General features: G+C 41.7%; 5 protein-coding genes across 5 annotated transcripts; 1 reads left to right on the top strand and 4 right to left on the bottom strand.

The window, feature by feature from the left end:
* Window positions 1–14,685: 14,685 nt before the first annotated feature.
* Window positions 14,686–41,111, bottom strand: LOC121878415 (RNA polymerase I-specific transcription initiation factor RRN3-like). The gene is made up of 10 exons (XM_042384641.1): window positions 40,998–41,111; window positions 30,258–30,539; window positions 28,599–28,725; window positions 27,729–27,846; window positions 27,214–27,366; window positions 26,685–26,784; window positions 22,475–23,092; window positions 19,034–19,154; window positions 17,363–17,615; window positions 14,686–15,550 (listed from the first exon to the last, which is right to left on the bottom strand). Exons 2-10 carry the CDS (start codon window positions 30,516–30,518, stop codon window positions 15,334–15,336), a joined length of 1,968 nt encoding a protein of 655 aa, XP_042240575.1. The 5' UTR covers window positions 30,519–30,539; window positions 40,998–41,111; the 3' UTR covers window positions 14,686–15,333.
* LOC121878504 (tigger transposable element-derived protein 7-like) lies at window positions 33,182–33,919 on the top strand. The gene has a single exon (XM_042384762.1). It carries the CDS (start codon window positions 33,182–33,184, stop codon window positions 33,917–33,919), a length of 738 nt encoding a protein of 245 aa, XP_042240696.1.
* Window positions 41,112–53,789: 12,678 nt separating the features above from the next.
* On the bottom strand, window positions 53,790–59,588 carry LOC121878439 (tektin-4-like). Its single transcript, XM_042384670.1, has 8 exons — window positions 59,403–59,588; window positions 58,557–59,250; window positions 56,729–56,845; window positions 56,378–56,566; window positions 55,984–56,112; window positions 55,278–55,397; window positions 54,862–55,016; window positions 53,790–54,517 (listed from the first exon to the last, which is right to left on the bottom strand). Exons 2-8 carry the CDS (start codon window positions 58,572–58,574, stop codon window positions 54,307–54,309), a joined length of 939 nt encoding a protein of 312 aa, XP_042240604.1. The 5' UTR covers window positions 58,575–59,250; window positions 59,403–59,588; the 3' UTR covers window positions 53,790–54,306.
* Window positions 59,589–68,139: 8,551 nt separating this feature from the next.
* Window positions 68,140–81,702, bottom strand: LOC121878359 (tubulin alpha-1A chain). Its single transcript, XM_042384546.1, has 7 exons — window positions 81,645–81,702; window positions 71,826–72,048; window positions 70,758–71,059; window positions 70,104–70,303; window positions 69,710–69,884; window positions 69,425–69,577; window positions 68,140–69,060 (listed from the first exon to the last, which is right to left on the bottom strand). Exons 1-7 carry the CDS (start codon window positions 81,645–81,647, stop codon window positions 68,761–68,763), a joined length of 1,356 nt encoding a protein of 451 aa, XP_042240480.1. The 5' UTR covers window positions 81,648–81,702; the 3' UTR covers window positions 68,140–68,760.
* Window positions 81,703–108,433: 26,731 nt separating this feature from the next.
* Window positions 108,434–122,242, bottom strand: LOC121878435 (chymotrypsin-like protease CTRL-1). The gene is made up of 9 exons (XM_042384667.1): window positions 122,224–122,242; window positions 114,084–114,126; window positions 112,894–113,097; window positions 112,533–112,642; window positions 112,025–112,122; window positions 111,332–111,494; window positions 111,052–111,160; window positions 110,498–110,658; window positions 108,434–109,847 (listed from the first exon to the last, which is right to left on the bottom strand). Exons 2-9 carry the CDS (start codon window positions 114,124–114,126, stop codon window positions 109,671–109,673), a joined length of 1,065 nt encoding a protein of 354 aa, XP_042240601.1. The 5' UTR covers window positions 122,224–122,242; the 3' UTR covers window positions 108,434–109,670.
* Between the last annotated feature and the right edge of the window lie 10,744 nt (window positions 122,243–132,986).

The raw sequence follows: 132,986 nt of genomic DNA, 5'->3' as shown, positions 1-132,986 counted from the left end.
CATTTTTCATATACTGTACTATAAATTGTAATCCCTAGCCAACTCTGCATTCATTGTTACTAATGACCAGCCCCTTTTAGTATCCCATAAATTTTACTAGTGTTATAATTCCTTGTCATACCTGCTTTAAACATACACAGTAACTCATGTTATAACAGTATGGAAGTTTGCAGACAACACACGTCAGTTAACCACTTCCATCAGTCATGCATCTTTTCACTAAAAAAAAAGAAAAGAAAACTTTTACACTTTGTACTGGTATTGAATAGTTTTTCAATACACATTGAATCCAGTTTAAAACTGTATTTTATGTTAATGTAAAACTTCTGCAACAATATTTTGAATATTGTGGTAGTTGTTGAGAAAACTAAACAGGACACCACTTCACTTACTGCATGTATGATAAATGCTATTTCAGTTTATATTATAAATTCTCTGTACATGTAATTTCATGACCCATGGGTCCAATTTCAAGGACTGTAGAGCCAATCTCCCATCCTAAGGCCCTGAATAAAACTATCACAATCTCAAAATACGAGTATGTTCATAATCTTTCTTTATCCTATCTATATACAGTACCATACATCAACCGTTAGATAATCTTTTGAAACAAGATTCACACAGTCATGGAAAATAAATGTGCTTCCAAAATTATGAGTAGTCTTTGTTAGTATGTATGTATTTTAAACGATACTGTAATACTACAGAAGGATCAGACTGTGTAGCAGTTTCATCACCGATCATCCCATGGTGATGTTCGGCTGCACAGTGGTGTGTGGCTCGTCCTGCACTCTGAGTAGCTACATGGAAGTGGCGAGACACTTTTCCCATGGTGATATTTGGTCACTGATAACAACCGTTTGTTGCAATTAGTTAATATTTATTATTAAATTAGCCTTTCTTTGAAACTTTACAAGGTCTTTTACTATTTACACAAATTTGCAGTTTTAGAGTGCAGCAGCACTAACCACCTTTCAGTGACAAAATAATTAATTGTCAGGTCTTGTTTGTTATGTTACCTGACTTACACTGCACAAAGTTGATTTTGATGGTACTTATTTGAAACAGTAAACACTCTGAGGGACCTATATATATTTATTTATGTTGTTTAGCTTTAGGTGAAATTAAAGTATTGCCCTAAACAATTCATCTCAGCATATATTTCCTATTAAAGGTACATTGACAGTTGACCCAATTACCATTATTTAACAACTTATAGGGAATAATTGAAGTTGCAAATCTATGGAAGCCCTAACCCAAAAATTCCTAACACAAATTGTCTAAGAGTAGTCTTCTTGTGACACTGTAACCAAATACATGTACATTAAAAAAAAAAAAATATGCTAAACAATTGTTTACATTTTACAGCATTGTACAAAAATATAGATAAATTTTTTAAACAATAAAGCAGCAATAAAGGGGAAATACAGGTAATACAGATTGAACCTCACTAGTCAAGCAAGTCTGGGACGAGACTGGAAATGCATGACTAATAATCCCTCAAAAATACTATGCATAAATATAGTTCAACCCTCTACTTTTTGCATAAAATTTTATCATAAAAACTCAAACTGTAGTCAAGATTAGAGTAAATAAAGACAAATTTAGATGCACCGACCACTTGAAGTGAGCTGTGACAGTTGTAAACAATGTTACTGTATTGATTATCACGGGCTACAGTGGTGCCACACTGGACAACTGGCTATGCAGCAGTTTCACAAACTAAAACCAAGGCCGCCAGATACAAATTGTGCCGAACAGTCGAAGCTGCCGAACTATTGAGATTCAACCTGTATAAAGTTTTCAATACTATATTGTTTGAAGACATGGTGACAAATGAGCACTGTATTATTGTGAGAGGTTGGAGTCATAGACCACGTTCTTTATAGACTTTATTCTAACAGCGTCAGCTGGAGACTGGCAACCGGGCGCCGCCAAAGACAAGCCCCCATCTCAACATGGGAAAACATATCGTACGATGGTACAATCTTACATCTCCCCCCAAGTTAAAAGGAAAAGACAATGCACATTTGAACTAACAAAAGGAAAACAATGCATTCATAAAAACAACAATAATGCAGGAAAAACGAGTCAAACAAAGAAAAAAACAAAAAAACAAAAAACAAAAAAAACCTCTAAACTGATTTTACATCACATACACTACACCACGTAGTCCGTCAACCAGCCCGGAGGCCTACGGCCTCGCCTGGGCCTGGCCGCGCTCGACAGGGGAGGGGCCGTGGGTGCGGAGGAGGGCGCGGGTATGGAGGGCACAGCAGAAGGGGGGCCAGGAGGCACAGCTTGGTGCACCACCGGAGTAGTAGGCACAGGTGTGGAGCCGTTTCGCAGGTGGCGTCTGTTGCGGATGGACACCCTGCCACTGCCACCCAACCTGACGGCATACTGCCTGTGAGGGCGGGCTTCCACCACTATGCCTGTCCTGTCCCAGAGCTTGGTAGCTGCGTCCTGCACACGCACCTGCGTGCCCACGACTAGGGGAGCCAGCTGGCGGGATACCTCCCTCCGCGACAGGACCCCATCCTGTGTTTCGGCCAAGCGCACCTCCCTCATACGAAGTGCCCGCCGCCAGTGCTGGTCCACCTTATAGTGCTGTCTGGCCACGGGAACGCCGTCACGGAGCTGGCGGCCGGTGGCAAGTTGGGCGGGCGACTTGTTCACCCCCCTCAGAGGCGTGTTCAGGTACCGGAGGAGGGCCTGGGATGTCCTATCGCAGTCCAGGCTACCCCCGGGCCCAGTGTTATCCCTGAGGAGCCTCTTGGCAGCCTTGACCCCAGCCTCTGCCCTGCCATTGGACTGGGAGAAGTGGGCCGACGAGAGGAGCAACCTCGACCCCCCATGACTTGAGGAAATCTGTCATCTCAAGGCTGGCAAGGTTGGTACCTCCATCTGTGGAGATCTGCTCAGGTACCCCCCACCTCGTGAAGTAGGCCCGCAGACTGGCGATGATTTTTCCAGAGGTGGCCTCGTTGGGGAAGTGGGCGATCTCCAGCCAACCTGTCAGTCGGTCAGCATATGCTAGGTACGTGCGGCCCTGCAGGTGGAACAAATCGGCCACCACTTGTTGAAAGGGATAGTCTGGCGCTGGGGTCAGAACCAACGACTCCGGAGGCTGGGAAGGGGCGTGGGTCTCGCAAGCAGCACACCGGGACCGATGATACTGCAGGTCACCCTCCATGCCAGGCCAATAGACAGACTGCCGGGCCCGCCTGAGCATTGAGTCGAGGCCCTGGTGCCCCACATGCAGGTTAACGGCGACCCGGTGGCGGAGGGAGTCGGGGATGACAAGGCGCACGCAGCCCTGGTCAAAGGTGTAGGTGACCAAACCCCTGACCACAGCCAACCTGTCCCTCACCGAGAAGTACGGGCGCAGACAGGCCACCTCCTGTGACTTGTGGGGGTGCCAGTCGCCCGCCAGCACCCTCGACACTAGAATCTGGTACACTGGGTCGTCCGCCGCCGCTTTGCATACTGTGTCTTCGTCCATAGTGATGCACCCATCCTGATCCAGTGCTGCGATTGTGACTGCACACACTGCAGCGCACAGGTCCTCCTCTTGGTCCATGTCCTCCGCATCAGGCGCCGCCCTGAGGGAGGGGAAGCGGGATAGGGCGTCAGCTGCACAGTTCCGCTTCCCTGGCAAGTATTTGACCGTGAATCGGTACTGCAGGGTCTTCTCCTTGAGCCTGAACAGGCGCGGATTCGCCACATCCGTGAAGGCTCTGTCCCCTAGCAAGCCAACTAAGGGGCGGTGGTCCGTCACCAGAATGAGGTTCGGGCAGCCAAGGAGGAACAGCCTGGCCTTGCGCAGGCACCACACCACAGCCAGGGCCTCCCCTTCTACTGCAGCATAACCGGCCTCGGCCGTGCTCAGATGTCGGCTACCACACAGAGCCAACCGCCACCCTCCTCTGCAGCAGAAGGGCGTCTCTGGAGAGGCACAGGCACAGTATTGTTGCAGGACGACGAAGCCGATGCCCTCCCTGCTCCAATCAGTGACAGCTGCCGTAGGCCTGGATTTGATGTAGTACACCAAGCCGTCTCTGGCCAACTGACAGATGGTGTCCTGGGCCTGGCGAAACTTGAGCCGCAGCTGGTCGTCCCAATACACCTGCTTGCCCACTGGCTTCTTGAGGAGCTCACGGAAGGGCTCCATCACAGGTGCAGTGGCAAGGAAGGGAGCCAACTGATTAACCAGGCCATGCCAGGACCTGATGTCAGTGATTGATGGCTGATCCGGCATGGGGAAGTCCTTGATGGCTGACAGACGTTGGGCAGTGGGCTGGTACAGGTCCCACCCCAGGAGGAAACCCACAAACTCAGCTTCTCTCCTGCAGAACAAGAACTTTTCTGGTTTCAGCGTGATACCTGTGCGAGCGCAGGTCTCCAGAAAATCGTAAGTGTGCCAGAACGCCCCCTTCACACTGGAGTCATAGAGGAGAGTGTCATCCACGCACTTGTACTTGCGGGGCACATCCTGAATAGCGTCGTCAAACCTCTTGGTGTAAGCATCTGACGCTGAGCAATGTCCCATGGGGGTCCTGCAGTATCGAAAACGTCCCCAGGGCGTGATGAATGTGGTCAGGCGTCTACTCTCCTCCTCCAACTCCACTTGATGAAATCCCCAAAAGGCGTCGGCGACGGTTTTGAACGAGTGCACTGGCACCCCAGACACCATGTCGAATGGTGCAGGTGTGTGGTGCGTCTCCCTCAGACAGCTTGCATTGAGGCGTTGGAAGTCCACAGTGCGCCTGGGCTGACCGTTTTTCTTGGCCACCACGACCATCCTGGCGCACCACTCCGTAGCCTCACCAGCAGGCACTGGCTGGATGACGCCTCTCCTGACGTCCTCCTCCAACTGGGCCTTCACCTCCGCTTCCCAGTGTTTCGGAACGGGAGCGGGTGTGTGACAGGCGTAGGGGGTCGTGCCGGGCGTCAGGTGGATACGGTGAGGGGGACCAGTCATGACTGGCAGTGGGGACCTGCTGGTGTTGAATGCGGTAGACGAAAAGTGCGTGAGTAGCCATGCCTCCAGCCTGGCCACATTCTCCTCCAAAGGAGGCAAGGGTATCTCAACTGGCCTCGGCGGGAAACGGCTGCTCTCAGGTAAACGGTTCGGAGGTAGATCGTCGGCAGTGTGCCGCTCCCCTCCATCGCCCACGGCAGCCACAGCACGTCTATGGAGCGGGAAGTCGACAGGCACCAAGTTGAGGCACTTGCAGGCCTCCAATGACAGATAGAGGGCCTTGGCTGTCTGCACGAAGTAGACCTCCTGGACGGTGGACCCCTCGTCCACACCGAGGCGGCAGGGGGCGGACCCCAGACACTTGAGCTGTTTGTTCGCCACGTCCCTTAAGCCATTACGGGCCCGAAGTTGCCCCGGACACAAACCGATGTCCCGGAGCAGGGATGCGCCTGCCACACACACCATAGCACCCGTGTCGGCTACAGCCAGCACAGGGGTGGCGGGGGAATTGCCCCCGGCCTGGGACACGAACACTTGTAACCTGGGGTGGCGGGATAGCTGGGCTGTTGCCACTGTAACAGCGCCTGACACATCCACAGGAGCACTTAGGGCTGACTTACTCCTACAACACCTTTTGAAGTGACCAACCTTACAGCAATTGCGACATGTAGCCCCACTTGCAGGGCAGTTACTTTTACCAGAGGCATGTGACATGCCGCAGTTACCACAGTGCACGCGACTGGGGTGTCGAGGTCGGGCGGCAGCTACCTCAGACTCACCGGTGACGTCATCACCAACCGCCACTGCCTCCGCGGCTGTTCCCACCACTGCCTGGCCAGACGTACGACACAATCCACCAGCATCTCTCACTGCTGCCTCAAATAACATGCATTTGTTTCTAAGCACTTCAACACTATTATAACTAGAATACCCCTGGAAAATTTCCCTTTTCAACACTGGGTTACTCAGGCCCACCATAACTTTACGTAATAGCATGTACTCAGAGAGGTCGTTATCACAGGTGGGACATTTAAATTCACACTCCACTGCCTCTGAGAAACATCGTTGAAAATACCTTTTCATGGGCTCCTCTTCACCTTGTTTGCTGTTGAAAAACTCGTTCCATTTCACAGCTTGGTTTGAAGATTGAAAAACCATTCCACTGATGGCGTCCAGGGCTTCTTTGGGCGAGAGCTGCTCCCACTGATCGCTGGGGTATCTCGAGTCAATCACCCTTTGGAGTGCGGGGACGCAGTTCAGGCGAATGTGGAGTGTGGCCACCAGTTGTGGCCACCCGTTCAACAGCACCCATGACTCCATGGACCGCCTCCATGTCCTAAACGCAGCTGCTGGCATTTCTGCCTCACACTTCTCTGGAGCGACAGCTGCTGAGGGCTTCATGACCGGCATAGAAGCATGACCACCGCCAGCACCTAGAGACGCCATCTGAGCCATCAATGCACTCATGGCCTGCTGCTGGGCGCGCGTGGTGTTCCCGGCCGGTGTAGAGAAGCCCTGGCGTCCCCTTGAGGGCGTCGAGAATCGTGGACGTGTAGGGGCCATGTCAGCGTTCTTGTCAGGGCTGTAATGGCGTGTCGGGCCCCGACATATCCTACTCACTGTGCGCCATGTGAGAGGTTGGAGTCATAGACCACGTTCTTTATAGACTTTATTCTAACAGCGTCAGCTGGAGACTGGCAACCGGGCGCCGCCAAAGACAAGCCCCCATCTCAACATGGGAAAACATATCGTACGATGGTACAATCTTACAATTATGTAAGGGAAAATGAAAGTAAGAACAAATAAGTGGGAAAAAAAATACAAAGCAAGATTAATGAGGATTGCACAGAAGTACATACAGTATAGTCTGCATTTATGCGGTCAATTGAACCCGCAGAAGCCCACGTAAAATGAGAAACGCATAAATGAAATAACAGAACACATGGGATCAATTGAAATAGAGACTGGGCCGACCCCCCAAACTCCACTTTTTCCGACACAATGCGTACCTTGAAGTCAAAATAACATCTTAATTTTATGATGGTATGCACACACAATTAATAATTAAGAGAAATATCAATACTATTAGGTTTTTTAACACTTATGTTAGTAGAAAAGATGGCTGGGCACACGGGGATGGGAGGTTGGTTCTGAGGCAGAGGGCAGATTATTGGCCCTCACCTGTATCAACTGTATCACTATCCACCACAGAGGCTTGCAGGGCCTCTTTGTCAAACCCCTCAAAATCCATATCCTCACTATCACTGACTTGGGCCGGCTGTGGTGGGTGGCGGGTGAAGAACTCGGTAATGTTTTGATGACTTGGCTACCTTGTGAGCACCCTGCCCGTTCCGCTTCCCGTGTAAATGACCAAATTTACCGCATAATTAAAGCATTTCATTCTGGCAAGGCACCGCGTAAATGACCAAACGCGTAAACAAAAGCCGCGTAAATGCAGACTATACTGTACTAAAAAAAACAAGGTAAAATAAAAAGGGACAAAAAAAGAAGAACAGGTTGAAATAGAAAAGGAATGAAGGGGAAAAAAAGAGAAATCCAAGAACGGAGGAAGGGTTGGTAGAAATAAATAAATAAATTTGAAAAACCAAGTACAGTTTTCTAGTGGAAGAGAAATGAAAGGGGAGTGATAAATAGGCAAGTAATAGTGGAGGAAAAATTATTGATGGAGTGGGGTGATACAGATGGATACAGTAACGGGAGAGGAGAGAAGGGCTGATGTTGGAGGCAGGTAAGTGAGAGAAGCAAAATAAGGAAGGAACTAGAGAAAAGTGGGAGGGATTAATTATAATAGAAAGACACAGTAGGGAGCAAGATGGCACTAACATGGATGGAAAGGGAGGAAATGATAAACAAACAAAAAAATGTGAGAATGTGGCTAGTGGAGATTAAAGTATAAAAGAACAGATAAAGAGAAAAAGGGGAAGTTTTATGGTAATGAAACTGGATAAATTAAATCAACAGTAGAAGAACAGGATTATATAAAAAGGGAGGGGGGAGGAATATACACTGTACCCTCGTTAATTCGGATCATTATACAGTATTGTTATTTGGATTTTGGCTTAATTTGTAAGTTTTTCCCCAAAACAAATTGCTGTACATGCTTTGAATTCGGAAAGAATATGAAATAACAAAGTAGTTCCAAAAAGTCAATTATTATTATTATAGGAATATAATAGGAAATAGATTAAGATAATGAATTATAGAAATACAGTACAGTGGTCCCTCAGTTAACGAATTACCTTCCATAAGAATCTTCAATTCGGTTAACGAACAAAAATTTGATTAATGAAATCCTTACGAGCATCACGTTTTGTTGTGAGCATCAGCTGATGGGCTAGTCTGCCAATTCAGTAATCTGTTCTCTGTTTACATTCATTTCCAGTGGAGTAAATATCAAAAAGTTGTGCTCTTAAATATTTTTGCATTTTTTATATTAAAATTATTAGTCATTTTAAAATTTATTTAACATATTGATAATATATGCAGTACAGGAAACTAGTTTTTTGTGCGCCCATCAGCAGCTTGACTCAGCCACAAGGCGTCAGTTGGGCTTTGAAAACAGTAGAGTGAACATCTATTTTGTTGGTGTCTTGAATATTTGTGCATTTTTCATTGAAATTATTGGTCATTCTGAAATTTAGTTAACATATTGATAATATACTGTAGTATAGTGCAGTGCAGTGTTGATTTAAATAAAATAATCTTCAATTACACCTAGTGAACTAAAAATTTTATTGGTGAAATGACGGCATCAAGCATGGGTCCCCCGAAAGGTGATTTCTCCTCTATCCCCACTTCCTTCTCTTCTCCCTTCTCCTCCACCCCCACTTCTAATTCCCATCTGTCATGGGTTGTGTTAGGCTTACCCACGCAACCAACTCCAAAGTTTGTTTTACCAGAGATAAGACGCCCGGCGAGGCATAACTGGGACATGTATTTTTCAATTAGTGTATGTTAGCCAGCCTTTAAGGGGGTGGGCAGTGAAACAGTGTTGTACTGTTCATCGCTTCACACCCAAAAACCTCATTTTGAGTAGTATCCCCTGAGCCATGGGTTAGTTAAGACGTCGTCTCCATCCTCTCCCTCCTGAAAGGGGGCGGGACACCACACCACACAGTCCTCCACCGCCACTCCGTCCTGTGAACCGTCGTCGACACGAGACTAAGCGTGTTAACCTAGGTTGTTATCCCGTGGAAATATCACGTGTGGATGCCTGGTTGCGACAAGAGCAATCCAGGCTGGCAGGTCAAACCTACAGTAAATGGTTAATTAATTCACGCTTACAGAGTTCTCCTGCACGACACCCGTCTACCGTGACCGTGATCGACACGAGAGGTGTGTTAACCTAGGTTTGTTATCCCCGTGGAAATATCACGTGTGGAAGTCTGGTTGCGACAAAAGCAATCCAGGCTGGTCTATTGCACCTAATGGTTAATTCAAGTCACGCTTACCAGTTCTACTTGTCGCGACAACCGTCCACAGTGACCGTCAGTGACGCGAGACTATGTGTGGTAACCCAAGAGTACCTTTTTGTTGTTATGGCCGTGGGAAGAAGTTCTTGTGATGAAGCCTGGTTGCAACAAAAGCAATCCAGGCTGGCAGTAAATGTATCACTTGAAGAATTAAGGCTCTGTTAAGTCATACCCATAGTAGAGTAATCACATGTGTCCCCAAGTTGGAAATTCCCTGTTTTAGAAGATTAATTTTATTATAGCGTGAACGTGAGTAAATAATATATCCATGCAAATTGTAAATCATTGTATGGAAGTTTGACAAATAAATGTAAGTGCAATTATCTGCCCGTATCTGTGATCCTATCTTATTATTACTAAAGGTAATGACTGATTGGTTATGACATAGTATAACCAATAACTTAGATGGATGTTGAAAATTAAATGAATTCATTAAATCATCATTTATCAAGTATAAATCATGGAATGTCGAGTGGTGGAGTGAACTTCTACGTAGATACGCCATAATCTCCTGTAAGTAAACAGTGTGAAGGTATCGAACTCTACGGTAAGAAATAAGAAATACGACATAATATTATCTTTATATAATATAATCCACTCCTACTACCACGGATACAACCAAAACCATGACACCATCATCATCATCATCAACCAGGAACCTTCTACATACACACCTCAAAGTAAGTGTACTTTACTGCATTTTTTTTTTACTTTGCATGTACTTTTTGGTGAGCTGGAACCAAATACCCAATATCCCATTGAGACAATGGATTCGGTTAACGAACGATCCTCTGGAACGAATTGTGTTCGTTAACCAAGGGACCACTGTATATGAATTATATTAAGAAACTGTACAAAGCTATGTTTGGGTGTGTAGCCAGGGAGAGGATGTGGCGGATGAGAAGGGAGAAAACAACTCAACTCCTCCCGTGCGCATCAACCCAGGATCCCTTTATAATGACAGTATGTAATTTCCATATTATTTAGGTTCATTTAGTGTCGGGTTAATAAAACATAATTGAAAAATAATTAATTTCCCCCAAAAATTCCACACTCAATTCCAGATGAGCTATTGCACCAAAGTATATTCCCAGTCTCTTGCTTACAGAGCGGTAACAACTGATTGTTCTTGCAGATACATTGTTGCCAGTAGTCACCATCTCTCAAACACCGTTGTTGTCACTGTTCAAGGGGATTGGTGCTCACAACAGGAACTGTCTTGGGCACTTATTAAATAATATTGTGGAGTATTTATCAGAACTTAATAAATATTATTGTAGTGTATAATATGTCTCCATATGCCCTGGTTTATTCACTGACCAGTTGTCTAAGTGCCAAAGTAGCCAAATCGAGCCATCATATACAAGTATTAATTAATTTTAACACATTGCCAAAGTAGCCAAATTGAGCCATCATATATGAATTAATTTTAACAGATACTGTATTAGAAATTAAAATGTTATAAGACAATGGTTTAGTAGTGCTGTGTAAGTGCCCTCTCACGTCATCAGCTCACCTCGCTGTTACATTTATTTATGACTGTATTATTTACTTTATTATTATTATACAGTATGCCCGGATAATTCGCAGATTTTGCGGTTCTCTATCATTCGCAGATGACACCCTGGATGTACCCAAGAATGTCTGTGGGTAATTTTAAAGTTGCCGGCATTTTCGCGGCCTGGACAGGGAGACATTAGTTCTAGAGACAGTTATTTTCTTTACCTGTATTGTATATATATGTGTGTGTTGATACTACACACAAAACACATACAAATAAATAATAAAAGGAAAATCCTCTCACAAATAATCAGAAACAAATGTATATTAAAAATGTTGAGTCTACCCTCAAGTTCACTCCGTGTTTTATTAATAACAAAGCATGGAGTGAACTTCGGGGTAGACTCAACATTATAATATACATTTGTTTCTGATTATTAGTGAGAGGATTTCTCTGTTGTTATTTATTTGTATGTGTTTTGTGTGTCTATACACAAAACACATATCATATATACAATACAGTTGGTCCTCACATTACGCGGTTAATGTAACCCAGAGGGTACCGCGGAAAGTGAGGAACGCGGAAAGTGAATAACATAACATATGGGATTAATTGAAATGGAGTCCAGGCCGATCCCCAAACTCCACTTTTTGACGACACACAACTATGTTGTAGTAAAAATTTTATCTTAACTTTATGATGGTATGAAAAAACAAGTAATATAGAAGAGGTTAGGTTAGGAAAGATAAAGGTTAACATAGGAAAAATAAAGAATAGGTTAAAAAACTAAAAATTTTGTGGAACACTTACGGTAGTAGAAGAGATGGGTCGGCATACGGGGATGGAGGCTGGTTCCGAGGCAGAGGGCAGATTACTGGCCCTCAGGTGAATCACCATTACTAGGTGAATCATCATCACTGTCACTTACAGTTGTCAGGGCTTCCCTGACAAATCCCTCAAAGTCAACTTCACTGCCACTATCACTGGCTTGGGCTGGCTGTGGTGGGTTGCGGGTGAAGAAATCTGTTATGCTTTGCTGACGGCTGGCGTTGATGTTGTCGTGATACACCGTGATGTACGGCTCCATAGCCTGCACCAGCCGGTTATGGAAGACTTCATAGCGGTCATCGTCATTGTCGCGGGAAAGGACGGACTTAATTTTCTCTGCAAACTCCATGGCACACTTAATATCACTATGACTTAAACTGTGTTCTTCGGAGACTGACGCACCTTCTTCCTCCTCTTCACTGACGTGTTCTTCTTCCATCATCTCGTCGGCAGTCACTTCAGGATCTCTGATCACCTCCAGGATGTCGTCGTTGGTGGTCTCGGAGAAGCCTGGAACTGTAACAGTCTGCGCAGCTTCTCTGGCAAGGTCCACTGCTACTGCAACATTCTGAACCTCACCAGTCACAGATTGACTCCTCCTCTCACCTGGTATTCCATGCAACACATGTCTCCATGCGTGACGAATTGTAGCAATAGACAGCTGATCCCATGACTCCACCAAGATGTCCACAGCTTTCTTGATGTTAAATATTCTCCAGAATTGTTTGAAGAGTATTTTTTGCTGTTCTAACCGTTGTTCCTCATCTTCGTCGCTCTTGCTATCGGTGGTGGTGTCACTCAGGTCACGCAACTCTTCCCTGGTGTTGGTGTAGTCGTTCAGGAGCTGGAATTTTTTTGTTGAGAATGCAGCTTTCACATTGCAAATCAACTCCTGGTCCATGGGCTGTAATATAGACGTAGTGTTGGGAGGAAGGAAGACCACTTTTACGTTGGGGTGACGATCTAACAGTAGGGGCGAGTGTCCTGGTGCGTTGTCCAGCAGCAACAAAATATTAAATGGGACATTCTGTTGCTCACAGAATTTTTTTACATCAGGAACAAAACAGTCATCAAACCAGGAGAGGGACAGTGTAGAGAACATCCATGCCTTACGTGCTGTCAGCCAGTGGACATTTAGCTTGGTCATGTCCATGGTTTTGTAGGCGTGCGGCTTGCGGGCTGTGTGGATCACCGATAACTTGAGCTTACAGGTACCGGAGGCATTGGTGGCAAACAGGACGGTGATGCGTTCCTTCTGCATTTTCCGGCCCCGAATCCTGCTGGCATTCTTCACAATGTAGGACTTGGAAGGTAGTTTTCTCCAGAAAAGACCAGATTCGTCCATGTTAAACACCTGGTCGTCGGTGTACTGTCCTTCCTCCATAATCTCACGTAAAAACGGAGGAAATTCCCGAGCCGCAGCACGATCAGCACTCGCTTCTTCACCACCAATGTTTATATTGGTGATCTTGTTCCGGATCTTAAACCTCTGTAACCACCCAGAGGAAGCAGTAAAGGGTTTGGGCTCTGAAGTTCCCATCTTTCGTGCCACTGCCATGTACAGTTCACGTGCGTAGTCCTTCACAGAGCGCGTGTCGACCGCCATGTTGCGTCGCGCCTGACGCACCAAGTACCTCACAAGTAATTTTTCTGTCTTGAGAAGCACCCGGTTGTGAAAATACTTGATCATAGAAGCACCTGTAGACTTTGTGATCTTCATGTGCTCCTTTATCTTGGCTGAATCCTTCTTTATAGTCCGGATCGTAGATTCGTTGACGCCATGCTGGCGCGCGAGATCAACTTGCCGTGTTCCTTTCTCCAAATCTTGAATAATTTGGTACTTCACCTCGTAGCTTAAGGAACGTTGTGTCCTCTTTGGCTTAGTGCCGCTGGGTCCAGGTAAGGAAAGGTTTTTCTCTGGGGGTGGTGGTCCGGCGGAAGCCATTTTACGGAACAATGGATGCGCGATAACACGGAGTGGCCTTGAGGGATGAAACTGTCGCGGCTAGGTCAAGCGTCGTCTCTCCTCCCTCCCTCCCTGCCCCGGGTGGACACGTCATAATACTTTAAGCCAATTACAGCTAGCAGCAGAGGAGGGTAGGGATGCATGGCCAATCACAGGTCTGATACGTCATATGACGTCAGTGATAACGCAACAAAGACACACTGCGCAACCTTACCGCGCCGCTTGCCCAAGCGGAGGGAGGAGGAGGAGGGAGGAGGAGGAGGGAGGAGGAGGGAGAGGCAGGCAGGCGGGTGGCGCGTGGCGCGTGGGGCAAATCTAAAAATAGCGTCGCGCCGGACACTCTCCGCGGAATGGCGTTCGCGACCGCGAAATGTGAAAATGTTAGGTTCTGGCAAGGCACCGCGGTAACGGTGAAACGCGGATTGCGGGACCGCTTAATGTGAGGACCAACTGTACATGTAAAAGAAATAATTGTCCTAAGGGCAAACACAAACACATAGAGGGAATATACATTTCTTTTTACACTTGTGAAAATGTACCCCCCCCCTCGGTAGGCAATTATTCGCGGATTTGGCGATTCGAAACCATTTTGAGAACATAATCCCCGCGAATTTGAAGGGCATGCTGTATGTACATTTATAAATTATTCATGTATGCAGAGTAAATATAAATACTGTAGATTATTTTATGTAGCAGCCAAGGCAAGGCACAAAAACTGAACAGAAAACAAACAAATAATCAAACAAGCAGCCAAGGCAAGGCACAAAAACTGAACAGAAAACAAACAAATCATCAAACACAAAAATTTGGAAATGGTCAAAATATTCCGAATTCGGTTAATTCGGATTGTTAGAGCCCCCCTTTCGTCGAATAACAAGGGTATTGTGTAGGATAATTCTTTGAAAACTATCTGACACATTAAAACATGTGCTTTAATTCAATACATGAGAACCCAGCTCTTGTCCATAAATTACCTACATGTTCAACACCTCTGAATATAAATCTATATACAATAAAGGTATACCTTGATTTACTTTAGGTTGTGTTCTTAACAACCCTATTGTAAACTGAATCATATTTATCCAGTTTGGAAATGCATTCTTCAAAAACCAAAACTTCTCAAAACGCATAATAAAATGACATTTTGCAAAACAAATTTATCCTTAAAATGCCTTATCACCTTCAACCTAACATCTGAAATGATGGCGTCACATAGTCTGATACCACTAGCTGTATTGCTGCTGCTCATTTCATTTGCTGGTCACTTCCTAACATCTCAAAATAGGGTTAATTGCTTGGAAAATACAAGAAATTTCTGGAGAGTTTTGCTAAAGCATGGAGCTAGGTGCAAAAGATGCAAGTGGCTTATAAAAAATTTAATTTCTACATGCTGTAGCCATTTAAACTGCTTGGAACATGTCATTATAAATCGAGGTATACCCATATTGGCAACTGAAACTTAAAAAAATAATATATGGAATAATTGATGTCTGAACAAAACCGAGAAAACTACAGTACAATCTACAGAAGTCTCCTCTACTGTTGCTGTGCAGTCTACAACTCACAAGGGAAAAACACCTTCCACTAAATGGTCTGAAGGAAGGAACCCACCCTGCCACTTTCTGTATCCAGGTGATGAACCATACGAGAAATCAAATGATTTTGGAGTAACAATTATATCCTGAGCATCTGTATCCATGGTTGTCTCCTGACTCTTTACTACATCTTCTGGCAAACCATCAAATTCTCTGTAATGGTCTTCAATGTAGATCTTAGATCTGGAATAACCAAAAAAAAAAATAAATTACAGGTATATAAACATTTTCAAATCCTTATCTGTCAAATAACTAGACATTAGCTCAGTTGAGAATAAAACCATGAAGCATTTGAAAATGAGTCCCACAGACATAACAGCCCTTCAGGGATCATGTGATTATAGAACACAGGATAATAAGCATTCAGTATGCAAAGAAGTCAGATGACCAGCACTACATTTGTCCATATTCACTTCCCCAATTTACTGCTAGATGACCTAAAGTGACTCAGGATCATGACCTTTGGGACATCAGTCAAGTGCTGTTTCCACTCAGTCACCACAACCTATAAGAAGCATATAGCTTAAGGTAAAAAAAAAAAAATTGAGACTGCTATGGAATAATTTTAAGTACTGTACTGTGCTTAAGCATGAGAATATATAGCCTCACGTCTCTGAATAAAATCATTAAATACTAATGGAACAGATCAAGGATTTTCGATTTAAAATAAAATTAATTACAGTATACAGAAGCTAACTTTGTTTTCCCACGACCCCTGATTGTTGTACACAGTAATGCCTACTGTATACTGTACTGGCATTTTCTTTTTTCTTTGAAAATTATGTTATCTGACAAATAATGCTAACCAAAACTTACAAAAAGCTGGTTAAATGGGTTAAATTACTTCAAAGGCCATTAAAAACACTCAATACCTTGAGTACTTTATCAGCCGAGGCTTAAGAATACTCGAGATCATAAGAAAATTTAATAGACTTACCCAGGGCAGTTGTTCAAAGGAAGATAATAGAAATGAGTTAAAAGTTGACAAACAAGGGGAAAATCAAGAGTTGAAGTTGAGTTTGTTGTTGGAGTACATATGTCTGAGTGTACTGTGAGCCACATTATAACAAAGATTATTTTATTTCACTCTTAATGCAATAAAATAAAGCAAAAAATAAAACCTCATACAGTTGGTATAATTTGTTTGGCAGAAACATTGATAATATTTGTCATTATTTTGCATTGGCTAGTTGTGGATGGTCTGTAAGATGAAATTATTTGCTCTTGCAAAGAAAAGAGAAGGATAAAACTAAGTGAGTAGAAATAAAGAGAGAAGTTTTAACATTTCATGATCTGTGTGGGGAGAATTATATGTACAATACTGTAAAACAATTATGGTCAAAATCAATGCATTTGTTAATGTACAGCAACTTTAAAGTATTCCTGTGCTGTGAAAAAATTATGTCAAGAATCAATGCTATATCCCAGAATCAGTACACAAATTGAATAGTATTTAATAATAAAATTTTGAACTGTTTTAATGTAAAGAATGATAACAAGAAAAATAAGTGGGATTAAGAAGTCTTGAACAGATGCAAAGATAAAAATTTATCAAGATGGCATGGGCTCATGGAATGACTGGTACATAATATACTATATGTTGGTACAACTGAAAGGGAGAGGTAGACTGCACATGAAGAACTAAGTAACCAAGGTATAAAGGTTCAGAGGATGATACTAGAGGATTGACAATTAGTTTCCTAAGGGGGAACAAAGTCTGAATGAAAACGGAAGAACAAATGGCAATAAGACTCATAGCTGGATGAATTTTGTGGACGTCAGTCTGTGGGGGAAGGGGGATTAAAATGTTTATAGTATTAAACCAATTTAATTTTTCATCTATTTTTGTTTCTTGTTAAATTTGATGCAACTGTTCCTCCCATTTACATGTACAGTGGTTAGAAATGAAGCAAGGCTGATAGAAAGATGTAACTTCAAGTGACAATGATTAAAAAACAAAAACTTTATGACTCACAACATTCACTAATAACATACCTTTGCAAAAGATATGGATCAAATGGAAATAACATGTTAAGGGTCGTGTTGCCTGCACATCTATGTTCATCTACACTTGCAGCAGGGATCCCAAATCTTTTATTATTCTCCATAATGGTATAACAGTATGCTAGTTGGAAACGGCGAGTAACAGCTGCAAAGTTGCTGACAACAGGTGGGGCACAAATTCTCAGGGGGTTCAGCTGGCTCATAACAAGTCTCTCCAGGTTGAGGCTGCGTGCCAATGCCAGCCCTGTGGAGAAGAACTTTCGCTGCAAATATTCACCACATTTTGGGAATCAAATAAATTGTGCAAGAGTAACAAAGTATCAACTACTTTGGAATACTTCAAGGTAACTTCTCTTGTCCTCTTACTGTATATGCTCACCAGACAACAAAATGAAACCAGTTTAAGACATGCTTACTTTTTCCAGGCTGCTGGCAATCAAACCACGATTTACTCAACTTTACTTATGTTTAAAAGACTTCTGCTATCACAACAACTAGATGCCAGCATTATCAGAAAAGAGAACTTAAAATATCTGAATCAAAACAATAACAAACAAAAGGCTGTTGAAACTGAATGAGGCACCCCAAAAAATAAGAACCAGCTGATCTTAGAACAGTTTCCTGAATTTAGAATACTATACATATATATTAAGACATACTGTACTGTATTATCTTATCCTGAGTTTGTTCCATTTGAATATATTTCTACACTGGTTAAAGTGTAGAAAGAATATGAAATATAGGACAAACTGCCTTACAAATTATTATTTTTTTCTATTCATACTAAAAAGTTAATTTGATCAACAATCTTGATGAAATTTCTTACCTCTATATCATAAAACTAAAATATACCCTGTACATCTTCATTTATATCAGGTTTCATAGATTTAAAGTGGCATATACAGTGTATAGTGAATGGGGTCCTGCTCTTCATGTAGCAACATAAAGAAAGAATTTAGGAGTGTGGTAGGCAAGCCCAGGTTAAAGGAGCTTACTGGTAAGGTTAGCCTACCAAAAACACTCACCGGATCACTATCGTTCACCGTAAGTGACCCATGGAAATGCATGAATTTTAACACCTCAAAAAATATTACACACACATAATTCGACCCCCAACTTTTTGCATAAAAATCTAATCATAATAACTTGGAACTACACTTGAGTATAGGAATATGCAAAGAATTCTTCACTGGAATAAATGTTTAACCATACCAAAAAAATATTATAATAAACTGTTTGGATCTAGTTGATCATAGAATCAGTGGGGGTCTATTCTAGAAAAACTGAAGAGAATATAATTAATCTCACAGCTTGGCATAAATACAGGTAATGTGGACTTCCACATACAATATCCATGTTTACTTCACCTACTCTGAGTAAGCTAATGCATTAATTTCCTGATAAACTACTGTACTGTATATAGTAAAGTATATCACCTAAAGAGGCACCAATCACAACAACCTGACCATGCTGGATTCTGATTCGTTAAAACAAAAGGCCAGTACTTTAGTTTAGTTTCTCAACTAAGATGTATTGTAATTCTTTAAGAGAAATTTTGGACCTGGACATTATCACACAAAAACAGGGTACGTCAGAGAAATACGTATTGACAATAAATTTAACTACAGTTTGTAAAATAGTACAATATAGTACAGTACTCACTTTTGCTGTCTTTCGTATATTCTCGATATCTGAAGGTAAATACATAAAATACCGTCTGACAGGCATAGTAGAATGGTGAATGAAGCAGGAAGTCCTCATAGTTTGTAGCTCTCATCATTTCCTGTGATGTAAAAGATGATTAAATAATTATATAATGTAATGACTTTGACGGGTACAGTAAAATACAGTACAACATAACAGAAACAGGAATCCACAAAAATGATTTTGAGGAATGAGGCATTTCATGTCTAATCACCCTGTCCAATGAGAATCCTATGAATCCACTGAGAGATTTGAGCTCAACTCTTCACCCTACTGGATACTACAGAATCATTAGGTGAAGTGATTACACTGTGCAATCTTTTGCTGAATAAAAAGACTAAGTATGTAAAAAAATACTTATGTATTCAACAGGTTAAAAAAGAAGACATACTAACTGACAGGTAGAAACAAGCTCCTTAACATAAAAATACAGTACAGTCGGCCCTTCACATACGCGGGTTTAGCATTCAAGGATTCGCAAATACGCGGATTGCCCCGCCGGAGGAATATTCTGTACATTGAATAATTGAAGTACATTCAAATCGCGCGCCATTCAACTCGCGAGCGGCACCGAACACGGGACACCGCCCGCTCCCGCAACCTCTCACACACACACACACACACGCATAGCTCTCCCTCACTCAGTCAAGTCTCGCTGTAACCACGCTTGTGTTGACATCAGCATTGTAGTTGCAAAAATATTGCATTTCCGTGAATGTATTATATCAAGCACAGTATGAATAGAATATCACTAATATAAGAGTATTTTAACCGAAAACTACTAAAAAAACGAGTAACATCTCTTGAACATCGGAAGGCTAGGTAAAGTCTTTTGTTTTCATGTGGTTTATCCTAATTTACATTGAAATGCATTACGTTTCAGCAAAACTACTATTTATTTCTGAGAATATGGAAATGTAATATTTTGCTGAAATGACGTACGTATTACAGTGGAAAGTGACGAAAGCAATGACTCGCTTTCTTTCGCTCAAAAGATGTTACCGTAATCGCTTTTCGAATGGTTTTCAGTTAAAAAACTGTTGTATTACAATAATATTCTATCCTAATTCACTTGTGATGCAACAGTTTTTTAACTGAAAACCATTCGAAAAGCGATTACGGTAACATCTTTTGAACGAAAGAAAGCGAAAGTCATTGTTTTCGTCACTTTCCACTGTAATACGTACGTCATTTCAGCAAAAATATTACATTTCCGTGAATGTAGTATATCAAGCACAGTATGAATATAATATCATTGTAATATAACAGTATTTTAACCGAAAACTATTAAAAAAACGAGTAACATCTCTTGAACATTCGAAGGTTAGGTAAAGTCTTTTGTTTTCGTCATGTATTTTATCCTATTTTACATTGAAATACATCACGTTTCAGCAAAACTACTATTTATTTCTGAGAATATATTCATTCAGGCACAGTTTAGGTAAAATATACATGTGCTGTAACATTTTTTTAATTGAGAAAGATTCGAAAAACACGTACCCTCTAGCCCTGTTCAAGAAGACTGGGAGGAGCTGTTTGGTGCTTAAGACGATGACAAGGAAAATGATTTTGATGGATTTTAATGAAAATATTCAGAAAGACCCTGGCACTGTCAAGGAAAGTGGCTGCTGAAGGCTTCCGGGACATGGCAGAGGATGAGATTAGGGAGCTAATTGAAGAGCACGACACTGAGCTGACCGAGGAGGATCTACAGGAGTTAGTAGACTCAGGCAATGAAGAGGAAGAGGAAGCGAAAGGGAAAGAGGATGGGGACCAAGAAATAACGTTAGAGAAGTTGGGGAGATGACCAGGAATATTGAGGCACTGAAAAACCTGGCCTATAGTATGGACCCCTCCATGGTGCGTGCCCTGAAATTCATGCGAGGGATGGATGACGTTTTCGCTCCATACAAAAACATCATGGAAGAAATGAATGAAAGAGACGACAACTCCCCATCACCATGTTCGTTGATCACCGAAGGAGAGATTTAACACCAATCACTGGCGGCAGTGAGGAAGCAGCTGAATCCACCATCGCCCCCACTTCACCACCCGTTATGGAATTGAATGTCCGATGACCCCCGTCCTGTCGCCGAGGATAGGAACTGTACAGTAAAGTGAAGTTTTTATCTCTTTTTTTTAATAGCTTTTCTTGCCATGTTTATTGTTTGTAAAAATGTACAGCACAGTACAGTTCAGTACTGTACATAGGAAGTGGAGGTGCAGTTATTCACAAAACATTTGTGTTTGTTGTCGGCAGTAGTGACGGTGGAGGTGGAGGAGGCGGAGGAGGGAGCGAGTTGGGAGGAGTGGTGACCTTGGACGCGGGAGCAGGGACGAGATGCCAGCCAGTACATTACGGGTGTATTAATTGTTTTTATAGCTATTTTTGCATTTTAATATTAAATACTGTACATTACGTTTCAACAAAACTACCATTTATTTCTGAGAACATGGAAATGTAATATTTTTGCTGAAATGATGTACGTATTACAGTGGAAAGTGACGAAAGCAATGACTCGCTTTCTTTCGTTCAAAAGATGTTACCGTAATCGCTTTTCGAATGGTTTTCAGTTGTGGGATTATAAGGCTAATGATAGGATAGAATATTATTGTAATACAGTACGAGTACAATACAACAGTTTTTTAACTGAAAACCATTCGAAAAGCGATTACGGTAAAATCTTTTGAACAACGAAAGAAAGCGAAAGTCATTGTTTTCATAATTTTATCCCACTTTCCACTGTACAGTAATATGTACGTCATTTCAGCCAAAATATTACATTTCCATATTTATTTCTGAGAATATATTCATTCAGTCACAGTTAAGGTAAAATATACTTGTGATGTAATATTTTAATGAAAATACGGTATCGTAGTTTTCTTTTGTATCAAATTTAATTAACAAAGATTGATGTTTCAAATGTAATGAACAAAAATTTATGTACAGTATCTATAAATAAACTTTAACAAATGAATACTTTGTTTTACATCGTCCTGTGTATACCATACCATGGATTTGGCTACTTTGGGCTAGCTATGATGACGCAAGAGATCTGCCCTGGCAACTGTACCGACACTCACAGCTGGTGGTGCGTTGGTGCGTCGTTTCCATTGTTTACTGGTAGTTACTGGTAAATATTTTTCAACCTAACAAAACTATTACCCTTTTAGAGGTCGACCCCCAAAATAATTTGGTCTTAAAAACTCGAACTACACACAGGTATATACGGTAAATAAGGACATGGGGGGCCAGGGTTTTTTAGGGGGGGGGGGCAGCAAAAGTACACGGATTTTTAACATTCACGGGTAACTCTGTTACCTAACCCCCGCGTATGTTAAGGGCCGACTGTATACAAGTTTTGGCAGATAATAAAAAAATAAACTGAAAAAACCCACCTGGTTATCAAGGTAAGTGTTGCACCAAATGCAGATTACCTCCAAGCACGAATGAACATGACTGAATGGTATGAATTTTCCTCGTGCCAAGAGACTACCAATATAAGCCATGGCATTTTGTCTCACATCCCTTGAACAATTAGGATTCTCAAACTGCTTAACTCTTAAAAATTCTAAGAAGATAGTAGCCAGGCCTGGTCGTAAGGCAAGAAGATAAAAGACTAAAAACTGAACATGGCATGATGCAAAAGTACGCAAGATGATGCTGGAGAACACTTCTTTTAAATCTGTGAAAAGGAGTTTTAGTGCCGCTAAATCATGTTCTCTCCCACCACATTCACATCCAACTGTTAAACTGTTGTCATTACCACTGAGAGAGACACTCCCTGCCTGGCACAACTGTTTACTATCTCTTATTTGTGGGGTAGATTTAACATCAGCACTATTTTCACTAAGTACTGTTGGTTTTCTAGGTTCATTAAAGCCATGGCAAACATCATGAACATACTGAAGCATTATAGCCATGAGCACGTCCAGAGTATTCCCATCCTTGTGATTCATGGCACAGGATGATTCGCTAGCAACCTTGCCTTCCTTCTCCTTTGGCTCATCCACTTCCTGTAAAAAAAAATTCATGAACCACCATAAACAAATGCATACATGTTATTAAATGAGTGCCTGAGGACTTGCACATTAACTGTCTATCAAAAATAGTCCCCAATACAAATTTTCAACTACGGTATATTCCATACTTCTATTAGTAACAGTACCTAATACGCATCTTCAACTCTAATTGTACTGTAATGTCAAGAGAGATAACAATAAAGTATTTTCTTTTACAGAGTAGTACAGTACATTACTTCATGTGTCTGAGAAGTGAGGCAAGATACTTCTTTGGTGACACAAATTCCTTGAGAGTTAAACTTTTCCAGGTGGGTGACATCTCCCTAAAGCAAGATAACACAAAGGACAATGCCTATGCAAGTGTGTGTGTGTGTGTTCTAAACATGAAGAAGTGTCAATTGAGGTATCAAAACCAAATACAGTATACAGTATGTAATTTCAGGATGCAATAAATAATGCAGTTAATATGATAACCACCCAAGGAAAATTCAATGTACAGTTCTGTACAAGAAGTTTGTGAACTCACAAATTCATTAATTGTGATAACTACACAATCACAAATTTACCATACCACTAAACTAGATCCATAATACTAAACCCAGTTCCACCTAGGATAACTCCCGAGTGATATTATGTCTAATGAGGACTTTAACCGCCCAATGAGCAACTGTGGGTTAATGAGACCCTTACACGTAGGACTCGATTGTTCTTTATTCGGTCAAAACCTGCAGAGTACAAATTACATATGTTACATATGAGATAATTAATTCAATCGTATGTTCCATCACTATTAGCGACTACATATAGTATATTTGAGTAGAGTGGCGGTGTTAAACCATATAAAACTTACGTGTTTCGGGTCTAATGTAGGACTTAGTAATTCCCTGACTTGATCGGTCACTGGACGGATAGAGACTGTCTTCTGAACCCCACAGGGAGCAAAATCAGCCCGAGAGGAGGGCCATCTGTTTCACATTTAACACCCCAGCAGAGTTTGTCAACACTGTCTCTCTCTATCCCTCTCTTTCTCTCTCTCTTCTAGTTTATCCTATTATGGTGGTAACAAATCCTACTGTGGCGGTAACAAGGACCAAATAAGGAAAGGCAACCACAGGAATGAACAGAAAACAAATACCTGTATCATAATTATACGATAGGTTGACAATCCTTTATCCGAAATTCCGAAAACCGAAAATCTCTGAAAAACAAAAAAATTTTCGTGTTGCATCAATGTGTGAAATCGAACATGACTTGGACCTGACACTACCAGGCGCTTGACCCACGCTGGGCAGCGGGTGTGAGTGAGGCGTCACTTGTGTCTCAGTGTTGCTACTAGTCACACATTTGCATCTGCTGTTCTTATATTTTATGTAATTTTGTTAAATTTCACTGAAAATGCCAAAAAGAGCTTCAGATACCCCTATGGGTAACAGTGAGAAGAAAAGGAAGCGTCTCTCTTTACCGATAGCACAGAAAGTGGAGTTGTTACAGAAGCTTGATCGTGGTGTACCTGTGTGGCATCTTACTGAAAAATATGGTGTGGGAACTACCACCGTATATGACTTAAAGAAACAGAAAGACAAGTGTTTGAAGTTTTACACTGACAGTGATGACCCAAAAATAATGAAAAACAGAAAAACATTACATAGGGCAAAAAATGAAGATCTTGACCGCGTGCTGATTGAGTGGATTCAACAACAAAGAAGTGAACGTATGCCATTGACTGGTTTGATGGTCATGAAACAAGCTAGAATATACCATGAAGAACTGAACATTGATGGTGAGTGTGAATATTCAGAAGGTTGGCTGCAGAAATTTAAGAAGCGTCATGTATAAAATATATAAAAATCTGTGGTGAAAAGGCTTCTGCTGATTATGAAGCAGCTGAAAATTACATTGACGAATTTGCCAGAATAATATCTGATGAAAACCTTAGCCCTGACAAATTTACAATGCTGATGAAACAGCTCTGTACTGGAGCTACGTTCCTAGAAAAACGTTAACAACGGCTGATGAGAATGCACCAACCGGTGCTAAGGATACTAAGGACAGGTTGACTGTTCATGGGTGTGCCAATGCTGCAAGCACACACAAGTTAAAGTTGGCAGTGATTGGAAAAAGCCAACGACCGAGATGTCTGAAAGCTGTACACAATTTACCTGATCATTATTATACCAACAAGAAAGCATGGGTAACCAGAGAACTATTTTCTGACTGGTTCAATATCCACTTTGTACCAGAAGCACGAGCTCATTGCAGGGAAGCTGGACTGGAAGCAAACTGTAAAATTCTATTGTTCCTTGACAACTGCTCCACACATCCCCCTGCTGAACTTCTTGTGAAAAGTAATGTTTTTGGCATTTACTTTCCCCCCAATGTGACGTCTTTAATACAGCCTTGTGACCAAGGAATTTTACGCTCCATGAAGAGCAAATATAAAGATTTTTTTTTAACTGTATGACTGATGCAGTCAACAGAGGAGTAGGAATCCAAAGCTTCACAAAAGAGTTCAATGTTAAGGATGCCATTTATTCAGTTGCTAATGCTTGGAACGCTGTTGATAAACCAACATTAACAAATGCTTGGCACAAACTTTGGCCTACAACAATGTTTGATGTAAATGAAGATGCAGATGAAGACTTTGAAGGATTTCGTATCACTAAGGAGAAGATGATGATATCAAACCTCCTTACTTACGCCAAAGGTTTATCTTCCGAAAGAGTAAATAAGTTGGAGGAAGCCAACATTGAAGAAGTGCTGAACATTGACAATGATGCACCTGTTGTGCATTCGTTGAGTGATGGGGAAATAGCTGAAATGGTGCTAAATAAAGATAAGCATGAGGATAGTAGTGATGATGATGATGATGAAATTGTGAACACAGGTGAAAAAGTCTCCATAGACGATGTGGTGAAAACCTGTGATCAGTTAATTACTGCCCTTGAACAACGTGCATTTATCAGTGAGCATGAGATTATGGCAGTTTATTCAATTAAAGAGAGACTGCTTAGACAGAACCCACTGTTAATGAGACAGATGACACTGGAAGAAGCCTTTAAAAAGGCCATCTGTCCTAGTGTTGAGTCATCACTTGAGAGTCCTGTTCCTGGCCCATCTTCAGATGTCCGACTCCTAGTTCATGATGATGATGACAACACTGATGTGTCCTCTTCATGATAAGCAAGCCAGCTGTAATGTACCTTTACTGTATCTGTTTGAAGCTTTACTGAATGTTTTCCTTAAAAATAAATTGTACTACAGTATTTATGGACTATATTTATCCCACAATTTCATTTATGCCAAACTGAACTGAACTGAAGTGAACCGAAACTAACCTAACCTAACAACCTAACCATTCCAAAATCCGAAAAATTCCGAAAACCGAAATACATCTGGCCCAAGGATTTCGGATAAGGGATTGTCAACCTGTACCCGTATAGCATTACCATTGACAAGCAAGATTCACATGAAAAATAACTACAGAGAAAAAGGAAATAAAAGCAATTACTGCATCCCTCACTCTTCATGTCAGGAGGATAAATAGTTACTGGCACATTTCATTAGATCTCTATTATTGGGAACCTACCATATCAAATACATCTTCTTCTTCACTGCTATCATCATCATCATCCTCATCTAATGTAGCCAGCTCAGAGCGGGGTATATGAACATCAATTGTAACCATGCTGTAAGAAACATCAAGTACCAAGAATTAAGCATTACAATTTGTTAGCTTAATAGCAATATGCCAAGAAAAATGAGTTTATAAAACATGTTCTTTAATAGAAATACTGTAAATAAACTTAAAAGGTCAACCCCAGTCCATATTGTTCACTTTAGCGTGTCTTTTTCAACAATATGATGAAAGGCGGCTAGATTCAGGGAAAAAATAATCATGTGTATCTGTCTAGAATCTAGACAGATACACATGATTATTTATCTAGACTCTAGATAAATAAGCCATTTCAAATACGTATGTCTATTAGCCCAAATTGATTGACTGAAAATTAAATTAAATTTTACAGCTGAGCCTAGATTATGTTAAAAACCCAAGGTTTGCAGGACACCAACTCTTGACTGAAACATTTGAAACAGGAAGTAAATAAAACTCTTACTTGGTGATAACAATTTCTAGAAGAGCCATTCTTAAGCGAGGAAGCTGGTTGGCCAGTTGTAACAAGTTAAAAGTATAAACTGCATGTTGATGAACATGTCGTCTAAAATAGGGCATGCATTTCCTTGCTAACACCAGCAAGGTGTCACGGCACCTGTGAATATTGGAAGTATATAAATGAATGAGCATCATAAAAAAAAGGAAAGTTCATTAAACATTTTTTTTTAACAGCTGCAAGATATGAATGACTTTTCGTGGTACTGTACAAACTAGGTGTAATTTATAATTACTGAACTTTCAATAGTTTTCCCCCTTTAAATTTTTTTTAAAATATGAGAGAAAAAATTTGCGTCCACAGTACTTAATCCGTTTTCCTCTATTACCAGGACCTAACTTTTTAATGTGCTGTTTAGAAATTAATGCAAGAGAGCATTACAATGGGGGGGGGTCCTTTTATGTCCACTTTTCACTGTTTACCAAAGCACTCAACATTTTCTATCAGACCTATTAACTTACATGGGTACATGATTATGGATGGCAACAATAGAGGTCAAGATTAATTGCTGGCAAACTTCTTTCTCCTCAGTCAACAACCCTGCTTTCACCAGGAGGCTCTCATCATCCTCATTAACATCTGGGAGAGAAACATTATTAAGAAACAAATCTTTGAATAAATAGACATACAGTACTTGTACTGTATTATGACTACAGCCGACCCTCGTTAATTCGAACCCCTTTAATCCGGATTTTGGATAATTCGGACGAAATCTGAACTAAGCGAGGGACTGTCCGTATCAAATTTCTGGTTCTGGGATTGTCCGATAGATAGCGAGCGCGCGCCAGACCGCCAGTCATTGTTGACTTAGCGCCATATTCGAGTATCAGTGTTGTGTTGCCCTGCAATTTTCGTTGATATTTCAGTGATTAGGCATCTTTCAGCCTTGTATTTTACATCATGTCTTCAAGGGGGAGTACCTCTAATACGCCATAGAGGAAGTATGTGACCCTTTCTGTGAACCAGAAACTGGAACTTTTAAGGAAGTTAGAGGCTGGTGCTTCGGTGGCTAGAGTTTGTGACGAGTATGGTGTTAAAAAGCAAATAGTTTCAGATATACACAAGGCTAAGGACAAACTCACTGCATTTTCTTTGAAATATAATGCAATATTATGCAATATTAACCCCTAAATCGGTTAATTCGGCCAATCGGCTAAAACGGACACCCTTCCCCCCTATTAGTCCGAAGTAATGAGGGTCGACTGTACTGGTAAAAGTGTTTACAGACAGGAATCATGAATTTTCACCCTATAGATGTGCTGTCTCACTGGGCATCACTAGTTAAATAAGCCAGACATTAGGCCATAAAATCCACATTAAGTCAGCCTCACCTGGTATTAAGGATGTAAACAGCTGCTTGAGTACGGAGTAGGTATAATAATTATGAGCTGTGACCAAAGTGATGACAAAGCTCTTAGCAGCTGCTGCAAGTTCCTTGGATTTATACCAAGGAATTTTCTGTCAATAAAACAGAAGAATATTAGATATTTCATTTTAATGTTAACTTTTTATTGTTACAAAAATGAAGAACTGATCCTGAAATACTATCTCACAATTGAGACTGGAATGAGACGTAGATTGAAAACCTAAGAACTCTCAACATCAGTGGTAAAGGTATCTATAAACTAATATATATATATATATATATATATATATATATATATATATATATATATATATATATATATATATATATATATATATATATATATATATATATATATATATATATATATATATATAATCAACGACCTCACTGAAGATATTTGTTTTAGCTCATAAAATTCATACAAATTACCCGGCCAGAATATAATTTACATTGCTGGAATTCTTACAATATGATGATGATTTTGAATATAAACATCATGGATTTTGCATTAGACATACAAATTTTAGATCTAATGTAATAATTTGGTTTACACAAAGCAAATATTTTATCTTTTGTGAAAAATATATGAAGTTTACATTCAAAATATTCCCTGACCTGCAAGGAATCCAGAAATGTCAATTATATTATCCTAACTTTAGTCTGAGGTATTATTTATTACTAAACCTTAAAATCTAGTGGTTTCACCCAAATATTTCTCAGAGAGGTAGAAGCTAGTGAGCTGGGAAGGGGGGGGGGGATTTGAGTCCATTATTTGAATGGACATTAACCTGGTGACTGTATTTCTCTTAAATATTAATTGTGTGAGCATACCATCATAAAATTTAGATGTTATTTTTACTACAACATAGGTATTGTGTCGGAAAAAGTGGAGTTTGGGGGTCAGGCCAGTCTCTATTGGAATTAATCCCATATGTTCTGTTGTTCACTTTACGAGGTTTTCACTTTCCGCGGTACCCTGTGGGTTCAATTGACCGCGTAAATCGGGGTACTACTGTATATATATGGATCTAACAATTGCCACTCAAGGCCGAGGGCAACTCTTGTTCCTGTCATGCATGTTCCATGACCCTCATTTGGCTTCAGTTATAAATTGTCACTTCAGTGTCAGTCTTCAGCTTTTGCACATCGTAGTATTATCCAATGAGAAGAACAGAGGTAAGTCACTCAATCCAGGCTCAGGTATAAAAGGGATTTTAGGGTCAATTCTTCAATTATAACTGAAATCCTAATTGCTGTCCTTTAGCAAGGACATTGCAAAACAAAATACAGGGGGCTGTATATCTAAAAAAAAAAACATGGCCTGTAAAATAAATAATAAATAGTGTACTAAAAGTAGCAACAATGCCCGTAATTATTATTAAAGTTTAATGTCACTCATAAAGAATACCTTTACTTCTGACTAGAAATCTTAAACATGATAACAATGTCAATGAGGCTGAAAGAACATATGATTGATAAGAAAAATAAGTGGAAGAATGTTTCCTCTAAAACCTCATACATTTAAGTAATTCTAGTTAAAGACCATTCACAAAAAGATGAAAAACCACATCTAATGTTCTACTATTTCACACTGAAAATAATAGAGAGGTATAATACTTACCAAAAACTGCAAGACTATTTTATCAGCTTGTCTGTCTAACAATGGCACACATTCTGTCATTTGAGACAGCCATAATAAAAGCTCAGACTTAGACCCTGAAGTTGACAAGTCATTAAACAAACTAGAAAAATGCGAGGAATCACCAGATTCTCGAAATTTCAGTATTATAGAGTGAATAGTTTGACTTGTGTTGAAAACTACCCGTTTACAAGCAGAAGACGCGGCAGGCGCCTGTTTCTTTAATATTGGCGTTGCTGGCATTATTCAGTACTCTGCAATTATCTGAAAAAATAATATCTATTATGTAAAATCCATACAATAAAAAAACTATTATATTGTACAGGTACTGTAATTATTTCTATTAATGCAAATGAAAAAACTTTACATAAAAATCTATAGGAATTAAGGTAGCTGACAAAAACCCCATCATAAATTACATTTCTAACGATCAATTTTACTTCATTCCTAAAACTTAGGTCAGGTGAAAAGTTTGTTTCTCAGATTTTTTTTTTACAGGATTAGCCCACCCGGGCACAGGGGGCGAAAATGTAATAATAATAATAATAATAATAATAATAATAATAATAATAATAATAATAATAATAATAATAATAATTAGTTCAAAGGAAATCAAATTTATAATAAAAAAACAAAATTAAAAATAAAATAATTATAACAATAATAATATCACTGATAATACTACTAATATTAATAATAATAAAGAACCTTAAAGAAAAACAAAATTAAAAAAAGATCACTAGTGAGAAACGATATAGTACAGTATACAGTGGTCCCTCGGTTAACGAAATTTCAGTTAACGAATTACCTTCCATAAGAATATTCAATTTGGTTTACGAACAAAAATTCGGTTAACGAAATTCTTACGAAAATGTTTGGACATGCTTTGGCTTGCTCACCAGCTGGAAGATTAGTCCACCAATACAGAAATCGGTTCTAGGGCTTACATTTGTTAAAATTGGAGTAAATATCAAGAATGTTGTACTATTCAATAATTTTCCAAGTTTTATATTAAAATTTGTAGCCATTTTAACACTTATTTAACATAATTTCAGTACAGGGAACTAGTTTTTGGTGCGCCAATCAGCCACTTCACTCACCCACCAAGGCCTCAGTTGGTGTCTCTGTTCAGTGGAGGAAACATCTTGCTTGTGAGTTCCTTGAACACGGAGTATTTTTACGTTTTTACAGTACAATTATTGGTCATTCTGAAATTTATTTAACATACCGGGTATTGACACTATATAGTGCAGTGCAATGTTGATTTATAGAAAATAATCTTGAATTACACCTAGTGAACTTAAAATTTTATGGGTGAAATGACGGTATCAGGCATGGGGTGATTTCGCTTTCACCCCCACTTCCTTCTCTTCTCCCTTCTTCTCCACCCCCACTTCTAATCCCATCATCACCAGCATCAACCAGGAGCCTTCTACATACACACCTCAAAGTAAGTGTACTTTACGGCATTTTTTTTTTACTTTGTATGTAATTTTCGGTGAGCTGGAACCAATTACCCAAAATCCCATTGAAACAATGGTTTCGGTTAACGAACAACCTTCTGGAATGAATTGTGATCGTTAACCGAGGGACCACTGTATATGTTGTGTTGTCAAAGCATGAGAAACAATTGAGACCCTGCAATTGTGTGTAAATGTGGCAGAAAGTCAAATCAGCAACCTGGGACTTGGTCACAATTTTTGTGATGCCATATGGCAGCAGGATCTACCATCAAACAACACATTATACGTACTTTCAATATCATCCCAGACGGTAGTACCTCCCTGTTTGGTACCTAGCCATGTGAGGTAATATTCTCTAGGATTTTTGCATATACGTACTGTACAGTACAGTACAGTAAGTGTGACATTAATGATACTGTACCTGTTAAACTAATACAAGTAATGTTTCATGTGTGGTTTTACTTTACAGATACAGTATAAAAATTATTCATTTTTTTATCCCACTATCGGATGGGTGTGCATTATTGTTCGGAAGAAAAAAGGGTTATTATTCCGGAACAGGCGCTTATGAGCTTGTAACTAGGATGGTGATTTTATAGCACAGTATACAGTAATACAGTACAGAGTACTGTACAATTTTTTCATGTTGATTATGGTGACATTTGTTATTTCTTTGGAAAATCAAAGCCCTTCATACCTATGATGGGGTCAAGATTGACAGGGTAAGAAGGATCATAACTCAAATACAGTAGGGTACAGGTACCAATTAGAGTTGTACTATTTTTTTTTTGCTAGTCATCACTGAAACTTTACATCATAGAATGTTATATACTACCGTATATAAGATCAATATACCTACAGTAGCTATTGGAAAAATGGTAGTTTTAAAATATAGCTAGATTATAAGCAAAATTTAAATACAGTATCTCTATGTTTATTGAGAAGGAAGAGATCAAAGTTAGTGCACAGGAATTTTTACACATTTTCCTCAAATGTAAATAGCCGGTCCAATTAGTATCAGCATCCTCTCGAGTATAAAAGTCTTAAAACATATCAAGCTCCTCTTTGGATATGTTATAAAAACTTTTAGCCTGATCAACTTACTTAGGCTATGTCTCCAAGACTGCTACATACTGTGCTGCCAATCTGCAATATTTTTTTTTGCTAGTCATCACTGCAACCTCAAGCCACAGAATGTTATACAGTCGACCCTAGTTAAAACGGACCTGTTTAATCCGGATATCGGATAAACCGGACGAAATCTGAGTTAAGCGAGGGACTGTCCGTGTCAAATTTCTGGAATTGTCCGATAGATGGCTTGCGCGCGCCAGACCGCCAGTCATTGTTGACTTAGCGCCATATTCGAGTATCAGTGTTGTGTTGCCCTGCAATTTTTGTTGATATTTCAGTGATTAGGCATCTTTCAGCCTTGTATTTTACATCATGTCTTCAAGGGGGAGTAATACGCCGAAGAGGAAGCATGTGACCCTTTCTGTGAACCAGAAACTGGAACTTATAAGGAAGTTAGAGGCCAGTGCTTCGGTGTCTAGAGTTTGTGACGAGTATGGTGTTAAAAAGCAAATAGTTTCGCATATACGCAGGGCTAAGGACAAACTCACTGCATTTTCTTTGAAATATACTGTTGATGCAAATTCTAAATCATCATCTGTTGGTGCAAGGAAGCGCATGAGAGTGGCAAAAGATACAAATCTTGAGGAAGCAGTGACGAAGTGGTTTATGCAGCAACGATCCTGTGGTAATGTCATCCGTGGTGTAGAAATTCAAGCTGCTGCTGCTAATTTAGCACGTCATATGGGCACCGAGAATTTTGAAGCTAGTGACGGGTGGTTACGGCGATTTAGAAATCGCCATGGAATGTGTAATAAAATTACTCATGCTTGGAAAAAACTTCTTTACAATGTGGAGGTAGAGTATGATTTCGAAGGATTCGAGGCAAGGGACTTTCATCGTATCCTTCAGAGGGCAGGCAAAAATTATGTCACAAAAGACGACATCAGAAACTGGCTAGAAGACACAGAGGGTGACCCTGGATACCAAGTCTTAACAGAAGAAGAAATAGCAGATGAAGTTCTCGTTGGTGACAGCAGAGATAGTGAAGATGAGGAAGACGACGAACCATTGCCCAAGAAACCCAAACTCTGTTATACGAGAATCCCTTGATAATGTCATTTCGTACATTGAATTGTCAGCAGAAACCGATGCTCAGCATTACTATCAACATACCGGGTATTAGAGCCTTTAGGGAACTCATTATCCAGAGGTAACATCATCAAGGTAAACAACTGAAACTAGACTCATTCTTCAAGCTAGTTCGTCCCAACCCTGCTGCAGTTGTTGAGCCTGCTGACAGTATTGATGACCCTCCTGCTGCTGACTCAGGCCATCCTCAGTCACCTCAGCCTTCTACGAGTGGGGGACAAGGACCAGTGGAGCATCATAGCTCTACTGACTCCAAATGACAAGTTATCACCTCTACCCCCCACCTCCACCACTCAAGCTCATCTGTCATCTACCAAATGTAAATGAAATTAACAATTTACGGTATTAACTTTTTTATTTTTACATATTGTAATGTTTCATATAGCTAGTTATATGATGTTTACAGTATTTCCTGTATTTTTGTTACTGTGTATCATGTTCAGCGTACAGTGTATATGCGGTACTGTATTTCCAATATCATATACGTAGGCTTATGCAATATTAACCCCTAAATCGGATAATTCGGACAATCGGCTAAAACGGACACCCTTCCTCCCTCCCCCCATTAGTTCGTTTTAACGAGGGTCGACTGTACAGTATATATAGAATCAATATTACCTTAAATGTACATGTGTATATAGTAATATCTTCCTTGCCAGAATCCCTCTTAACTGGGACTCTCCAAAACATAGAACTGAAATTTGCTAAGAATTGTTTGGGGAAAAGTTTATTTCAATTAAAGCTCTGTGAACGATTTCTGAGGTTAAAAAACAGGCGCATTTTCCGAAAATTCTAAGGATGAAAATTTCAGTAATGTGTAATTCTGGAAAATTCCAAAAACTCTCCAAATTTTTTCCCGGGTCTGGGAGCAAATTCCAAGGATGAATTAATACGCAATATACGGATATTGCGAGAAAATTTTCCCAGTAGCCGGAAAAAATTCCAGGGATGAGGGATATTTCCAGGTTTGATAGAGTCGTCTAGTTACCTGGAAATTTCTCATCCCCGGAAGTGTTCTACACTAATTTTTCTATCTAACAGGGATATCTCATTATAAATTGATTACTAATTGGACCACAGGTTGGAAAGCAGCAGGCACTCAGAGAAAATGGACCCAAGTCCCCCATTAGGTATGGTAGGGGGCTCCAATATGTCTGTTAAAGGGTGTTTATTATCTTCCTGGATATGTTTGAAAAATGCATACTACAGTAGTTGGTTTGGTTGGGTGATCATCTAGTAGTAAGTACCGGTACACACTCCTGCCACCCCCATATATCATAGGTGCAAAATCAATTTAGATTATTCTTGGGATTGATCCCAGGCATTGGTCATTCACCCGGAGAGAGGAAATATATGGGAGATGATAAAAATTAGGTAAAAAAAGTTTCTACCCTTAGGTTTTCCATAAGAATTCCTTTGAATCACTGATTTTTTTTTATTATCCAATCCCTGTCACAGCTATGAGTGCAACATAGCCTGTTTGTGGAAGCAATGCATGATACTATTTTTTTTATTTTTTTTTTACGGGGAATAGCCCACCCGGGCACAGGTCATATTGACTCACATCGGGGCCTATGGGGCAAAAAATAAGAATAAAAAGAAATTAAAAATAGAAAATGAAAAGGTTATATTAATCTACACCACGAAGATATTTTATATTAGTGCACCGTTCTATCTAACCTAACCTAATCAGGGGGACTTTGCCCCCTTTGACCCCCTTCCAATTAGGTTAGGTTAGGTTAGTTTTTGGTGATTTTCTATGGTTTTTTACACATAATTCTAAAACCCAAAGAAAGAACAGTGCACTACTATAAATTGACCGCAACATTTACTAGAACCTAATAGAACCTGACCTAACCAACCAAAGACGCCGACCTAACAGTACCTATCTTCCGAGCCGGGGATTCCTGACTAGGTAGCCACTTCCTATGTTATTCTCAGAGTTCTATTAGGTAAACATTTACTTACGTGCTGCGAGCGATATCGCCAGCAAAAACATTTTATTCCTGCATGAATTTTGCTGCTTTTTTTTTTTGGAGATATTTTTTCTGGGGTAAAACTAAAACAGTAAATAAAACAGCAAAATTTATGCAGGAAAAGATTTGTTTTTGCTGCTTTTAATGTACACAAAAGAAACACTAACCTAACTTAAACCCCCCGCCCCCCGTGAGTGGATATGCAATGTAGTCAGTATTTAACCTAACCTGACGTAGCCTGATCTAACTACCTAGCGGAGGGGCTTTGCCCCTCTCAACCCCCCCCCCCCAAGTGGTTATATAATATTGTCAGTATTTAACTTATCCTTATAAAAGAGAAACACTTCCCCAAAAGAGAACATTGTCACTAGCAATTGACAACAAAAATTATGGTGGAAAAGCAGTGTTCTTGCTAGAATCGCTGGTACAGGTTGTACCTCTCTAGTCCGGCAACCTCGGAACCTGACCAGTGCCGGACCATGGAAATTTCCGGACCATGGAAATTCACCCTTTTCCTGAATAGATAGTGACTTGTGCTTATACTTGGAAGCACTAGCACCACTTTCAATGCTTTGTGGTCTCTTTAAAGACATATTGAAGGGTTAAATGTTGTACAGTAGGTTCTCAAATTTTGCGAGTTTTTAATTCGACGTTTTTTATTTGGACTATAAAAACTATGCAATTTAAAATTTCGACGGCGGAAACTCGAATTTCGACGGGTTTGAGCAGCCCGCCAACGTTCAGACGTGCACAAATCGTGTAAACAGCGTCATTTCTTTTATATACAAAAGATTCATTATTGTTTATTACTGAATGTCTTTTTGATTGAATTAATTTTTGTGTGCAAAATGAACAATACAATTCATTAATAATACGTACGTAGAATATTAAAACACACGAGGAAACGAGACGGCATTGTTTTTGTTGAGTACAAAACCAGTGACTGACTGATTCTACATATAAAACTGCAGAAAATGACCCTGGTTGTAGCTGCAGTAAAATTAATGAAAAAAATTAATATGGTTGTTTTAAGTAATATTATTTAATGTTAATAAATGGAACAATATAAGTAGCTAACCATTAATGGTAAAGAAAAAAGTGAGATCACGTATGTAAGTGCGCACATGTGAAAACATATCATCATTACTATACATAAGAATATGAAAGCAACACTTATTTACTGTTCATATACAGTAAATTTTAATTCATGTTTCTGAATTTAAAAAAAAAATTCTACCCACCAGTGGTGGTAAAGTTGAAAACATAAGGACAGCCAATGTTGTTGTGTGTGTTTTTACTCGGATGACAAAGTTGCCAAGTCATCAGGTTCAACTCTAGCTGAAGCTGTAGAACATAAGAACTTTTTCTGTGTTGTTTTTAGTTTTTATTTAACTTTATCTGTGTTATTTTCATTGGTTTATTAGGATGTTGCTATATTACAGGTACTAGTTCGCAAAAAAAGTAGGGTAAATAAGGCAAAATTTAGCCAAACATCGAAAGTACCAGACTCAAATTAATTTTCTCCATGGGCAAACTAAAATTGTTCCGGACCACAGGAGTTTCCGGACCACAGAATGCCTGACTGGAGAGGTACAACCTGTAGCATTAATCTACACGTTAACCTTCTATTATATATACTACCATATACTACAGGTTGACAATCCCTTTATCCGAAATCCTTGGGGCCAGAGGCATTTCAGTTTTCGGAATTTTTCGGTTTTCAGAATGTTTTTTTTTTTTTTTTTTTTTAATAATGTGTATTAGCCCAATCGTGCATAGATCACTGACCCACATTGGGGCCTGGGGGGTCGAAAATATAATAAAAATAATAATACAGGGTAATAATAATTCATAGGTCTAGGTCGTGTTTCTCACTTTTGATCTTTTTTTCATTCTTGTATTTCTTTACCGTACTATTATTTGTATTATTACAGTATTATTATTATTAATATCAATTTCATTATTATATTTTATTATTATTATTATTGTAATCATTATTATCTTATTTTGGTGTATTTTTATTAAAATTTTTATTTACTATGAATAATTATTATTATTATAATTATTATTACTATTACATTTTCGCCCCCCAGGCCCCGATGTGGGTTAGTGATCTGTGCCTGGCTGGGCTAATAATCCCTGTTTAAAAAAAAAAAAAAAAAAAAAGCAGCAGCCCCACAAAAAAACTTTCGGTTTTTAGAGCTTTTCAGTTTTCGGAATTTCGGATAACGGGTTGTCAACTTGTACATTGTATTCTCTTGTATTTTAAAGCATACCCATACTGTATTTTATTGTACATGTTAAGAATTACTGTACCAATATAATCACTCGCTTACACCAACTTATAAGTTACAACACATGGGGAAAATGAGGTTAAAACAGTAGGAAAAAGACTGCCCAACCAAAATTATTCTTAAGTGTAATGTACTACTTGTGGGAAATTTATAGTAGTTCACACAACTCTGTTTAAAAGTCAAAACTATGTTTTTCTAGTGTACTTTTGTGTGCTTTGATTGGTTCTGACCTTGATTTCCGTCAGATATTGCCTGTTTTTTAGTTATCTCCCTCTTCTACCCCCAACAAGATAGGGAATCCTGTTGGGAATCGGGGTTTTGGGTGGGGAAGAGAAACAAGCATTTTCTGACAAAAATCATGGCCAAGTGAATACAAAACACATAAAAAAAAACACTATAAAACAAATACTGTAAACCTAACCTTTTTTGGGGAAGGCCTAACGTAACCTGACCTAACCTAACTCTCACTGTGTTTTTATGTAATCAGACCCTCACCATGAGGGAATCACTGTTATTTCGTACAGTATTCCGAATTAGGATCCAAAATTCGAGTAGGCTGGTCGGAAATAAATTTGAATTTCGAAGCACGACCCAAAAACACAATTGAATGTAATTGGGCAAAAAATACTGTGAATTCTAAAAGCAGAAACCACAATTCATTTTAATTGGTGGCAAAAAAAAAAAAAAATGCTTTTGATTGGCTGTGTGACGTGTACGGGAATGCACGTGCATGACGATTTATGAAGGAAAGATTAATGGAATTAAATAAATAAAGGTTTGGCATGCGCTATCTCCGTTATTATACGTTTCCGAAGGTAATGTAATAGAAGAGAATTATCTTACTAGACGTCTTTTTCGAATATGATAATAGTTTTGGGGTAGAAATGTTGTGTGAACTACTATAAAAATGCCCTACTTGTTATATATGGAACAGAAAACCGTAATATTGTAGTTTACAACAACCACAGAATTCCGTAAATCCACTACTGTACACACAATCGATAGAACTACTTTTTCTATTACCATTTTCTTATTTTACATTTCCGTTGCAATTTGATAAGACAGGTTGTACCTCTCTAGTCCGCCAACCTCGGGACCTGACCGGTGCCGGACCATGGAAATTCACCCTTTTCCTGGATAGATAGTGACTTGTGCTTATGCTTGGAAGCACTAGCACAACTTTCTCTGCACCATGGTCTCTTTCAAGACATATTGAAGGGTTAAATGTCTTATAGTAGCTTCTCAAATTTCGCGAGTTTTTAATTCAACGTATTTTATTGGAACACACACACAAAAAAAAATAAATAAAATTTGACGGCGGAAACTTGAATTTCGACGGGTTTGAACGGCCCGCCAACGTGCAGACGACGTGCATAATCGTGTAAACAGCGTAATTTCTCTTATGTACAAAAGATTCATTATTGTTTATTACTGAATGTCTTTTTTATTGAATTAATATGTGTGCAAAATGAGCAATACAATTCAATAATACTATGTAGAATATTAAAACACACGAGGAAATGACACAGCATTGTTTTCGTTGATTACAAAACCAGTGACTGACTGGTTCTACATATAAAACTGAAGAAAATAAGACCTTGGTTGTAGCTGTAGTAAAATTAATATGGTTGTTTTAAGTTTTAAGAAAGTCACATAAAATTGGAAAACTTACTTTAATCTGAGTTAATAGATCGCGTGCATGCACGCGATCTATTAACTCAGATTAAAGTAAGTTCTCCAATTTTTTGTGACTTTCTGACACCAAATACTAGTCGAGAAGTGATTAGCAGTCCGATTTATTCATGTAGGACCATTATTTGACTTCATTGCGGCTTTATTTGGGTACATTTGGGTACTTAGTCGGACCGCGTTCCAGCACTTACTACAAAGTTGCTAAGCTTGTTCCACTCGTCTACCACCCTATTTGTGAACCAGTTACTTCCTATCTCCTTCCTAAACCTAAACTTATCCAACTTAAATCCGTTGCTACGAGTCCTATCCTGCTTGGATATTATAAGAACTTTATCTTTATCACATTTATTGGTTCCTTTCACCCACAAAAAATACTTCTATCATATCTCCCCACACTCTTCGTCTTTCTAGGGAATGCAAGTTTAGTTTCTTTAACCTATCTCGATGTGGAAGGTTTCTAAGTCCCGGAATAATTTTCGTCATTCTTCGCTGCACCGACTCCAGTGAATTGATAACCATTCTATAATAAGGGCACCAGAACTGAACCGCATAATCGAGGTGCGGCCTGACTAGTGCAAGATATAGTTGCAATAAAACCTCTGCACTCTTGTTACTTACACTTCTAGGGATTCAGCAAGGTAAACAACAAAAAATGGCACCGGGAGAATTGTGAAGCAGGAGAGTAAATAAAAAAAATTCCCCCCAAAATACTTAAAATCATAATAGAAAGTTGTCGTTTCTTTGAATATATACCTAAAATCATCAAAACAATAAGTACAGCAAAAATAAAGACAATCAACAAACAACTTCTGGTGGTAGCCATTATCTACACCTTTACCCTGCAATTTTACCCAGAAAACTTATTTATCTATTTTGTATATTTTTGTTTGAGCACGTGTATTGTCCACATAACTGCTGAACCATTGTTAATATATAAGACTATTTAATAAAATAAATAACTACATGTTACACAGTTCCCTAGCCGCCATGACGGGAAAAAACAATAATCTTTATCCAAATTCAATTTCCCAGAATGGTTGACAATTTAAATATATAAAAACATTAACTAACAATTACCTTATATACAGAATAATATTTCCGGATGCAACCGAATACAAATATCAGGAGTAACAATAACTTATACGGAGATAGTCACCAGCAGGTCTCATCACAACAACACCAAACGTGGAGTAATGCTCGCTTAAACCCTCATGTCGTAATCTTCGTGTTGGGCTAAACATAGAAAATGTCTATGGGTGTAGATTTCTGGGGTAACTCTTGTAATTGTGGTTATCTACAAATACTTGTGCTTAATCCCGAATAAATATAAAATTTTCCTTGTATATGTGTTCTTTGTTGCCGGATTTAGCAGGTAAGGAAGGGTTTTATTGCATATGGACTTATCGATATAGATCTTGGATATATGGAAAAAGCAGGGGCATTTAATGTAACATATTGTATATGAATTTTATAAAGGTTTTCGATAGGGCTTCATAATAGCTTCTCCTTAATACTCAAATTATAATATTGCTGAGTAAGCCTATTATTGAATTTAATCGTTTCTGATTGACAGAAGACAGAAATTTTATGTAAATTGATTATGTTCTAAACTGTTGTGTTAAGGGGCAGTCATCTTGAAAAATAGCCGCCATAGTGATAAATGGCCGCCATCTTGAAAAATGGCCGCCATCTTGAAAAATGGCTAGCATCTTGAAAAATGGCCGCCATCTTAAAAAATGGCTGCCATCTTGAAAAATAGCCGCCATCTTGAAAATTAGCTACAATTTTGTAATTTGCCACCTCGAAAAATAGCTGGCATATTGAAAAATAGCAGCTATCTTGAAAAATAGCCTCCATCTTGAAAGTCACCATATTCGAAAAACTTAAAAGCAAAATAACTGCTAAGGTATTAATTGTATCGAAAAATAACATCCAGTCAAAGTTGTTCTAAATAATTTACTGTATAGTTCCCTATTTGCTTGTTATCTTTGTTATTGATACGGTTTTGAAGGATATTGGGCGCTGATAAGATAAAGTTGACGTCATACTTTTACTTTTATCCTCTTCGCCACTGATCGGCTTGTTAGCCGCTTGGGCGATCGGTCACGACTCTTTTCCTTTATATTCTTCACCAAAAGGTCGGCTCGCTAGCCGCCCGGGCGATCGGTCACGTCTCTGTCACGCACTGTTGGCAAATACTGGGCATGCACCGGCTCCTGAATGTACCTGAACCGCTCCAGTGTTGGTCAAGTCTTCTCTTGAAAGAGCTCACACTCGGTGCCGTCACAACACTTTCTGGTAGATTGTTCCAAGAGTTTACAACCCTCACTCCGAAAAAGTTTGCCCTCACGGTTTTCCGGACTTGCGGCTTCTTCAATCTTGAGCTGTGACCCCTTGTGGGGCGAGCGTCCGCCAGCTCCAAGTAAGGACACTCAACTGAGTAGTGCCCCCTGAGATGCTTATAAACCTCAACTAGGTCCCCCCTTGCCCGTCTGTAGTATAAGCTAGGCAAGTTCAGGCGCTCCAATCTCGCAGGGTAGCTGAGATGCCGAAGTGCAGGCACCAGCTTGGTGGCCCTCCTTTGAACATTTTCAACCAACTGACAGTCCCTAGCATATCTCGGGGACCAGATGGGGTGACAGTACTCCAGATGGGGAAGCACTTCACTCCTGAAGATCGTCACGAGGGACGGACCGTCTAGATATCTGAACGACCTTCTTATAAGACCCAATAATTTATTTGCCTGATTTACCTTCTTCTCACAATGGCCCGAGAACTTCAGCTCATTGTCAACATACACACCTAGGTCCTTCTCACACACAGTCTCAACTAGTACATTTTCTTCATCCCGTTGGGACATATGGTACGCCTCCTTACCGTTGGTACGCCCCAGGTGCATCCTCTTACACTTCGTGACATTGAATCTCAGCAGCCATTCCTTCGACCATTCCTGGAGCCCACAGAGGTCCTTCTGCAGCTCTTCACAGTCCGCTTGGTTCTTAATTTCCCGAAATAACTTGGCGTCATCGGCAAACATTTGTATGGAGGAGTGTACAACGTCAGGCATATCATTTATGAAACAAACAAACAACAGCGGGCCCAATACACTACCCTGCGGTACCCCACTTGTTACAGGTACAGATGACGATTTCGTGCCATTAATCACCACACATTGCTTGCGGTCATGTAGAAAGTCTTCTATCCACGCTAGGACATTTCCCCGAATTCCGTACCCTTCCAGTTTGATTTTCAGCCTTTCGTGGGGTACACTGTCGAAAGCCTTGGCAAAATCTAGGTAAATATTGTCGATATTACCACCCCGTTCTAGAATATGGGTCCAAATATCCAATACCTTGAGCAATTGTGTCAAGCAAGAGCGCCCCGGCATAAAACCGTGTTGGCAATCTTTTACAAGGTTGTTTCGTAGTAGATGTTCCATCGCTGCATCTCTGATAATACTCTCAAGTACTTTACATATTATGCTGGTCAGGCTCACCGGTCTATAGTTGTTCGTGGAGTGCCTATCGCCCTTCTTGAAGATAGGACTCACATAAGCCACTTTCCATTCACTGGGGACCATTTGTTCATCCAGGCATTTACAAAACAGAATCTTCAGGGGCTCTGCAAGCTCGTTGCACAGCTCCCTTAGCACTCTAGGATGCACCATGTCAGGTCCAGGACTCTTATGGACCTTTAGCCTGGACAGTTTATTTCTAATACCCTCTTCTGTGAACACAATGTGGGTCAGTGCTGTGTCGAACCGTCTGTCCTCAAACGCAGGAAGGTTAGTTGCATCCTCTCTTGTGAACACTGAGGAAAAGAAGCTGTTCAATGCCTCAGCTTTATCCTGGTCAGAATCTGCGTAACTACCATCTTCAAGCCTCAGGTCTGATACTCCTACTCGCGTTTTCAATTTCGACTTTGCATAGCGGTAAAACGCCTTTGGGTTTGACTTGACCTCGCGTGCAACCAGCCTTTGGAACTCCTTTTCAGCCCTCCTACACTCTATCTTTGCTTGGTTTCTGGCTCTTGCATACATCCTCCTGTCTTGCTCATCGTTTGACCCAACCCACGTCTTGAATTTCTGGGTTTTCTTCTTAATTTTGTCGACCGCCGCATGGTTCATGTGTAGGGATCCCCTCGTATTCCTAGAAGCACTGGGTTTGGTCTTGGGTATATATTTATCGATCAAATGGGTCATTTTACTAGTTATGATATTCAGCGTAGTGTCTGCGTTCTTGTACCTTAATAAGTCAGGCCAGTTGATACCCCTCATCTCTTCCCTCATCCCATTGTAATTTCCCTTGTAATATTTGCACCTTGGCCTGGCCTTATCTTGAACTAGGTAACAGTTAAATCTGAATGACAACACTGTATGGTGACTGGTGCCAACTGGGGCAAGGTGTTCCAGTTTGGCCACCATACCCTCCTCGTTTGTTATGATGAGGTCAAGTGGCTTGGGTGTTTGTTCCCCTCTGTAATGTGTCGGGTCTCTCACATGTTGGAACAGAAAATTATCTCTCAGAGTTTCTACAAAAAGAGTAGCAGGATTATTCAAGTCATTCGGGGTTGACTCGTTTCTCCAGTCGATGTCGCCATAGTTAAAGTCCCCCATGATAAGGAGGTGGCTGGGGTTGAGCATCGCCGCATTGTTTATTAAGGTTCTTAAGTTCCTTTGATTTAGTGGGCCACAGTTCGGGGATCTGTAGATACACCCGACGATAAGTAAGTCCCCTCCCTTTAATTTAATTTTACACCACTTGGACTCTTCAAAGACATCCTCTCCCTGTACCCTCGCCTGGCTGGCTCTAAGGTCTTGCCTAGCGTAGATAACCACACCCCTCCTGCAGGATTCTTGAGTTAGGTTCGTAAATGAGTCATATCCAGCAATACTGAACTCGCATTCCTCTGGGTCGATTCTCCTGTTCTTGTACAACAGTTCTACAACTCCTACAATATCTGGTTGGTGTACTCTTAGTAGTGTTTCAAACTCCTCCCTCTTATCCAGGAACGTGTCGGTATTAGTGTACATGACATTCAAGCCAGAATTTGTTCTCGGTAACGTCTCTGCTCTTAGTAATAAACCCGCTCCACCCACATTCTCAGAAGCTGCAGCATTTGCTAAGTACACTGTATTTTGCAGGGTGTGGTTAAAAATTTCATTGTTTACACGGCGCTCGTTCCCTCCTGTCCGGTAGGCTGAGCTGGTGCCGCCTCCCGGGTGGGGGGTTGAGTGGGTGGAGGGTGCACTGCTGCCCCCTGGCCCTGTGTCGGCACACTTGTTTCCACTACCCTCCCCCTGAGTATAACCCATGTGCACCTGTCCCCGTTCCTTCTCGACTCCTCCCTCCTCTGCTTCAAGTCCAGCAGGAGCTTCTTGTGCTGTTCCCTCTGCATTACCGTGCGGTCTGGGTGAATAAATACATCTCGAAATGCCTCGCTCCTTGCTAAGTTTTTTGCCTGCCGGATAACTTGCCATTTTTCCTCCTCACTCCCTAATGTGATCCTGAGGGGGCGAGGCTTAGCCCCCTGCTTTTGTCCCAGTCTCCTCACATCCTGAGGGGTTGCTGGAATCTTCAGAACCTCTGTGCAAATATTTTGAAACAGCACCTTGTCGTGTGTTTCCTTACTCACAGTTCCCTCTGCCTGGCTCTCTGGGACTCCAAAAACTATTACATTGTTCCTGCGCTGGAGCCGTTCCTGGTGTTCCTCCTCTCCCCTAACAGTAGGTCCGTTAATTTTCATTTCTTCGACACACTTTTTCAGAGTCCCAATCTGCTGTAGAACCTGTACTGATTCTGCATTACTCTCCGCCCCCCCCACCCGTGGCCCTCCTAATACGTCCGCATAGCTCCTCTTAGCAACCACCTCCATTCTATTAGCTACTTCCTCAGTCTTAGCAAGGATCTCTTTCTCAACTTGCTCCAGTTTGTCAACCAGCAGGGCTCCTGCTTCATCTATTTTCGTCCCTAGAGAACTCGTTCCCTTATGGATTGCAATCGCTTCATTCACCTTGACTATGCAGCCAGGGCAATACCAGCAACAGCCATCAAGCTTTACGGCAGTTAGTAACTTCCTAGACGTTGCATTAGTTAGGCCTGCATCCTCCATATCCGACGTCTCCCTGCAGTAATCACATACCAAACTCATGGTTGTTGTTGTTGTGGGGGGGGTGTAGACTGTGTATAGATCTACACCTATTTCAAAGAAAATAAAGAGAGAAAAAAGTACTTAGCTACTCTCTGTTGCCTATGGAGTTGTCGTCTGCGACTGCGTACCCTGTATCTCCCTGTGAATGGTGTATTGTAGGCACAGTTTCAGTCCTTGAGCAAGCACACAATCAACATAAAATAAAATTTAAAGTCTCTGTGGCACCTATGACACGACTTGGTTTCAGCTGGCACGGTGCCTTTCCAGCTTGCTTGCTAGTGAGCGCTCACTTTAAGTTATTTACAACTTCAGCGGTCACTGATGACACTATGAACTATCACTGTGTACACTGTATCTCCCTGTGGGTGGTGTATTATAAACACAGATTCAGTCCTTGAGCAAGCACACAAACAAAATAAAATTTAAAGTCTCTGTGGCACCTATGACACGAATAGGCTGGCAGTTGTCCTTACCAGCTCGATTGCCAATATGTATTCACTTTAAGTTATTATAGTCTCTTCTGCATTCACTGATGACAACTATGAACTGATTTAACTGAAGGCACAGTACTACACTCCCTGGTTGGCCTTTATCACAGCCGTGACCACAACACCCTAAAAAATAAAATAAAATAAAAGCTTTGTCATGTGGCAGTGATTGTGTGGTTATAGGCCTGTGACCCTGGCTGTACCTCCAACTCGGTGGAAATTGAGTTTTCAAAAATACAATCGTGTCTAGCATGAAAAGTCCGACATCGATTTACACTTTCACCTCACTAAGACGATCTTGACGAACTTATGTAATCACTGTCCAATTTCTGCCGCTCTACATCGAAGGCCCGGATGCCGAACACGCTTTGTTACAGAGACGCAACACGACCCGCCCGCCCTAAGCTATCCCTGTTAGGTCTTATATAACAGACCCGACCTAGCTAAAAGCTTCAGTTTTGTGGATTTACTTCATTAAACACAAATCTCTTCCTTACATTAAAGGCTTTCAAAAATCTCTTCAAAGTAGAAGTCATGAAATTGGTCGAGTATTTCGCCAGGCGTGTGTTAGTTACATTGTGCCTTCAGGATTTCCAGAAAGATGCAGAAGACTACCACAAAGTCTGTTCTCAGGTTTACAAGGCAGACAATGTTCCCTCTGAGACAGCCGAAGAGTATTATAGGCATTCGCTAAGAATTCCATTTCCTGACCAAAAGATGAGGGTAAGGGCCCAGATTCACTAACGATGCTGAGATATGTAGTTGATAACTGACGTGAGATCTGAAGTCCATACGAATTACCAAAAGAAAGATTCACTAACGGTTCGTAACTTAGACGTGGTGCTCGTACGAACTCTGGCATTAGTTCGTAAAATGCCAACAGGTGACGGTGGTGCGTTTCCTCTTGACCAATCCCTGCGACTGATACATATCTGATTAGGAGACGTAAGCCGATCATATAGCAAGAGTATTAGTCCCCGTAGAGTGCACATGCGATCCCCTTAGACATTTCTAGATTTATAGAAGAAAGAAGGTAAATTTGGATGACGCTATGGTATCGATTTTTATTTCGACAATGGCTTTTCCGGCGGAATTTCGCATTTTTCGAGTATACGATAAGACCTCCCCAATTACCAACAATATTGGCTGCTCAAAGTGGACAGGCTTCGAAGTATTAGATGGAAAATGTAGGGGGAAATATTAAAAAGAACACCAAACAAACCCTTGAAACATAACCTAACCTATAAAAAGGTTAAAATTTGCTTTCGAGTTCATGGATCCCCTCATCTGAACACCGAAAACTACACTACCTCATTAAACATTGAAATAATAATTCTTACAATATTTTTCTGAATACCTACTTATACCTTTATAAGGTTATGAATGCAATAAAGTGCAACTTCATTTTAGTTCATTGTCTCTTTATTTCTTCGTAACATTTTTATGTAACACTAATAAAAGAAAATCCTGTCCAGATATATGTACTACATGACTCATATGTATGTGTCAACTGTGATCTATGTAGGAGCTATGGTGATGGTGAATTTGGACACTTTTGTCTGCTTTTACACTTTACATTCTAATCTAATGGTTCAAGACAAAAAGTTGAATACTGAAATCATGGTCAAATAATACCTAACTCAATCTAAGTTCATCAAACTTAATAAAAGGGGGGAGGGGGGGGGGTGATAAAATGCATAACAGTGGTATCCCATTTTTCTTAGGAAAATATTATTTTCATAGGTTTTGATTTCATACATTCACTTTTTATGTCCCTTTTCACAGTAAAATTAGTAATTGCATCTTAACCTAACCTTTCCTAACTTTACCTTCCCTTACGTTACCTAACCTAAACTTATGTTACCTTACCTAAGCTAACCAGAGACTATTGTAGTGCAATTATCTTGATAGGCGTCCTCCACGCATTTATAATTATAAATTTCAGTCGTTGCACAGCAACATTTTCAAATCATAATATTGTTAGAATGTCAGCACCTCCACTCAACACAGAAAACCGCAATGCACATGACCAGCAATTAAGTTCTCAGTGACCATTTTTTTAAATACCATTTGTGGAGATATCAATTATTTGTTTACAATAATTTCTTCAACATCTCTATAAAGCTGTTGATATATAAACGTAACTCGCGATACCACTATTATGCCCTTTAACCTTTGATTATCTCTGCAAATGTATCATAAAAAGGTAAGGCTAGGCTAGGTTACTGTTGGGGTATCGAGATATTAATGTTGTCTAGCACTCAGGATGGAAGGAAACTCTAATGTGGTTTTCTTGTATAATATACAAGTTATATGATAGACAGTCTGGTGCTGGAGGGGTTGCTTGTTCAGGAAGATGGGCAGAATGAGAGTTGGTTGGTGAGGAAGCTCAGAGAAGGAAAGCTGGTGGGTCGCCATGCTCGCTGGCGGGAGCGAGGACCGCCAGGCAGGCGAGGAGAAGCGAAGGCAGCCAGGCAGCGGCGGAGGAGGAGGTGTTGCTTGTTCAAGAAGAATGGTCAGAAATAAATCTCAATGGAGAGACAGAGCTTATATACCCAGCAGCAGCCGCCAGTCCTCTATGAATCATGTTGGGAAAACCCAGAAAGTCGCCGGTGACTAGTTCCGTTGCTAAGATACGGTAACATCTGGTTGGTTGCTAGGGAAGGCGGTAGCAGGTGGTGGCTGTGACTACGCAGTTGTAGGCAGTTGTAGGGGAGACGTCCACTACAATACTCCCCCTTCCCTCCAGGCGGTGTAGGAGACTTGTTGTCTGTAGAGTTGCTTAGCACATGTGAGGCAGACCGGGCGGTGCATGCCTCATGTGAGACAACGGCGATGGCGTGATGAGCCGATCGCTGAAATACAACTGTCTAGATACACACTATCTGTGGGAGAAGGGAGAAAAAGGGTGTGTGGAGGCGATGAATGTTGTGCTTCCCTCACGACAGGTACAGGGTCGTCAGATGCGCCTGCTGGGGTGTGTGTGGGCCTGGGTCAGGAGCAGGGGCTGCGTCAGCAGAAGCGGATTAGGGCTCGTGACAGCAGCTGGGTCCACGACAGCAGCAGGGTGCAGGACATTAGCAGGGAGTACCTGAGGGAGAAAAGAGGGGGTGTGGAGGCGATGCATGTTGTGTGCTTCCCTCACGGCAGGTACTGAGTCGTCAGATGCGCCTGCTGGGGTGTGTGGGCCTGGGTCAGCGTCTGAGGCAGGACAGGTGTGTCGGGGTCGTAGGATGTGGTGCTTGGGGCAGGAAGAGGAGCCAGTGTCTGCTTGAAGACTGGGAGCGTGATCAGTGTCTCCTCCATCCTGTGTGAGTGCTAATCTCCGGGAGTCACCATTGTAGGGGTATCGAGATATTAATGTTGTCTAGCACTCAGGATGGAAGGAAACTCTAATGTGGTTTTCTTGTATAATATATAAGTTATATGATAGACAGTCTGGTGCTGGAGGTGTTGCCTGTTCAGGAAGATGGGCAGAATGAGAGTTGGTTGGTGAGGAAGCTCAGAGAAGGACAGCTGGTGGGTAGCCATGCTCTCTGGCGGGAGCGAGGACCGCCAGGCAGGCGAGGAGAAGCGAAGGCAGCCATGCAGTGGCGGAGGAGGAGGTGTTGCTTGTTCAAGAAGAATGGTCAGAAATAAATCTCAATGGAGAGACAGAGCTTATATACCCAGCAGCAGCCGCCAGTCCTCTATGAATCATGTTGGGAAAACCCAGAAAGTCGCTGGTGACTAGTTCCGTTGCTAAGATACGGTAACATCTGGTTGGTTGCTAGGGAAGGCGGTAGCAGGTGGTGGCTGTGACTACGCAGTTGTAGGCAGTTGTAGGGGAGACGTCCACTACAATACTCCCCCTTCCCTCCAGGCGGTGTAGGAGACTTGTTGTCTGTAGAGTTGCTTAGCACATGTGAGGCAGACCGGGCGGTGCATGCCTCATGTGAGACAACGGCGATGGCGTGATGAGCCGATCGCTGAAATACAACTGTCTAGATACACACTATCTGTGGGAGAAGGGAGAAAAAGGGTGTGTGGAGGCGATGAATGTTGTGCTTCCCTCACGACAGGTACAGGGTCGTCAGATGCGCCTGCTGGGGTGTGTGTGGGCCTGGGTCAGGAGCAGGGGCTGCGTCAGCAGAAGCGGATTAGGGCTCGTGACAGCAGCTGGGTCCACGACAGCAGCAGGGTGCAGGACATTAGCAGGGAGCACCTGAGGGAGAAAAGAGGGGGTGTGGAGGCGATACATGTTGTGTGCTTCCCTCACGGCAGGTACTGAGTCGTCAGATGCGCCTGCTGGGGTGTGTGGGCCTGGGTCAGCGTCTGAGGCAGGACGGGTGTGCTGGGGTCGTAGGATGTGGTGCTTGGGGCAGGAAGAGGAGCCGGTGTCTGCTTGAAGACTGGGAGCGTGATCAGTGTCTCCTCCATCCTGTGTGAGTGCTAATCTCCGGGAGTCACCATTGTAGGGGTATCGAGATATTAATGTTGTCTAGCACTCAGGATGGAAGGAAACTCTAATGTGGTTTTCTTGTATAATATTTAAGTTATATGATAGACAGTCTGGTGCTGGAGGTGTTGCTTGTTCAGGGAGATGGGCAGAATGAGAGTTGGTTGGTGAGGAAGCTCAGAGAAGGACAGCTGGTGGGTAGCCATGCTCACTGGCGGGAACGAGGACCGCCAGGCAGGCGAGGAGAAGCGAAGGCAGCCAGGCAGCGGTGGAGGAGGAGGTGTTGCTTGTTCAAGAAGAATGGTCAGAAATAAATCTCAATGGAGAGACAGAGCATATATACCCAGCAGCAGCCGCCAGTCCTCTATGAATCATGTTGGGAAAACCCAGAAAGTCGCCGGTGACTAGTTCCGTTGCTAAGATATGGTAACATCTGGTTGGTTGCTAGGGAAGGCGGTAGCAGGTGGTGGCTGTGACTACGCAGTTGTAGGCAGTTGTAGGGGAGACGTCCACTACATTACATTAGGTAAGGTTAGGTAAGGTAAATTTAGGTAAGATCGCCGGTTTTTACTGAAGGTGGTGAGGGTTGTTTCTCTGGTCGATCGTTAAGGAACTGGCGATGGCAGGTAATTTGACATTCAACGGTAAAAAAAATCCATTTCTGTATTGAAATTTGTTTGTCCCCAGGCCCCGATGTGGATAGGTTACCTGTGCCTGGGTCTGGGTGGGCTAATCCCTGTAAACAAAAACAAAATGGTAAGATGCACGCGCAGACACAGGAATGTAAACTCGCCAAAACATTTAAATCAGGAATAATTATTCATAGTTCAGGTGACTATTAAATATTACTTTAACTAAATATAACCTAAATTAATTGCAACATATACATAACTCCATAACTAAATTTCTTACATTATTTCAATTCTCAATTCAATTTCAATTGTTTATTCCTTGATAGCGGAAGCGGGATCCTAGTGCTGTCACTAGGTACCCGTTACTTCTATAGTTCTGCTATTCAACACATTACAGTTACGATAGAGCAATAATTCCTCTGACACACAGCAAAGTTTCCGTTCCAGCCGTTCCTTCACAGTGTTTCTTAAGGTGGCGGCACACTTGACACTTTTGTAGTGGACGTCTCCCCTACAAACTGCATAGCAGCCCACCACCTGCTATCACATTCCAACGTGCCGTTGCCTAGCAACGAAACTATTCACCGGCGACTTCTCGGGTTTTCCCAACATGACTCATAGCGGCTGCTGGGTATATAAGCTCTGTCTCTCCATTGAGATTCATTCTGACCATTCTTCTTGAACAAGCAACACCTCCTCTCCCACCGCTGCCTGGCTGCCTTCGCTCCTCCTCGCCTGCCTGGCGGCCCTCGCTCCCGCCAGCGAGCATGGCGACCCACCAGCTGTCCTTCTCTGAGCTTCCTCACCAACCAACTCTCATTCTGCACCTCCAGCACCAGACTGTCTATCATATAACTTATATATTATACAAGAAAACCACATTAGAGTTTCCTTCCATCCTGAGTGCTAGACAACATTAATATCTCGATACTCCTACAATGGTGACTCCCGGAGATTAGCACTCACACAGGATGGAGGAGACACTGATCACGCTCCCAGTCTTCAAGCAGACACCGGCTCCTCTTCCTGCCCCACGCACCACATTCTGACGACCCCAGCACACCCGTCCTGCCTCAGACGCCGACCCCGGCCCAGCAATAACCCCTGACGTGGCCTCTGTTCCTGAATCCAGGCCCACACACACCCTCTTTTCTCCCTCAGGTACTCCCTGCTAATGTCCTGCACCCTGCTGCTGTCGTGGACCCAGCTGCTGTCACGAGCCCTAATCCGCTTCTGCTGACGCAGCCCCTGCTCCTGACCCAGGCCCACACACACCCCAGCAGGCGCATCTGACGACCCTGTACCTGTCGTGAGGGAAGCACAACATTCATCGCCTCCACACACCCTTTTTCTCCCTTCTCCCACAGATAGTGTGTATCTAGACAGTTGTATTTCAGCGATCGGCTCATCATGCCATCGCCGTTGTCTCACATGAGGCATGGACTGCCCGGTCTGCCTCACATGTGCTAAGCAACTCTACAATCAACAAGTCTCCTACACCGCCTGGAGGGAAGGGGGAGTATTGTAGTGGACGTCTCCCCTACAAACTGCGTAGCAGCCCACCACCTGCTATCACATTCCAACGTGCCGTTGCCTAGCAACGAAACTATTCACCGGCGACTTCACGGGTTTTCCCAACATGACTCATAGCGGCTGCTGGGTATATAAGCTCTGTCTCTCCATTGAGATTCATTCTGACCATTCTTCTTGAACAAGCAACACCTCCTCCCCCACCGCTGCCTGGCTGCCTTCGCTCCTCCTCGCCTGCCTGGCGGCCCTCGCTCCCGCCAGCGAGCATGGCGACCCACCAGCTGTCCTTCTCTGAGCTTCCTCACCAACCAACTCTCATTCTGCACCTCCAGCACCAGACTGTCTATCATATAACATATATATTATACAAGAAAACCACATTAGAGTTTCCTTCCATCCTGAGTGCTAGACAACATTAATGTCTCGATACCCCTACACTTTCCTCCAGACATGTTGCCCGTTTTGCTGGCCGTTGGCCAAAACGCCCAACAAGCAGCAGGATGTCAGCTGTTACTAGAAATGGACAACGGTATGTCGGGGATCTTTGCTGGCCGAATTAGTGCTCAAATGAGCTTCATATAATTTCAAGTAAAATTTTAAATAAATCATGGAACAATGATAATTTAAAATATAACACATAAACGGTGACATGTTTCTATTTATTCTTCACTTTAAAACTTCTTTAGTATTATTAAATCATTATTCAGAATATTCTTTGACCGGCCAACAGCCGCCACTTTTAAAGAAACTTCAGGAAGCATCCATTTGTCTTTTCTTTAGCTTGTGCAGACGCCTCACTTGCTTCATCAATTCATGAACTATAGCACAATCCTGCAAGGCCTCAACTGTAGTAACGGGATCCATGGTGAACCTCGTCTAGACGCTTTGTTGTTATCGTTGTGTTGGGCAGATGCGCCAACAAAACATCCCAGTGCGACGCAAAGCGTGTTTTTGTTTTGCTGGCTTATCTTACCTTGTTCTTCATACTATAGTTTTAAGTGTTCAGCGATGTGTGGTATAAGTTACCGTATAACTCATTTATAGTACTAATAAGTTCACCACATATACACACAGTTTGATCCGGAATGTACTCTGCTGACTCCCTTACAATCAAGCACATCATGCAGCACCCAAAAGTTCAAAACACATCACAGGCCCAGCAGCTTTGCTTGAGTCTGCCTGAGGCTCCTGACTGTAACACAGCGACGCTCCAGACTGATGGTGTGTTCCCTGTTAAGGATGTCCCTGGAGAAGTCCTCGTGAAGGCGGTGAAGTTCCTCCAGTGTGTCCTCACTTGCCCTTAGATGATCCCTGAGCGCCTCGATGCTTTGAGGTAGTTCCTCCAGCTCGTCCTTGAGTCTGGGGACATAGGCAAAAGGTAGTATTGGCACTTTTATCTAACCCTAAAACCACTGTTTTCATTGCTCTTCTTTTTTTTCCACTGTCGAATAACCTGACCACTACGACTACCATTCCTTGGGTTAGATAATTTGATTAGGTTAAAGTTACATAACATTTGGTTAGGTCAAGTTAGGTTGCGATGAGTGATTGGTATTTTAAAATTTCTTCTATTACATATGTTAAAGAAAAACATATCACTGCTCACGTGGACGCAGGAACCTTAACGAAGGTAATTAGATCAAATTATCGACCTTCCTATGACCTGGAATGGTTAAAGAATGTCCCCTCCCCCCCTTTCGTACCTGTAGTGGGGGTGGTCGAGACAGCGGTCAGCACCGGGCCTGAAGGAGCGGGTCCAGTGGCGGCTCTGTGCCACCTGTAGCGGGGACTCCTTGTCCTGCAGTGCTTGACGCAGTGACGCCAGACTCCCCTCCTCCTCTGCGATTTCTTTCCGTAACTGGTGTTGGACACAGACAACCGTGAAAGCTTAATGAACTCAATAGTAAGTAAGGCACAAGATCTTGTTAGAATACATTTGCTAGATACTGGAGTTAATTTGACTGTACTGTACCCTATTACACTTACATATTATGTAAATATGAGTTGTAGTATTATATAATTTTTACGTAGTTTCCTTTGTGATACCTGAAACGCCAATGAGACTGAGACACGGCCTCCTTTCCAGTAATTACCAGACAAGCAAAGAGGTGAGTCTTACCATGGCATCCTTATCGGTGAGCTTGGCCTTGGCGTCCTCCAGCTCACGTATGCGGGTGTTGAAGGCCACATCGGTAGCCTCAGCAGCATCCTCAGCATCCCTTGCCACCGCATGCAGGGCCTGGAGGAGGGGAAGCCACATCCTAGCACTCAATCAACACTTTTCTCCATCATTCATACATGGCATGTTTTGCAAATGTTTCTTATACGTAAAACTAAAAAAAAAAATCTTGATCTAAAAATAACATGCGTGATTATTGGCATGCTCATATATTCCTAAATAAAAAAAAATCTTTATTGGCTTGCGATAGACATACATTTAAACATGATCCTGCGAGACACGAGTACCACTTTATTAGTGTATGACCGCATGGGTTTTGTGACTTTGCTTGTCGCCCCCTAGGGTGTAATAAATTAATCAAATAGTTTAAAAATTACAAATATCAGCATATTTTTAGTGGTATAAACTTGGTAGGATATAAGTTCTTTATACCACAGGTAACTTAACCTATAATTAATGTATAACCTGACATGGTTACTAATGTTATTAAATCTGCATGTACTGTACTGTATACACTATACAGTATAGGTTTATATGGCTGTTCATGTGCTATGATTAGTTTGTGCATTTTAATAGGTACGTTTATGTTTAATTTAACACTTGTGTTTCTTTATTATGTGAGTTTATTTGTGTGTATATTACTAACCTGGTCGGCAGCGCCCCTCAGCTGGGTACCTGAGTTCATTTCCCTTTTGCACACATCCAGGTGTTCCCAGCTACGGCGGCTCCAGGTGTCAGGGGCAGACACTCCCTCGTGCAGGGCCGCCGACACTGGCTGAGGGATTAGATGTTGGGTTACCCGAGTTTCATTATCTGAATGTGTTTACAACACCTTTGCCCCTGGATGACCCAATGCCTTACCTAACAATTATCTCAATCCCAACAATTTACCTAAGCCTTAAACATCTTGCCTAACACTTACCTAACCTTACCTAATCTTACCTAACAAGTACATCAGTACCCATTACTTATTTTTGCCACCAGCACCTTTTATCAGCCTCTATCACCTGCATCACAGCTGTCACGGCCCGGAGGTATACCTTAAATTGTGCATTGGCTGTCTGGTTGACGAGCTTGGCAGCAGAGTGGTCTAGCTGGAAGGCCTCCTGCTTGTCTGACCAGTCGTGTTCTAGAAGCCTTTTCACCTCCAGCAGACGAGCGATCTGTGCCTCCGTTTCATTTAGTGTCTCTGTCAAAAGGGACCTACCAGTACGAAGCACCTCTGTTTCCTGTTGAGATGTGGGAGTGAGAGAGATTTACTTCTTGCATGATACAAACATTCTTCGTGGGATAATTTTCCTGGTTTTAATAATCTCTCGATCACCAATAAGCAGAGTAAGTCGTTAGTGGTACTTGTAACTGGATGGTGTGGAAGGTCAGGTGTCACTAACCTTGTTAAGGGTGAAGATGACGGGGTCGCGGGTGCGGTCGACGTCTAGTCGGAACCTCCTGATGTGTATACACTCCTCGTTGTTCCTCTCCGGCAGCTCCAGCGCAAACAGTGACATCTATCGCAATGATAGAGCTTAGATCAGGTGGTAATGGCACAGGGGACAGTGTTTTGAGATAATGGAAGATTATAGTTCTAAACTGGAAAATATATTCCTTGAGGTTAAGTCGGTAAACACTTTCATTTGTGAAAGTGACACTGGTCAAGGAAATTGAGAGTACCATCTAGATAAGTAAATATTGCAGCCTAGGACAGTACCGCTGGTCACTTGTGATTACTTAAACTAATAAAATTTTCATGTTAGAAATTTCTATGTTCCCTTTGGGAATTATACAATCATCAGTATACCACTAGTTCAAAAAAGGGGGATCACCTGAAGAATCGTCACCCCAGAATGTCCACCTGAACAATCGTCACCCCAGGCTATCCCACCTGAAGAATTGCCACCCAAGCCTGCTCCACCTGAAGAATCGTCACCCCAGCCCACAGTGAATATAATTTGTATAATTAAGATAACATAAATACATTCCTTTGTGTTATGCATCTTCATTGTGAAAATAATCTAAGATTAAAAAAAAACATGACTCGCACTCTCCAATAAAATGCTTCCAAATCTAAAAAAAAAGAAAAATTCTTCATTTTCAAAAAAAAAAAAAGTTAGGGAAGGGTTCCATCCGTCACCTAGGAGTCACACAACCTTAAAACAACCTGACCTAACTTAACAAATCAGAAATCTGACCCCACCTGAAGAATTGTCACTCCAGGAGTTGCCACCTGAAGAATTGTCACCTCAGGATATCCCACATGAAGAATTGTCACCCTGCCAAACTCTGGGGTGACAATTCTTCAGGTGATAAAAAAAGGGGGGGGGGGCATCAGAGTAGGGTTGCCATACGTCCGTATTTTCCCGGACATGTCCTCCATTTAGGTCTCGAAATCTTCATCCGGAAGGAATTTTTAAAATTCTTCAAAAGTCCGGAATTTCATCTTCCATCATTTTCTCCACGGAAAAAAAACATGAAACTGTAATGACGGGAGAGAGAGAGAGAGGGAAGGTGGAAACCGTAGAGATCTCGTTCAGTTTTCGTCAGCTGATAAGTCACTTGTACGCCTGTACGGTGTTGTCAACTTAGCTGTCAAATACTTGATTGATAAGTGGGTAGAAGTTGATGAAGTGTTTTGATCAAGTTAGTAACCTGAAGCAGTTTGTGGAAAATTACAAGTGATGAAGAATTTAGTAATCTGCCAGCACAAAAAGTGGACCAGATACTTTGAAAAATCAAACATTGAATGTCACTCAGAATTGCACAATTCTTCTTTGCTATATCATCTCGCAATGCAAATGTAGAAAGTTTTTTCACTGATGCAAAGTCAATGGACAAAGGAAAGGAACAAATTGAGTGTTAAACAATGAAAGGCATTCTGACTGTACAGTACAACTTCCGAGGAACATCTTGCAGTGACTTCTACTATACCTTTCTAAAGAGCAATCAGCCAATACTGAAAAAGATCCGATCTACAGAAAAGTATGCATAGGCACACCAAGTCACACACACAGTGGGGGAAGAAGACTGCAGCTAAGGGAATGAAGATGTTCAGCCTTAAGCAAAGGTAATTTTTTTTAAAGATTTCTATACCATGTATGTTGTATATTAGCCTGTGTGTGCCGGGGGAGGGGGGGGATGTCTTCGGGGCGTCCTCTTTTTTGAATGTTCAGATATGGCAACCCTACATCAGAGGACTCACGTATAATCAGCGGTTTGTCTCACCTGCAGGCGAGTCTTCATGGTGTCTTGGAGAGCAAGCTCGTCGATGGTGTTGTTGATGGCGTGGTGGAGGTGTGAGCGGAGTTCCAGGGTAGAGGTGAGGCGGTCGTCCAGTCCCCTGGTCACCGAGTTCTGGGCCGTGAGCGTCCGTTCCTCGGTGTACGCCTCCGTCTGACGGCTCTTGTTTCGCAACCTACACACAGACAACTGCACCTCTTTTTCTCTCTTTAATTATCTGTTCATCTTTTTTTACCTATATATCTGTATCGTAACTTTCCATTACTGTTCATATTTACCGACTTCATTCTATCTAAACCAGTCTTTCTCTTTATCAATACTTCTCTTTAACCTGTTTGCTTAGCTATCTTTACTTATGTTTCCCAGTTGATATCTACTTACATTTGCCTAATCAATCTGTTAGTCTAATTACTTATCGGCTCCTTCCCGACATTGATTCTTTGCTTGCCATATCTATACTTATCCAACTATCTCTCCAGTTATCCATATCTGCCTGTCTGTCTGTCTGTCCACTGACCTATCAGACCGTTCCAGGAGAGAATCGGCGTTCCAGTGACGGTCCATGTGGTGATTGATCCATCTTATCGGTGTGAATTCCCCCGCCCGCGCCTCCTCTACAGTCTGCAGTGGGGACTCCGCCCTCACCAACCTCTCCCGCATCCCTGTCACATCCACCGCACTGCAAGAATGAAATATAACAAGTCAGTTGCCTACTGTTCTAATGGATATACATTTACCAAATACATGTCCAGCATAAATACATGCAGATACATTCAAACACAATCGTACAGACACACATAGGAAAGAGATACATAAACTCTCACACCTTACCTATAGGGGTGGTTGCCGGGCTTGACATCGTTGTGTTGGGTGTGGGGGACGAGTCCTGTGAAGGTAACGACCTGCCTGGGAGCAGCCAACTCCTGGGATGGCCCACGGGAGTCTTGCAACAAGGCACCCACCTCCTCTACCGTCTTCACCGCCGTCGCTGTCCCTTCCATCTCTCCCGCCTCTGATTTTATGCTGTGATTAAGACAGGATATTTACTTGATCTTATGCACATGGCAGTATTTTGCAGCTATTCTGAAGTATACACACCCAAACTAAAGAAAAAAACCCGCATAAACCAAACTTAAGTACAAACACGTTCACTACAACTATTTTTAGTGGAAACATTCGTTTTTTTTCCTGTCCAACCATATGTTTCTTTAATACTGAACAATGTGCAGTAATTGTGTAAATAAAGATGGAAAACACTAAATATTAAGACCGTGCACGGAAGCGCGTAAGTAATAGATTTTTCATAATATTTCAATAATAATTTTACTCTTTTTTTCAAGTTTATAATGGCTAAAACACATTTTATCTATTGCAGGTCGAGTGTAATAAGCCATCGCTTGTAATCTATACCTGTCTCCGTATGTGTGACAGTGGAACACGTTCAGAATATTACCCAATAATGGACTAAGTTCATTTTCTTGCAAATTCAGTGGTTACCTGTTACTTGGCAGTCATGTCTCAATACTACCCTTCGTGAGTCCGCCTACATTTCAGTCAATTCTAAGGATAAGTGCAGATTAATAAAGTAACCACCATAACTTAACTGTTTATCTGAAATTCTAACAGCATCAACACCATATCCCTGTTTATTACTGATGCTACTGGATATCAGGACAATATTCTAATCTAGTAATAATTTTATCCAATACTTACACGGTTACAGCAGACACAACACAACTCACTCTCACCTCACACCAAGAAGCAAGGGACGCATGCCACTGGTTGTCATGGTTACCAGAGGGTCAAACGCGCGTTTAATCAGGTTTGTTTATCTAGATTTTCAACTGACCACTGTAAATAGCTTACAAAATACAAAGTATAATCTTATTTTTTAGTACATATTATGAATTACGCGGGTTTAATAATTTAATGTAATATTATAAATCATCCATGTGTAATTTTTAAGGGAACGTGAGGGATGATTTTAAAAAAAGAGTTCTTGTAATTCACTCACTGGTTACTGCGGCATCTAAGCTTGCTATATCCAACAGATATGGAGAACACCTGTCCTTTCAAAGCATCAGCTACTCACCTATTTCCCTACAAATACTTGTAAACATCCAAAATATTATATTAGTTTATTGACTCCAGTAAACTGAGATGCACCACCTATGATATATTGTGCTTCTAATGACAGTAGACCCCAAGTTGTTGACATCCTACCAGACGTTTTGGATACGTTCACTCGGCATAATTGCGGAAACAAAATTAGGATAATTTTTTTAATGATTTAAAGTACTAAACTGTCTGTTAACTTATATTAATCAAATACATATAGTAAGATTGGGGATCAGTGTAATTCTGACGGCATTTCAGCCTCTTATTTTTTTTAGCTTCACTTTGTTCTTCCAATCTTTCAGGCAGGTTTGGTGACGTCATGCAACTGTCTTGTGGGGAGTTACATAAGAACATAAGAAAATAAGGAGTCTGCAATAGGCTAGTTGGCCTGTGCATGGCAGCTCCTGTCGCTTACTACCACTCTCTATCGTCCATGAATCTATCTAGCCTCCTTTTAAAACTTTCCAGCACTTACTACAAAGTTGCTAAGCTTGTTCCACTCGTCCACCACCCAATTTGTGAACCAGTTCCTTCCTATCTCCCTCCTAAACCTAAACTTATCCAACTTAAATCCGTTGCTCCGAGTCCTATCCTGCTCGGAAATTATAAGAACTTTATCTATATCTCCTTTATTGATTCCTTTCACCCACTTAAGGGGAGGAGCAGCTCAGAAATAGGTATAATGAACTATCTAGGAATGTTAAGAAAAATGTAAGGAAAGCAAAGAGAGACCATGAAGTCAAAATAGCAAGAGAATCCAAGGCGAATCCCAAGGGATTTTTCCAGGTATATAGAACAAAAGTCAAGGACAAAGTTGGGCCTTTAAAGTCAGGGAGGGGAGAAGTGATAAATGGCAGTGAAGAAATAAGCAAAGCATTGAACAACTACTTCTTATCAGTTTTCACAGAAGAAATTCGAGAGGAAATTCCAGAGGTGGAACTGATATTTAGGGGGAAGGAAGAAGAGAAATTAAAGAATATCACTATCAGAAAAGAGGATGTTCTTAAGAGGATAAATAAACTAAAGAAGACAAAATCCCCAGCGCGGGATGAAATTTTCCCTCGAGTCTTGAAAGAGTGTAGGGAACAGATTAGCGGACCCTTTGTAAATTTATTTACAAAATCATTAGACACGGGAGTTGTGCCAGACTTGTGGAAACAGGCAAATGTAGTACCCATATTCAAAAAGGGAGACAGAGCATCAGCGTCAAACTACCGGCCGATCAGTTTGACGTCAGTAGTGGGGAAATTTCTTGAATCAATTATAGCAGATAGCATCAGATCGCATTTAGAGAAAAGCAAATTAATCTACGACTCTCAACATGGGCTTACAAAGGGAAACTCTTGTCTAACAAATCTGCTGACGTTTTTTAGGAAAGTCTTTGAGGTAGTAGATAATGACGAAAATTACGATGTTATTTACTGAGATTTTAGCAAAGCATTTGACAGAGTACCGCATCAGAGGCTTCTGAGAAAAATTAAGGCTCATGGTATAGAGGGGAAAGTTTTAAATTGGATAAAATCATGGCTCACCAATAAAACGCAGAGGGTCAGCGTAGATGGTGTTAAATCTGAGTGGGGCCGTGTAACCAGTGAGGTTCCCCAGGGGTCAGTACTAGGCCCACTCTTGTTCATAATCTACATAAACGATCTAGATACTGGGATCAGCAGTGACATAAGCAAGTTTGCAGATGACACCAAAATAGGGCGGCAGATTAATTCAGGGCAGGATGCAAATGCATTACAGGAGGATCTAAATAAACTGCAGGGGTGGTCTGAAAAATGGCAAATTAAATTCAACACCAGCAAGTGCAGCGTACTTAATACTGGAAGAAAAAATACTGTCAATGTATACAGCTTTAACAACATCAACCTAGAGAGGTCGACTTGTGAAAGAGACCTAGGGGTACTTGTAAGCCCGGTATACTGCCAGACTGGGGGTCACTAATACTAAGGGGGAATACTTAACTCTGGTCTTAACTTCTAAGGGTCGCTGCCACCAGACCCCCTCTGGACAGCATGTAGCTCGTTAGGTAGCGTGCAGAGTGGACTAGGCATTGGGTTAGGTTTTCCATTGACCAGATCGATAAGGGGCAAGAAGGGTGAAACCATAACATGTCTTAATTAATTTATTCCTTATAAAGCATACTGGTAAAAAACATACAAATGAATTGGTCTTCTTCGGAAGAACAACGAAAATGTTGGTTACCCAGATGGGCACCAGACGTCTTACATTAATGGCGTGTCATCCACATACTTATTGCATAACAATCTGTGACCTCCTTACCTCAGTCATTCCTTCTTACACTATCCCTTAACACATCAGACTGCTCCACCTGTATGGAATATAGCACCGTCGGTTATCATACATAGTAGTACCATCTCAACACACATGTTACACTCCACCCCTGCAGGTATGGGACTCCTTGTAACTTTTATGTATACACAACAGGCACCTCGTTCGCACACCGCCCTCGGTGGGTAAAGACGAGGGCTTCACCCAGAGACATACCAGTACTATTTCTATGCCTGGTATTATAGGTCGCTCCAAGTGACGACCGCAGAGTTTCTCATGGTCTCCTTATTTGTTTTACTCATTTGGAGTGGTGTGCTGGAAATCCACAGGTTCACAGTGGAGTGGCATAGCTGGGAGTAGTCACCACCTGTTGGGACGCTCATAGGGATAATGGCTGCCGGGCAGCAAGGCACTCCGACCGCATGGAACCTGAGGTGACGGTAGAACGGAGGGTACTGTTAAATAATGCCTGACGGGTGGTTATCACACCCCCTAACACATTACTATTACACTTATACATCAGGCAAAGCTTTAAACTGTAATAACTTCTATACAAGCCTTAATGATAGGGCGGGATATAGCTCGATAGGACACTGACCTGAGGTGACGGTAGAACGGAGGGTACTGAGGGCAGTGCCCTGCCGCTCATCACCTCGTAGGCCTACAGTTTCCAATCTTTAATTTTTACTTTTATTTCTTACGGTTCTCACCTGAACACTTTTCGGTATATTGCCACTCATGCCGTATAAACACATATTTTAATCCTAAATTACACACTAAGGTAAGGTCTTGGTTTGCTAGTTCGTGGGTAAATTCATTGGGTTATAATATCAACGCGGCACACCCGAGGCGGCCTAGGCGCCAACCCAAACAAAGCCTAGCGTCGTATTTTCATGGCGTGGGTATACAAGATATTCTTTTTGAAGCATAGTTTCTAGATCACTTCCAACACTTCACATAGTTGTGATGCCTTTATCCTTTTTCCAGATCATTGTTCTCATGTATTTTCATATGATATCTGTGGAAGTTATGTTCGCTACACGTTCACAGACGTAAATAGTATGACCTTCAAACCCTGATCCACACTTAGTCCTACAGTACACTAGCCCGGCTCAACTGGACTTTCCCAATCATCTTATGGATACCCTGAATTCTCCTTAATGCTATGAATACATACAATTAACATTATATAACTGTACCTGGGTACAATACAACACATGGTCTAGTAGCATTGAGTAGGTGAGTTATCCTTTATCAATGTTTCCCGTTTTCTGAGGTTCTACAAGCGCGGTGGATTTGAATGTTATATAGCGTAATATGAATTAAATGGGGTTTTTAGGAATGACAATGATGCGCAGTGCACCGGACCTGCGGCCTAGAAAACAGTGCGTTAATGTTCGAAATAAGGCAAATAGAGTATTGGGTTTTATATCTAGAAGTGCAAATAATAAGAGTGCAGAGGTCTTATTGCAACTATATCTTGCGCTAGTCAGGCCGCACTTCGATTATGCGGTTCAGTTCTGGTGCCCTTGTGAGGGGGCGGATTCTTGGTCTTGCCACCAATGTGAGGGGGCGGGTTCCCTCTCTGTTTCTACACCTCCCTCATCTTACTTACTTCTCTTAGTTCTTACTCTTACTCAGTTCCGTCACCTATTCTTTGGTAGCATGGACATTCTTTTGGTAGCATGGGCATTCTTTTGGTAACATGGTCGAGGGTCTAGGCACGTGAGTATGGTAATTTTGGTATCAGGTCACTTGGATGGAAATAAAGGTAAAATACTGTGGGAGAAATGAATACACCTAGAGTATTCTAAAAACAAGTTTATTAATATGCAATCAATGGGGGAAAGATATTGTATTAATCATATAATTACCAGGCTCACCTCCTGGGCTTAGTGCAAACTCAGTACCTTCTTCTTTACTCTTACTCACAACATTACTGGTGGTACATTACATGGCACTCATTGTAGATTATTCAACATATACGTAAACAATGACACTAGTATATGCAGGGGTCCACTACCCAACATGGGATAATTATTTCCAACTAATTATCCCTAACATACATGTTACAACACTCTCTGTGGACATATACTTCCAAGGAGTAACCCAGGGTAGAGCACTGGGGCTGTTGTTATTGTGGGGTAGCCAGACACATGGCGGGTCTGGGGTCTGGCCCAACGAAGCCGTGGGGCACATTAATCAGGCCGCATCGGTGCCATCTTCTCATATATGATCCCGGCTGGACATCTAATACATCCGAGGCCGTTGTTGGATGGTAGAGCGATTCAAGAATTACAATGGGATCGGGAGACAAACGGGGCAGCGTCAGGGGACTTGTATGGATGAAGGGATGGGCACTCACTAACAGTGACAACAACCTCACGTTTCAGGGGACGTTAAAGACGTAAATATGACTTCACTCAGAGCATATCAACTACGTTACTGTAACACTTGCACAATCAACTATTAATTTGGTCAAATCACTTAAAGAAGGGCGAATTACAACACAGAGTGGAATGGCATACCTGTATGGATGAAGGGACGGGCACTCACTAACGGTAGAAATGCCCGCGGGGCCCTCACTCAAAACAGAGCAGGGAGTCCACCTACTTCTATTCCGATGAATTAATTTACTGTACACTCTGACGTTGAAACTGAGACTATGAACTCATTTTCATTCCCTACTATTATCTTCACTAACAATGCTCTGACTCAGCTATCAAAGCAAAATTAAATTGATTACAAAGGGTTGGATGGCAACAGGTCCCAACATACAGCGTCTGCTACTAAATCCGTGGATTATATTCAAAGTTCCCACATACAAAGACGGGGAAACAGAGAAAACGGGGGACGTTTCCACTGGGGGACTCATAAGGTTTTGTGGACGTTTGAGCGTAATATGAATCCTTAAGGTTTTCAGGTTAGCCGTCATCACGATCATTACACCCTTATTATAGAATGGATATCAATTCACTAGAGTCGGTGCAGCGAAGAATGACAAAAATGATTCCGGGACTTAGACACCTTCCATATCAGGATGGGTTAAAGAAACTAGACTTGCATTCCCCAGAAAGACGAAGAGTGCGGGGAGATATGATAGAAGTATTTAAGTGGGTAAAAGGAATCAATAAAGGGGATATAGATAAAGTTCTTATAATATCCGAGCAGGATAGGACTCGAAGCAACGGATTTAAGTTGGATAAGTTTAGGTTTAGGAGGGAGATAGGAAGGAACTGGTTCACAAATAGGGTGGTGGACGAGTGGAACAAGCTTAGCAACTATGTAGTTAGTGCTGGAACGCTGGAAAGTTTCAAAAGGAGACTGGATAGATTCATGGTTGATAGAGAGTGGTAGTAACTATCGACAGGAGCTGCCATGCACAGGCCAACCGGCCTATTGCAGACTCCTTATTTTCTGTTACGCACTGTTGGCAAGTACTGGACATGCACTGGTTCCTGAATGTATCTGAACATACTCCATTGTTGGTAAATCTGGCATTGAAAGAACTCACACTCGGTACCATCACAACACTCTCTGGCATGTTGTTGCAAAAGTTCACAATTCTCGTTCCGAAAATGTTTGCCCTCAGTTTTCTGGACTTGTAGTATAACGTTTTCTTCTTAGGTAGCAGTAGTATAACACAGTAATGGGGTTGAACATAATATCTCTACCTTTACCAACTGTGTATCTGTTGAGGTGACTGTTAGAGTGTATAACAGTTACTTGTGAAACTGCCATATATATAATAACCTTCCTGGGTTGTCACCACATGTAACAATCACTTGAGAAGCACGTTACCTTATATTTTAGACATACTAACATATAGATCAAAGATTATTGGACCTTCTGTACTGAAATCCAATGTGTTCCTTTTCTGTTTATTATAAAAGGTTCTATGTACACGTTTAAAAAGGAGTATCACCGTAACTTAATCACTGTAGCTATGAGTGTTAAATGAGGACGGCTATGTTAAAATTAAATAGCTCTTCTAAAATACGTTCTGTTGGGGTGAGGGATTGAGTAAGAGTGCATGTAATACCCGTCGAGGGAGAACGGAAATAATTCCGACGTCCTCCCTAGAGGGAAGACGGAACCATCCACGATGGCTCTCAATAACGTCTTCCTCTAGTCAAGGATATTAAACTACTGCCCGCAATAAGTGACCAGAGAGCCGGCTACTTAATGCTTAACTCAGCACCAAGAGACGCGACTTCCCGTGGGCACACCTCATCACGTGCTTTGAACATGCTACCTCATAGCTTGTGGAAAGTTACAGAGGGTGATAGAGTATATGTCTAATGTTATTAACCCATTTACGGTATATAAATATTTCTGCCTATGAGACGGGCTATTACAGTGGCTTCTTCAACTTTGAGCTGTGACCCCTTGTGGGGCGGGCATCTTGGCATGGTCACCTCTAGTGGGAGGCCATTTGCTAAATAAATATATGCTCTACTATTCTACTTCCTCCAAAAAACTTTGATAAAAAAACTTTTCTAATTTTCAATTACTATGTATTACATATACTTTGTACATATGCTGTACTATACAGTACTGTACACCCAAAATGCCCTTTTAACTGTCGCTACAACCTCCCTGAGCTCTATACCCACAAAATCTTACCACCCGTCATTTAGGTTTCTGTGCAGCAGGTCCCAACTCTTAAAAAGTCTCAAGCTAATCATTTAGGATTGGGGTTCATTTCTATTAATTAGATTGCTGCTTTTAGTACTTGGGCCCACATGATGTGCAACCTTGGGCAGTTGAGGGAGTTAGCAAGTTCAGAACACGGGTACAAATACTGTACAGTACTGTCCACCTTGCTACTCACAATAAGTCCTTATGATCATAATTAACCTATTTACACTTAACATAATGGTTTTGATTTTAGTTTGAGTCATATGACACATTTACTTAAAAACACAATTCACTGGATGAAATGAGCGATTCAAGAGGATCATAACTGGGATGGTCCAGGTGCTTTGGCGGAGCTTTTGATATACGAGGCGCAACCCACAAAAATAGCAAACCCTACATGTTATACTCGACTCTTGGCTTAGTAGGTATAAAAATCATTTATGTAAATAAAAAAGTCTACTAACATTCACAGGACCTTGGTTAACAAAACCTAGGAGTGTAGGAGAGAAACAAATTTTTTGATCTGTTACTGTTTATTGGATGGCCAATATGAGTAAGAATTACAAGTCAACGATTGTCTTTCTGATTGAGAATTCCAGTGGTAGAGTGAGCATGGGAGGTAGGTAGGTCTCACCTCTACCTGACTAGACGGTGTTGTAACTACTGTATAAATGCTGTTTTCAAAAGCCACCCAGAGTATTATTCCTTATAAAAGAAAATTTCTAAAAAAAATAAAACTTGTTTATGGGAATTACATAACATGATGTAATATGTATGATAAGCTACTTTCCTTGACAAACTTTGGCTCATTTAAGAGACGGAAAAAAAAACTTAAGTAAATTACCTTTTAATGAAATTTCAACTTCTTGTGCCGCCATATTAAATGAAATGTACATGTATCTCAATGATTAAACAGGGATGTACAGGATGATTAAGAAACCCCAAACCCTCCCAGTCAACTAGGGTACCTTTTCATTACAGTATTACATTCAATCTGTATAACTTTGTTAACTTAATCTAATCTTTGGGCCAAGAGCTTGTTGGAGCCATCTACTACCCTCTTCCTCCTTGCCCCCATAGCTTTAGGCACTTGCGTCTGGCAGTCTTCTCACTTTTCTTCTTCATTTATTCTGTCCTAATATTCTTCGCCACCTTCCTCATCTTCAGCTTCGGTGGAGTCAACACCCACTTCCTCATAGTCCTTCTCAAGAGCAGCCAGATCCTCACGGGCTTCTGAGAACTCTCCCTCCTCCATACCTTCACCCACATACCAGTGGACAAAGGCACGCTTAGCATACATCAAGTCAAACTTGTGGTCAAGGCGCGCCCAGGCCTCAGCAATGGCAGTGGTGTTGGACAACATACACACAGCACGGGACACCTTGGCCAGGTCAGCACCAGGAACCACCGTTGGAGGCTGGTAGTTGATTCCCACCTGACACAAAAATGATTAAATTATTTACAACAGTAGTGCAATAGTCCCTCGGAATGCATTTTGATCTGGGTTGAGGCTATGCTATATAAAACACAGGAATTATCTATGGTAGTTATATTTACTGTACTGTACTTAAAATTGTTTAATTGCATTACTGACCATATAATTTTCAAGATTTATTTACTGCATCCTTAATTTATTAAATTTGTTGTACTGTACTGTACCAATTTTGAATACCAGACAAATGTGCAAATATTGTTAATACACATCCACGCACCATGAGATTTAGCTATCACGGCACATATACTGTACAGACATACATTACATCTTGTCCTAACGAACACCATTCACTGCTATCCCTCACCTTGAAACCCGTGGGGCACCAATCAACGAACTGGATGGTCCTCTTTGTCTTGATGGATGCGATGGCAGCATTGACGTCCTTGGGCACCACATCACCTCGGTACAACATGCAGCAAGCCATGTACTTCCCGTGACGGGGATCACACTTCACCATCTGCTCGTACACATTACATAATACGGTAATAAGATATAATCAAATCATTCATGGCAATGCATCAGTACTAAATATAAATGATAATAGAATATAGTATTAACAAAAAAGTTCTGCTTTTTTTATTTAGCTGACCTGGTTGGCAGGTTCGAAACAGGCATTGGTTATCTCTGCCACGGACAACTGTTCATGGTAGGCCTTCTCGGCAGATATCACAGGGGCATAAGTGGCCAGAGGGAAGTGAATACGTGGGTATGGCACCAGATTGGTCTGGAACTCTGTCAGGTCAACATTAAGGGCACCATCAAACCTGCCAAGGATATAGACGAGTTAGTCAGAGGCATGAGGATATGATATGAATGTAAATGGATGTACCACTTAAACTTTAATACTGTATGCCGAATTGTGTCGTACAGCAACATTTTGCCTGATCTCATTAAAATTAGGTGAATTGAGAGGCAAGTGGTCTCTGAAATTTAATTATCTACAGAAGCAGACCCCTTCTTTCCTATTTTATTGTGCAACTTACCTAAGGGAAGCAGTGATAGAGGAAACAATCTGGCCAATGAGTCTGTTTAGATTAGTGTAGGTGGGTCGTTCGATGTCCAAGTTCCTGCGGCAAATGTCGTAGATGGCTTCGTTGTCAACCATGAAGGCGCAGTCGGAATGTTCAAGAGTGGTGTGGGTTGTCAGGATAGAATTGTAGGGCTCAACTACAGCTGTAGACACCTGCACCAGACACACAATAGTCATATAACTTTAACAGACTTCAACTTAATGCTATACTGTACATTCAACATTTGAAGCGAGATAAATTATAATCTAGTTTAACACTTTATAGGGCAGTGTTGCACTTATGTACAGTATTTTATACTGGCTAACGCCAGACGATTTTATTGAACCAAGAGAAACCCCTGCTCCCCAAAGGGTAAAAATCCATCTCGGTTAACCCTTTAGAGGGCAGGGTTGCACTAGGGTATTTTATTCTGGCCAACGTCAGAGGATTTCATTGAGATGAGAGAAATCTCTGCCCTTAATGGTTAGATTTCCAGTGAGTGAGCATGCACTGTATAGTATGGTACGGTATTACAAATACTGTAGCTATTTGTCTTGATTTATTAATTTATACAGAATAGGGAAACAATTTGTTATAACTGGTGGGTAAGATTTGAGCAGGCCTTACCTGTGGGGCAGGGTAGATGGAGAACTCGAGTTTGCTCTTCTTGCCGTAGTCAACAGAAAGTCGCTCCATGAGGAGAGACGTGAAGCCTGAACCAGTGCCACCACCAAATGAGTGGAAGATGAGGAAACCCTGGAGCCCTGTGCACTGGTCGGCAAGCTTTCTGATACGGTCCAGCACCAGGTCGACGATCTCCTTACCAATGGTGTAGTGTCCACGGGCATAGTTATTGGCAGCATCCTCCTTGCCTGTAATGAGCTGCTCTGGGTGGAACAGCTGTCGGTAGGTGCCAGTCCGCACTTCATCTGTGATATAAATTCACCATCAACAAAACCATTAATATAATTTAATTAAACTGGAATTAAGCCAATCTGTAATGTCGTAAACTTCAGTCTAATCTACGGGTTTTACTGAAAATTATATCATTAAGTTAATTCTAATATGTCCAATACATCCTCTGATAATATTGGTCGTATTTACTTTGACATCTTAAAAAGAGACGTGGAAAAGGGGTGATATGTTGTGGGGAAAACTCAAGGCAGTAGAATGAAACTACAGTAATTGCTAAAGGGTTTGAAACAAGATCAACAAAATTAGATGGGGAATGGAAAAAATTCATGTAGGTACAGTATTACTACAAAATAGTTTCAGTGAATTTTTAATTAATCCAGCTGGGTTTATTGGGTGGTGGTTATACTTGTCGACTTCAACATTTTTTTTTCAATTTCAATATTTTATTCCTTGATAGAGGAACCGGGATCCTAGGGCTGTCACTAAGTATACCAGTACAATAACACCAGAAGCATCTGGCAAGTGTCAAATATATATAAACATTATAAAGGGGCTTACTAAAGCCTAAGGGAGGAAGGATATTCCTTCAACACATCAATATTATTTACATAATATCTGGCCAGTGTGGGGAGGATCATCGTGTCTTCGTCAGGGGGTCGTGGAGTGGTGGCCCAGCAGGCGTCACGGAATTGTTGTTGTGGGGACATCCATGTAGTGGACAAGGGTGCGGCTGTCGGGTCTTCTGCATAATGCACAAGCGCGCTTGTCGACGTAACTTACCAACTACAGTAGGTTCAAGGTCGACGAAGACTGCCCTCGGGACGTGCTTGCCGGCACCAGTCTCACTGAAGAAGGTGTTGAACGAATCGTCACCGCCTCCAATGGCCTTGTCGGAAGGCATGGAGCCATCCGGCTGGATGCCATGTTCCAGACAATACAGCTCCCAGCAAGCATTGCCAATCTGAACGCCAGCCTGACCAATGTGCACACTGATACACTCACGCTGGAAGGAGAGAAATTATTTCAGGTACTCTGCTGGGTGGTAGGAAACCGGAGAAGAAAGCAAACAACAAATAAGGTGAGATAAAAGTAGGCCTCCCTGACTGGTGTGGGAAGGTATGTACACAGAAAAAATAAAAAATAAATAAACTCTCTCTCTCTCTCTCTCTCTCTCTCTCTCTCTCTCTCTCTCTATATATATATATATATATATATATATATATATATATATATTGTTACCGCAAGCAGCAAACACATAAACAAACATTATGTTAGGCTGTAAGTCATGTCATGTTTATTGGGTGTGCCTGCCCGTATGCAGTATGTAGAAGTACGAAGATGGTGGAGATGAGAGGCCCAGAAAGGTTGGAGCGTGTGGGGAGTTTGTTTATGTATAATTATAATCACCTGACTCAGCCATAGCTGACCAGCCAATGGGCCAGGCTATAGGGTGGGCATTTCAGTATAGCTACCCATATCTTAGAGTCAACACCTACCTGGCTTCTCTCTAGGCTTTCAACACGTAAGTTTAACTAGTACTTATTGTGTACAAGGTAGACTGTGTCCATTGCATCATTTATCAGTGTGACAATATAGAAATATGGCAAAATGGTACACATTGTAAGTGTTAAGATTAGACTAATTACATAGCCATGATTGTTATGTAAATATATATTGGATTAAACATTTATGTAGGAGTTCCATGCATGATTTATTTGAAATACTAAATGAATTGTATTTAACAGGTTTGACAGAACTATAATGTTTGTGTCCAACAAGAGTCTGAATATCCTTTAACCGCCTGACTGGCGATTTATATATATTGATAAAATCACATTGTTTCCCTTTTCCCAGAGTGATTTTATCAAATTTAATCACATGATATATATATATATGATATATATATATATATATATATATATATATATATATATATATATATATATATATATATATATATATATCGCGCAAGGTTGACTTCCGTAATGATCCATAAATCACCTGATGTGCCGGGAGAGTTGGTAAGCGTGCCTGTATGGCCAGTTTTACCTACGGTACGGCCATATTAGTTACGTCTAGAACAGGCATAATATCAACACCATTTCATTAATTATCTTACACCCATATTCCACTATCCTTGTCCGTGGTGTCATGGTTTCTTAAATAACGTGATGCCTTTTTACTGTGTTTACACATTCAAAGATCCTGCTGAGGTCAGCAAATCAGCCAGGATTTTTCTGAAGGTAGGGGAAGTAATACCAAGTTCATAAGGATCTTAATAGTGAGAATATGTACAAGGCAAGGTTAGCTGGACAGCCCTGTCAGTTATAACTCCCAATATGTCAATATTCTGGCATAAGCAATAGTACTTACCAAACACTGCATTTCAGCAATCTTTACCTCGAATAAAATTGCATCCCCATTTTAAACAGATCTCCAAGATCATCAAATGCTGGTTTTGTTTAACCTATTGTTAAACTCGAGAATATGCAGTACAACTGCATTCATACGATTAGGGATCTCGTCCTGGTGAAATGTCTCAACCAATATATTGTATTTTTTTTTTTACGGGATCCCACAGGGAACAGGTCAATGACCCACATCACGACCTGGGGGGCGAAAATATACATATAATAATAATAATAATAAATAAAAATATTAAATGAAAATATATAAACCTGAAATAATAAAGGACCATATATAAAAACAATAATTATAACAAAATCAATAGTGAGAAACGATATATACGTATGTTGTGTTGTCAAAATAAGAGAAACCCTACAATTGTGTAAATGAGGTAGAAAGTTAGAGCAGCAACTTGGAACCGAGTCACAATTTTTAAGATGCCAATGGTAGCAGGGTCATCATTAGACAACACATTATGCTATCCTCTTCACAGGCGGTAGTACCTCCCTGTTTCATAGTTGCCTACTACATACAAAACAAAAGAACTTAAATCGGTAACGAGATTCTCACATAAGATAATTTTGATAATGAAATAAAATATATCGAAAATGGAATAACTAATACATTCACAATACAGTATACGCGTTACACTTTGGATTCATCACGGGAGCTTATTTTTAAGAGGGACTGCCTCTTCCCTGACTGTGCATGTGAGGGTTAAGGTGACTACCAAGGCAGGATGGAAAAAGCAAGCTTACCCAGCAACTAACACACTGGAGAGGGAGAAAATTAATGATGGCACCACAGGAGCAGGGTTAATAAACTTCTTGGTAAAGGGGAATATAAACAGTTCCTAACCTAACCCCAAAATAATGAGTTGTGTGTTGTCCCATTTTCATGTGAACAAGCTTCCATGGAAGGAGTGAATGGACCTGCCATGAGACAATTGGCGTGGGAAAGTGCGGCAGTTGGGAGGCTGACTGGTGCCGTGTCTTCATTAGGTTGGATGAATTCCCAAAACATATATCTTTTAAACTACTTAACAATCAACGGCCAAGGAGTGCCTCCAGCGGATTTCAATAAGATTATTTTTGAGTATGCAGTGATTGTAGTCTTTCAACAAGTACTGACCCAAGCCGAGCAATGTTTATTTTTCCTTGTCGGTTTTAACCTTGACCAAGTAATTCCTACGATTCTATAGAGCAATGCCCACAAAACTTTTGACACATTTGCAGTATTATCCACATTACTTACAATAAAATTTGAACTCGCCCAATTATCAACGGAAATAAGTTAAAACACCAATGGCGACTTAAAAAAAAAAAAAAAAAGCCTTATAATATTTATGAAATGTCAAATTTCCAACGATCCATGGATAATACAAATAAACTCTTCAATTGCTAAAACGAATCTCCAAACAAAAATGCAAGGAATGTCACGCTCTTGGACAAACTAGTGCGCCAAGTCGTCACCATGGTAACCTGGAGGTAAACAAATCAAGCTCGAGCGTGGCTCGCCGGAAGAGCGTGTCTGAGTCAATACAAGGGTTAATCTGTAAATAGATGACTGTGTCGATATCGATTCCACACCTTCATTAACTCCGGCTGTCACACAGAAGTCAATAACTCCCCCCCCTGGTGTTACAGGCTCCAGAGAGAGGAGCACAACACGAGTCAGGCCAAAACGTCTACAAAAATATACGCAACACACCTACCTAGAGGCCAACGTAAGGTAGACTGGACTAGGAACACCTTTCGCAGGGTGCCTGATGCGGCTTCCCCACCACACCGCCGATTAGGTGTATACTCTTGACGAGCTAAACATTTTAATGCTGGCACGAGACGCATGAGGAACTTCTGACGGTGAGAGTCAGGGTATAGAAAGTACGGATGAAGAGCGCGTGACAAGCGGAAAGGTATTATGTAGTCGCAGTGCAAGTCTCTAAGCCTGAACCTTGCTGTGGTGTAGACCGTATCGTCACACATCTCACAGCGCGAAGTTAATGTACTGGTAATCTTAGTGGTAATCGCAAAGTGGACACAGGTACTGTACATACACAAGGGAGAAACGTAAATTATAGGTTTTATTCTAGCCTTTTCCCTGTCTTTCTACACTTGTCTTACATCACTCTCCCTATCACTTCATTGATGAGCGTGTATCCCTTGATATGCAGTATTAAAAGTGACAGTAAATGAATTGTGAAGTGAGATGGACGGATACGAATAGAATATGACGAAAAGGGAATAACAGAAATACACAAAATAATTAACTGGCAACGAAGATTATGAAGAAAAAATGACTACATCATACTACGCAAGACGCGCTGCAATATCCACAAAACAAGAGCACGTTTAGGGTGTGCGTGTACAATAAGTACCTGGGCCTATGTACGATAATAAGTAGATTTTCAGTGTGAATCTGCTTAGGTATGTCCTTTGTGTGCGTGGGCGCGCGATTTTTTTGTGTAAGATTTCAGTGTGAACACATGGCAATGCTTCAATCGTCGAGTGAATCTCTACGTACACGTGTGCGAATATTTTGAGTGTACATGTATATATCAAGAGTAGAGAGTCATTGCTTGGGAGGGGAAGGGGGAGGTAATGAAAACCACCTGGCCTGGACAGCGAGTCACCGTCGAGTATCAGGTAGGTGGGACGAGAGGTGAGGGGAAGGTGTGGGCAAGGTTGGGGGTGGCGTTGATGGAGGTGGGCGCCACGTTGTCTACACACCTCACAGTCGGGAGTCACGCTTAAAGACTTTGTATAGATTTTGGAGAACCGTCAGGGAAGGAATGTAATAGGTATGCCCGGGAGGATAATACGCTATATAACACTTGTCCTGTCCCAGCAGGATGGTGAAGGGAATGTATGTCTCCATTATACCTCCCTCAAAAATACGATATATGTACCTACTGTACTTCACTCGTTTCATTGGCTTTGTATTACAATAAGATGTACTTCAAATGATGTTCATATTTCATTGTCAACTAATGCACTTCCTTTCTCACTATCACCTTCAACGCCTTACTTGTAACGTCTCTTAAGTCTCCCCCCTCCTTCTTTCAGCTTCTCAACCCCTCCTTCTTAATCCTCATGTACACCCCCCCCCCTTGGTTGTTGTTAGGGTCACAGTCACCATGTGTCACAGAGAGATAGTCGCAGTAAGCAGGTAAGCTTGACAGGTTGGGTGTCACCCGTTCTCACTTATATAATGCCTTGGGGGGTGCAGAGGAGGAAGAATGGGACCAGGGAAAGGGAGTAAGCGTGCAAGGACAAATCCAACCAGACAATTTCTCCCACAACAGAATCTTATCAATATTATCAAGGGAACAAAATTCCATCTGCGATTTTTTTTGAAGATAAATTCAATGGTCTTTCAGATAAGAATAAACAAAGTTAGATGGACATTTGCGGGAATGAACACAGCAGTTAAGTAATAAGAGTGCGGAGGTCATATTGCAACATTATTTTGTTGCTAGTCAGGCCGCACCTCGATTATGCTGTTCAGTTGTGGTACCCTTATTATATAATGGATATCAATTCACTGGAGTCGGTGCAGCGAAGAATGACAAAAATGATTCCGGGACTTAGAAACCTTCCACATCAGGATAGATTAAAGAAACTAAACTTGCATTCCCTAGAAAGACGAAGAGTCCGGGGATATATGATAGAAGTATTTAAGTGGGTGAAAGGAATCAATAAAGGATATAGATAAAGTTCATATAATATTCGAGCAGGATAGGACTGGTAGCAACGGATTTAAGTTGGATAAGTTTAGGTTTAGGAGGGAGATAGGAAGAAACTGGTTCACAAATAGGGTGGTAGACGAGTGGAACAAGCTTAGCAACTTTGTAATAAGTGCTGGAACGCTGGGAAGTTTTTAAAGGAGGCTAGATAGATTCATGGATGAGTGGTAGTAACTGGACAGGAGCTGTCATGCACAGGCTAACCGGCCTATTGCAGGCTCCTTATTTTCTTATGTTAATATATCAACATCAGAAAGGTTGCGAGAAATAAACAATATCCAAATCATTTAAAATATTATTCAAAGGACAATGTAGGTGATCAAATAACGAAACGAGAAAGGTTTCTAAGAGTAGTCTACTCTCTACTGGGAAGGGGGTGTGTGAACTGTGAGGAGGGACAAGGAATGTGGGAATGGTGAAACGAAGTGTACAAGCGCTGCTAAGAAACTGGGAGTTGGATAGGTGTTCAGGTATCCACCCTAAACCACTTCCACATAAACACTCAGGTCAGGATTCGGAACGTCAATTCCCCTCACCCCGCGAGGATTCCTTATCGTGTCGTCGTGGCAGCCATGTCTACATTAAACCCAACGGGCAACAGCGACCGGTAAAATGGACCCCTGACCATATCATTAAAGTTGGGGCTCATTAACAACATTAAGGTTTAGATTTGATATCCTTACTTATCAATTACTATATATATATATATATACTGTATATATATAGTAGGACTCAGTCACATGAATGTACAGTATGTGTGTAACGCGGGGGGAGGGGGAAGACTGAGGCGTGGTCATGAGGGTGTGGTCACCAGGAGGGGTGGGGGGTGGATCAATAAGACGCATTCTGTCCCATGCGCCTGCCCCTCACCCTCCGCACCTGTCAATCCTCCTCCTCCCCACCAGAATACCAACACCCTTCCTCACCCCACTGCACTGCCATTATCCCTGTCTCTTCTCACTGCACTACCCCCATTCCCCCACCACACTCCCCTTCCTATCTCCCAAACCTAATGCATTATACTTTCCGTTAATCCGTACGCATCTTGTCTAGTCATCCACCAACCCCCTCCATTTTCCCGTCAAAACTACCATTCTACAAAATTAATTCCTTCTGAAATTCATGCACGGAACAAATAGAATGTTGCCGCTCTCTATCCATTATTTTTGCGGCCAGGTTTTAAGGGTGTCACTCAGCCAATCGATATCAGCTGGTGGAAGAGTCAACTCGAGGTGGTCGAGGAAGCACTAACAGCAACCGGAGCAATGTCTGGAAGACAGCTGACAGAGGTTTCAGAATACAAGAGTAAATGGCATTCACTATGCGGCGTTTATACCCCCCGGTCAAATTTAGCTGAATTAAGGTTGTGAGGAGTCTAAGGCTAACAAGAGGGATGGGCCTGTATACGTACTACCATATATTATATGAATAAAAAGGGGGAATTTAATCTTGTATATAATAGCAGTCATAACAAACAAGATATTTACCATCTTATGGAGTTGCGAACAGACTTAAGCTTAAGAAATACAAATTAAAGACCAAATTCGAGGGACCAAGGCTACAGCTTTGTGGGTATTCTGGCCTTGTAGGTAACATGGAATTCTGTACACAACTGCTGTAGAATCACTGGTAGTTTTATTCTTACCAGCATAGATTTAAGGGCGGAAGTATATCAGGAATGCAATATTTACACAAAGATCCTGGCTTACCGCATTAACAATACTACGGGTTGATACGTTAGGCAAATATGTATGGTTTACTTAAGTCGATTCAGCATAAATCGAGGAATGTGCTACCTGACATCATCAAAGGAGACCGCAGCCGGGCGCGGTATTTGTAGATCCAATTCGTAAGCCAGGTTGACAAGCTTAATATTCACGTGACCTGTTGTCAAGTTACTTGAACTCAGTGGAAAAAGATTGTCTATCCGGGAATCGTCTCGTGGAATGTAATCCCCGGCATTGACAAGGGTGTTGTAATATTACAAGAAATTCAGCAGGACCTATTCAGTCTAGTAACTGTGACATACTACAAGGAAACATGGCTCAATGGTCCATGTGGAAGGAGTATAACTCCAGAACTAACAAAATAATGGAGGGATGGCAAGCCCCATCTTAATGTGTATATATGAACTGATTTTAGCACTCAGAAGGAACAAGCAGAAAATCAGTGTTACAACGAACTTGTTTAGGTGCAGCTCCACCTCAACCCCGAGAGAAATACTGCAAGATGGATGAAGAACGTCTTAGCTTGGGTGAATTTTACAAATACCCCGTAGTACATCATTGACAGAAATAACATTGTATTATTTTATTATTACTGCAGTTTATTATTCGTAATAGAATTGATTATGTACTCAACTAATGTTTAAAATAAATTATTCATAATATAATTAGCATTATATTTCTATAATTAATTCATCCTAATACAGGGTGAGCTATAAACACTTTTTTTAAACCAGCCTACCCACTAGGCGCGGCACTTCCATAATAACGGTCGCCGTCCGTGTGAGTAGGGTGGCCATTTCCAAAAAAAAAAAAGAAAAAAAAAAGGAAATTTGTGAAATTTTTACGACACTTAATTTTAACCTAAATTAAACATGTTTAAAGATGAGTTGAAATATAAAAAGTTGTTTAAATATACAAAATATAATTAGAAGTGTTGATTTGTCAAATATCACTATAATGTTAATGAAGGCTATTGTGGTTTTCTAAAATTTAATTTTTTTAAACGCACCGTATATGTTACATACATGATACATGCATTCATACAGTGTAAATAAAGAGCTGAAAGAAAGGAATATACATTTTTACTCCTGCTGGAACATACTGTATGCTAACCAAATTAACTTACTTCACAAACTAAAGGAAGTAGCCTACTCACCAAGGTGGCCTTCAGTTCCCACTGTTTTAGTATACGTAAGGTAATTTATATAATTCTTTTTAGACAGGCCCAAAAGAGAAGGACAAATTAACGCCCTGCTTGAGGTGGCGCAGGACGGAGGACAGCGTGCTCAAAAGCAGGAGTGTCATGCCTAAAGCGGGACGTCTGGCTAGTCTAGAAGAAATCGTCTTAGCGGCATGCAATCTTCTTGACAGATTTGTCGAATTAATAATTTACACATATCCCCAAACTAGCACAATGATACTGGGCGTACGATTAGTGTCCTAACTGTCTCTTTACACGAGTGCACCGTTCTAACTTAACCTAATCAGCCCCCCCCCCCCTGATTAGTTTAGGTTTGGCTGGTTTTCGGTAATTTTTTTTCTTTACACATTTCTTATACCCATAGAATGAACAATGCACTACTATAAATTGACCGACCTAGCTAAACGCATCATTATCTCTAGTACCTCCTCTTTAATTTTAATATTATCCCATTTTAGAGGCATTATTTTCGGGTTTGTAAACTTATGTTCATCTTTCTTGATTCATGAATTTTTCTTCGCAAATTCAAATATCTAATTATACAGCAAAGACCAATCGTACAGACAAATCGCGACAGGCCTCACAATGGCAGAAAAAAATAATGATCTTAAGAAACCTAACCTCGAGCAAGAGATAACAGGACGAGATCAATCTCTCGGCCATCGCGGGACAAGGATTTGTCCGTACCATTAGCTACGGGTTTTTTTACAACACTGCTGAGCGTATGCAATAATGCAACAATTAAAAATCCTTGCTCATCTTAATGCTCTCACTCATTATTTCCCAACACTGAAATAATGTCACTTTCCTTCTACTTGGTTCACCGTGCACTTTGCTCGCCCCCCAAGTAACCTAACCTGTACAGCATAAAGATTTTGGTTAGCTATTTCGTGACGATATACCTTCGCTCTACACATTGGTCGCACAATTATTCGATTGCACATTTAACGTTATTAGAAGTATCTTGCTTGTTTATGAATACACTAAAATCAATAATCTTGAAGTTTCGTGTAAACTAAAACGAGTTGGCCTTACACTTACTTCTTGCGTTTCTCTCTAAAACCTAACCAAATAACGAACATCAAAATAAAAAACCTGAACCTTAACCAAATAACTTAAACAGCGAGTTTCTAAACTAGTATTACGGAGGAGTAACATTTAAAAACACGTAAGTAAATCAATATCTTTCCGACGAGCGACTGCTGTCATATTACTTTCGTTTCACTGTAGACAAATAAAACCTGTGTATAGTACAGTATATGACACAGAGATGGCATTGTTGATACCTAATCTCGGAAGTACCTAGACATTTCAAGTCAAGACATCTTAAAAAAAATTAAGCAGCAATGAGGCTTCACACGTCCAAGACACCAGACTGTATCCTAAGAATGTTCGCTGTTAAAATGCTATTACACGATTGATCAGTCTTTGACTGGGGACTTCTTTCAAGAGAGTAACTCACTAAGAAAGTATCGGTACTACCAAAGACCACACACTACAGTTAAATTAGCAACCCTTACCATTTTTGCTGACTGAAGCCTCACACAGTGTAACGACGGAACACGAGTGAGATTGACATTTCAGCTGCGCCACCGTTTATATATCCGCCTCCACGTACAGGGGGAGGGGGCGGGCTTACCGTTCGTTCCGCGAATCAGAACACGTTGCGGACATAACCCAGCCAATCATAACGTTTCTTCTTTTCAAAACAACCAATCACATTAAATTGTCTGACAGGAAGCAGCCAATCACGCTATGCAGCGATGACCTCACCGGTATTATTGATCAAGCAATGTTATTTCATGCTCCTGTTAATGTCACGCAGACAGTATTCATGGCTAGGAATTAACACAACTTGAAGTTACTTTAAATCTGTAATTATATTAGAATACATACAATTTACTCAAAGAAATTCAGTTAAAGCATTCGAATTATTTTACAATAAACTGTATTCCAATGTTGAGTAAACATTTCTTATTTCCTATTGACAGTCACAGTGTATATTTCAAATATTACCTATGCTAACTTGACATGAAGCTACAAGGCTTATCCTCCGTTAATTGCACATCTACATATATAGAATAACTTGATTTTGCAATTAATGCATAAACTGCTTAAAGTTATCCTTAAATTCCGTTTGTTGTCAGGGTGGACGCGTCCCGTCGAGCTGCCTGTTGTCATGGTGACCGCCACGCTTGCCCCCACACCCCCAAAAAAACGCATCAACCCGTCCCACCTCCCAATAAAACAAACTACAGTGATCCCTACCACGCCTCCAATCTATGATTTTTATTTGTTAGTGCTAGTTTTATAGCCTTACTTTCCCTATAAAAATAATTTGATTGACTAAAGACTACAGCAATTTTCCAATGTAAAGTATCTGTTAATCGGTAGAATTATCTAAATATCAGTTATTCACCACAGACTGGCATATTGATCTGTTAATTAAAACTTATTCTGGGGTTAAATTCGGGCGAAACGGAGATTTATCAGTTATTAATTTGACTTTGGTGAAAAATTCGCCGGTTATAACACCTGCGTTAATCATGTAATTTAGGGAGATCTGGAGATTTAATAAAGCTAAGTGGTCCACACCAGATAATTTTTTTGCGTATACCTGCTAAATCGCTTGTGAGGCACGGGCGACAATGCTTATGGACATACGGATAGTCGAACGGACTGACGTACAAGACGAGATTAAAGACTGGCATTCATAAGTAAGGACGGACGGACGAATGAGAGGACGGTTTTTAGTTTAACAAATTTATTGGCAGAGCTTGTAGTACAGTTTGCCTATTCTGAGTAATTCAGTCAGGTCTTGACACTGAGGGTGGTATCACTTCCCACTGCCACGCAGGACAGAGGTTCATACACAAAGAAATACATCATATTCATTAACAGCTATAAATGTATAGAGGTCAGATTCATATGGGTAATGTCACTGTTCACTGCCATGCAGGACAGAGGTTCGTACACAAAGAGATGCATCATATTCATTGACAGTACATATACATATATGTACACACACACACATACACATATACATACATATACATATATACATACACATATACATGTACATATATATACACATATGCACACATACACACATACATACATATACGTCGGTAAGATTCATGTGGGTAATGTCAATCTTTGCTGCCATACAGGACAGAGGTTCGTACACAGAGAATGCATCATATTCATTGACACTCTGTATAGGTCAGATTCATGTGGGTAATGCCACTGTTCACTGCCATGCAGGACAGAGGTTCATACACAAAGAAGGACATACATCATATTCATTAGCAGTATATATAGGTCAGTGGATCACATACATTAGAGTCATATTCTAATTGAAGACTAATCAGTGTGGGCTAGCAAATTTGGGATAAACAGCACGAAAGTCCTCAAGCACACCTCATTCAATGAAGTAATTACATAGTTCAAGATACAATAAGTCAGGTGGCCTGAAGTCTTTGACAGTGTCACATTCAATAATATAGTGTTCAAGTGTATGCTTTAAAGGTTTATCACAAAGTTTACATGCAGAGTGTTCCGGTATGGGTACAGCGTTACTAACTTGCCAGATGTGTCTGTATCCTAGCCTAATTCTGACCACGACTACATAACATTGTCTGGTTCTGTCCTTATGCTGGCCATACCGGTACCTCTTGTCACAAAATTTTTCATATTTACTAATGCTACAACTGTCAGGTCTCTCTGCATTTCTCACTTCTTCTAGATCAGAGTTCATGATTCTGACTTGAATGTTTTTAATTACAGCATTGGACAGGCCAAGGTCACGGTCAACATTTTCTTTCTTACATGCCTCATTGGCCAGTCTATCAGCACGGTCATGATACCTGATTCCAACATGGGACGGAGTCCACACAAATTCGATACGAAAGTTGTTCTCATTGGCAGTCATCACATTCCTTTTAATATCACATACAACTTTAGACATAGAACCTGACGGGCTGTTCATTGATTTCAAAGCACTTTGAGAGTCACAGAATATCACCCCACCTCCATTTTCTTTGAGGTAGTCTGTGGCTAAGTAGATTCCAGTTAGTTCAGTTTGTGTTGTGCTGGCCCAGTTGTTCAGCCTTTGTTTGTTTGACACTATCATCTCTTTTTCTTTATATATTACAATTGCACAGCCTGTTCTACCAGTGTTTGTCTGCACAGAACCATCAGTAAAAGCATAACATTCACTTGATTTAATACTCTCTATGTGTCTGTTAATAGTTTCTAGTGTGACACATCTCACCACATCGGTGTTTAACATTTGCTTACTACCAACAGGAGTGTAATTAATAGGAACTGATATGTCCAGCCAAGGAGGAATGGCATTAATAGGTTCGTCTGGGGTGATTGGCAAAATGAAGCCATGCGCATCATCCTAGGTTGCCCAAAATCAACCAGAATTGTAAACATGAGGAAAGAGTTCGGACTGCCCTCCCTATCTGAGAAGATAGCTTTACTTAATACCATGTTTTGTGTCAAAGTTCTGAAAAACAATGGTTCTCAAACTACAGCTCAAACTGAGTTGATGTTCTATCTAAGTAATCCCGACCATCTCGCCAACCTTCCACAAAAGACTCTCTTTGGGGCGTGGCTTCATAAAAGTGTTGCAGATCTCCTGAAACTGAGAGGACGGAAGTAAGGACAGAAGGGTCTGGTGGATGAATATACGGACGGGCGACGGATGGACATACGAATAAGCGAACAAACAGATGTAAATACATCCCTGGGTGTATAATGTCACATATCGCCACCACAAATTCGTGGGGACGTAAATTATTCAGACTTCCCGCCACATACTGTACTGTCTCCCGTTCATCCGGGCCATGACCCCGTCAGCCGCCATGTTCACTAGTGAGGGGCGATAGAGCTATACTGGTGATTTTGTTTCGATACGATACCATGTATTTGCTAGCCCAATATCGGTGGTATCGAGTACCAATACTTAGTACTGGTGTTTCTAGTATTTGTTGTTTTGAGTACTCTGCTGAAAAAGGAAATGCAATTACTGTTTCTTTAATAGAACTCTTACCTATAAAGAGGCAAAGGAAAAGGTAATTACAGCCAAAATCGTAAATTTTTGGTTTTATGGAAAATGCATGGCTTCCTGTACTGTGCCCATTCTTCAACTATAGCACGACAAGGTGGGCAGTGTTGGAAGACGTAAGCCCAAAACACTTTCAAGATCTCACCCCCTTACACACGATCTCATGAGTTCAAGCTCGTTACGTCGTCATAAGAACATAAGGGGTACCCAATAAACTAGCCCCCTCGGGAGCAATCTAATCTAAAAATAAAAACATAAGAATGGAAGCCTATTGGTCCATACTGGGCAGTTCCATGAGGAACGAAGGTCAGGAAAAGTGACACAAATACATAAGAACGGCTGACTCCCAAGAAGAAATCCTGTGCAGCCTCAATTTTATGGGCTGCTGGTCAAGAGGATCCCAATCGTAGTAGGCCCCAAGCTATCTAAATTGTCATGATTAGGGGCCTATTTTGACTGGAGCTCACTATAGTTGGGCCCCATGCCTATTAAGACTGGGGCGTATGAAGACTGGGATCTATTAAGACTGGGGCGTATGTGGACTGGGATCTATTAAGACTGGGGGGTGCCACTTTAGCGTGCGGTCTACCGGGACATTTATACTATAGGGTGCTGTCTACCTGGGATCTAACCTAACCCACCTCTGTCACGTTTTCTTTTTTCTTGCATGACACTGCCACATCGATGACAAGGCTCTGCTTCTTGCGGTGCGTCCAGAAGATTGTTTTCACGTAAAAATGCAACCGCGGTTTCTTCTGTCAAGATGACACCTCTGTAGAAATCTTTCAAGAGCATTGTAGGGGGTAAAATGTGTTAAACTGATGTTCTCGGCTAAAATTTTAGAAGAATACTGATGTTTGTCTTCGTTGATCCCCCTTTTATAAGGTCGGTTAGGGTCCTGGTGTTCAGGTAGTCAGGTCAGATCCGTAGACTACGGATATTGCGGTAGACCGCATGCTATAGTAGCACCGACTGGGGCGTATGAGGACTGGGATCTATTAGGACTGGGGTGTATGAGGACTGGGATCTATTAGGACTGGGGCGTATGAGGACTGGGATCTATTAGGACTGGGGCGTATGAGGACTGGGGTCCTATTTGTAGTCACCAGTTCTATATTCTGCGTCACACAACCCTTCAGCTACACCCATGGTCACTTTCGTTATTTTATTTCTGCAACTGAGGATAAAATTAATCATTTCGATAGCGTAAATTCTCAGTACACTTACATAACGTAGATTGCGGTGCCGTCTCCATGCTGTGGTTGAAGTGAGCCAGTTAGTTCAGCACTCACATCTCCAGCTGTAGCGGGTGTGTAAACAGAAGTAGAGCGAACGGATGCAAACGCTTTCGTCTATTTCAGGCTAGCAAGTTTAACGCAATAACTCAGCCTGACGACTACGACGACAGGGTAACGAAATACTTCTGCATCTCAATCTAAAGATAGGCAAGGAATCTGAATTCTGGTTCAGGGTGTCAAGGTAGTCCGCTTCCATTTTTTAATTACTAAATAGAATCCAAGCGTGTCGTGGACGAGATAGAGTCACGCCGTTACCCTGAGAGCTTACAACCCCTGCTTATGACTGTCGGAGTCACGACCTCACCGCTAGACAAGTCACGTCACGTAAGAGGATCAGGTGACCTTAGGCGGGATCCAACACCTTACAAGTAAGACTGGAATGTTTTGAACCAGTTTTCTTTTTTTTGCTTAATATTTTTTCACAATGATATAATATTAACACAGGAACAGGTTTTAACTACTGTTAATAATCGTAGTGTAGACACACTAGCATGCTGACACCACCATACAATACACACACTGACTCTATAATCTTTAATTCACGCTGAAACGTTTTGCTGCTCTATAGTTCATGCTGACACGTTGTTATTCTGCAATTAACGTCGACACAGTAATTTTACAGTTCACGTCGACATGTTATATCATTCTATAATCCACACTGACACGTTATATGCCACTATAATCCACGCTAGCAAATGCATTTACTCAATAAACCATACCAGACATTCATCTTACTCTCAAAACCTTACTGGTATGATATTATTTTCTCATAATTATCGCTGCGACAAGGAGTTAGGAGTCAACACTACCGAGAAGTGGACCCATCCCATAACATATACTCGTTCTCTATGAAGACGTTTTTATTAGAACACAAAAATACATTGAAATAATAATAATAATAATAATAATAATAATAATAATAATAATAATAATAATAATAATAATTATAATAATAATAATAAAATAATTGTCCCCATGACTGAAAATATAATACACCCATATTATCTTAAAATTGCCGTTAAAAATGTCATCTGATATTTCTTAACCTGAAATAATTACGTTTATTTAGCTAATGTTAGGAGACATTTAAAGCTGTGAATCTGCCTAAATTTTATCTACTAACAAGTTAACTTTCAAGGGCGGATTCAGGGGGGTACTGGGGGTCCGGACCCCCTTTTCACCAGAAAATTCCAATACTTTTCCTTTAATGCAGAATTGTACTCAGGCATCTTTGTATAGTAAAAATAATTTACTATTGACTTCAGAATATCTCCCAATGTCAAGTGCGCATGGCTTTAAAATGGCCTCAAAATGCCCAGCTGGGTGGGCTCGCTGAGCTCGCATGTTTCCCCCACCCGCAACTTCTTGGCCTCCCCCTTTTGATATTCCTGGATCCGCCCCTGACTTTGTGCATTATCTGTTAGTCAACTAGTTGTTTATATTCTTACATCTTCATTTATGAGAACTACTGTATTAATCCTATAAACGTTTTTAAGAATGAAACTTCCTTAGTGTTTCGTTACACCCTAAATATTTTTTTTTACTGCAGCGCGTTCCAGCGATTTTATTATTATTATTATTTTTTTTTTTACGGGGATTAGCCCACTCGAGCACAGGTCACTGACCCATATCGGGGCCTAGGGGGCGAAAATGTGATAATAATAATAATAATAATAATAATAATAATAATAATAATAATAATAATAATAATAATAATAATAATAATAATAATAATAATAATAATAATAATATATAATAATAATAATAATAATAATAATAATAATAATAATAATAATAATAATAATAATAATAATATCATAACAAATAAAATTTATAGTACAAAATATGAAATTGAAAAAAAAAAAAAAAAAAAATAATAATAATAATAATAACACTAATAATAATAATAATAATAATAATATTAATAATAATAATGATAATAATAAAGTACCATAAGGAAATACAAAAATGAAAAAAAAGATCAAAAGTGAGAGAACAATATATGCATGTTGTGTTGTCAATAGTAAGAGAAACAATTGAGACCCTGCAATTGTGTGTAAATGAGACAGAAAGTCAGAACAGCAACCTGGGACTTGGTCACAATTTTCGTGATGCCATATGGCAGCAGGGTCTACCATTAGGCAACACATTATGTTTCCAATATCTTCCCAGGCGGTAGTACCTCCCTGTTTGGTAACAGGGAGGTACTACTGGCAAATATCATACCATGCTGGCAGCCTCCGTTTGGTAACAGGGAGGTACTACTGGCAAATATCATACCATGCTGGCAGCCTCCGTTTGGTAACAGGGAGGTACTACTGGCAAATATCATACCATGCTGGCAGCCTCCGTTTGGTAACAGGGAGGTACTACTGGGAAATATCATACCATGCTGGCAGCCTCCGTTTGGTAATAGGGAGGTACTACTGGCAAATATCATACCATGCTAGCAGCCTCCGCTTGGTAACAGGGAGGTATTACCACCTGGGAAGATATTGGAAGCATAATGTGTTGTCTAATGGTAGACCCTGCTGCCATATGGCATCACGAAAATTGTGACCAAATCTTGCCCTCTGGCAGGTCTGGTTTCTCTTACGACATGTATAGTTTCTCACTCTTGATCTTTTTTTTAATTTTTGTATTTCTTTATGGTTCTTTATTATTATTATTATTATTATTATTATTATTGTTACTATTATTATTATTACATTTTCGCCCTCTGGGCCCCGATGTGGGTCAGTGACCTGTCCCCGGGTGGGCTAATCCTTTATTTAAAAAACTACTAGCTAGGTGGGTCATGACAGATCAACGTTGATGACCGAAAATGCGAAATTGTGTTCCAATAAGTCGCGTGCAGCAAGATGAATGAATACGTGGCTTCCATTATATATATATCCGTTAGTGCTGGACTATCTGGTAAGGAAGGGCGTGGTACTGATGGTGGCTGCACGAACGCAGTGCACGGGCGAGCGTGAGTCTTATTGCTTGGCCGTGTTTATGTCCTATGTACAGTAAGGTATGTAATGGAGGATAACTTTATGGTAAAGATGGAATGAACCTCCTATGATCCTTCGTCGTGACATCGCTAAGGTTGAGACAAGTTTGATGTTTTGCAGGACTGGTGAGTTAACCATGCAAGGGTCACAGGCAGAGGAGTAAACAGTGAAATGAATACATAATGCGGTTGCATATCTCGGGCATGTAATTTTCTTGCATTGTATTTTGTTTTCAGGTCTGTAGACGTTGAGCAGAAGAGGGTGTACATGAGGCGTGCTCGTGATGGACGGTGGTGACGTGTGGTGGAAAGTTTTGTGATGCGTCACCTGGCTTGTCCCCAGCGTGCTAAGGAGTAGGTGACGTGTAGATAATAACATGGTTGGCGCAGATCGTGGCTAATTTGTAGGGACACGACGGGTCACGAGTTACTGGGACATCCTGATGTAAAGCTTCCTCCTATAATACTAGCACACGGGCGCCCCCCGAAGAACTCTTATAACTTCAGTCTGGCCCTCCGACCTCAAAAGTTTCCCCGTCCCTGTACTAGCAGCAGACCCCAACAAGTAGCTAACAATGCCCCAACTCCTTAATATATATCAAATTAATATTGATAACCCAGTTCGAGGTATTCATCAGCAAGATAAAATTTTGGGTCCAGATTTTATACGGTAGACGTTTATAGTACATCTGTGGGGCCAGAACTCAGGATGCCCATCATGTCAGTTTGAACTATTAACGAGTCAGTAAAACTTCTCCCACAGCCCTGCTACACAGGGCTGTGGGAGGACTTTTGCTGGGAACTTACATGCCGCAGTAGGTAACGTTTGATGACTGAACAGTATATCATCAGTGAGAGCCTCTATCTGTTAAGAGGACGAAATAACTTACTAACTGCTAAATACTAAGAATCAGGGAGAAGGGGGGAACAGAGGTATGGTATAAGGGGGTGAGGAAAAGTGGTGTGTGGGGAGGGGGAAGAAGTGAGGGGAAGGGGTAAGGAGTGGGGAGAATTGAGGCAAGAGGGAAAGGATGGCGTGGTGGTGATGGGAGCCGCGTGCAACTCCCTGTACTGCAGAAGATGGGTAAGGAACCCTCCCCCTCCCTTTCCGTCAGAAGTTATGACGGGTAGGGCGGTGATGGTTCTTGTGCTGTCTGCTAACTCCTTTATTCATTTCTTTCTCCCTTACTCCCTCACCCTTTCTTTTTCTTCTCAGTGTCTTTGTAAATCTTTCTCTGCTGTCTATTATCCTCACTTTCGTTCTCTAACGTATCTCTCCCCTTTCGTCACTTTTTCTCTTTCTACCTCTCCTTCTCCTCATTTCTTTTTTCTACCCTTTCTTCTCTTTTTCTTCGCTTCTCTCTTTTTTTTCTTTCACTTCTGTTTCCTTTTCTCTCTCTCAATACGTTGATTCCTGTACCTCTTCTCTAAGCTTGTCATCAATAAAAAAAATGGTTGGCCGTCATCCTATCAGTGCGTTGTGGCGCCCGTCTGCCCAGGCGAACAGCGCAGGAGCTTTGCCACAGACCTCGGCAGCAAGGCTTTAAAACAGTACAGTAGTAGCCAACCGACACAGCACTCCACAGTAGCACCACCAGGCCATCACCTACTCGGGTAACAGCACTATTTAACACAGGAACAGGAATTTAATCGATGACATAAGCAAGAATCACACAGCAGTACTTTTAACAGCAGAAGTAATGAAAGAAAATTATAGCAATCTATTTTAACAGCACCATGAACACAGCAAGAACCACGCAGCAAATATATTAAGACTACCGTGACCACAGTAGTGACAACAGCAAAGGTCACACCAATTGGTTCTGACAACACCATGACCGCAAAACTTCTCAGGACATCGCAGCCGTTCCCAATTCAGAGCATAATGAGAGCAGCAAACAACAGCAACCATAACGGAGCATTAACGCCACAACAGTAGGTGTATCGATGACCGGATTAACAGCAACACCAAGGGGGAAGAGGGAATGGAGGGGGAAGAGAGGGAGGGGGAAAAGTGGGTGACGTGCCGAGGAGGGAGGGGAATGACGGCGAGGATCGATGCTACAAGCCCCCCTGCCCTGTCCTTCCCACTGCCATCAGAATCACCATGTGTATGGGCGCCCTGGATACCACGTGGTCAATAATGGGGTCCCCTAAACACACACACACACACATATACAGTAAATTACATACCACACACACACTACTACTGCTACTTTGCTGTCACTCGGAATCGAGTATGACGATCATCCAGTTATGATACAATGATACGAGTTATTAAGGATGTCACCTAGGTTGGTGAGTTCTGAGGTGACTAAAGAGGCGGATATGAGACTGGCAAGGTCGATCACAGATAGTGCACGTGTGTGTGTGGGGCAGCAGTGTATTTCCGGCGTTGGCGCTTGTCTGCCTCGTTATGCAGTCGGGCTAACCTGAAAGTATTGACACCTTCTCGTGTGGTGATCCTTCAAGCGTTACGGTGCGAGGTAATCATCTCCCAGGTGAGGGGGTCGATTTGGCACTTAAGACTATCCTTAAACCTTTTCAGTTGCCCGCCAGCGTTACGTTTACTATTCGTTAGGTGACTGTAAAGTAGCTGCTTTGGCAGTCTACTGTCGTCCATGCGGGTAACATGGCCAGTCCAGCGTAATTGCTCATGGATAATGGTAGCCTCGATGCTTCTACAGTTGGTGTCAGCAAGAATACTGGCATTTGTTCTCTTGTCTTCCCAGCGAACTCGGAGGATGGAACGTAGACTACGTTGGTGAAAGTTTTCATGTGCCCTGAGGTGCCTCCTGTATGTGACGCATGTCTCACTGCCATATAGCAGGGTGGGGAGGACAACGGCTTGATAAACGTGACTTTGTAGACAATTTCAGCTCCCTACAGCTGAAGACATGGTTTCGGAGTCTGCCATAAGGCTTGAGATGCACATCTGATCCGATGCTGAATCTCTTCATCGATGTCCGCGGTGGACAGGTGGGAGCCGAGATACCGAAAGTGGGTAACACTAGAGAGGGTAGTACCGTTAAGCTGGATGGATGGTGGAGGTGTGACTGAACCAGGGGCAGGCTGAAAGAGAATCTGAGTTTTACGTACATTCACCTCAAGGCCGAAGTGTACATACGCATCTGCGTAGGTGTTCAGGATCTCCTGTAGATCGCGTTCAGTGTGAGCGACACGGTTGAGGTCGTCTGCATACTAAAATTCAGTAATGGAAGCTGCCACCACCTCTGTTCCTGCCTGGAGTCGTCTTATGTTGAAAAGACCCTTCATCCGGTGCTCGATGTCCACCCCGCCGGCTAAATTGGCATTGGCAAGATAAAGGAAGGCAGCCGAGAAAATGGAAGAGAGAGTTGGTGCCAGTACACACTCTTGTTTAACCCCCGTTTGGATGGGGAAGAACTCAGACTGGGTGCCATTGTGCAGGACACTGCCGTTCATGCCAACGTGGAGTTGCTTCATGCATTACACACACACACACAGTCTCACCAAATTCACCGCGTACTGTCCCTGACATTTCGAAAACTTGATCTTCATTAATTTTTCTGTTAGTGCAACGGTGTCACATCTGGGCTATGGTGTCACATCTGGGCTATGGTGTCACAATTGGGCTGTGGTGTCACATCTGGGCTGTGGTGCCATATCTTCGTTTGTTATTTAAACCTCATTAAGCTTCGGTTGTTGTATAAGACTTGGATTCAGATTCTATAATTCAGAGATTAGTATGTCAAAATTTCCCTCTGTTATGAACTTTATAAAATATAGATGACGGAACGCATTTAACGGGTTCACTAACTTCACTTTTGAGTTACGATTTTAAAGTTGGTGGCGAGAAAGGAGTTGAATTGGCTCTGAAATTCTATCCTATCGTGATTGGATTTTTTTTATCTCCAATTCAAAGGAAAATTAACTTAGGGATTTCTGAGATTGTGCGTCTTTGTTAAGGTTGTTCTATGAGGAATATGATGTTTTATCCATAGTGAATTTCCGGAACAACTGAAGATTCTCCACTCCTCCACCAAGCATATTTCACCTAAAGATTAACCACCCTAACGTTAACCCAACTTCATCTCTCATAGTGTGTTGGGGTGATTAATCTTTAGGTGAAATAAATGTGGGGAGGGGGGGGGGGGGTCAAAAATAGTTATTTGGTCTAAAACTGATTCAAAACCCCTACCAGTCAGAGAGAAGTTATTATATAGGGTTGACAGTTATCAGTTAGGTGAAAGGACAAAATAGATAATTGTAACTGAGACATGAGAAACACAAACACGTGACTATAGTGAGAAACACAAACACGTGACTATAGTGAGAAACACAAACACGTGACTATAGTGAGAAACACAAACACGTGCCTATAGTGAAAAAATTAATCCTTAAACCTTATTTTAATTTAACATGAAATAAGTGTCTAAATTATTCAGATCAGTTACCAAGTAATTATCCTTAATTACTAACTTTAGAGTTAATTAACTACTAACACTATATTTCAGCAACTGCTACCTGTAATTATGAGGTAGCAACACACAGTACTCGTAAATAAGCACTTTAACCTCACGTCCAGAGATTTACGCCCACCTACAGTATACTGTACTGTACACACCCAGCCACACCTGACTTACCCACTCATACACTCCCCCACACACGCAAACCTCCCCACACCTATACACTACCTTCAAATACATACAAACTCTCTTCTAAACATATTGTGCACTCATATACGGATACAAACCCTCCTCTACACACACACACATCTTACTCACTTGAGCGAGTAAGGTCCTGTGACACCAGACCACGTGGTATTCCCACGATGCTACGACACCACGTATGAACGAGTTGCTACAGCATCAGGTGAGGTTCCTCATAACACCATCTGTGAGGGAATTACTACACCACGCGATGACTCTCATAACACCATCTGTGAGGGAATTACTACACCACGTGATGCCTCTCATAAAATCATGGCTCACCGATAGAACGCAGAGGGTCAGCGTAGATGGTGTTAAATCTGAGTGGGGCCGTGTAACCAGTGGGGTTCCCCAGGGGTCAGTACTAGGCCCACTCTTGTTCATAATCTACATTAACGATCTAGATACTAGGATCAGCAGTGACATAAGCAAGTTTCCGGATGGCACCAAAATAGGGCGGCAGATTAATTCAGGGCAGGAAGCAAATGCATTACAGGAGGATCTAAATAAACTGCAGGGGTGGTCTGAAAAATGGCAAATGAAATTCAACACCAGCAAGTGTAGCGTACTTAATATTGGAAGAACAAATACTGACAATGTATACAGCCTTAACAACATCAACCTAGAGAACTCGACTTGTGAAAGAGACCTAGGGGTACTTGTAAGCCCGGACCTACGGCCTAGAAAACAGTGTGTTAATGTTCGAAATAAGGCAAACAGAGTATTGGGTTTTATATCTAGAAGTGCAAGTAATAAGAGTGCAGAGGTCTTATTGCAACTATATCTTGCGCTAGTCAGGCCGCACCTCGATTATGCGGTTCAGTTCTGGTGCCCTTATTATAGAATGGATATCAATTCACTAGAGTCGGTGCAGCGAAGAATGACGAAAATGATTCCGGGACTTAGAAACCTTCCATATCAGGATTGGTTAAAGAAACTTAACTTGCATTCCCTAGAAAGACGAAGAGTGCGGGGAGATATGATAGAAGTATTTAAGTGGATGAAAGGAATCAATAAAGGGGATATAGATAAAGTTCTTATAATATCCGAGCAGGCTAGGACACGGAGCAACGGATTTAAGTTGGATAAGTTTAGGTTTAGGAGGGAGATAGGAAGGAACTGGTTCACAAATAGGGTGGTGGACGAGTGGAACAAGCTTAGCAACTTTGTAGTAAGTGCTGGAACGCTGGAAAGTTTCAAAAGGAGGCTAGATAGATTCATGGATGATAGAGAGTGGTAGCAACTCTCGACAGGAGCTGCCATGCACAGGCCAACCGGCCTATTGCAGACTCCTTATTTTCTTATGTTCTTATGTTCATCTGTAAGGGAATTACTACACCACGCGATGCCTCTCATAACACCATCTGTGAGGGAATTACTACACCACGCGATGCCTCTCATAACACTATCTGTGAGGGAATTACTACACCACGTGATGCCTCTCATAACACCATCTGTGAGGGAATTACTACACCACGCGATGCCTCTCATAACACCATCTGTGAGGGAATTAATACACCACGTGATGCCTCTCATAACACCATAAGAACATAACAAAATAAGGAGTCTGCAATAGGCTGGTTGGCCTGTGCATGGCAGCCCCTGTCGAGCGTTACTACCACTCTCCATCATCCATGAATCTATCTAGCCTCCTTCTAAAACTTTCCAGCGTTCCAGCACTTACTACAAAGTTGCTAAGCTTGTTCCACTCGTCCACCACCCTATTTGTGAGCCAGTTCCTTCCTATATCCCTCCTAAACCTAAACTTATCCAACTTAAATCCGTTGCTACGAGTCCTATCCTGCTCGGATATAAGAACTTTATCTATATCGCCTTTATTGATTCCTTTCACCCACTTAAATACTTCTATCATATTTCCCCGCACTTTTCGTCTTTCTAGGGAATGCAAGTTTAGTTTCTTTAACCTATCTTGATATGGAAGGTTTCTAAGTCCCGGAATCATTTTCGTCTCTGTGAGGGAATTCGTACACCATGTGATGCCTCTCATAAAACCATCTGTAAGGGAGTTACTACACCACGTGTCTGCTGTTCAAAACCTCAGCACACATGCTCTACGTGACCTCCACTGTAAACATTAATCTGTATGTTCACTGTATGTTCCTTTACCTTTCTCTAATGAAGGCTTTTGTTAAACTACCAATGTCCATGTCTGTAAGAAGTCATTTATGTCCAATGTATATTTTCAGCCTTCGGGCTGCAGGACCTTTTCAATAAACCGTTAATTAACACACACACACACACACACACACACACACACACACACACACACACACACACACACACACACACACACACACACACACACACACACACACACACACACACACACACACACACACACACACACACACACACACACACACACACACACACACACACACACACACACACACACACACACACACACACACACACACACACACACACACACACACACACACACACACACACACACACACACACACACACACACACACACACACACACACACACACACACACACACACACACACACACACACACACACACACACACACACACACACACACACACACACACACACACACACACACACACACACACACACACACACACACACACACACACACACACACACACACACACACACACACACACACACACACACACACACACACACACACACACACACACACACACACACACACACACACACACACACACACACACACACACACACACACACACACACACACACACACACACACACACACACACACACACACACACACACACACACACACACACACACACACACACACACACACACACACACACACACACACACACACACACACACACACACACACACACACACACACACACACACACACACACACACACACACACACACACACACACACACACACACACACACACACACACACACACACACACACACACACACACACACACACACACACACACACACACACACACACACACACACACACACACACACACACACACACACACACACACACACACACACACACACACACACACACACACACACACACACACACACACACACACACACACACACACACACACACACACACACACACACACACACACACACACACACACACACACACACACACACACACACACACACACACACACACACACACACACACACACACACACACACACACACACACACACACACACACACACACACACACACACACACACACACACACACACACACACACCTGGCCACGGAAAGAGAAAGATTAAGAGTCAACGACCGGTCCAGGGGAACACCGATACAGCTGCTGGACTATACACGTGAGGGAAGTCATACATAAGAACATTAGGAGTCTGCAATAGACCGGTTGGCCTGTGGATGGCAGCTCCTGTCTAGAGTTACAACCACTCTCCATCATCCATGAATCTATCTAGCCTCCCTTTAAAATTTTCCAGCGTTCCAGCACTTACTACAAAGTTGCTAAAGTTTATCGACCTGAATGTACGTAGGACTGAAAAATGTATATATCTGCTTTACAGCGCGGGATATTTACGTTTCTAGATGAAAATGTCCCATGTACAGTTCCTTTCAGAAGTTTGTGGTACACTGGCGGTGAAGGGTGCATAGTCTGTTGTACCCTTCCTGGACGACAAGTCACAACGCCGACCCTCCCACCAACACACACAGTGGAACTGGCAACGGAGCAGTGTGATTCGAACGAATACTGATCAAAAATAAGACTGGAAGGATATTATTGTGAATATCGGCCAACGTTACTGCTGATGGATGATGAAGATGTGCTAACATCTTCTTTACGAGCAGAAATCTATAGTGATAGGAGTATCAATTTGAATATCAGAATACAGAACTAGGGAAATTAGTTTCGAATGAAAAATCGCCTTATGTATGATTAACGGCAACAGTACGACGAAAACGATTAATGGCAACAATCGCCTTACATAGAATTAATGGCAGCAGTACAACGAAAATGATTAATTCCAACAATCGCCTTATGTATGATTAACGGCAGCGGTATGACGAAAACGATTAATGGCAACAATCACCTTATGTATGATTAACGGCAGCGGTACGACGAAAACGATTAATGGCAACAATCACCTTATGTATGATTAACGACAGCAGTACGACGAAACCGATTAATGGCAACAATCACCTTATGTTTGATTAACGGCAGCGGTACTACGAAAACGATTAATTCCAACAATCGCCATATGTATGATTAACGGCAGCAGTACAACGAAAATGATTAATTCCAACAATCGCCATATGTATGATTAACGGCAGCGGTACGACGAAAACGATTAATGGCAACAATCGCCTTATGTATGATTAACGGCAGCGGTACGACGAAAACGATTAATGGCAACAATCGCCTTATGTATGATTAACGGCAGCGGTACTACGAAAACGATTAATTCCAACAATCGCCATATGTATGATTAACGGCAGCAGTACAACGAAAATGATTAATTCCAACAATCGCCTTATGTATGATTAACGGCAGCGGTACGACGAAAACGATTAATGGCAACAATCGCCTTATGTATGATTAACGGCAGCGGTACGACGAAAACGATTAATGGCAACAATCACCTTATGTATGATTAACGGCAGCGGTACTACGAAAACGATTAATGGCTACAATTGCCTTAAGTATGTATACGTCTCACAACTATCACATGCGTCGATATCAGCCGATTTCTCCTTCTCTTGTGATTGGTTGATGACTTTGTTAAGTGAGTGACAATTGGCCAAAAAGCTCTTGTAATGCCATCTACCTTCGGACAAGAGAACTGAATTTACAGGGTAAACACCAAAGTTACGGACTGCTTACAGACACCTTAAGTCAATTTTGAGTATGGGAAATTTACGGGACTGTAAGGACTCTGTAAGTTACGGGACTGTATCTCTGCTATTATATGTAACTGATGAGGTGTTTTGAGTATGAGACCCATGGTCCGCTCCTTTGCTGAGACAGTTATAACTTACCTAAGTCATTAAGGTTGCCGCTCTCCTTCCATCTTCTTATCCACTTCCTCACAGTTGTGGGTACAGGCCAACCTCATGTGCGATACCCCGGTATGGAGAGACCATTATCACAGAGTGATAATGAGACCTCTCAGCACCAACTTCTCGTCTCTCCGATTCATGTTGGCTTGGTGGAGCTTCTGATCACCCTCATCAGTGGCAAATACAACGCCACCTCGATGAAACACACACACGGCCCACTTGTGTCTGTGTGTTTCAGTGTGTGCGTGTCGAAGATGTAATTCATATGAAGTAATGTTATTTAACACTTAATCGGCAATTAACACTATTTGGCATAACACACACACACACATATATATATATATATATATATATATATATATATATATATATATATATATATATATATATATATATATATATATATATATATATATATATATACTGTATATATAGCTCGAGTATTATACGAAAAATTTCAAGTAATGAATACATTGAAGACTCTTGATATATGAGCTCTGTTCACCTACTTCTTGTGTTGTTCATTCGAAACCAATTTCCCTATTGTATTTTCAAATTCGAATGGATAATCCTATCACTACAGTTTTCTTCTCTCGTCAGCAGGATATTCATATCAATATTCTTCCGATCTCCTTTTGTTGAGAATTCGTTCGAATCAAACTGCTCCGTTGCCAGTTCCACTGTGTGTGTTGGAAGGAGGTTCGGCGCACTGACCTGTCGTCCAGGAAGGGTACAACAGGCTATGCACGGTCGCACCCTTCACCGCCAGTGTACCACGGACTTCTGAACGGAACTGTACTATCGTGCACAAAAGTCATGTCCACTACCCAGCCACAGTGAGGTTTCGAATAGCCTTGAGTCTGAAGTTTCAAAACAACTGGGGGAAATGCTATGGTTGGCCAACGGATGTCGCCCACTGTAGTGTGTGTGTGTGTGTGTGGGGAGATAGAGGAGGTGGGGGCTGGATGTGAGGCAGGTTTATTTATTATTTATACCACCATAATTTCAAGCTGCCTTTTTAACTACGTTTTGTCTTAGTTTTTTCTTTATGGTTAAGAATTCATGGAACAGGTGCAGTGCATTGGGTGCTTATTGCTGCTCAGGTCACAATGATACTTTAAAGAATGGAATATATTAAGGATAAAAGTGAAATATGCGAGGATCAGCGTGAAGGGCCTTGGTCAGCTAGTTTTACTCGTCGACCACGTCACAATTTTGTTGTTATTCCGACAAAGAGATTATGGTAATATTTATTTACATTCCACCCATCCTTTGCTTAATAAATATTTGTGATAATATGCAATATTATATAATTATATACTTATGTTAAAAAGAGTGGAGTGAAAAAGTTAATCTAGTTTAAATTCTTCCAAGTTCCAGTGTTTAAACACACCACCACAATATGCAAACTTCATATATTTTGGAGTGTGCTCAGTTACCACTAATATTGTAATAATAATAATAATAATAATAATAATAAACGGTTTATTGAAAAAGTTTGCAGCCCGAAGGCTGAAAATATACATTGGACATAAATGACTTATTACATACATTGGTGGTTTAACAAAAGCCTTCATTAGAGAAAGGTGAAGGAACATACAGTGAACATACAGATTAATGTTTACACACGTAGATCATGTGAGCTGAGGTGTTGAACAGCAGACACGTAGTGTAGTAACTCCCTCACAGATGGCGTTCGATGACTTCAATTTCAGGGAGATCCTGGAGGTAGTCCTTCACTATGTTGCTGGTATGAATGGGACTGTTGTCATGAACCAGCCTGATAGTGTGGGGGGCTGGAACTGCCATAGCCCGGACTGTAGGAATTAGCACTTGCTCCAGGATGTCTACATACTGCTCACCAGTGAAACGGCCATTGCTCTTGACCAGTTCATCCAGCCCATGTGCCCACATCCACCCCCAGAATGACACTGACACCCTACCACTCACTGCGCGATGTTGAATGTGTTTCTCATGGTAGCGTGTGTTGGGGGGCCGCCAGCACTGCCTTGCTTCGGCTTCCACTGACCTGAACACCGTTTCATCGGTAAATATAATGGTTCTCCAGTATTCTTCTCTATGTGGAAGGTGTTCCAATGCAAAGCCGAGTCGACACTCCTTGTGAGTAGGTGTTAGCTACCCTTTGTGAGCTGGAATATGGCAGTCGATCCCGGCAGTTGAGGCCCAGATTTCTTGTATGCTCCACTGATGTTCGCATTGGATATGCCGTTGCAGCTACCACGATCATGGCGTCCATCCTTGCCGACGTTACTCGTGGCCTCCCGCTTCGAGGTTTCGTCTCCACTGAGCCCTCTTCCTCCCACCGGCGGATCCACCTCCTAATCGTCTTGGTGCTCCTCCCCACTTCGACAGCATTGTTCGGCACAGTTGCCCCGGCTCTCCACATCCCGATGATTTGGCCTCGCTCAGCAATCACTGCCGACGAATTTGCTCGTCCTGCAGGCATATCTGAAATGGCAGAGTAATATTATGTTGTGGTAACTGATGCAGGCTTTTATATACTAGAGTAAATTAATGGTATTAGTAACACCTAGGTTAAGTATTATTACTCTGACATAACGTTTTGGTAAATCTTTTTGGATCAACTGCCCAAGAAACCCTTCCTACTTCATGTATTCATAGTGAACTGCAAGTGGATCCTCCACCCCCCCCCTCCCCCAAACCTCCTCCACCACCACCCCTGCGACTGTAGAGTGAACATTCGCCGATAATCATCATCATCATCAAGATTTAGTTTAACCAGACCACTGACACCCATTTGAGTCTTTCTTAGGGCTGGCCAGAGGGATTAGTTAACATATATTTCTGTTTCTATAATTTAGTGTTATATTGTTTGGAGGAGATTACAGTATTTCAAAAAGGTCAAAACTGAACTTAAGGAAAATTTTGGGGGTCTCTGCTAAAATATTTTACATTATAGGGTTAGTGAAGCACATTGTTCGATACCGATTATAAATAGGGCATTCAATGAGAATATGTTGGACTGTTATTTTTGTTCGGCAGTTGGAGCATATAGATGGGGCTCCATTAGGGGAAGACATGAGTTGGCCATGCGTCAATCGCGTATGCCCAATTCTTAGACGATTCAGAATAGTTTCGTGATGTCGAGAGGATTGTTTTGATGATGACCAAGGATAAACTGATGATTTGATAATTTTTAGCTTATGACTTGTTGGTTCATTTTCCCAGGACTTTTGCCAATAGTCAAATATTAATTGTTTATAGGTAGTTAGCCTCGCCGATAATCAAAATATATGGTTTTCCACTGCTTTACATATTTCTTTGAAAATTTTCAGTTATGACGTATTCGTCCCAGATTACATATAACTGTAATAGGTTACATTACGTTAGGGTTCGTTATATAAAAACGTTTTTCTTCATGTTCATTGAGTCGTTCTGAATTCCATTTCTGCTCAAAATACTACATTACCCAACCCAAATTCCCGGGTTGCAACTGGGGGTGCAGCAAATGCATAGCACATCAAACACCATATTTTTATGGTGAGTTAACTAAGGAGCTCATATAACAACTGTCATATAATTATCATAGGGTGTCCCACTAATTACAGCAGATATTTGTAGAGGTGAAAGAATATGTGATTCTGAGTATAAAACTTCTATACATATATGGATTTTTCGGTTTACGTTTAGCCATGAGGTGGATTTTACAAATTACTCAAGGCAACCATTACAAATGGCGGAGTCGAAGCGGGAGATAAAGATAGCGAAATATAGGAAAGGGGGAAGAAGGTTTAGTAGTGAAAGAATGTGGGTTAAACGGAACAGACTTTTAGGAGGAGAGAAAGTGTGTGGCCTTCTGCCCACTGCATGGTATTGGGTGGTAGGTTGGGGTGACTGGGGCGATGGGAGGGCGGAAAGGATGTGGTGAAAAGAAGGCGAAAGGAAATGGAGGGCCCATCCCTATTTGGGTGGGGTGCACCTCATCTTTAATTTGTTTGGAGGGCCCATTCATTATTTTTTCTGAGTAGGGTTACACTTTTTATTATCGATAGAGGGACACGGATGGAGATAGAGACGTGGTGGCTCAATATCACATATTCCTTCACCTCTACAAATATCTGCTGTCACTCATGGGACACACTGCAATAGTATAAGGACGACATGGGCTATGCTGACAAATTAATGTGACTTACCTGTTGGTGACGACGATGGTAGGAATGAGACCTCGGCATATTTCAGTGTTCGACATCTTCTTCTTCCCCTGGTGTGGGTGGCGCCAACCTTGGTAACAACTTAAGTATTCTCCGTGACTACCATTACTGGTAGTCACGGAGAATTAATTACTGGTGTGCCCATCAGTCTCACCGTCGTAGCCATGAACGGCAGAGATATGGTCGTTGTAGTGCTTTTATTTACCCGTTACACATCTCTCACCATGCTTAATAATATTAACTATCTTCATAACATTCTTATTGTTATCAGTGATTGCGGAATTCAAGATGTTATGCTCCACCTACACACAGCCTGTTACTAGAGTAATCCCCACCTCCTCTATCCCCCACACTACAGTGGGGGACATCTGTTGGCCGACCATAGCATTTCCCCCAGCTGTTTCGAAACTTCAGACTCAAAGCTATTCGAATCCTCACTGTGGTTGGGTAGTACTTTGGTGCACGATAGTACATACATAGCAGTAGGAAAGGATGCTGTGCTTAATTACTACACACATACTGTACAGTAGGGAGTGACAGTTTGGCAAAAGTTTTCAAAATCTAATTGCTTGGGTTGGATTATTTGTCTATCGGCCACGCTAATTCCGAATATGTTTGAGTTTTTTACATCATTGCATTAGAAGGTTTGTGGATACTTTTCGGTTTGGCATGAAAAACGCGAAAAAACTGTAAATAATAAAGGGACTGGCAATGTGGCACAACCTGTTAAAATCAAGTTATTGAATTGGATTATTCGACTACTGTGTACACTGGTTCATAATATGCTATTGTTTTACAACTCAATGCGCTACAAATTATGCCGATATTTTTGCTGCAAGTCACCACATACATATATTTCGAAAACCAGGGCCCAATATTACCAACGGCGTGGATAGATTCCGTGGAATGAATTCAGGACATTCCCGCTCATGGAACATTACCAAACTCCGTATATGTGCCAATGGCAGGCCAATGGCAATATTTACAGAGTTTGTTGAGGCTCCCTGGACGGGAATGCCGTGAATTTATTCCACGGAATCTATTCACGCCGTTGGTAATATTCGTCCCAGGACTGATCAACGAATTCAGCCCAATTCACTTTTCTTTTTTCTGTTCTCGTGACCTCTTCCTGACTCTCTCCACTTTCTTCCAGTTAGTCACTTTAGACTTGTCCCCTTCAGTTATGATGTTGTCTGCAGCTCTGATGGTGTTTGCGATGTGAGCCACTGCATCATTGGATACCTTGAACCTGTCAGCAGTTTCTCCGATCCTGTCCTCGGCTTCTTTCTCCCTTTTCCTTTTCTCTGATCTTGCTCTCCTGTCGACCATAGCCTTGAACTCATTGTCATTGACATCCTTATAATCACTATCTTCTTCCTGAGCACTGTCATCCACTGCCGACACTTTACACGACATCCTCTCCATCTCCTCCTTACTCTTTGACCTCATCTTCTCAGTTTTCCTCTCTTCCTCAGCCCTTTTCTTTGCCCTCTTCGCTTCCTTCTCCCTCTCTTCTTTCAGCTTGGCAGTCACAATTTTGTCAACGCCATCAATGCAGCCCTCCCTTCCCGGTTTCCTCTGGGCTGCCAGGAAGCTTTTCTCTCGTTCGTGCACTTTGCTGTCGTCTGCCACATCAAACAACTTCTCAGCTATATCCTCGAACCTCATCTTCAGCTTCCCGTTCTTCGTTTTCTTCCTTTTCTGTTTCTGTCCATTTCCCTTCATCATCATCGTCTCCCTCCGCATCCTCCACAGGTCGTGGACTCTCATTTTCACCCTGATTTCAGAGATAGTGGGGACAGTGGCCTTCCTATACACATCCAGTACCTTCTCAGTCACCTTGTTGGTGGCATCCATATAATCAAAAGCATTTGTTCTTCTCCTTAACCTCTCGTTTTCTGCTTCATAAGCCAGGGCACTTCCAACTTCCTTGTTCAGAGGCAACTTGTTAGATGGCAGAGGCATCCGAACCCCGAACACCTTATCGTTACCCTGGCGCAGCTGAGTGTTGCTAATCTTAGGACGACCCATCTTGGTGGCGGCCCTTTGAACTAACTGCAAAACAACACAGAAAAAACAACTTTCAGCACTTCAATATCACCACCTATTGAACAATATTTTATTCAAAAGTACGGACTGAGATTTTGTCCTTAACTGTCCAAGTCAAGCTACTTGGGCTGAATTCGTTGATCAGTCCTGGGACGAATATTACCAACGGCGTGAATAGATTCCGTGGAATAAATTCAGGGCATTCCCGTCCAGGGAGCCTCAACAAACTCTGTAAATATTGCCATTGGCCTGCCATTGGCACATATACGGAGTTTGGTAATGTTCCATGAGCGGGAATGTCCTGAATTCATTCCACGGAATCTATCCACGCCGTTGGTAATATTGGGCCCTGGTTTTCGAAATATACGTATGTGGTGACTTGCAGCAAAAATATCGGCATAATTTGTAGCGCATTGAGTTGTAAAACAATAGCATATTATGAACCAGTGTACACAGTAGTCGAATAATCCAATTCAATAACTTGATTTTAACAGGTTGTGCCACATTGCCAGTCCCTTTATTATTTACAGTTTTTTCGCGTTTTTCATGCCAAACCCAAAAGTATCCACAAACCTTCTAATGCAATGATGTAAAAAACTCAAACATATTCGGAATTAGCGTGGCCGATAGACAAATAATCCAACCCAAGCAATTAGATTTTGAAAACTTTTGCCAAACTGTCACTCCCTACTGTACAGTACCGCTGAACATCCGGGTTAACTTGACGCACAGCGATAGTTTCACAGGTTTAGTGATCGTTTGTGTAAATACTTGTGTGTAATTTCTCAACTTTGTCCTCTACACACTTGTCTCGTTTCGTAACGATTTTTTTCTTTGAGTTGTTGTTGTAACCAGTGGAACACTTGATATGTTGCCTTGGAAGTGGTCAGGATCTGGTTAAGACAACACCTAAACGTTTCTCCAAGGAAACAAAAAGTTGGTACAGTAATAAGTTGGGACAAGTATTCGTACATCAGCGTGTGAGGGGCATTGTGAAGATAAATAACCTCGAGTTTTGTGCACAAAGAATCGGAATATACTGTATGTGTGAAACTATCGCTCGTGTCTTTATTTAATGACTGACCCTCGTATATACGGGAGCTAATGGAGAGTTGGATTATCTTACTTTAGCCTAACGAGCGTCTAAATTTAAGGTGGTGCCGAGACTGGCGAGCAGACGGTTCAGTTCGATTACATTAGGCTCTGGCAGACAACGTCCGGAGCGAAACGTCCCAGATTACAGCGGCAGTGATGAAAATCGCTGGGTTAAAATATTAATAGTGGGTCGTCAAGGGTCAACCATCAGCAAACATATAATAGACTACAGGATATAAAATAGGCTAAATTGTGTTGCGTCTCCGTCATGTACAGTAAGTGTTGTTGGCGTGTCAGTAACTGCGTCATCTACCACAAGGATATGTTTCATGTTAGTTTAACGCATAAAATGTCTCAGTTAGCTCCATGCCACAGATTGTTTTTTTATTCATTTACATTATCGTATAAGAAAAAAAAAGGTGTAATTTCTGGATGTTTTAAGCGTCGAACGGTATACATAATCGACACTTTGATCGACTTACTGGGGATGTTTATGCGTCATTTTCGGCCATTGATACGTAACGCTTGTAGAAGATCGATGTTACTCCCTCCTCAACACCACCAGTCTACCAGGTTCGGTGTTCGCCTGTGACCAGTGACTCAACTATGGCATTACACACAGATAACATTCGAGGTTTAATAACGAATAAGCAACTGATAGAACACCGTTATTTTAAGTACATTTTCTTTAACTCCCCTACCGCCCCAGGGGAGTCTCCCCCTCCCCCACCTCTCGCGTCTGCCCTCGTGAGTACCTCACTATCCCTTTCCACCCTCCCCCGCCCCGTGTCAATCCCAGTCTTCCGTGATCACTGTCAGTTCCAGGGGAGGGGAAGAGGTATGTGGTAAGGGGATGGAGGAAGAAGCTAACAAACCTCTTGTGGTCTCTGACTTCTGAAACAATAACAAAACCTATAACCTCCATCAATCAGTAAGACAAATAAAACTTTCGTAACAAAATCGGAGTAATTTTTATTCGTTTGTATGGTATGAATACGTATGATGGTGAATATCAATACTTTTGCAATAAAATGGGTGGTGGAGGGAGGGAGGAGGGGGTGGACACGGTCTGATACTCCATTTGGATTCCCCAGTGCCCTCGATGACCATATTCCATCCCCCCCCTGCCCCCACGTGGTCTGTATCCCGTGACTATCACCTGACTCTCCCCCCTCCCTCCCTCCCTCACGCTCCAGTGCTCTCCCTCTCACACAGTTATCAGAATTTACTTATAGTATAAACCAGTGACCGGGGACAGCTAGTGGACCAAATTAGCCTTCTACTTTTTCCAACATTTGATTTTTTTTACGGGAATTAGCCAACCCGGGCACAGGTCAAACGACCCACAACGGAGCCTGGGGGGCGAAAAAAAAAGAACGGAAAGAAATTGAAAATATAGAAAAAAAGGTTATACTGTATTAATCTACACCACGAAGATGCCGGAAAACCAGCTTTTTAAAGTGAGACAGATTGTAAGAGCATGGAAACACAGAAGAAGGCAGAGCATTCCACAGTTTGGCTGTGTGAGGAAAGAAGGAGGTACTATAACGGGCTATTCTCGTGTGACCGATATCAACAGAGAAATGGTGGGCATCGCGGGCAAGACGTGTGTTACGAACCCACGACCTTACCGGCGGTACACAGGATGCCAAATCCCCTGAACATTGCCCGTTAAAGTACCTGTAAAAGAGAGAGAGAGTGAAGCAACATTGCGGCGAAGAGAAAGGGGAGAGAGATTGTCGACTAAAGGAGGAGAATTAATAAGACGAAATGCCTTGGATTTGAAACTCACGCTCACCTTCCGTGTATTTATCCATTGCTAAAATTACGGCTTTATAAATACAGTAAGTATATTTAGTAAGTATATTTGTATGGTTCATTATACTGTGGTTGGGGCAGGTGTGCTGTATAGTAGTATATTTATCGGCACAGAAAGTTAAAGGGATCAGTCTTGAAAATTAGGCACCCCAGCTTATATCGAATGATTATTAAGCACCCGAATGAAATACCTAAACTAACCTAACTCCCCCAAGGCAATGTTTGGGTGTTCAATATAATCAGGCGAAATAAGTTGGGGAGGATTTAATCTTCAGGTAATCTCTAAATTCTAAAATTATTCACTTGAATTATGGTTAACGAAACACAAGCCTGTATTTCCATTAGATATTACAACATAGAAAAGTACATATGTCTACAAGAAAAAATCTACTGTAACCAAAAACAATACATATTAAAAGTACTTACATTGTTACTGATATGTGAAATATTACATACAAATACAGTAGAAGGAATTTTGTATTTACTGTATTTTACTGTACAGTATTTAGAATCAACATGCATGAAACTCTTTAACAGCGATTCTAATTACAGGTATTCTTATACTACATTTACTTAAATGTTGTTCATAAGTTCAAACTACATTTATTTAACTATCGTTCATAAGTTCAAGCTATATTTATTTAACTGTTGTTCATAAATTCAAACTAAATTTATTTAACTGTTGTTCATCAGTTCACACTACATATACTATACTTAACTTACTACTGTTCAGGAGTTCAAACTACATTTACTTAACTACTGTCCATGAGTTCAAACTACATTTACTGAACAACTGTTCTTAAGTTCAAACTACATTTACTTAACTACTGCTCAGAAGTGCAAATTACATATACTGTACTTAACTGCTGTTCTTAAGTTCATCAGTATACCCCGTCAAGATTACTTTCCAACACCTACTCTCACCAACCTCACACATACCGAGCATTATCTATTACTTAGAATCTTTAGTCATAATAATTCACAACAGTACAATCCATTGGTACTTTACTCCCACATTTAAAATTAATATAAACAAGCATAAATACTTAAACAATGAAGTGTAAAATACTGAGGAAGAGCTGTATCATTATCCATATTGTACACTATTATAGAATTTGAATTACTGTAATACGTAATCGTATACAGGTAATGAAGTGCACATGACATTAAAATTGAAGAGGACTTGGAGTTACTATGTCCAGAGTTCTGTTACATATGACAAGAAGACACCTACAGTCTAATGCATGGAAACATTCACACGCAGGTCTTCAGAAGGCATCTTTCCACACTTTATCAACAATCCAATCCCTGTAGTACTCAACCCGGGTGTAGATACCTGGTACATTGCTGCTGGTACACCCCCTCACACCACGAGACACCAGACCCACCACCTCCTGCACACACTGTCCACCTCGCTCAAACATCAGCGGTCCTCCACTGTCACCCTGTAGGAAGACAATACATCATGTACCTGCTCCATCCAGTGTTCGTTCAGGAACTGTAGAAAGTTTTAACAAGTGTTATGATGCAGACATGATGGTGGCAGAGCAGGGGGAGGGATGCACAGTAATATTTACCTAGATAATAATTACAAGCCTGTTTGTTTTCTCGGTAAGCCATAATGCTAAATGTAATCGTTAATTTCTTTAATATCAGTGGGCAGTAGTGCAAGACTGTACAGTATACAATATACATGCACTACGTGTCCCTATAGCCCGAATATCACAGTCATGATAATCCTACACTAATTATTTGAATCTCATTAATTACGGCTTCTATTATTTGGATAACTACACGATCTGCAACATGTTGTGACAGGCTATACTTTAGACCACAAGCACAAGAATAAAGTACATAATAAAAACAAAAGGTACTCATTTACAAAACAGTTGTAATTTTGAAACTGTATTCATGTAACGTATTTCATGTCCAGAGAGGAGAGCTACTGTAAAATGAAGAACTGAGAATCAACTGGAAGGTGTTGCAACTGGCACAGTAAGGACTCAACAGTGACCAGTGTGTGTGTATGTGTGTATAAACATTGTCATTCCCTGTGTAACTATTCATGTTAATGAAGGTTTATAATAAGCTTTACCTGACAAGAGCCTTGATTAGATTCATCCACACAGATGATGCTGTCGGTGATTCCAGATGGGTAATCAATAGCGGCATTCAGTCTGAGTATATCATGCTGGTCACACTGGAACCTTGACATAGACCGTACCTGCGCCTTATGTAGTACTTCTGATGTGCGTGCTGACAATCAAGACCAAATTGAACATAGTTATTAACACAAAAAAGGTATCGATAAGTTCTCACACACACACTGAAATACAAATAATAGTAAGGGCTGATAATAAATTTTTAGTATTCGGTCAAAATCAGAATTACAAGATTATTCACAAAAAGAATATATTCTACTTTTATGACGATTTTACTGAACAAATTATCGATCTATCTAGGCAGGGAGAGTAAGGAGAAGGCAAGAGGAGGTAGGGGAAGAGAAGGAGGGAAAAGGGGCAAAAATGAAGAAGGCAGGGAGGGTAGGAAGGAGGCAGGGAGGGTAGGAAGGAGGCAGGGAAGGAAGAAAGAGAATCACCCAAATAATAACACACCCAAGTACACCAAAACGTTAGTTAAAATACGCACTTCCTGGACCAGTTAGACCCCAGCCAGCCACTAGCAGTTCCTCTCCACCTCTCACCCTTTTGTTCTCGTAGGGCAAACATGCTGGCTGGATCCTATCAGTCACTGGAGCCTAATAGGATGATATATTTAGGTAATTAATGAAAAAAATAAATGGAATGCAGGATCATTTCAAGATTAGACACCATAGTTTATTTCATCAGTAGGCTAGGTTAGGTTAGTATTTCATCACCCATATGATTGAGAATAACAGTTTATAGTAGCCTTGGCCTATCTAACTTACCTCAAACTTCAGCTGCAAAAGAGCAATGTCATTATAGCGTCTGGGTTCCTCGTACTCTGGGTGAATGAAGTAGGAAGCCACAATGACATCGTAACTTATCCCTGGTTCTCTCTCGCGAAAATCGTGGGCTCCAAGACGTGCCACAAGCCTTGGTGTAGGAAACCTGAAGGAATATAGAAACTAATGAGTATAGATTAATATGCACGTGTAGTTCTGGTGATAAAGAGAGTTACTGGGTGGACAGAGTTAATGAAAACTCAAAAGAGCTCTGGCAATTAGGAATCGGCAATTGGCTTAAGTATAAGCCACTTGAAATCGAATCTTTTATGCTCATTTAACAAAGGCATTTTTGGTAACACAGTATTAATTGTAATTTGGTTTTCTTTGGGAAACGGATTTAGTTTTTGTACACATTCCAATATAAATACAATTTTCAGGGTTATACAGTTATACTTTCATAATTAATTAAGTTGCTAAGTGTTTGACTAGTTTAGTGGGTGCGTAAAGCCTTAACACCATTTCAGAAGGTGAAAACCCCTGGACACCCCTGGCGTTATGAACCTTGAGGATCATATTTAACTATCACAAATGCAGTAGATAATGCCTGTAAATTACAAAACACAATAAAAACTACACATGCTGTGATGGTGGGTCAAGGATATTCGATTTTAAAGGAAATTGTTACACACTTACTGAACACAATGGGCTGCAGTGAGCACCCAGTCCCGGGCAATAAGTGAGCCTCCACACACATGCCGTAGACCACGGCTAGTATCTTCAAGAAGCGACACCTGCAGGTAGAGGAGAGTGTAAGAAGCAGGCACACAGTGTAAACGTCCCTTCATTAGGGGGAGTGAGAGGCATTTCTTAACCAGGGAGAACAACTTACTTCCCTCAATAAAACGACAAAAGCTTACCCTCTATGGCGAACACAAGAAATATTCTTATACAATGGGAAAGGCAAGATTTGGGCTTACGGCAGTTAAGAGATATGGAAGACTTCGAGCACCACGACAGTCACAAAGACTCGTGGAGGGTATTGGTGGAGAAGAACAGTTTATAGTATAAAACTTTAAAGGATAACTGTACCAATGTATTACAAAACCAGGTGGACAATTGCTTTAAAGTTTTCATATTAAAATACTGATGATTAGAAGTGGTTTACGAGAAGATTGCTGATTAAACAGAAGGCGATACTAACTATGTGAGGAAACTCTCTGACGAGGGCACTTTCACCACCATGGACCAGCGGCACAGTGATGGTACATCTGCTTCCACTTCGTCTCCTCTGTTGCTGCCACTCAAAGCACTCTGGAGATATTATATTTGTGAAAACATTGATTGATAGAACGACCACTAGAAGCCATGGGTCACCAGGACTTCTCTGACACCTTAAAATTACCGGTATGTATATTTACTCACTTTGGCCAAGTTGCAAACAATATATCATTACTGTACTGTATTTCACATTTTTTTAAGATACAGTTAACATATTATGTTCCGCTCATTTTGTTCTGTTACAAGAAATATATTATTTGCTCATTCCATTCTGGAGAACTTACTGTTACGTGCAATGGCGGCAGAGCTGGTCCTACAACACACGATGACTCGGTCAAAATCTGTGGCGCCAGGTAGCCTCAGCTGGCTGCCGCTCTCGGTGGACCCACCCTGCTGTAGGCATTCCCGGAGGTCCCTCATCACCCCCTGCGTCCCGTCCACCCGGGTACACACGTGCCCCACCTGCTGACCCACAGCTGACCACACACCTGTAAACAAACCACACACCATTTAGTCCTGAACGTATTAGTAATCGTCATTGTGAGTCACAATTCTCTATATCAGTGGTTCTCAACCAGGGGGGAATTCAGGTTTTCAGGGGGGGGAAAACTGATTCGGGAGCAAGAGATATGTTCGATGAGAAATCAATCACAGAATTTTGGCCCTTGATGTGCGATTCCTACCCAAAAGTGGCAGAAAGAGCTATCCGTGCATTGCTTCCGTTTGTGTCGACATATCTTTGTGAGTCAGGCTTTTCAACTCTGTTGCAAATTAAAACGAAGCAACGTAGTAGATTAGAGGTAGAAAATGACCTGCGTTGTGCCCTTTCAAGCACTCCTCCGCGTATCCCAGAATTGGCGAAGAAAAACAATCACAGGTTTCTCATTGACTGTAATCTTCATCTGAATAAAATTAATTACAAATTTACAATATCCTGGTATTCTATTGAACTTTTTGTATATTGCATTATGCTTCAGTGTGGTCTGTTAAGTAATTTACTATAAAAAAAAAAAAACTAATTTACTTCTATTCAAGTTTTATAAATCCATCAACATTTTCAATTGACATTTAATTTGTAAAACTCCACTATAAAAATAATCCATGTAAAATTGTAAATGTATATGTACTAATATGGAAAAAATAAAGGTTTTTCAGTATTATATTCATATTATTTGGAATGCACTTTTTGAGGCAGACAATCTTGGAAAGGAGGGGGGAATGACATTCTGACATATGGTGAAAGGGGTGCATGGGGCAAACAAGGTTGAGAACCACTGCTCTATATAGTGTGTTAACCAGTGTGGCTGCTTGATGATCAATAGCTCAGCAACACCAGTCACGTCGTCGTTTCAGAAAAGTCAGTAAGGTGTATTCTATATATTTAAATATGAGGAATATTCATCTAATGAGAATCTGAGAACTCTGAGCCATGGTAGTTAATTAATACAACAATACACTGAAGAAGGTAACTTACCTATCAGTAACACCAGCAACACACGCTCGCACCATCCCGACATCTGTGGACAAAAATTATCATCACAAAAACAAGTTGAAGTCTCTTGGTGGATGAAAAACAATGATCTGAATCTCTGTAACAACTCTCATGTAGACAATAAACATCACTATTATGGTATCACGTCTAGTATTCAAAGGTGGACCAAAACTATTAAATTCAGGGGCTTTATGTGCACAGACGTCAATGGCAAGCCTACAGAACCAAAATTCACAAGTGTAATGTTAACTGTGAACCATTAAGGTAACCCCTAAATAATATGTACAGTTGATTATGGCACCTGTGATTTTTGGTCCTTTAGATACACTGTTAACGTATCCTGCACACACACACACACATATAGCTTCAAACGTTGTTACTCCCAGTGTCAACATCACCATCTCCACACAACCATTAACATCGTCATCATTATCACCAACACTATTACTACTAATTTGCTGTCATTCGCAATCGAATATGACGATCATCCAGCTATGATACAATGACATAAGTTATTAAAGATTCACCTGGGTTGGGGAGTTCTGAGGTGACTAAAGAGGCCGATACGGGACCGGCAGGCCGATCACAGATGTTGCATATGTGGAAGGCTACATTTTGTGCGGGAGCGGCAGCGTCTTTCCGGCGTCGAAGCGTGTCTGCCTCGTTATGCAGTCGGGCTAATTCGAAAGTATTGACACTTTCTTGTGTGGTGATCCTCCAAGCGTTACGGTGTGGAGTAATCGTCTCCCCGGTGGGGGGGTCGATTTGGCACTTTTTCAGGTTTATCATAAGACTATCCTTATATCTTTTCAGTTGCCCGCCAGCGTTACGTTTACTATTCGTTCGGTGAATGTAAAGTAGCTGCTTCGGCAGTCTACTGTCGTCCATGCGGGTAACATGGCCAGTCCATCGTAGTTGTTCATGGCTAATGGTAGCCTCGATGCTTCTACCCTGCCATATAGCAGGGTGGGGAGGACTACTGCTCGATATACGTGTAACTTTGTAAATAATTTCAGCTCCCTACAGCTGAAGACACATTTCGGAGTCTGCCAAAGGCTTGAGTTGCACATCTGATCCGATGCCGAATCTTTTCATCGATGTCCGCGGTGGTGAACAGGTGAGAGCCGAGATACCGAAAGTGGGTAACATTAGAGGGAGGGTAGTACCGTTAAGCTGGATGGATGGTGGAGGTGTAGCTGAACCAGGGGCAGGCTGAAAGAGAATCTGAGCATTATGTACAGTCAGCCAAAGATGCATCAACCCCACTCTGAGTCTCGTGCTCGTAATTTTACCTGGCAATACTTGGTAAAGGAAGGCTGTATGAAAAGGTGATTGCAATTGGTGGATCTGTTTTCGGCTGTATCACTGTCAGGATAATTATTAAACAAACCAAAGGAAGAATTTTTATAATAAAAACTTCATTGCTATTTAAAGTCATGAGAAGTTTCCAAATGTTCGTAAATTTGCTTAATAATGAAGAAAATTATATTAATAACTTGGCAACTTAACTACAACCACAGCTGCCACAAGATTCTCACATAAAATTTTCTATATTATTTGAACAAATATACGAACATTTAGAAACTTCTCAGGATCTAAAATAATAGTGAATAATTTATTATTATAAAAATTTTACCTTTGGTTTGTTTAATATTTATCTTAACAGTGATCCAGTCGAAAACAGATCCACCAATCACAATCACCTTTACATACAACGTCCCTTTGCCAAGTATTGCCAGGTAAAATTGCTGACTGTACATTCACCTCAAGGCCGAAGTGTGCATACGCATCTGCGTAGGTGTTCAGGAGCTCCTGTAGGTCGCGTTCAGTTTGAGCGACAAGGGTGAGGTCGTCTGCATATTGAAGCTCAGTAATGGAAGCTGCCGACATCTTTGCTCCTGCCTGGAGTCGTCTTATGTTGAAAAGACCCTTCAACCGGTACTCGATGTTCACCCCGTCGGCTAAATTGGCGCTGGCACGAGTAAGGAAGGCAGCCAAGAAAATGGAAAAGAGAGTTGGTGCCAGTACACACACCTTGTTTAACCCTCATGCCATCGCGTAGTTGCCTCACAGAGGCGATGAATTTTGGTGGGCAGCCAAAACGGCTGAGGGTCCACCAGATGGATTCCCTGTTGATCGAGTTGAAGGCCTTGGTTAGGTCGATGAAAGCCATATACAGGTTACAACGTTGTTCTCTGCACTTTTCCTGTAACTGACGGGCAGCAAAGATCATGTCAGTGGTGCCACGTGATGGTCTAAGGCCACACCGAGATTCGGGGTGGAAGTTTTCCGCTTCAGGAAGAAGTCAGTTTAGGAAGACTCGGGCGATAATCTTGCCAGCTACGGGCAGCAGCGACAACCCGCGGTAGTTGCCACAGTCTAACCAGTCTCCCTTGTTCTTATAAATATTAACGATGGAGGCGTCTTTAAGAGCTTGGGGGAATTCCTCCTTTTCCCATATATTGTCCAGGAGAGAGTGGAGACGGCTGGTAAGCAGAGGTCCTCCCGCTTTACACGCCTCGACTGGGATTCCGTCAGGCCCTGAGGCATTGTTATTTTTCATCTGTTTGATGGCAGTAGCTACCTCATCCAAGGATGGAGGATAGCTGAGGTGGGTCAGCTCTGGATGCTGAAGGACCTACTGGGTAGTCAGGACATCCACATCGGTGTTTCGGTTGAGCAGTAAATGCTAGTGCTCTTTATAGCGCTGAAGGAGGTCTTCATCATCTTTAATTGTGGAGTTATCGTCGGATGAGCAGAGGGGCACCGTGAGTGATTGGCCCATAAAATTTTTTCGTGCAGTTGAAAAATTCGCTCACCTTGTGCTGGTCTGCAAATTTTTGTGTTTCACACGTTCTTAAGTTTGCAAAGTTCCCGCTGGGCCACCGTTTTCTTTTTGTGGAAGACATCAGCTTTGGTCCAAGACTGAGGGTTGTTCTGCCAGTCAGTTAAAGCAGCACGTTTATCATTGATGAGTACATTGATTGCCAGGTCATATTCATCAAACCAATCCTGGTGTATTCTTTCGATCTGGCCGAGGGGCTCTGCAGGTTTTTGTCATGATGGTGTCGAGAATATCCCATTCGGCACTGGGATTTAGGTTATTTATCAGCCCATGTTCGAGCTGCTTTCTGAAAGCATGTACTACCGCTGGATCCTCCAGACACTTAGTGTTAAAACCTCTTCTGGAGGCTTGCTGCCTTCGCCATTTTGGGGCGACGTGAAGTGAGAGCTTGGCTCTGACGAGCCGATGATCAGTGTTGCAGTGGTCTGAGCCAAGCATGGCACGGGTGATGAGGACATCTCGGCGATCTATTTCTCTAACAATGATGTAATCAATGAGATGCCAGAGTTTGGATCGTGGGTGTTGCCACGAACCCTTGAACTTGTCGGCCTGCCTAAACAAGGTATTAATGATAGTGAAGTTATGTGCAGCACACTTGCTGAGGAGGAGTAGGCCGTTGGGATTACACTTGCCTAGTCCATTTCTCCCTATGCTTCCCTGCCAAATGTCAGCATCTTTTCCAAGTCTGGCATTGAAGTCACCAAGGAGCACAAACTTATCTTCTCTGGGGATAGAGGTTAGCACTCTGTCGAAGTCGGCGTAAAACGCCTTCTTGATGTCATCCTCTGCATGCAGTGTTAGGGTGTAAGTAGTGATGAAAAAGGCATGACGTGAGTGTTCAGTGGGACTCGGAGAGTCATGAGGCGCTCGTTGATCCCAATAGGCATTTCAGTTAGCCTGTGTAGAATGCGTTGGTGGATGGCAAAGCCAACTCCATAAATGCCGTTTCTCTCCACAGCAGGCTTACCCTTCCAGAAGAAGGTATAGCCAGAATCTCGTTCTGTGAGTTAACCCTCATCTGGGACCCGAGACTCACTAATGGCTGCTATGTCGATGTTATACCTAACCAGTTCTTTTGCCACAAAGGCGGTTCTTCTTTCAGGCACTCATTTGTGCCAGTATCCAGAAGGGTCCTGACATTTCATGCAGCAACCACAAGAGGTTGTATAGTTTGTTTTTGTTTGGATCTGTGATTTTGATTGTGTTTTCGACCGCATAAGGATGACCTTACAGGGTGCGGTTGCCCAGTCAGGTTGTTTTTTAGGCAGACTATGTGTTACCGCAAGCAGTAATGAGTAGGATGACACATAAATAAACATTGTTAGGCTGTAAGTCATGTCATGTTTATTGAGTGTGCCTGCCCGTATACAGTGTGTAGAGTATTGACATGGTGAGGATGAGAGGCCCAGAGAAAGTTGGAGTGTGTAAGGGGAGTTTTGTTTATGTATAATTATAATCACCTAACTCAGCCGCCCATTGAGAGAGGGTTGGGGAGGCGACAGCAGGGTATCGGCACTGTAGCTATTCAGACCAGAGGCAACACCTAACCTGGTTCCTCTGTAGTTATTCAGATCACAGAGGCAACACCTAACCTGGTTTCTCTTGAGACTTTTAACACGTAAGTTTAACTGGTACTTACTGTATTGTGTACACAGGTAGACTGTGTCCATTGCATCGTTTATCATTGTGACGACATAAAAATATGGAAAATTAAGTACTCATTGTAAGTGTTAAGATTAGACTGATTACATAGCTATGATTGTTATGTAAATATATATGGGATTAGACATTTATGTGATTGCCTATGTATGATTTATTTGAAATACTAAAATGAATTGTATTCAACAGGTTTGACCAAATTATAATGTTCGAGTTTGACGTCACAAGTTTCATTAAATCCTTTAACCGCCCGGATGGCGGTTACACTATGTTTAGGGCGCCTTTTCTAGCCCCCTCCCCATACGGGGTGAGCGGAGTGGCTCCTTGAAAGGGCTGCTAAGTCGCACACAGGACCGGATTGCACTGCTGCCTAGATCCCAATGCATAAACGACCATCTTATCTGTGCCGCCCATGTGCAGAGTTGTGACTAGAGACTCCCGGCAGTAATCTCTGCCTGTCCCCGTCGCCATAGGATTTTTGGGGGTATAGGGGTTTTGATGATGATAATGAGAGGTATGATAAGTTGGTTGAAGGCTGCACGCGAGTTGATTTATGTGGTGACGCGGGAGCGTAAGCTGCAACCACACATCTTGGCTCTCCCTTTTCCTGATCCCGTGGTGCAAGTGTTGCAGCGACTGAGGAGAGGGAGAGTCGCAATGGACTGCCGATAGCCCAGTTTGTAGGGTTTCGCCTTAGTAGCTTGTCCATCAGGCATTGCCTTCGTCCACCAGTGTAGTCGTTGCGTTCCCATGGTGGTCACCTCTTCCTCCTACACCGCTGTTGGGGTCTTGTTGGAGCCCTGTAAGCATGTCTGCCTGATGAGGGACTCCACCACAGATTTTTCGTTTGGGGTTAATCCCGTAACTTTACCAAGATTACTCAGCAATGGTTGGTAGGCGCCAGGACGTGTTTGCATGCCAGTGGGCCTATGCGCCGTCCCTCTGGGGCCCACTGCTACTCCGAGATCCCTTGCTGGTCTAGCCAAGGCCCCTGAGGCATCCAGTTACCGTGTGTTGCCACGAAGACGCACAGCAGGAGTCTTGACGGTGAAAAGGCTGTGTATTGGCAGGGGAAGACTTATGCAAGTTGCTTCCCTGTTCCCCACGAGGGCTAACCAGTGGCGGTAGCTGAAAGCGAGCAAGCAGTGCTTGCACCTTAGCATTAACATAATTCTGCCGCACTAGACGCATTTTTCCACCCTGTGTACGAACACACACAGACTACATCCACTATCACCACAACCAATACTACCACCATCATCATCATCATTATCACCATCACCGTCACCACCATCATTATCACCATCACTACCACCATCATTATTCCTACCACCCTCCAGCACAGTCAGTCGCCTCTCAAGGTCTTCCTCCCCGTGCTCTGGTCCGTGGTCTGGGGATTTCAAATTTCACGTTAAATATCTTGATTACTTCCTCCTAAACTACTTCTAGATTTATTAAGTATAGAATTAACACATCAAGAACGACTTATTTATATTCTTCTTAGCGTCTATGGTGTCGCCTCTGTGTTGAATAATATCTGACGTCACGAGAAGCAATAGTTACAAGGGATCACATGAAGATTAGTCCCACAGTTCATTTCATCTCAAGATTAACCACCCTAACGCTTACCCAACATAACATAATCCAATCTAAACTAACACCCCCCCCCCTCAGGTAGTGTTAGTGTGTTTAATCATCAGGTGAAATAAGCTGGAGGAGCTAATCTTCAGGTGATCCATTAAAAGTAATATGGATTTCATTAAAACAATCGACAAGGTTTTCACCCAGACAAATGTAAGAGGAGTTATATTGGCAGAACTTGAGGAAGAGTCCACAGACCGTATCAGATGAAGGATGAAATGAAAGAAACTGAGCTAATAAAAGAAAAGAGATGAACGAGGATCTAGGTTGTAGTTGTTCATAGTAAAGTGACGTTTTTAAAGATTATAACAAATGATAAAGTCAACAAGGTGGGGAGTGATTCAGAAAAGACTGACGCAGAAAAAGATTTAATGGCCATAAAGGCCCCAGCGGTCTTCTCACACACACATCTACCTGCCCAACTGAGTCCGGTGTTTAGAAATAAACACAATGTGGTAGTAGGTAGTAGGCAGCTACCGAACAGGGAGGTACTACCGCCTGGGAAGATATTGGAAGCATAATGTGTTGCCTAATGGTAGACCCTGCTGCCATATGACATCACGAAAATTGTGACCAAGTCCCAGGTTGCTGATCTGACTTCTGCCTCATTTACACACAATTGTAGGGTCTCAATTGTTTCTATTACATGACAAAACAACATACATATATAGCGTTTCTCACTGTTTATTTTTTTTCACTCTTGCATTTCTTTGTATGTATTATTATCACAGTGTTGTTATTATTATTATTACCATTAATATTTTGTTTTACTTTTTATTATAAATTTTATTTACTATGAATTATTATTATTAAGTTTTCGCCCCCCGGGCCCTGATGTGGGTCAGTGACCTGTGCCCGGGTGGGCTAATCCCCGTAAAAAAAAAAAAAAATTCGGTTCGGTTGGTTTTTCTTATTGTTTGTTGCAAGGTAGACCATGTTGCCATATGGCATCACAAAATTTTGACCAAGTCCCAGGTTGCTGATCTGACTTTCTACCTCATTTACATACAATCGCAGGGTCTCAATTTTCTCTTACTATTGACAACACAACACACATATTGTCGTTTCTCACTCTTGATTTATTTTTTACATGTTTGTATTTACTTATTTACTAACATCCACGTAACAGTAACAACAGGTGCTCATTAACACCAACGTAATAGTAACAACAGGCGCTCACAAACATCCACGTAACAGGCGCTCACAAGCATCCAGGTAAACAGGCGCTCACTGATGCCCACGTAACGGCGACCTAACTGTGCATCATAGGAAATTTAAGCATCATATAAGGTATTTCCAGTAACATCAACCTAATGAGGCAACTGGAAACGATGATCTGAAGATTAAGTTAAGTTAGGTTAGGGTAGTTGTCTCGTTGAACTTAAGTACCCAAGTGAAATATGGAGGAGAGGGCTAATAAGCAAGTCCTTTAATCCGGAAACCAGAAATAGGAAATGCAAATAGAGGACGTAGTTTCTTAAATCACATACACACACTACTACTACTACTTTCTACTTTGCTGTCACTCGAAATCGAGTATGACGATCATTCAGCTATGATACAATGATGTGAGGTATTAGGGATGTCACCTATGTTGGTGAATTCTGAGGTGACTAAAAGGCCGATACGGGACCAGCAGGGTCGATCACAGATGTTGCACATGTCGGGGGCTACATCTAGTGCGGGAGGGGCGGCGGTAGCGCTTTTCCGACGTTGGAGTTTGTTTGCCTCGGTTTGCAGTTGGGTTCACACGAAAATACACACACACACACACACATCTCTATCAATCTATCTATCTATCTATCGACATTAGTTACTACAGTCTACAGTATTACAGTCGTAAACAGTACGTAACAGAGACGTGACCGACCGCCCAAGCGAAAAGGATAAAGTAAGGTGACCAGATGCATGTACCACAATTTCAGTAGAATAGAAAAAAAGGTTACTACTAAGAGTGAAGACATTCACTACTAGTACCTGGTGGTGGTGGAGGAGAGCGGCGTCTAGTGACCAGCGAGTTACAACCTTCCCTCATTTATCAGCCATCCTATAATGATATACGTGCAGTGGTGTTGTGGTGGAGAGACTTATTCCGTGTCGCTCGGTGCAGATTCCTCCACCCACCGTCACCCAACACGCCGCAGCCCATGGCCTCCACCGTTACCCACCACGCCGCAGCCCATGGCCTCCACCGTCACCCATTACGCCGCAGTCCACCCCACAAAATTCTACCTCGTGACGGCGACCAGCATAAAACATCTTACTAATACATTAACAGGGACAGACATACCTATCAAAACAATGTCACAAACATTCATATTAACATAAACACTCACAGAAACACAGACACAACATCAATATAGAAACACAAAAAGACGAACATAAACAGACCAACAAAATGAGAATACAGTGCAACTGATGTGCCACCCACCACCAGCTGTGCGTAACTTCTCATGGTCACTTAGGATTCGTTCCCTCGTAATATTTCTTTCTCTTCTAAGGGGAGATAAACACGGAACTAGGAAAAACTTGCCCACTCACTTATGGGCGGAGCTAATGTGAATGGCGTGGGTCAAACTAACAGACAGTAGAACGCACCAAGTAACTTATAACATCAGGTAAGGGCTAGGATGAGAGGGGGGGTACACAAGTGTGCACTCTACCCTTTCTTTCACCTCATCCAAGAAACCTCTCCCTTAAGACATTAGCCACCGTGGCAAAAAAAAAAAAAAAGATTTGTATGATGTTTCTAGAACGATTTAACAATACATACTGAATTGCAATGTCTTAAATATGTGACGGAATTCAACCTCGTAGAACGTCCTTTCAGTTTTCAGCGTGTGGACAAGTGACGTAAAATGCCGGTGAGTTGGTTTTTTGTGACATTCCGTCATAAACCAACTAGTCCAATGTACACCACATCCAGGAAGGCTACACCATATACCCAGGGAGGCTACATCACCACACCCAGGGAGGCTACCTCACCACACCCAGGGAGGCTACACACCAAACTCCGAATCTCCTCATTCACCACTTGCTGTATCTTATTAAAAGCCGGTCGGGTGGTCATTATGACTTATTATCCAGTGTTACACATCACTCCACAGTGTACTTGAGGATCCAGTGAAAATGGTTTACTGTACTAAATTCTCGGGAATAAACTGAGAATTATTACTACCGCGTTAAGACATTAAAAAGGGCATCTAGTCTAAAATATAATTAACATGTGGAATCATAACAAATCGTGTACAACTACTCACTGTAACACACTTGATATTTTCGTTTTATAAGTAAAGGTTTCTCTCGCTGCAGGACAATGATAGTGCATTACCATCAACACTCGGGCCACAAGTGAACTGGTTAATACCTGCTTAGTCACTCAGACTCACTCGACCGTCTTGCAACCACCTGGTGGCAGCGTTTGGAATCTACGCATCCTATGGTTGCCGGCTATGCTGTACTGTACTTACAATGATGATTTCATCATGCATATACAGTAGATACAAAAGTTATAATACGTGAAATCTATTATTAATATTGTCAACTTGTTTTCCTAATTGGACCTGAAAAGCCTTATTTTACGTTCCTGTTAGAACATATTGAATTTTCCAGTTTATGGCCAAACATTTCCCAACTTGTTGATTTTAATTTCCAACTATTCCAAATTATTATTTTTTCTAAATACAGCACTTGGCTCCGTACTGCTAGTCCCTTATTATTTTACTGGGCGATGAAAATGGTAGGAATAAGAGCCGGGCTGAATAATACCTGAACTGTTTAATCAATTCAGCTTCTGGCAGTAGCGAAGATGTAGGCTGGACTGTGATGGAATGCTCACAACTCACGAGTCATATGTTTACGTTTGATAAGGGGAACTCAGTTATTAATTATATTTGTACAGTCAAGTCTAAAATTCACTACCAAGCCCTTAACTCAAGAAATGCCTTCTTCTATGTTTCCATACTCATACAATGTCTCACTTTAAAAAGCTGGTTTTCCGGCATCTTCATGGTGTAGATTAATTTGGTAATTTTCTCTTCTATATTTAATTTATTGTTACTCTTTATTTTTTGGCCCTTAAGCCCCGTTGTGGGTCGATGACCTGTGCCCAGGTGGGTTATTCCCAGTAAAAAAAAAAATAGCTGTCTTAAAATAACACAGGGAAAGGGCCGACTAGAATGATGGTGTCCATATTTCTAATACTCATCTCAAATTAAACATGGTCATACACCATTCACTTGTAAAGCTTGGCGCAATAGTCTCCATAATTTTGGAAATCACTGCCGATGTTATATATTACTGTATATCTTCGATGAAGAACTATTTTAAAGGGATATCAGCTGCCAGTATTCTGATAAGTAAATAGTATACTGTCGCAATATTTACGATAAATTGTTAGTATGAATTTTATTATAAGGAGCATTTCGTATACTCATATCAATGATGGGTCGGTTTTTGGAAGTGTATTAAGCATAAATACTGTTTAAAGCCATGTTGTGTTTATCATGTCTACGTGACGCTTCACTTACGTAGCTTGATGTTATGTGGCCACTGGCTTATGTTGCTACACATCCCCACATTCATATATTTATACGTAGTGGATATTTTGCCGTGACCGGCTAAGTTCCTACTAACGCTATTTTACCATGAGTGCGCTCTGATTGCATAAAAAAAGTACTTTCTGTATAATATGACGGGGTCCGCCTCCCGGCTAGGAAGTTAGGTAAGGTTGGTTAGGTTTCTTTGTTTGGTTAGGTTAGGTTCTATTAGGTTCTTGTAAATGTCGCCTCTTTTATAATGAACATCTGTGGAAACGATCAAAATCGAACAACTTCTGGTTAGGTATGTTTAGAGCTACACAACGATCGACTCACGGCGAAATAAATGCCGAATGCCGCCAGTCACCGTCAAATATTGTTCTCCCGTTGTTCGCCGGTAATGGACGATTAGCCAATCAGAGCGCATTCACGGAAAAATAGCGTTCTAGGAACTTAACCGGTTACGCTAAAATATCCACCGCCTAAATTATGTAATTTATATAGTTTGCTTCATTTAGGAAACATGATATTAACATTACTCCTCATCATTCATCACTACCGTTGTCTACTCATATTAATAAATATCTCCATTCCTATCTCATGTGTCGAGTTTTTACCTTTACTTTTATTCTCATCGCCACCGATCGGCTCGTTAGCCACTTGGGCGGTTGGTCTTACGAATCACTCTGCTTCGTTACCAGTTTCACACTGTGTTGGTGGGGAGTTTCGGCACAGCAACTCTTCGTCAAATAAGGGTGGAACGGCCTGCTCACCCTCTGGTCCGACTGCATCACGAATTCCTGACCCCGACTGTACATCACCATCGTCAGAGCTGTCATAGATTACGCCTCTCCCGTCCCTGTAGTTGCCTCCCATCACGAGAGACATAGCATAGAGGAAATCCAAAATGGAGTGGACTAAGTGTGGATCATGGTTTGAGGGTCATACTATTTACGTCTGTGAACGTGTAGCGAACATAACTTCCACAGATATCATATGAAAATACATGAGAACAACGATCTGGAAAAAGGATAAATGCATCAGTACTATGTGAGGTGTTGGAAGTGACCCAGAAACTATACTGAGAGGAAATATCTTGTATGCGTTGGTGTGAACTTAATACACCTCGTATCCTCACGTGACATATACCCACGACATGTACAGTGATCAGAGAATCTTATGTCTGTATTCAAATAGTGCAATGGGTGAGAGGAGGATCCCTAATTACAGTTTTAAGTGAAGTGGATATACCCACGCCATGAACATTCGGCCTTTGTTTGGGGAGCGTCCTGTACCCGCCTCGAGAGTGCCGCGTTGATATTATAGTCCAATGAATTTGCCCACGAACTAGCAAACCAAGACCTTACCTTAGTGTGTAATTTAGGATCAAAATATGTGTTTATAAGGCATGAGTGACAATATACCAGAAAGTGTTCAGGTGACAGCCGTAAGAAATAAAAGTAAAAATTAAAGATTGGAAACTGTAGGCCTACGCGGTGACGAGCGGCAGGGCACTGCACTCAGTACCCTCCGTTCTACCGTCACCTCAGGTCAGTGTCCTATCGAGCTATATCCCGCCCTATCATTAAGGCTTGTATAGAAGTTATTACAGTTTAAAGCTTTGCCTGATGTATAAGTGTAATAGTAATGTGTTAGGGTGTGTGATAACCGCCCGTCAGGCATTATTTCTCAGTACCCTCCGTTCTACCGCAAAAAATGAAATTTTCGTAAGGTCCGGACCTGTCGTTCCGGCACTTTTGGCGAACCGGCCAAAAAAGCATTTTTCGTAAGGTCCGGACATGAATTTTTGTCATTTTTGGCGAACCCGCAAAAAATGAAATTTTCATAAGGTCCGGACATGTCGTTTCGGCACTTTTGGCGAAACCGGCCAAAAAGCATTTTTCGTAAGGTCCGGACAAGAATTTTTGTCATTATTGGCGACCCCGCAAAACATGAAATTTTCGTAAGGTCCGGACCTGTCGTTCTGGCACTTTTGGCGAACCTGCCAAAAAAGCATTTTTCGTAAGGTCCGGACATGAATTTTTGTCATTTTTGTCGACCCCGCAAAAAATGAAATTTTCGTAAGGTCCGGACCTGTCGTTCCGGCACTTTTGGCGAACCGGCCAAAAAAGCATTTTTCGTAAGGTCCGGACATGAATTTTTGTCATTTTTGTCGACCCCGCAAAAAATGAAATTTTCGTAAGGTCCGGACCTGTCGTTCCGGCACTTTTGGCGAACCGGCCAAAAAAGCATTTTTCGTAAGGTCCGGACATGAATTTTTGTCATTTTTGGCGACCCCGCAAAAAATGAAATTTTCGTAAGGTCCGGACCTGTCGTTCCGGCACTTTTGGCGAACCGGCCGTTTTCGTAGGTCGGACATGAATTTTGTCATTTTGAACCGGCAAATGAAATATTCGTTTCGACAAAAGTGCCGAAACGACAGGTCCGGACCTTAGGAAAATTTACGACAGGTCCGACCTTAGGAAAATTTTCATTTTTTGCGGGTCGACAAAAAATGACAAAAATTCATTTCCCGGACCCACGGCTTTTTGGCTTCGGTTTGGTTAAAAGTGCCGGAACGACAGGTCCGGACCTTACGAAAATTTCATTTTTTTTGCGGGCCGACAAAATGACAAAAATTCATGTCCGGACCTTACGAAATATGCTTTTGGCCGGTTTTGCCAGTATCGAACGACAGGTCCGACCTTATGCAAATTTCTATTTTATGGATAGATTAAAATGACAAAAATCATGTCCGACCTTACGAAAAATGCTTTTTGGCCGGGCCCGCCAAAAGTGCCGAAACGACAGGTCCGAACTTACGAAAAATTCTCATTTTTTTGCGTTTTTGCCAAAATGACAAAAATTCATGTCCGGACCTACGAAAATGCTTTTGGCCGTGTTCGTGCAAGCCGGAACGACAGGTCCGACCTTCTGAAAATTTCATTTTTGCGTGTTTGCCAAAAATGACAAAAATTCATGTCCGGATCTTACGAAAATGCTTTTTGGCCGGGTTTGCTGTGCAAGTCGGAACGACAGGTCCGGGAATCTTACGAAAATTTCGTTTTTGCGTTTTTGCCAAAAATGACAAAAAATTCATGTCCGGACCTTTACGAAAATGCTTTTTAATGGTTCGCCAAAAGTGCCGGAACGGCGGTCCGGACCTTCCTGAAAATTTCATTTCGGGTGTTTGCCAAAATGACAAAAATTCATGTCCGACCTACGAAATGCATTTTTGGCCGGTTTGCCAAAAGTGTCGGAACGACAGGTCCGGACCTTACGAAAAATTTCGTTTTTGCGTGTTTGCCAAAATGACAAAATTCATGGTCCGGACCTTTACGAAAAATGTGCGCTTTTTGGCCGGTTCGCCAAAAGTGCCGGAACGACAGGTCCGACCTTACGAAAATTTCATTTTTGCTGGGTCGACAAAAATGACCAAAATTCATGTCCGGACCTTTACGAAAATGCTTTTTGGCCGGTTAGCCAAAAGTGTTGAACGACAGGTCTGACCTGATGAAAATTTCATTTTTGCGGGTCGCCAAAAATGACAAAATAATATGTCCGACCTTATGAAAAAATGCTTTTTGGCCTGTTCGCCAAAAGTGCCGAAACGACAGGTCCGGATCTTATGAAAATTTCATTTTTGGCCGGTTCGCCATAAAAATGACAAAATTCATGTCCGGACTTTACGAAAAATGCTTTTTGGCCGGTTCGCCGTGCGTCGAACGACAGGTCCGGACCTTATGAAAATATTTTTGCCGGTTCGCCAAATGACCAAATTCATGTCCGGACCTTTACGAAAAATGCTTCTTTGGCCGGTTAGGCCAAAAAGCAAGCCGGAAACGACAGGTCCGGACCTTTACGAAAATTTCATTTTGCGGGTCGCCAAAATGACAAAATTCATGTCCGGACCTTATGAAAAATGCTTTTTGGCCTGTTCGCCGTGCGTTAAACGACAGGTCCGGATCTTATGAAAAATTTCATTTTTGCCGGTTCAAAAATGACAAAAATTCATGTCCGACCTTACGAAAAATGCTTTTTGGCCGGTTCGCTAAAAGTGCCGGAACGACAGGTCCGGACCTTATGAAAATTTCATTTTGCCGGTTCGCCAAAATGACCAAAATCTGGCGTCCGACCTTACGAAAATGCTTTGGCCGGTTCGCCAAAGTGCTGGAACGACAGGTCCGACCTTAGGAAAATTTCATTTTTGGCGGGTCGACAAAAATGACAAAATCATGTTCGGACCTTATGAAAAATGCTTTTTTGGCCAGTTCGCCAAAGTCGAAACGACAGGTCCGACCTTTATGAAAATTTTATTTTTGCCGGTTCGCCAAAAATGTGACAAAAAATTCATGTCCAGACTTACGAAAAAATGCTTTTTGGCCGGTTTGCCAAAAGTGTCGGAACGATTGCGGTCCGGATCTTACGAAAATTTCTATTTTTGTTGGGTCGACAGAAATTACCAAATTCATGTCCGGACCTTGGCGAAAATACTTTTTTGGCTGGTTCGCCAAAAGTGCCGAACGACAGGTCAGACCCATGAAAATTTCATTTGCAGGTTTGCCAAAAATGACAAAAATTCATGTCCGGACCTTACGAAAAATACCTTTTTGGCCGGTTCGCCAAAAGTGCCGGAACGACAGGTCCGGACCTTACGAAAATTTCATTTTTTGCAGGTTTGCCACAAATGACAAAAATTCATGTCCGGACCTTACGAAAAAGGCCTTTTTGGCCGATTCGCCAAAAGTGCCGGAACGACAGGTCCGGACCTTACGAAAATTTAATTTTTTGCGGGTTTGCCAAAAATGACAAAAATTCATGTCCGGACCTTACGAAAAATTCTTTTTTCGCCGGTTCGCCAAAAGTGCCGGAACAACAGGTCCGGACCTTACGAAGATTTCATTTTTTGCTGGTTTGCCAAAAATGACAAAAATTCATTTCCGGACCTTACGAAAAATGCTTTTTTGGCCGGTTCGCCAGAAGTGCCGGAACGACAGGTCCGGACCTTACGAAAATTTCATTTTTTGCAGGTTTGCCAAAAATGACAAAAATTCATGTCCGGACCTTACGAAAAATGCCTTTTTGGCCGGTTCGCCAAAAGTGCCGGAACGACAGGTCCGGACCTTACGAAAATTTCATTTATTGCGGGTTTGCCAAAAATTACAAAAATTCATGTCCTGACCTTACGAAAAATGCTTTTTTGGCCGGTTCGCCAAAAGTGCCGGAACAACAGGTCCGGACCTTACGAAAATTTCATTTTTTGCGGGTTTGCCAAAAATGACAAAAATTCATGCCCGGGCCTTACGAAAAATGCTTTTTTGGCCGGTTCGCCTAAAGTGCCGGAACCACAGGTCCGGACCTTACGAAAATTTCATCTTTTGCGGGTTTGCCAAAAATGACAAAAATTCATGTCCGGACCTTACGAAAAATGCTTTTTTGGCCGGTTCGCCAAAAGTGCCGGAACGACAGGGCCGGACCTTACGAAAATTTCATTTTTTCCAGGTTTGTCAAAAATGATAAAAATTCATGTCCGGACCTTACGAAAAATACCTTTTCGGCCGGTTCGCCAAAAGTGCCGGAACGACAGGTCCGGACCTTACGAAAATTTCATTTTTTGCAGGTTTGCCAAAAATGACAAAAATTCATGTCCGGACCTTACGAAAAATGCCTTTTTGGCCGGTTCGCCAAAAGTGCCGGAACGACAGGTCCGGACCTTAAGAAAATTTCATTTTTTGCGGATTTGCCAAAAATGACAAAAATTCATGTCGGGACCTTACGAAAAATTCTTTTTTGGCCCTTTCGCCAAAAGTGCCGGAACCACAGGTCCGGACCTTACGAAAATTTCATTTTTTGCGGGTTTGCCAAAAATGACAAAAATTCATGTCCGGACCTTACGACAAATGCTTTTTTGGCCGGTTCGCCAAAAGTGCCGGAACGACAGGTCCGGACCTTAAGAAAATTTCATTTTTTGCGGGTTTGCGAAAAATGACAAAAATTCATGTCGGGACCTTACGAAAAATTCTTTTTTGGCCCTTTCGCCATAAGTGCCGGAACCACAGGTCCGGACCTTACGAAAATTTCATTTTTTGCGGGTTTGACAAAAATTCATGTCCGGACCTTACGAAAAATGCTTTTTTGGCCGGTTCGCCAAAAGTGCCGGAACGACAGGTCCGGATCTTACGAAAATTTCATTTTTTGCCGGTTTGCCAAAAATGACAAAAATTCATGTCCGGACCTTACGAAAAATTCCTTTTTGGCCGGTTTGCCAAAAGTGCCGGAACATCAGGTCCGGACCTTAAAATTTCATTTTTTGCTGGTTTGCCAAAAATGACAAAAATTCATATCCGGACCTTACGAAAAATGCCTTTTTGGCCGATTCGCCAAAAGTGCCGGAACGACAGGTCCGGACCTTACGAAGACTTCATTTTTTGCTGGTTTGCCAAAAATGACAAAAATTCATGGCCGGACCTAACGAAAAATGCTTTTTTGGCCGGTTCGCCAAAAGTGCCGGAACGACAGGTCCGGACCTTACGAAAATTTCATTTTTTGCGGGTTTGCCAAAAATGACAAAAATTCATGTCCGGACCTTACGAAAAATGCTTTTTTGGCCGGTTCGCCAAAAGTGCCGGAACGACAGGTCCGGACCTTACGAAAATTTCATTTTTTGCAGGTTTGCCAAAAATGACAAAAATTCATGTCCGGACCTTACGAAAAATGCTTTTTTGGCGGTTCGCCAAAAGTGCCGGAACGACAGGTCCGGACCTTACGAAAATTTCATTTTTTGCGGGTTTGCCAAAAATGACAAAAATTCATGTCCGGACCTTACGAAAAATGCCTTTTTGGCCGGTTCGCCAAAAGTGCCGGAACGACAGTTCCGGACCTTACGAAAATTTAATTTTTTGCGGGTTTGCAAAAAATGACAAAAATTCATGTCCGGACCTTACGAAAAATTCTTTTTTGGCCGGTTCGCCAAAAGTGCCGGAACAACAGGTCCGGACCTTACGAAAATTTCATTTTTTGCAGGTTTGCCAAAAATGACAAAAATTCATGTCCGGACCTTACGAAAAATACCTTTTTGGCCGGTTCGCCAAAAGTGCCGGAACGACAGGTCCGGACCTTACGAAAATATCATTTTTTGCAGGTTGCTACAAATGACAAATATTCATGTCCGGACCCTACGAAAAATGCCTTTTTGGCCGGTTCGCCATAAGTGCCGGAACGACAGGTCCGGACCTTACGAAAATTTCATCTTTTGCGGGTTTGCCAAAAATGACAAAAATTCATGTCCGGACCTTACGAAAAATGCTTTTTTGGCCGGTTCGCCAAAAGTGCCGGAACGACAGGGCCGGACCTTACGAAAATTTCATTTCTTCCAGGTTTGCCAAAAATGACAAAAATTCATGTCCGGACCTTACGAAAAATACCTTTTCGGCCGGTTCGCCAAAAGTGCCGGAACGACAGGTCCGGACCTTACGAAAATTTCATTTTTTGCAGGTTTGCCAAAAATGACAAAAATTCATGTCCGGACCTAACGAAAAATACCTTTTTGGCCGGTTCGCCAAAAGTGCCGGAACGACAGGTCCGGACCTTACGAAAATTTCATTTTTTGCAGGTTTGCCACAAATGACAAAAATTCATGTCCGGACCTTACGAAAAATGCCTTTTTGGCCGGTTCGCCAAAAGTGCCGGAACGACAGGTCCGGACCTTACGAAAATTTCATTTTTTGCGGGGTCGAGAAAAATGACAAAAATTCATGTCCGGACCTTACGAAAAATGCTTTTTTGGCCGGTTTGCCAAAAGTGCCGGAACGACAGGTCCGGACCTTACGAAAATTTCATTTTTTGCGTGTTTGCCAAAAATGACAAAAATTCATGTTCGGACCTTACGAAAAATGCTTTTTTGGCCGGTTCGCCAAAAGTGGCGGAACGACAGGTTCGGACCTTAGGAAAATTTCATTTTTTACGGGGTCGACAAAAATGATAAAAATTCATGTTCGGACCTTACGAAAAATGCTTTTTTGGCCGGTTCGCCAAAAGTGCCGAAACGACAGGTCCGGACCGTACGAAAATTTCATTTTTTGCGGGGTCGACAAAAATGACAAAAATTCGTGTCCGGACCTTACGAAAAATGCTTTTTTGGCCGGTTCGCCAAAAGTGCCGGAACGACAGGTCCGGACCTTACGAAAATTTCATTTTTGCGGG

Source organism: Homarus americanus, unplaced genomic scaffold (assembly GCF_018991925.1).
Source record: "Homarus americanus isolate GMGI-L3 unplaced genomic scaffold, GMGI_Hamer_2.0 scaffold41027, whole genome shotgun sequence".
NCBI lineage: Eukaryota > Metazoa > Arthropoda > Malacostraca > Decapoda > Nephropidae > Homarus > Homarus americanus.
The sequence above is the reverse complement of the archived record's forward strand: the minus strand, read 5'-3'. Positions and strand labels throughout refer to the sequence as shown.

Excerpts from the sequence above, each read along its gene's own strand:
- LOC121878435 (XM_042384667.1), bottom strand. The coding sequence starts at position 114,126 with ATGTCGGGATGGTGCGAGCGTGTGTTGCTGGTGTTACTGATAG. Across the intron at positions 113,098-114,083 it reads GTTGCTGGTGTTACTGATAG|GTGTGTGGTCAGCTGTGGGT; the intron begins GTAAGTTACCTT and ends GTTTGTTTACAG. Across the intron at positions 112,123-112,532 it reads TCAGAGAGTTTCCTCACATA|GTGTCGCTTCTTGAAGATAC; the intron begins GTTAGTATCGCC and ends CTCTACCTGCAG.
- LOC121878359 (XM_042384546.1), bottom strand. Across the intron at positions 70,304-70,757 it reads CCATCTACCCTGCCCCACAG|GTGTCTACAGCTGTAGTTGA; the intron begins GTAAGGCCTGCT and ends TGTCTGGTGCAG. Across the intron at positions 69,885-70,103 it reads TCTATCACTGCTTCCCTTAG|GTTTGATGGTGCCCTTAATG; the intron begins GTAAGTTGCACA and ends TATCCTTGGCAG.
- LOC121878504 (XM_042384762.1), top strand. The coding sequence starts at position 33,182 with ATGTCTTCAAGGGGGAGTAATACGCCGAAGAGGAAGCATGTGACCCTT.
- LOC121878439 (XM_042384670.1), bottom strand. Across the intron at positions 56,567-56,728 it reads TCATCTTCACCCTTAACAAG|GAAACAGAGGTGCTTCGTAC; the intron begins GTTAGTGACACC and ends ACATCTCAACAG. Across the intron at positions 54,518-54,861 it reads CTCGACCACCCCCACTACAG|ACTCAAGGACGAGCTGGAGG; the intron begins GTACGAAAGGGG and ends CTATGTCCCCAG.
- LOC121878415 (XM_042384641.1), bottom strand. The coding sequence starts at position 30,518 with ATGCCAGCAACGCCAATATTAAAGAAACAGGCGCCTGCCGCGTCTTCT. Across the intron at positions 26,785-27,213 it reads CTAGAAATTGTTATCACCAA|CATGGTTACAATTGATGTTC; the intron begins GTAAGAGTTTTA and ends TGTTTCTTACAG. Across the intron at positions 23,093-26,684 it reads AAGAAGATGTATTTGATATG|GAAGTGGATGAGCCAAAGGA; the intron begins GTAGGTTCCCAA and ends TTTTTTTTACAG.